At 36.3% G+C, this 137,898-nt stretch overlaps 4 protein-coding genes and 1 pseudogene across 9 annotated transcripts; 1 reads left to right on the top strand and 4 right to left on the bottom strand.

The window, feature by feature from the left end:
- Nucleotides 1-11,649: 11,649 nt before the first annotated feature.
- Nucleotides 11,650-18,378, bottom strand: LOC128222948 (inosine-uridine preferring nucleoside hydrolase-like). Of its 3 annotated transcripts, none has more exons than XM_052932138.1 (6): nt 18,249-18,378; nt 17,247-17,470; nt 16,772-16,946; nt 15,776-15,892; nt 14,775-14,911; nt 11,650-12,733 (listed from the first exon to the last, which is right to left on the bottom strand). In XM_052932138.1, exons 2-6 carry the CDS (start codon nt 17,436-17,438, stop codon nt 12,383-12,385), a joined length of 972 nt encoding a protein of 323 aa, XP_052788098.1. In that variant the 5' UTR covers nt 17,439-17,470; nt 18,249-18,378; the 3' UTR covers nt 11,650-12,382. The 3 variants fall into 3 exon arrangements, with proteins under 3 accessions (XP_052788098.1, XP_052788099.1, XP_052788100.1); XM_052932139.1 differs by having other exon boundaries at nt 17,247-17,444; XM_052932140.1 differs by having other exon boundaries at nt 12,610-13,155.
- A 14,458-nt stretch (nt 18,379-32,836) lies between these two features.
- LOC128222947 (inosine-uridine preferring nucleoside hydrolase-like) lies at nt 32,837-42,457 on the bottom strand (annotated as a pseudogene).
- Nucleotides 42,458-51,346: 8,889 nt separating this feature from the next.
- On the bottom strand, nt 51,347-58,361 carry LOC128224373 (inosine-uridine preferring nucleoside hydrolase-like). Of its 3 annotated transcripts, none has more exons than XM_052934193.1 (6): nt 58,221-58,361; nt 57,183-57,407; nt 56,465-56,639; nt 55,470-55,586; nt 54,476-54,612; nt 51,347-52,430 (listed from the first exon to the last, which is right to left on the bottom strand). In XM_052934193.1, exons 2-6 carry the CDS (start codon nt 57,372-57,374, stop codon nt 52,080-52,082), a joined length of 972 nt encoding a protein of 323 aa, XP_052790153.1. In that variant the 5' UTR covers nt 57,375-57,407; nt 58,221-58,361; the 3' UTR covers nt 51,347-52,079. The 3 variants fall into 3 exon arrangements, with proteins under 3 accessions (XP_052790153.1, XP_052790154.1, XP_052790156.1); XM_052934194.1 differs by having other exon boundaries at nt 57,183-57,381; XM_052934196.1 differs by having other exon boundaries at nt 52,303-52,852.
- Nucleotides 58,362-75,570: 17,209 nt separating this feature from the next.
- On the bottom strand, nt 75,571-110,141 carry LOC128224701 (uncharacterized). The gene is made up of 20 exons (XM_052934677.1): nt 110,010-110,141; nt 107,455-107,524; nt 106,285-106,326; nt 105,454-105,550; nt 104,500-104,624; nt 99,948-100,071; nt 99,294-99,363; nt 97,117-97,320; nt 95,755-95,884; nt 94,073-94,180; nt 92,619-92,822; nt 91,127-91,233; nt 89,971-90,073; nt 87,843-87,943; nt 86,833-86,941; nt 84,267-84,437; nt 83,061-83,267; nt 82,360-82,539; nt 80,816-80,939; nt 75,571-76,170 (listed from the first exon to the last, which is right to left on the bottom strand). Exons 1-20 carry the CDS (start codon nt 110,037-110,039, stop codon nt 76,026-76,028), a joined length of 2,451 nt encoding a protein of 816 aa, XP_052790637.1. The 5' UTR covers nt 110,040-110,141; the 3' UTR covers nt 75,571-76,025.
- Nucleotides 110,142-120,897: 10,756 nt separating this feature from the next.
- Nucleotides 120,898-135,007, top strand: LOC128224572 (complement factor H-like). 2 transcript variants are annotated; one of them, XM_052934465.1, is made up of 9 exons: nt 120,898-121,145; nt 123,448-123,648; nt 126,211-126,429; nt 127,467-127,664; nt 128,152-128,349; nt 130,612-130,809; nt 133,049-133,246; nt 133,956-134,126; nt 134,568-135,007. In XM_052934465.1, the coding sequence occupies exons 1-9, from the start codon at nt 121,070-121,072 to the stop codon at nt 134,741-134,743; spliced, it is 1,635 nt and encodes a 544-aa protein (XP_052790425.1). In that variant the 5' UTR covers nt 120,898-121,069; the 3' UTR covers nt 134,744-135,007. The 2 variants fall into 2 exon arrangements, with proteins under 2 accessions (XP_052790425.1, XP_052790424.1); XM_052934464.1 differs by having other exon boundaries at nt 126,211-126,465.
- Nucleotides 135,008-137,898: the final 2,891 nt, after the last annotated feature.

Raw genomic sequence — 137,898 nt, 5'->3', positions numbered from 1 at the left:
GTGTATCGGGTTGTGTGTTGGTGGATATTTGTCGCACGTTGATACTAGTACTGATACAATGGTCTCATTTAATGTATTAACGTCTGGGAGTATGGATAACTCCTCGTTTATAAACGCTTTATCTAACGTTGTTTGATACATGCAAATGTCGTCAGGTGTAAGTCTTTCCCAAGCGACATGAGTTCGCCTTACATTTGTATCGTTAACGGCATTTCGACTTGGAGTATCTGCCGTAAGGGTCATTACAAAAGGCAAGTGATCAGACGTAAGTATTTTTCTTTCGTCAATGACTTCAAACGATGTGACACGTATATATAAATCGGAGGATACCAACATTTGATCTATCATTGTTCGGTTAGTTACGTAGCTATAGTCGTGTGAGTTGTTATATGGGCGAAGGTTAAAAGGTATAAGGTTATAGCTTTTTACGATTCTTGTTAATGCCACAGATTTTGGGTTATAGTCGTATAATTTAGTATTAAAATTACCAGCAACTATTACATGGCCCTGGGTACAGTAAAATAAAATAAGCGCTTCTGATTCGCCAATAACTTCACAATAAAATGTTCTGTCGTTTTCAGCCGGTAAATATACACCGAAAATGTACGTTGGTATATCTAGAGCATTGCATACCTCGATACCAATTACTCTGTTATTGTGGCACGCATTCACTTGCGAGATATTAATAAGCAGTCTCTAACGAAACATGAAAGCGATGCCAGTTCTCCCGCAGGATACTGCATTAGATTCGCAAAATGTATCATTATGTTCCATAGACAGATAACTAAAATCAGAAACGAGCATGTGAACTCTGACCTTTTGAATGTCTCGTGTGACCTCGACCTTTCAGGTATTGACCCGTATCAAGGTAACTGCACATCGTCCCAATGAGGACAACATTTGTACGAAGTAATATGGTAATCCATTAATGCATAAGTTAGAGCCCGGACACGAAATGTTACGGAGGGGTGGACAGACGGACAGACAGACGAAGTGCATTCCTATAATCCCCTCACCACTCAGTGGCGGGGGGTTAAAATGGAATCAAGAGAGATTTTAAAAATAAGATATGTCAGCTTTCGTCACAATTAATCCAAAAGAAATGAGTATACATTTAACTAACGCAGGTGCAGAACAATGCGTATGCGCAAAACTTAACCCTCGATACTACTGTTTGCAAATGAATTTAGCATTTGAAAGATACGTTGCATTGAATGATCGTGGCTTTAGCTCCGCCTGAATACACCGAGTGAATTCGAATTTCTCTATAGCTTGTCAATTGACTTCACAGGTCAAACACGCCGACTGCCACAGTTAGCGAATGAGCTTATTATTTTACTATTTCTAAGGGGCGGAACTCATGGTCACAGACAAATAATATTTCCACTCGTGGCTAGGCCACTCGTGAAAATATTTTTTTTCTTTGACCACTCGTGAAATAAAATACACTTATCATTCAACAAACATCCCCCATAAATATTTTCGTTATTCATTAAAACAAAACTCCCTAGTTATAACATTGTCCATACAATTTGATATTGTTTAGGCGAATAACCTCTCTTTTTTCCTGTTGGTTATGAATTATATCGCTATATTCAGTGGCAAAATGTTTATCGAAAATAAAACAATGTCCAATCTCTATCCATTAATTTTGCGGGCCACAATTTGTATGCAAACATTTAAACACATTAATATTACTAGAAGAATTGAAAGAGGACATGTGTGTTTGTTTTTTTCAATTTAAGATAATTTCAACCTCACAACATTCCGTTTATTTGCTGAGACTAGAAAGTAATCTGTTTGAGACTGAAATGCAAAACAGTGAATTAAAATCGATTGAGCTTTCAAACAGTAAAATAAAAAAAAGGTTTATTTACAATAGCTTATTATTATGAACAACTGATGTCCTCAGACAGAAAACTGAAGATGGTTTTAATCATGTGGTATATCTTGTGGTTAGATCATATTTACGTTTTTCATACAATAATTGCAAACCATTTATATTTAAAAGCGACATATTGAAAACATTTATTTCACGCACAATAACCCACTGTAATGAATGTAATAACAGTTCAGTACACATTAAAGATGTACTCTTACTACCAGATAAGATTTACCATACTTAATAATATTGCTTTAATCTTCCAAAAAGTATGAATAAATGTCGAACACATAGGTTCTTATGAAGGATACCAAGTTAAATTTGACAGAAATGAGCATAAAACATAAAACAAAGTATTTCTACCTTATGAGACTATAGTAGACCACAGTAAATATTTTAACATTCACCATCATTTAATATTTTTTGCGTTTTCTGCTATTAAATACACAGTTTCAAACTTAATATCAGTAATTAGAATTTTCAGTAAATGGATTATTTAGTAAGAAATTAAAGGTTTATCAGTCAAAATTGATGATTGTTATACTTTTGTATGTATTGACTTTGAATAAGAGTGTCACTTTAACTTCCTTCCTACTATTGCCTTTAATGCTCGTATGAAGCGTTCTTTTTAATAATAAATAAAGATACCTTATAAATAAATTTTATTCAAAATGGTCGTAGATTCGTATTTGTTTGACCCGGAAGTTATTAGGTACTTCATTTTCTATTTGATATAATTTCAACGAATCAGAGTTCGGTTTATTGCAACTAGGAAGTTATCCGCTTGCAATTCACATGAAAATGACAAAATCCAGATAATATTAAATATTAACATATGTTTACTACCATACACAACGTGAATAAAGTTGAATAATTTTAGTCGTAGTCAGCATCGTATTTTTAACATCCGGTTGAAAGAAAAAGATTAAAACGAATCGGATGTGAGTAACATGAATGTTTACATGTATGTTCCTGATTTAACACAAGTTAACTTGTTTCAGAGTTTATTGAGGGTATAAACAACTGAAACTAGGTTATATTTTAAACCATTTTTCATTCGTCTGCATCTAAGTTTTGAAAATTACTCAGAAGTGAAACCGACTCTCCCTCTCAATACAGCAGACGACAAAGAATCAGCGTTACCGTAAAGCAAACTTAAAATATTGACTGACTAGCGCTTTTGCTATGGTAAAAGGGGGCTTTCCCAAAGCTTAAATATCTCTCATATTAATTTGCTCACAATAAATGTGCCGTATACTAATCTACTTCATCACATCTTGCATTAACGAACTGCAATAACCATTATTGCAGCAAATTCTCATCATGCATCACTGTACATGATATTTTTGTCGTCGAAACTTAATTAACACTTAAATTTTACTTCTGTGTACAAGAATACTCTTTGCTAGAATTACTAAGATGAAAATCCTAAAAGATACTCTTTTATGCTTTTGATTATACAAATTTATACTGTAATATATACATATTATTGTCACAGGCATGCTCCATTCCGATGTTAGCTTGCGCACAACACATGACGAATTCATACTCTGGGCTGGCTACAAAGCTTCACGTACACCATGACATGAAATTTGAGAATTAATATTATATAAACGAATCGTTATAACATTCTTACCAACATAATGAAATAACTAAATAGCCAGAACTTCTCTTTGAAAATTTTAAAATTAAATATTATTAAACATTGTAAAACATAATATTATTGACCTTTATAGTAACTTAGTGTGGAAAAAAATGTCATCCATCAAACACTAAATAGATTATGGGATATCATAGGACTTTCATTGCATAGGTCATGTATCGTTCATTCCTTTAATGAACCGTTCATTTATAAACCAGGAACTCGTGCGTTTTTAAAAGAAACACTTTGTGGACAAGAGGGAAATTCTTAAAATAGCTGTAACAAGGCACTCATATACATTTAATTATATAGAAATATCTTTCATAGACAGAAAACTATGGTTGAATACATTTTATGACGAAAATGTGACACAAATGACATTCAAAACAAGTCTTTTAGCTTTTCTGATTGCTCTTTGCCATTAAAATGAAAACGGCACACATTCGAATCAATATGCTAAACTGAGAATGGCAGAGCACACGTCATCCAAGTGAGGTGTAACCTGTATTTCGGCATCTTTCAATTCAATCTTCACCCGAACATTCTTGTTGAAAAGGTGTCGCACGCAGGCAGGCATAGATTCTTCCGATATTTTCTCCACAAAGAGTAAAACAACACGCTTCTTTAATATAATTGCATAATCAAGCTCGTTTTTGCAAAATACGCTTCCACAGAAGGCGTTTGATACAACTGCCAAGATGACTGCTGTGTCATTAAAACATCTATTCACTTCATCCATGATGCCGTATCCAGGACGAAAGTGTCTATCACCAATGCCGACAAATTTCAAAACCTCGGTTTCAACATCTCCTACTTCTTCCTTAAAAGAGTTCGTTAATAAAGGCCAGAGGTGTTCAAGCACTATCACTGAATCACTGTCGCTGTAGATAAGAAACGACATAAATCGAAGCTTGAAACAACCGTTCATGAGCTGTGTGCGAACACTTCTAGCATTCCGTTTAGTTTTGTGTCTGTCGAGAACTCGCTTCCCCAATTTAGCGCCTACTATTGCTACAATTAAAGTACCAATTGTTATGCTGGGTATTATGATATACATGCTATTGATCATGTTGATGTTGCAGTCGTTTTGTAGCTTTGCATAGGTATCTTTGTTAACTTACGTTTGGACCCCGTCTCTCGAACACATTAAGTTTCGATGGATAACAAATTCTGAAGTCAGCAACCAGTGAACGAAATTAATACGTGGACATGTGCATTGTAAAGGATTGGAGTCAATGTGTAACTGTAGTGATCCATTCTGTTTGACGCTGATTCTCTCAAACCAACTTATGCTCGTATCATCTAAGTATCCAATGTCATTATATACTAGGTCAACTTGTCTGCAAGGTAAAACAACTGTTTGATAGAACTGCATCAAGTTGTTATGGCTTAAGTAAATCTGGCTTAGATTTATGTTGTGTTTAAACATTGTCTTTGGAATGTAAGGTAGATTATTGTATGACATATCCACCACTTGTAGATTGAACATATGTTTAAACATTTGCGTAAACTGTTCCGTGTGGCTTTGAAGCATGATAGACAGATTATTGTGAGCAAGTAACAGGGTGGAAAGCGTACAATCAAATATATAAGGAAGATCAAAATACTCAATTTCATTAAACTGAAGATCCAAACTTTGTAAACCGAATGTTATATTGGTTTCAACTTCGAACCGAATGGTTTTGACCTTGTTCCATCGTAAGCTTAGTGTTTTAAGAGAAAAGGTAAAGTTCAGCGAATTAATAATCAGGTTAGAATCAAAATGTATGCTAGAACTTCCAAAATATAATTTATATTGTCTGATATGAGTGTTTCCAAATGCCGTATGCGTTTTAGTGTCAAATCGGCCGTCTTAACCGAAATATTGAATTTTACTGGTAATCGACTTTCAGAAATGTCAACCATGCGGAGTGACCTATAATGGTCATCACTTGTCAAGTTTCCAAAATCGATTTGGAATACTTGCACATTTTTCAGAGACAATATGTCAATGTAGTTGAATATTATGTTGGTTGGGTCCAAGTCAAGAGCTTTTAAAAAATTACCATTTGCTTCTAAACGGGTCAAATTTCGCCGACCAAGTGCAGTCAAAACACTATTATTCAAATTAATTGGAATGTGTTCGTTTGGAAGGATAAACTCGTTCATCAACAGTGTTTTCAAACATGGAAATGCCGTTTCCGTATTTAGTATCATGCTGAAAACATCGAATGAAAATCGTTCATTGTTGGAAACATTTAATTCCACAAGACTTTCCAATCCATTGAACGCTCCGTGTTCCAACTGATATATGTGAAGAACTGGGCAGCCCCGAACATGCGATCCAAGGGTTTGTAAAATGTTCATTTTTTTAAATGTATCATTTTTTATAAACAAAGTATTCCCCGATTCTTCTTGCCACGAAAGATCTAATGTCGTTATTTTCCCCCATGATTGATTATGAAAAGTTTCAGGAGACAAACTTTCATCGCATTTCAAATCTGTTATGGTTACGTTAGTTATTCCATTTGGAATATACATAGGAATTTCTTCTTCGCACTCCATAAGTTTTCCGTAGCATTTGCATCCGTTCACTACACAGTTATTTCCATAGTTTCTTACAATATTTTTAACGTCATTTGTGGAACAATTGGAGCATAATGTGACACATATAATTAACACAATACAATCCGTAATCACGTACGTTCTAGTCATTCTGACTATGGACGTATTTTATGTTGTTTCAAATATTCAGAAGAGTCAAATAATATACAATCGGAGTGAATGTATTTAATTCCCGCAATACATCAAATTAAAGTTAAGCAAGTCATTCAGCTATGGGTAGCAAACATTATGAACTGAAAGTGTATATTTATGTGAGCCGTACGGTATCAAATTTAGCGCTTTTAAAAACACTGTCAAGCTCTATCAAGCATGTCAAGAATCTGATTTTGGGAGGGGTGCATTTAAACCACAATGTGAATCACTTTTATTAGTCAGTTGATCCGTGTGAATTATACGTATTCGATATCACATTATGTTAGTTACTTCAGTTTGTTTGGTTAAAGCTGCACTCTCACAGATAAACCGTTTTAACAACTGTTTTTTTACTTGGTAAGAGCAAATGTCTGCAAACCAATGGTAAAAGATTTCTGACAAAAGATTAGATCGCAGATTTTCATATTTCTGTTTGATTATTAATGTTTTATGGCTTAAACTGTTTAAGAAAAATGCATAAAACATCATTTATTGTTCATAAATATAAAAATCTACGATCTATTTTTTTCGTAACAGACCTATATAAATGGTTTCCATAAATTTTCGCAAAAATTGGCTCGTTCCAAGACAACAAAAAAAAAGTTGTCTAAACGTTCAATCTGTGAGAGTGCAACTTTAAGGTAATTTTGAAGCGCACGCTTGACTTGATAAGATTATAAGATAAATAAATGTATATAAGCATATTAATAGTTTTAGTAGCGATCATGAACAAACATGGAAGTTTGTGTTTGAATATTCGGTTGGTAAACACTATGTTTATATTAAAAAAAACAGGTCTAGAGATAATTGCAGTTATGGTTATAGCACATCTAAAATTAAAATGTACTTGGCTTAATTGTCAGTCAAGCTACCCGAGTTCTTTTTAATAATAACCGATTGCCATAATATCGATATGTCCTACACCTTATGCATAATCGACATGCATGAGTCGTACTTCGTACACGACAAGGTTGATTATCAAAAATATTGCTTGAACTAACGTTCATGCATTTGATGCAACGCTGAAAGATAACATGAATAATAACATTACAGCACTGAAATATATTAACAATTCATTTTGTACTGCGAAACTATAAAGTTATATTTTACTTAAAATGTAAACATTGCATATTTTACAGTTTTGGAAATGCATACTAATAAATGTGGATATATATACCTTTGGAAATACGAGAATCAAAAAACTTTAATACGTATAAAATAAAGGTCAAACAGTACCTCATAGGAAACTTGTGATTATACAAATTGTGATGTTTTATTCATAATTATATTTAACTGAAAGTATCTGTCTAATATTGATTCAACATCATCATCATGTCATCATATGCATCATTATCGTCAGCATCAACAGCATACTTATAATCATCATCATCATCGTCATCGTTGTTAGCATCGTCTTCATGTTTGTCTTATGATTATTTGCCATATTTTCATTCTGTTTCAGAGGGCCATATCGAAAATAAGATTCTGTAGTTTTGTACATGATCTTAATATGTCACCTTCTTAAAATAAAGATATTATTATTATGTAAGACAACATCGGAGGTTAAAATGAAGATATAGAGGATATTTGTTTATTTCAGTGTAAGATCGTATTTTATTTCACGAGTGTCATAGAAAAACATATTTTCACGAGTGGCGAATGAAGATGAAGAAGATAACTCTCACGCCTCTTGTTTGTACACCTCACCATAATCACTACAACTCTTATCTCCTTCTACAAATACTTGACTATCATTTGATGTAATTAATTATCAATGATAAATTTCGCTTTTGTATCGCAAATGTAATCTTATGTAATCTGGTTAAATTGAAGATGTTAAGTAGTGTTTAAAACTCTTTCTTTTCCTTAACAGTAAGTCTTTTAACAACGGGTACAAACTGATGATTGAATAAACCTTCGCTTTAATGATTAAGTTGATTATTGTATGTCATACTAGAAGTTGTATATGTTTTCTTGATGATACACACCAGACATAGGTACATTGTATAGGTAACCAATCCCAGCAACAAGTACGTCAGAGAAAATCAGTCAGACGTTAATTTCCAATGCATATTTAAGTATTTAGCACATCTTAGTTATTTTACAAATGAAAACTGAAATGCAGAGATTCTTACTTAAAAACATCAGCGTCACGCAGGGGGAAATGTCATGTTTATAAGGTGTTTTGCAAGCTCCAGGGTTTCTCTAGTCTGTGGGCCATGTCAGACGATTTGACGTTGTCAGAAGTTTCTCCTTCTATGGAACGGGTTGGCCGTTATCATCCCTAAGGTCGGTAATTCAGTTACTTGAGACTCAGGTACAACTCGCTCTTGGTGTCTGTAACAAGGTGAATGCCTACCATGGTATTAGTTTATTAGTGTCCAAATTCAATAGAAAGCTACACATACTGTACGTGAAAGGGAAATAATTCAGGAATATTGTAGTGATCAGAAAACATGAAAAGGTACTCGCTATCACAACGATCACAAAGCTTGACATCGACCTCAACATCATTCCATAACCCTGCATTTAATGGACCTACAGACAGACCTAGACCCAAAAGTATTACGATGGTTGGAAACCTTATGTTTATCTCTGGTAACAAGAGTAGCTACATCATATGCCTGAACATGCTCAAGGGCCTGATGAAACAACTGCTATGGGGGAAAGAGGCAATAACAATGCCTTGTTCAGCTTGTTTTTGTCCACAATAGAGCAAGGTATTTGTCATCAGTTAGGATGGTGGCATTTCGGACATGACCATTTCAGTAAAAATGTACATTTCTATAAAATATTGCCAGCCAATGGGTTAATTAACAAGGTAGGTAATTACAATGTGGTGACCATTAAAATGGAGTTCCATACGGGCATTTTATCTTCGCCCGTGGGCAAGATAAGAATTTCTAGCACGGTTAAATTATTGGATCTACTTATCTGAGCTGGGAGAAATGTGATATCTATTACAGTTTTAATCGAGAAATCACATTTGGAAATACATTTCCTGCAGCAATGTATCATGGTGTTTACAATTAATTGAACGTAGTAGTTTAATCTTCAAACTGTGTTTGCATTGATCAACACGTTTGCTCTTTGCTACGTTTAACGTCATGCAACGTTTATATATATATACATAATCTTCTATTTTTCACATTTTTAAATGCACTGACATAGTAAAAACTATAAAAAAACAGCTATTATTTCTAATAAAAACTATGCACAATGGATGACTCATAACAGAACAAGGATATTTCCCCAATAAATTGTTATGAACAAGGATATTTCCCCAATAAATTTCTATCATTAATTTAACTATGGAATTTAGCTATGTGTTGTAGTACATCAGTGATGAACACAATGGCGACTATCGTATGTTGACGCATTTTTGGCCATCCCTGAGTTGTCTGATAATATACTTGAATGGAGTTTATTAAAAAATTATCCCTGATATTGATGTCCCTGATATTGATGTCCCTGATATTGATGTCCCTGCTATTGATGTCCCTGATATTGCTATCCCTGCTATTGATGTCCCTCATATTGATGTCCCTGATATTGATGTCCCTGATATTGATGTCCCTGATATTGATGTCCCTGATATTGATGTCCCTGATATTGATGTCCCTGATATTGATGTCCCTGCTATTGATGTCCCTCATATTGATGTCCCTGATATTGATGTCCCTGATATTGATGTCCCTCATATTGATGTCCCTGATATTGATGTCCCTGATATTGCTATCCCTGATATTGATGTCCCTGATATTGATGTCCCTGATATTGATGTCCCTGATATTGATGTCCCTGATATTGATGTCCCTGCTATTGATGTCCCTCATATTGATGTCCCTGATATTGATATCCCTGATATTGATGTCCCTGATATTGATGTCCCTGCTATTGATGTCCCTGATATTGATGTCCCTGCTATTGATGTCCCTGATATTGATGTCCCTGATATTGATGTCCCTGATATTGATGTCCCTGATATTGATGTCCCTGATATTGATGTCCCTGCTATTGATGTCCCTGATATTGATGTCCCTGATATTGATGTCCCTGATATTGATGTCCCTGATATTGATGTCCCTGATATTGATGTCCCTGATATTGATGTCCCTGATATTGATGTCCCTGCTATTGATGTCCCTCATATTGATGTCCCTGATATTGATGTCCCTGCTATTGATGTCCCTCATATTGATGTCCCTGATATTGATGTCCCTGCTATTGATGTCCCTGCTATTGATGTCCCTCATATTGATGTCCCTGATATTGATGTCCCTCATATTGATGTCCCTGATATTGATGTCCCTGATATTGATGTCCCTGATATTGATGTCCCTGATATTGATGTCCCTGATATTGATGTCCCTGATATTGATGTCCCTGCTATTGATGTCCCTGATATTAATGTCCCTGATATTGATGTCCCTGATATTGATGTCCCTGATATTGATGTCCCTGATATTGATGTCCCTCATATTGATGTCCCTGATATTGATGTCCCTGATATTGATGTCCCTGATATTGATGTCCCTGATATTGATGTCCCTGATATTGATGTCCCTGATATTGATGTCCCTGATATTGATGTCCCTGATATTGATGTCCCTGATATTGATGTCCCTGATATTGATGTCCCTGCTATTGATGTCCCTCATATTGATGTCCCTGATATTGATGTCCCTGATATTGATGTCCCTGCTATTGATGTCCCTCATATTGATGTCCCTCATATTGATGTCCCTGATATTGATGTCCCTGATATTGATGTCCCTGATATTGATGTCCCTGATATTGATGTCCCTGATATTGATGTCCCTGATATTGATGTCCCTGATATTGATGTCCCTGATATTGATGTCCCTCATATTGATGTCCCTGATATTGATGTCCCTGATATTGATGTCCCTGATATTGATGTCCCTGATATTGATGTCCCTGCTATTGATGTCCCTCATATTGATGTCCCTGATATTGATGTCCCTGATATTGATGTCCCTGCTATTGATGTCCCTCATATTGATGTCCCTGATATTGATGTCCCTCATATTGATGTCCCTAATATTGATGTCCCTGATATTGATGTCCCTGATATTGATGTCCCTGATATTGATATCTCTGATATTGATGTCCCTGATATTGATGTCCCTGATATTGATGTCCCTGATATTGATGTCCCTCATATTGATGTCCCTGATATTGATGTCCCTCATATTGATGTCCCTGATATTGATGTCCCTGATATTGATGTCCCTGATATTGATGTCCCTGATATTGATGTCCCTGCTATTGATGTCCCTCATATTGATGTCCCTGATATTAATGTTCCCTAGAATCCCCTCTATACCTCTGGAAGACAGTGTGAATAGAAGAAAGAAGTGAAAAACATATTCCAAAGACGTTTATAGCACAATACATATTTGAGATTGGCCAATATGACCCGTGATCAAATTAGTCTAATACAAACGTTTATATATACATGTAATACAAAGGCTTACATATGCATATATGGCGAAACAGATGTATAAGTAAGTTTATTAATACAGTCTATACAACTATATCTATATACTTTCATATAACTTTCTAACTTATATCAATTAAGAAATATTTTTTTATTGTTTATCTATGAACGGTACGGTATAACTTACGCTTGTACAAACCTATTTGATTAGGAATCAATCGCCAATGATCAAATTTATATGACAAAATAAATCGTAGATAAAATAATCTTTGGCGAACAAATAAATGATTAAACAAATATACACATCATAAGACAACAACTGAATCTTAATTCAGTATACAAAATAATTATATAATGTTTATTACTATAGTCATAATCAAACAAAACACACACACATTTATGTGATAGCCATCTAGTCACAAATGCGGCACACTTTCGGAGGCCTTGAAGAAGTACTTTGTAGACTAACTTGCTTGAAAGACAAAGGCAATTATTTTGTCCACTGATTAACAAACATATGTATAAGAATATATTCAACAATAAGAACCTCAATGTTCGTACCAGTGATGGGTGAAACACAGCTATTTCATCAGACATTCCTTTTTTCTAATGTGAACAAGGATGTTTGTAATTGAGACGTCTCAAAAGATTGGACAAATCATGTCCTGCGGTGTGTGTCCTTGTTTATAAATAGGTCTGCTAACATTCCTTCAAATATATCCTGGTTTATATCTGTTACAACGCACACATTGTTGGGTCTTTTCAGGACTTTTTGCCAGTCGACGACCATCTGTCCCCACGTGTAATGCCCCTTAACTTCCACAGTTGCGTACACGTCACAGCAGGTTTTAATGACGTCGAGCCTCAGAACACATGCTATAAGATATTCATCCGCGGGCATGAAAGTAGCCCACTTTTGTTTCTTGGCGTATTCACATGATTTCTTTTCTATTTTTGAGAGAAAATTGCAAACATCCCCGCCTTTGTCACGAATGTTGGAATAAAACTCCTACAACAGATGAAACTTTGAAACACAATTTATTTGGCCAACAAAGCCATTGAATTTGCACATTATTCTACATACTATTTTAGCATATTCTCGTACGAATCTAGGATTTTGTTCATATCAATTTTAAGTACTACATTGACATTAGGATTTCTCTTTAACACATTTGACCAATCAACAACCATTTGACCTCGACATAAACCTGAAGTAAGTTCAACGGTTGAGTAAACAAGTTCTTGTAAAATGATGACATCATCAAATATGGCTGCCGCCATTGCAAACTGATCCACAACTTCGTAGCTTTTATCGATACCAGAATCACGCAGTGTTTGATAAAACGATTTTATCACATTTTCTTCAAGCATGGACACAAACTTTCCAACAGCTGTCTTGCAGTAGCATTTTTTCAAAGCCATAAAATCATCCTATCAAAATAATGCATTGATATATAAAACCATCATCATCATCATCATCGTTGTCGTCATCTTCGTCGTTGTCGTCGTTGCCGTCGTCGCCGTCGTCGTCATCATCATCATCATTCGTCCAACACACACACACACACACACACAAACACACATTTGCATTAATTAATTTCAAGCCACCAGAATGTACAGTTTTATTCTTAGAATAAAAACACTAACTAGAGCTGACACAGAGACAGCACGCTCGACTATTCCGCCGCTTTTAAGGTAAGAATCGCAAAATTTTAGTGAAACATGCATGGATCACTGTAAAAAAATGATTAAATGCAGAACCTTATCCAGAATTTATAAGTCAAATAATAAAGGGACAAATTTTGTATTATATGCAATTAGAGTTATCATACTTGATTGTTTAAAGTTTCAATGCAATACAAAAAGTAGTTGCTGAGTTATTGACTTACATGTTCTAACATGCAAAACATTAACCATAATTGCTAAGTTGAATAATAAAGGGCCAAAATTGATATCATATGCAGGAAAATGTTACCGTTCTTGATAAATTAAGAAGGCTGAATGGTTTGGAGCACATGTATAAAGTTTCAATGCAATCCATGCTGTATTTGCTGAGATAATGGCTTTAGTGTTGTTACATGCAAAACCTTATCCAGAATTTATAAGGCGAATAATTAAGGGCCATCATTTGCAAAACACAATAATCTAACTTGGTTTTTCGAGTAGGATGGTTGAATTCCGTTGTTTAAAGTCTCAATGCAATACATCCAGCAGTTGCTTAACTATTAACCTATGTGTGCTGACATGCGTAAAAAACCTTACCCAGAATTTCTATGTTGAATAATAAAGAACAATAATTTGCACTATATGCATGGTAGAGTTTACTTACTTGATCAATTAAAGATGTTGGAAAGTTGGGAACCCAAGTCTTAAGTTGCAATGCAATACATGTTGTATTTGCTGCGATATTGACAAAAATGTGGTTACCAGAATTTTGAAGTAAAACAATAAACGGCCATATTTAGCATTTTATGCAAAATAGAGTAATCTAACTTGGTTATTTAAGTTGGTTGGATGGTTGAGTAGCGTTGTATAAAGTCTCAAAACAATACATCAAGTAGTTGCTGAGATATTAACCTATGAAAGCTTACAAGCAAAAACCTTAACCAGAATTCCTAAGTCAAATTATAAAGACCACTAATTTGCATAAGTGTTATCGTATCTTGATTAATTAAGTAGTTTGGATAGTTAGGAATACATATATAAAGTTTTAATGCAATACATGATGCAATTGCTGAGATAATGACCTAAAGGTGCTTATGTGCAAAACCTTTACTAAGGTGTGACGCTGACGCCAGGGTGGGTAGTTTAGCTCTCCTTATTCCTCGAATAGTCTAGCTTTTTATATATAAAACTGTACAATTGCACTTGTACCAAGTACATCTTAAATTAAATCATTCGATCTTAGCCATTTCCTAACTCTGTATATGACCATTTTCTATCTAGATTTTTTTTATTGTGTGATATTTAATACAAGTCCGTCGCATCGAAATGATTTTTGATATTATAAAAGTAAATTAAGCTGCCTTTAACTATATCGTAATATTTACCCATGGAATGGAATGTTCCATACAAGTCTCCCACGTGACAATGGTAATGTGCGCCTTTAGTTGATTCAAGACAACGTAAGCGGCCTCAGGATCAAAATAGAAATTAAACTCCGCGGCGACTGTCATGTTCCCTTTCCCTAAAACAGTACAAGAATACGTCATATCACATACATATATGGACCCATCATATACATTACAAGGGAAAGTTGATGCGCGGCATAAATGTCGCCGGTATACTGTGCATGTATTTCAGTGTAGATGTCTTTTATTGACATTAAAATTCTCATTGATAAGCAACTGACTTGAGACAAATACACACAATATCTGCGTTATCTGCGTATTCCAATACCATCTTTGTGTATGTTACTAACGTATTCGGCAATCTTATCTGCGCTACCATATCTATATGCATTCTGCGTTTTATATCAAGGACCATTTTTTAAAATGCTAGGTTTCTTATTTATAAAGAATCGTTACTTATTGCTTATAAAACGACTCTTCATGATTACGTTAATTGCTGTAACTGCGTATGCGCATAGAGCCACATATTCTGTTTGATTTAAATGACGTCATAATATCTTGCATATATCTTATTAATAATAATGTTGAATATTTTAAACAAAAAAAATGCAGACATAAAAACAACAACAACATTCGATTTTCACAATCAGATAATATGTGGAGTCCGGATCTCATGCGGGCATCACCATATGTCTTCCTTAAACCCTATTTCGCGCAAAAAAATGTTTGTGTCTACTAACCCGACCGAACCCATTTTTTCCTTTCCGACCCAAACCTTTTTTTTTTCGCCGTAGATTAGATTTTATTCGTAATATCCTCTAAAATGTGCATGTTTTAGTAATATTTAAAATATTCTACAATAGTGATTTAAACTGTAAATGTATAAATGTATATTATTTTTGGAGTTGTTAGTGGAAACAAAGAATAATTTTTGCCTTTCATTAATACTAGGCATATATTGCCCAAACATGAATTCTCACCATGATGGTTCCCGCCCATGATATAGCAGTGTTTGAGGCGTGAGCCGATGCCGGGATCCATTCTGATAGCCATTGCAATATTTGTAAGGGGTGCTAGGCACACAAGAGATAACTCCCCTGAAAATAGGGAAATGTCAGAGTAGCACTCTTAATAAGTTTTAATCACCATTATCAAAAATGATGATGTTTATCTCAGCTGCCACAAAGACTGTTATCTTGCGCTATAAGCGATATAGCAAGCCCTTATACAATCGTAACAACTCGGCAATCTCCAGCAAGCTTAGTGATATACCTTGAAGATAACAGAAAACGTGATAGGACCGCCTGCGATCACTTGTTTATCATAAGTAGACCCTTTTGATAACATCAACAATGTATTGAAATGTTTGATTTTGATTCGTGCCTTCAGAAGGCTTTGGACAAATTTGAAAATCAATTTTCAGGATTGGGATACTGTTAACAAAGTTCTAAACAATTGATCCAATACATATATGTCATTCCTAATGCTAGTGTGTGTTCTTGTCGTTCATATGTGTTGCTTGATTTCATTCCGTGGTTGGTAGTAGGTCGTTTCTACTATTTTTAATAATCCGGGCTCAAAGCAAAAGTAGATTATCTGCACTAGATAAAGACTGAAAGGTTTAAAATGAATACTTCACTGGTTATTTAACCTGACTGATGTTATTGAACAGTGCAAAGTACACCTTCCCCTCTCTTCCTTCACTTTTAAGAGGCATTAAACAGGGGAGGTAACAGGTGTTTAATATGCAAAATAACTCAATCTTATGGTCATACATCGTTGACTTCATTCACTGTATCGGTAGGTTATTTTTACCTTACAATCCGATTAGTTACATCAGTCTTAGATCGAATTCAGACCTATTTGTACCACTCCAGATAGGTAAGTTCGTCTGGATTTCAGAAAGCATTCAACCACTAAAAATGTTATCTACTTTTTTCAAATTCACTTCTATTTGCGCTTTTAGCTTGCCATACCTTCATGTTTCTTGGAAAGTCTCATTAGCGCATTAACGGCGTGTTCTGATTCGAGTAGGCTATCATCCGGGGCCTCGGGATCCGGGACGTCACCGAAGCCATCCGAACCGTGGTAATCACTGGTTTCTTTTTTGTCACCAAGCAAAGGTTCGTTACATCCGATATACACTGGTATCTACAAATATTAAGGTGTACGATGCAGAACAGTGTCTTAATGGAAATCCCCATGTTACTGTCTATCTAGGGGACGCAGGCTCGATCCCCAGCCTCAATACTTAAAAACTTACCGTTTTCCGGGAAGAATATACCATCATGAAAAGCCCCATTTTAGTTAGCAATTGTATGTTTTGAGCTACGCCCTTCAAACAAATATTCGTGGACCCACCCCTTCAATAGGCAAAATCAGTTAATTGTCTTAGAGGAACCCCAAGCAGTAATTGATCTCATAAATATTTTCTTTGTAACAAACACTTACGTCAAGTCGATTCACAACTTGTAACACTCTCAACACATTTTTCCCGACTTGCATCGCGTCAGCATTTCCGGCGACGCACGTAATTCCGATGACGTCAACATCCGGGCACTTCAATGCCATCAGGATCGCTTGTGCATCGTCAACACCGGCATCGGTGTCGATAAGAAGCTTGCGTCGACTGGGAGTTGACATTTTTTTCTGGCGAAACGCACGTGATATTTGTACTGTATGGTTGTATTAAAAGGGAGAATAATAGTTGATCGAAAATTACATAATTTAAACACATTTAACGAATATCATGGATATTGTATAAATAATGAGACTTCTGATGCAAAGAATGATCCCGATTCAACAATCTAAGTTATTGTGTTACAGATGAAGTTAATTTTTAACCCTTTTAAATGTCCGAGATCATTCTATATAGTAAGTGGTTCCATAAAGTGTAATTCAGTATAATTGATAATCGTTAAAACAGAGGTTCTATTTCATTGCAATTCAGGTTAATTGTTACAAGTTAAATTGGCGTATTAATATATTCAGTTAGCCGCTTGCATTATAACCCTGTGTTTAGTAATCAGTGTGACATTGAAATAGTATGGGGGGGGGGGGGGGTCAACTAGCGGATTGTTCACCTGGCACTCACCTTTAATCATCAAAATTTAATGTGCATGTCAATATCGGAGAAGAAAAGTAATAAAATACGCTTAAAATGCATGCATTTGACGCAGTCTATAAATAGATGGAGCATTGATAAATCGAGGTCTGTGCTAACATGTACAGATTTTATTCTAAACGACATGTTTTATGTCATTGACAATTGAATAGACGAAAACGAAAATAGGATAGGATACTATCAAACAATACAATATATTGCATAATTCATAAATCAGTTTTAAAACGGAATCTTAAGTTATGAAAGAATAAAACAGAAATGTACATATTACATAAAATATACACATACAAATACACACAATTTTAAATATGATGAAATCGTCCCCTCACCTGTGTGTTAACCGATATTTCCTTTGTACTGAATTGTAAGATTTTATATCCTTGTATCCGTGTTACACTACTTATACTCGCGTGCTAGATTTTAAATCGACAAGAGATAAACTCGAGGTCGATCGTGGTCAGAAATATTTGTGTATGATAGCGGAAGTAAACAAGGGTATCTTAATTTTACTTTTATTTAGCCGTCATAATACGTCTCGAAGTTATGTACCCTTGGCGGTATTTATTAAATATCTTAGATCATTTTGTAGCTTAAGGTTAACCATCCATCTTTAACTTTTAATAATGTTTATTTTTTATTTTTTTTTAGAATTTAACATCGATATAATTTGTAGAATAATCCCAGACAGAACATTTTACCACTTGTGGTAAAATGTTCTGTCTGGGATTATTCTACAGCAATCAGTGACTTGTTGTTGTTGTTTTTTTTTCAATTCGGGCTGCTATTTGTGAAAAAGCCAAGTAAGGGTCTATATGAAACCTAAAGTAAAACTATATGTGGTCCCATGCCATCGTGTGCAACACCTTAAGCTTTTCAATATACTACACGGCAAAGTAAGTCGACTGCAAGCGTCATTTTTCTTGAGTTGTTCAATATACTACACGGCAATGTAGGTCGACTGCAAGCGTCATTTTTCTTTAGCTTTTCAATATTATACACGGCAAAGTAGGTCGACTGTCCCGTCATTTTTTTGAGCTTTTGAATATACTACACGCAGAGTAGGTCGACTGCCAGCGTGATTTATCTTTAGCTTTTCAATATACTACACGACAAAGTAGGTCGACTGCCAGTGTAATTTTTCTTTTGCTTTTCAATTTACTACACGGCAAAGTAGGTCGACTTCCAGCGTCATTTTTCTTTTGCTTTTCAATATACTACACGGCAAAGTAGGTCGACTGCCAGCGTCATTTTTCTTTTGCTTTTCAATTTACTACACGGCAAAGTAGGTCGACTGCCAGCGTCATTTTTCTTTTGCTTTTCAATATACTACACGGCAAAGTAGGTCGACTGCAAGCGTCATTTATCTTTTGCTTTTCAATTTACTACACGGCAAAGTAGGTCAACTGCAAGCGTCATTTTTCTTGAGTTGTTCAATATACTACACGGCAAAGTAGGTCGACTGCAAGTGTCATTTTTCTTTAGCTTTTCAATATTATACACGGCAAAGTAGGTCGACTGTCCCGTCATTTTTTTGAGCTTTTGAATATACTACACGACAAAGTAGGTCGACTGCCAGCGTGATTTATCTTTAGCTTTTCAATATACTACACGGCAAAGTAGGTCGACTGCCAGCGTCATTTTTCTTTTGCTTTTCAATTTACTACACGGCAAAGTAGGTCGACTGCAATTATCATTTTGCTTTAGTTTTTCAATATACTTCACGGCAACGTAGGTCGTTAATTTATGAATAACCTTTTTGATAGAAAAAGAAATGAAAATGTTTCTTATGTTTTATAGAGTCAGACGTTGAACCAGACCACCTCACGTATGTTGTAAGGTTTTGGTAACCATTAAGTAGAGTTTTCCATAGCTTCCCTTGAATGCCAAGATCGTGCAATTTTAAAAATAGGGAGTCGTGCTAGACAACATTAAAGGCGCCTTTCATATCTAACTGAGGTACATATACATTACTTCCACTATCGAGATTATGCGTAATTACTTCCTGTAGATTAAAGGCTTCAGTTATACAACTCAGTCCTTTTTGGAATCCTTGTTGTTGTTTATTCTGAAATTTGGAAAATGATATTTTATCAAATATTTTTACGATGACACGCTCGAATATTTTGCAAAACGTAGAAATAAGTGAAATCGGCCTGTAGCTAGTAGGGCTTGACCGTGGCTTGCCATTTCCTTTGTAAATAGGGATGATGTAACTACGTTTCCATGACGATGGATACTCTTCGAAGCGTACTATATCATTAAACAGAACCTTAAGGGCCATAATAACTGGTTGCCCACCGTATAAAACGTGTTCATTTAAAACCGAGTCTGGACCGGGCGCTTTTTTACGTTTTAATCTTTTAATCGCGATCCTAATTTCATGTTCTGAGATTTCTTTAAATGTAGTGTTATCTGGTAATGATTCGTGAATCTTTTCATTAATTCTGTCTTTAACTTCACGCTCAAATTCTGAAAGCGGCATATTATAGCTAACATCAAATACGGATCAGTAAAAACTAGCAAAACCATCCTTTATCATCTCAGCTTCGTTCTTTACACCATCAACCTCAAGTTTTGAAACACTGTTAGGGTTTTTATTTTTTTAACTTTCTAAGAAGGCGCCAGAATAACTTGTCATCTGTTCCTGCCGCGTTATCGATTTTATCGAAAACATTATGCACATATGTTTCGGCGAGCCTCCGCTGTGTAGCTATAAAAAGGGCTTTGCTCGCTTAAATCTTTTAAATGAATCATGGCTTGGATTGCGCGGACGACCATTTCGCATCCATTGTAATCGTTCGTGTTTAGCAGTTAGATATAATTGTTTTATTTCATCATTCCAGTAAGTCTTTGGTTTGTGTATCGGGTTGTGTGTTGGTAGATATTTGTCACACGTTGATACTAGTACTGATACAATGGTCTCATTCAATGTATTAACGTCTGGGAGTATGGATAACTCCTAGTTTATAAACGCTTTATCTAACGTTGTTTGATACATGCAAATGTCGTCAGGTGTAAGTCTTTCCCACATGATTTCGCCTTACATTTGTATCGTTAACGGCATTTCGACTTTGAGTATCTGCCGTAAAGGTCATTACAAAAGGCAAGTGATCAGATGTAAGTAATTTTTTTTCGTCAATGAATTCAAACGATGTGACACGTATATATAAATCGGAGGATACTAACATATGATCTATCATTGTTCGGTTAGTTACGTAGCTATAGTCGTGTGAGTTGTTATATGGGCGAAGGTTAACAGGTATAAGGTTATAGCTTTTTACGATTCTTGTTAATGCCACAGATTTTGGGCTATAGTCGTATAATTTAGTATTAAAATCACCAGCAACTATTACATGGCCCTGGGTACAGTAAAATAAAATAAGCGCTTCTAATTCGCCAATAACTTCACAATAAAATGTTCTGTCGTTTTCAGCCGGTAAATATACACCGAAAATGTACGTTGGTATATCTAGAACATTGCATACCTCGATACCAATTACTCTGTTATTGAGGCACGCATTCACTTGCGAGATATTGATAAGCAGTCTCTCCCGCAGGATACTGCATAAGATTCGCAAGATGTATCATTATGTTCCATAGACAGATAACTAAAATCAGAAACGAGCATGTGAACTCTGACCTTTTGAATGTCTCGTGTGACCTCGACCTTTCATGTATGGACCCAGATCAATGTCCCTGCACATTGTCCCAATGAGGACAACATTTTTACCAAGTTATATGGTAATCCATCAATGCATAAGTAAGTTATAGCACGGACACGAAATGTTACGGAGGGGAGGACAGACAGACAGACAGACAGACAGACAGACGAAGTGCATTCCTATAATCCCCTCACTACTCAGTGGCGGGTGATTAAAATGGAATCAATAGAGATTATAAAAATAAAATATGTCAGCTTTCGTCACAATTAAGCTAAAAGAAATGAGTATACATTTAACTAACGCAGGTGCAGAACAATGCGTATGCGCAAAACTTAACCCTCCATACTACTGTTTGCAAATGAATTTAGCATTTGAAAGATACGTTGCATTGAATGATCGTGGCTTTAGCTCCGCCTGAATACACCGAGTGAATTCGAATTTCTCTACAGCATGTCAATTGACTTCACAGGTCAAAAACGCCGACTGCCAGCGTTAGCGAATGAGCTTATTATTTTACTACTTCTAAGGGGCGGGACTCATATTGTTTAGGCGAATAACCTCTCTTTTTTCCTGTTTGGTTATTAATTATATCGCTATATTCTGTGGCAAAATGTTTATCGAAAATAAAACAATGTCCAATCTCTATCCATTAATTTTGCGGGCCACAATTTGTATGCAAACATTTAAACACATTAATATTACTAGAAGAATTGAAAGAGGACATGTGTTTTTTTTCAATTTAAGATAATTTCAACCCAACAACATTCCGTTTATATGCTGAGACTAGAAAGTAACCTGTTAAAGATTGAAATGCAAAACAGTGAATTAAAATCGATTGAGCTTTCAAACAGTAAATTAAAAAAGGTTTATTTTCAATAGCTTATTATTATGAACAACTTATGTCATCAGACAGAAAACTGAAGATGGTTTTTAATCATGTGGTATATCTTGTGGTTAGATCATATTTACGTTTTTCATACAATAATTTCAAAACATTTATATTTAAAAGCGACATATTGAAAACATTTACTTTACGCACAATAACCCACTGTAATGGATGTAATAACAGTTCAGCACACATTAAAGATGTACTCTTACTCCCAGAAAAGATTTACCATACTTAATAATATTGCTTTAATCTTCCAAAAAGTATGAATACATGTCGAACACATAGGTTCTTATGAAGGATACCAAGTTAAATTTGACAGAAATGAGCATAAAACATGAAACAAAGTATTTCTACCTTATGAGACTATAATAGACCACAATAAATCTTTTAGCATTCACCATCATTTAATATTTTTTGCGTTTTCTGTTATTAAATACACAGTTTCAAACTTAATATCAGTAATTAGAATTTTCAGTAAATGCATTATTTAGTAAGTATTTAAAGGTTTATCAGTCATAATTGATGATTGTTATACTTTTGTATGTATTGACTTTGAATAAGAGTGTCACTTTAACTTCCTTCCTACTAATATTGCCTTTAATGCTCGTATGAAGCGTTCTTTTTAATAATAAATAAAGATACCTTATAAATAAATTTTATTCAAAATGGTCGTAGATTCGTATTTGGTTGACCCGGAAGTTATTAGGTACTTCATTTTCTATTTGATATACTTTCAACGAATCAGAGTTCGGTTTATTGTAACTAGGAAGTTATCCGCTTGCTATTCACATTAAAATGACAAAATCCAGATAATATTAAATATTAACATATGTTTACTACCATACACAACGTGAATAAAGTGAAATAATTTTAGTCGTAGTCAGCATCGTATTTTTAACATCCGGTTGAAAGAAATTTTTTAAAACGAATCGGATGTGAGTAACATGAATGTTTACATGTATGTTCCTGATTTAACACAAGTTAACTTGTTTCAGAGTTTATTGAGGGTATAAACAACTGAAACTAGCTTATATTTTAAACCATTTTTCATTCGTCTGCATCTAAGTTTTGAAAAATCCTCAGAAGTGAAACCGACTCTCCCTCTCAATATAGCAGACGACAAAGAATCAGCGTTACCGTAAAGCAAACTTAAAATATTTACTGACTAGCGCTTTTGCTATGGTAAAAGGGGGCTTTCCCAAAGCTTAAATATCTCTCATATTAATTTGCTCACAATAAATGTGCCGTATACTAATCTACTTCATCACATCTTGCATTAACGAACTGCAATAACCATTATTGCAGCAAATTCTCATCATGCATCACTGTACATGATATTTTTGTCGTCGAACTAAATTGTCTTCGAAACTTAACGAACACTTAAATTTTACTTCTGTGTACAAGAATACTCTTTGCTAGAATTACTAAGATGAAAATCCTAAAAGATACTCTTTTATGCTTTTGATTATACAAATTTATACTGTGATATATACATATTATTGTCACAGGCATGCTTCATTCCGATGTTAGCTTGCGCACAACACATGACGAATTCATACTCTGGGCTGGCTACAAAGCTTCACGTATACCATGACATGAAATTTGAGTATTAATATTATATAAACGAATCGTTATAACATTCTTACCAACATAATGAAATAACAAAATAGCCAGTACTTCTCTTTGAAAATTTTAAAATTAAGTATTATTAAACTTTGTTTATTATCAACCGTTATAGTAACTAAGTGTGGATAAATATGTCATCCATCAAACACTAAATATATAATGGGATATCAAAGGACTTTCATTGCATAGTTCATGTATCATTCATTCCTTTAATGAACCGTTCATTTATAAACAAGGAACTCGTGCGTTTCGGGATTTTCCAAAAATAGCTGTAACAAGGGCATTCATATACATTTAATTATTCAGAAATATCTTTCATAGACAGAAAGCTATTGTTGAATACATTTTATGTGACACAAATGACATTCAAAACAAGTCTTTTAGCTTTTCTGATTGCTTTTTGCCAAAATGGAAACGAATCAATATGCTAAACTGAGAATGGCAGAGCACACGTCGTCCAAGTGAGGTGTAACCTGTATTTCGGCATCTTTCAATTCAATCTTCACCCAAACATTCTTATTGAAAAGGTGTCGCACGCAGGCAGGCATAGATTCTTCAGATATTTTCTCCACAAACAGTAAAACAACATGCTTCCTTAATATTATTGCATATTCAAGCTCGTTTTTGCAAAATACGCTTTCACAGAAGGCATTTGATACAACTGCCAAGATGACTGCTGTGTCATTAAAACATATATTCACTTCATCCATGATGCCGTTTCCAGGACGAAAGTGTCTATCACCAATGCCGACAAATTTCAAAACCTCGGTTTAAACATCTCCTACTTCTTCCATAAAAGAGTTCATTAATAAAGACCAGAGGTGTTCCTGCACTATCTCTGAATCACTGTCGCTGTAGATAAGAAAAGACAAAAATCGAAGCTTGAAACAACCGTTCATGAGCTGTGTGCGAACACTTCTAGCATTCCTTTTAGTTTTGTGTTTGTCGAGAACTCGCTTCCCCAATTTAGCGCATATTATTGCTACAATTGAAGTACCAATCGTTATGCTGGGTATTATGATATACATGCTATTCTTCATTTTGATGTTGCAGTCGTTTTGTAGCTTTGCATAGGTATCTTGGTTAACTGGCGTTTGTAACCCGTCTATCGAACACATTTGTTTTGATGGATAACAAATTCTGAAGTCAGCAACCAGTGAACGAAATTAAGACGTTTACATGTGCATTGTAGAGGGTTTGAGTCAATGTGTAACTGTAGTGACCCATTATGTTTGTGGTTGATTCTCTCAAACCAACGTATGCTCTTATCATCTAAGTATCCAATGTCATTATTTACTAGGTCCACTTGTCTGCAAGGTAAAACAACTGTTTGATAGAACTGCATCAAGTTGTTATGGCTTAAGTAAATCTGGCTTAGATCTATGTTGTGTTCAAACATTGTCTTTGGAATGTAAGGTAGATTATTGTATGACATATCCACCACTTGTAGATTGAACATATGTTTAAACATTTGCGTAAACTGTTCCGTGTGGCTTTGAAGCATGACATACAGATTAATGTGAGCAAGTAACAGGGTGGAAAGCGTACAATCAAATATATAAGGAAGATCAAAATACTCAATTTCATTAAACTGAAGATCCAAACTTTGTAAACCGAATGTTATATTGGTTTCAATTTCGAACCGAATGGTTTTTACCTTGTTCCATCGTAAGCTTATTGTTTTAAGAGAAAATGTAAAGTTCAGCGAATGAATTATCAGGTTAGAATCAAAATGCATGCTAGAACTTCCAAAATATATATTGTCTGATATGAATGTTTCCAAATGTCGTATGCGTTTAAATAGCCAACCGACGGTCTTAACCGAAACATTTAGTGTTACTGGTAATCGACTTTCTGAAATGTCAACCATGCGGAGTGACCTATAATGGTCATCACTTGTCAAGTTTCCAAAATCGATATGGGATACTTGCAAACTTTTCAGAGACTAAAGTTCAAGGTAGTTGAATAATATGTTGGTTGGGTCCAAGTCAAGAGCATATAAAAAATTACCGTTTGCTTCTAAACGGGTCGGATTTCGCCAACCAAGTGCAGTCAAAACACTGTTATTCAAATTAATTTGAATTCGTTCGAAGTCTGGACGGACAAAATCGTTCATCAACAGTGTTTTTAAGTATGGAAATGCCGTTTCCGTATCAAGTTTCCTGCTGAAAACATCGAATGAAAATCGTTCATTGTTGGAAACATTTAATGCCACAAGACTTTCCAATCCATTGAACGCTCCGTGTTCCAACTGATATATGTGAAGAACTGGGCAGCCCCGAACATGCAATCCAAGGGTTTGTAAAGTGATCATTATTTTAAACGTATCATTTTTGATTATCAAAGTTTTCCCCGATTTTTCTTGCCACGAAAGATCTAATGTCGTTATTTTCCCCCACGATTGATTATGAAAGGTTTCAGAAGACAAACTTTCATCGCATTTCAAATCTGTTATTGTTACGTTTGTTATTCCATTTGGAATATACATAGAAATTTCCTCTTCGCACTCCATAAGTTGTCCGTAGCATTTGCATCCGTTCACTATACAGTTATTTCCATAGTTTCTTACAATGTCTTTAACTATGATAATATTTTCCCATGAGTTTGATTTGATAAGAGTATACGATAAATATATAGCTGAAATGAAATAAAAAATTTAATTGTTTTAAAAGCGATCATGAACAAACATGGAAGTTTGTTCTTGGATATTCGGTTTGTAAACACTATGTTTTTATTAAACAACAGGGCTTGAGATAATTGCAGTTATGGTTATAGCACATTTAAAATAAAAATGTACTTGGCTTAATTGCCAGTCAAGCTACCCGAGTTCTTTTTAATAATAACCGATTGCCACAATATCGATATGTCTTACACCTTATGCATAATCCACATGCATGAGTCGTACTTCGTACCCGACAAGGTTGGTTATAGAAAATATTGCTCGAACTAACGTTTATGCATTTAATGCAACGGTAAAATATAACATGAATAAAAACATTACAGCACTCAAATATATAAACAATGCATTTTTGTACTGCGAAACTATCAACTTGTGTCTTTACTTTAAATGTCAACACTGTATATTTTACAGTTTTAGAAATGCATACTAATAAATGTAAGACTACATCGGAAGTTAAAATGAAGATGAAGGAGATAACTCTCACGCCTCTTGATTGTACACTTCACCTTAATTACTATAACTCTTATCTCCTTCTCCAAATACTTGACTATCATTTGATGTAATTAATTATCAATGATAAATTTCGCTTTTGTATCGCAAATGTAATCTTATGTAATCTGGTTAAATTGAAGATGTTAAGTAGTGTTTAAAACTCTTTCTTTTCCTTAACAGTAAGTCTTTTAACAACGGGTACAAACTGATGATTGAATAAACCTTCGCTTTAATGATTAAGTTGATTATTGTATGTCATGCTAGAAGTTGTATATGTTTTCTTGAAGACAGATACCACAGAACCATGCGGTGAATTTATGTTGTTATTGTATTGCTGTTAATTGCGCAACATGTCTTGTAAATTATTTTATAAATAAAATGAACATAAAAGCAATACAAAGAACAAACCAAACAAATTTATTTAAAGGATTGAGGTTTTATTCTGTGAAAGGCAATGGTGCGGGTGAGAAATATGTGCATGACATTTTGTGATTTGGCGCCGTTGCCAGCAATGAGACGCAGTATTTACATATATTTATTCATAACTAAGCAAGCCTAAAATAACTCCAGATGGTGGATATTGCGGTAAGTCTTTTGAATTGTTTGGCAACAGTAGGGAAAATGCGACTTGTAAACGTTAAGGACTCTTAATATAGGAATATTAACATAATGATCATTATAAAATCATCATATATTAAGTAGAAGTTGTATAATAGCAAATTTATTTGTTATTGCAGATGTTGCCGAGTGCTAAAGACTTGAATATTTGAACACACAATTGTTACTTTTACTGTTGCATTGTTGTAAAAAGGAAACTTCGGCAATTTACGGGGGAGGGGGGGGGCGATGCGCATCGCCCCCACCCGGAACTGCTTGTGATTTATTATATATTTCATCAAATCGATTAAGATAAATGGCATTGCCTAATTGTATTTGGCCAATCGGTGGATTGTTGAGAGCAGTTAGGAGTTCTGCATAATTGAATTTTCATTATCAATGTCTAGTTTAAATTTTGAAGTTATCTTTTGAAAACCTTTCTTTCTTTATAGTATTTTTCCAATAAATAAGTAAACGATCTATTGATGATCACATATAATGATCAACTTATTACCTAGTGCAGTAAAATTAATTTGAAAGTGAAGGCATTCTGAAATCGAAAACTAATAATCAGTGTTTTTAAATTTGAAAAGGCTGTGTCTGAATTGAGTATCTTGCTGCCAACATCGTATGAAAATTGTCCATTGGTGGAAACATTTATTTCTACGAATTTACAATCCATTGAACGCTCCGTGTTCTATCTGATATAATTATGTGAATATCCTGGCAGCCCGGAGCATGTTAACCAAGATTTTCAAAGTGTCATTTTTGATAAACATATCTTTCTCTATAGCTTCTTGCCACGAAATATCCAAAGCCATAATTTCTCCCACGCTTTAATTTCAAAGATTTTAAGAGACAAACATTTAAGATCTGTTAGTTTTACATTAGTTATTCCACTTTTAATATACGCAGGAATGTCGCAGTCCATATAACATCCTCGGCATTTGCATCAGCTCACTTCACAGTATTTTGTTTCTACCAATGCATTTTTCACTCTCCATGGCGCATTTGGAGATTAAACTGAATATAATTATAACAACAAACTACGTTATCGGGTGCGTACCCGTCATTCTGTCTCAGTACGTGTTTGATGTTGTTTTAAAACTTCAGAAGAGTTTTATAATAATCAAGCAGTGTAAACGTATCAAATTTAAATATTTCATGGTGAAGGTCGACGTTCCGAATTAGGAATGCCTCAAGGTATTAACCTCATGTGAAATTTGATAGTAGAGAAAGAAATAATTTGCATTATTAGAATTTATTTGTAAATTGAATGATGTAAATAAACATATTCCAGACTTTTTTTATAAGCATACATCTATGGAACGGGTTGACCGTTATCATCCTTAGGATCGGTAATTCAGTTACTTTTGACTACGGTACCACTCGCGCTTGGTGTCTGTAACAAGGTGAATGCCTACCATGGTAACAGTTTTTAGTGTCTAAATTCAATAGAAAGCTACACATACTGGATGGGAAATGGAAAAGATTTAGGAATATAGAAAACTGTTGTAGTGATCAGAAAACATTAAAAGGTACTCGCTATCACAACCATCAAAAAGCTTGTCATCGACCTCAACATCATTCCATAACCCTGGATTAAATGGACCGACAGACAGACCTAGACCTAAAATAATTACAACAGTTGGAAACCTTATGTTTATCTCTGGTAACAATATTAGCAACACCATATGCCCGAACCTGCCCAAGGGCCTGATGAAACAACTTATATTGGGGCAAGAGGGCATAAAAATGCCTTGTTCAGCTTGGTTTTGCCACAAAAGAGCAAGCTTTTTGTCACCGGTTAGAATGGTGGCATTTCGGACGAAACCATTTCAGTGCAAATGTACTTTTCTTTAAAATATTGTCAGCCAATGGATTAATTTAATGATTTGAAACACTTAAAAATTAAGTTAATTGTCTGTTCTGTAATCCAAAGTTGCACTTCAAATATATATATTTAAGACAGTGGTGTTGTTGAATTACATCAGGAAATAGTGTTCATTGTTTTAATTGATTATCTTTGTAACAGTTTTGAAAATGTGTACATAATTTAAAAATGAAATTATGGCACTTTTATTTATGTTTTATTTAAACACGAGTACATTTGATACTTTAAGTACGAAACCATACATTTTTCTCAAATCTATATTTGTTGGCATAGAATAAACTGTTCTCATTTTTTATACTTCGGTGTTCAAATTATTTTTACTGTAATTGTTAATTGTGATAATTCCTAACACCAAGTTATTTCCTATAGTATATATGCATTGTGTTGTTGGTGGAGTTTTGTGCTGTTGTTCCATCTTTATTGTTAGTGATTTTTTCTTTCTTTTTCTGTTCTATGTCTTTGGAGTTTACTCTGTGTCATTTAACGGGGATTAAACCTACACGAGCGGCTATGGAAGATGCTTTTTCACCCACCACAGGTAAACAAAAATAAGTAAAGTTTTTTTTTTACTGGAACTCTTTTGTGCTTAGTGAAAATAATTGTGAATGGAAAACGATAATTCGTGGTTGTCATGGATATGCGCGCAGTGATTGAGATTATGTTAATAGTCAAATTGGTCTTTAAATAGTTCTAAGGAAAGTGAAGCATTATTTCTTGAAAGGTTCGTGAAAACTGTACTTAATTAGCGTTCTAAATATTGCCACAAGACATTGTTTCCATGATGTTACAGACGACAGTCTTCAACAAGGTAGGTAATTACAATGTGGCGACCATTAAAAAGGAGTTCCATACGGGCATTTTATCTTCGCCCGTGGGCAAGATAAGAATTTCTAGCATGGTTAAATTATTGGATCTACTTATCTCAGTTGGGAGAAATGTGAAATCTATTACAGTTTTAATCGAGAAATCAAATTTGGAAATACATTTCCTGCAGCAATGTAGCATGGTGTTTACAATTAATTGAACGTAGCAGTTAAATCTTCAAACTGTGTTTGTGTTGACCAACAAGTTTGCTCTCTGCTACGTTTACCGTCATGCAACGTTTATATATATAATTATATATATACATAATCTTCTATTATTCACATCTTTAAATGCACTGCCATAGTAAAAACTATAAAAAAACAGCTATTATTTCTAATAAATGAAACAACTATGTACAAAGGATGAGTAATAATAGATCAAGGTTTCCCCTATAAATTTCTTTCATTAGTTTAACGATGAAATTTAGCTATGTATTGCAGTACATCCTTATCAGTGATGAACACAATGGCGACTCTTGTATGTTGACGCATTTTTGCACATCCCTGAGTTGTCTGATAATATACTTGGATCGAGTTAATTAAAACAAATCCATGATATTTGATGTCCCTGATAGTGCTATCCTGATATTGATATCCCTGATATTGATGTCCCTGATATTGATGTCCCTGATATTGATGTCCCTGATATTGATGTCCCTGATATTGATGTCCCTGATATTGCTATCCTGATATTGATGTCCCTGATATTGATGTCCCTGATATTGCTATCCTGATATTGATGTCCCTGATATTGATGTCCCTGATATTGATGTCCCTGATATTGATGTCCCTGATATTGATGTCCCTGCTATTGATGTCACTGATATTGATGTCCCTGATATTGATGTCACTGATATTGATGTCCCTGATATTGCTATCCTGATATTGATGTCCCTGATATTGATGTCCCTGATATTGATGTCCCTGATATTGATGTCCCTGATATTGATGTCCCTGATATTGATGTCCCTGATATTGATGTCCCTGATATTGATGTCCCTGATATTGATGTCCCTGATATTGCTATCCTGATATTGATGTCCCTGATAATGATGTCCCTGCTATTGATGTCCCTGATATTGATGTCCCTGATATTGATGTCCCTGATATTGATGTCCCTGCTATTGATGTCCCTGATATTGATGTCCCTCATATTGATGTCCCTGATATTGATATCCCTGATATTGATGTCCCTGATATTGATGTCCCTGCTATTGATGTTCCCTGAAATCCCCTCTATACCTCAAAAAGACAGTGTGTATAGAAGAAATAAGCGGAAAATTTATTTCAAAGAAGTATACAGCACAATACATATTTGAAATTGGCCAATATGACCCGTGATCAAATTAGTGTAATACAAACGTTTATATATACACGAAAAGCGGAACAGATTCATAAATAAGTTTATAAATATCACAATGTTTACAATTATATCTATATACTCCAATATAATTTTCTAAATTTATCAATTAGGAAATATTCTCTATTGTTTATCTATGAACGGTATAACTTACGCTTGTACAAACATGTTCCTTTAGGAAAATATCGCCAATGATCAAATTTATATGACAAAATAAATTGTAGATAAAATAATCTTTGTCGAACAAAAAAAAATGATTAAACAAATATACACATCACAAGACATCAACTTATTCTTAATTCAGTATATAAAAAATATATTATGTTTATTGCTAAATTCATAATGAAACAAAAATCACACACACTTATGTGACAGCCATCTAGTCACAATTGCTGCCCACTTTCGGAGGCCTTTATAAAGTATATTTGTAGACTTACTTGCTTGAAAGTCAATGGCAAATACATTCAACAATAATAACCTCAATGTTCGTACCAGTGTTAGGTGAAACACAGCTTTTTCATCAGACATTCTTTATTTCTAATATAAACAGTGATTTTAGTACTTGAGACGTCTCAAAGATTGGACAAATCATGTCCTGCGGTGTGTGTCCTTGTTTATAAATAGGTCTGATAACATTCCTTCGAATATATCTTGGTTTATATTTGTTACAACGCACACATTGTTGGGTCTTTCCAGGACTTTTTGCCAGTCGACGACCATTTGTCCCCACGTGTAATGCCCCTTAACTTCCACAGTTGCGTACACGTCACAGCAGGTTTTAATGACGTCGGGCCTCAGCACACATGCTGTAAGATATTCATCCGCGGGCATGAAAGTAGCCCACTTTTGTTTATTGGCGTATTCACATGATTTCTTTTCTATTTTTGAGAGAAAATTGCAAACATCCCCGCCTTTGTCACGAATGTTGGAATAAAACACCTACAACAGATGAAACTTTGAAACACAATTTATCTGGCCAACAAAGCCATTGAAATTGCATATTATTCTACATACTATTTTAGCATATTCTCGTACGAATCTAGGATCTTGTTCATATCAATTTTAAGTACTACAGTGACATTAGGATTTCTCTTTGACACATTTGACCAATCAACTACCATTTGACCTCGACATAAACCTGAAGTAAGTTCAACGGTTGAGTAAACAAGTTCATGTGACATGATGACATCATCAAATATGGCTGCCGCCATTGCAAACTGATCCACAACTTCGTAGTTTTTATCGATACCAGAATCACGCAGTGTTTGATAAAACGACTTTATCACATTCTCTTCAAGCATGGACACAAACTTTCCAACAGCTGTCTTGCAGTAGCATTTTTTCAAATCCATGAAATTATCCCAGCAAAAAAAAATGTAACGATATATAAAGTCATCATCGTCATCATCATCATCATCATCATCATCGTCATCGTCGTTGCCCCTGTCGTCGTCATCATTATCATCATCATCATTCGTCCAACACACTCATACATATGCATTTATTAATTTCAAGACACCAGATTGTACAGTTTTATTCTTAGAATATAAACACTAAGAAGATCTGTCACAGAGACAGCACGCTCGACTATTCCGCCGCTTTTAAGGTATCAATTGCAATGTTTAAGTGAAACATGCATGGATCACTGTAAAAAAGATTAAATGAAAAACCGTATCCAGAATTTCTAAGTCATATAATAAGGGGGAATTTTTTTAAAATATGCAAGATAGAGCTATCATATTTGATTGCTTGAAGTTTCAATGCAATACATAAAGTAGATGCTGAGTTATTGACTTACATTTTCTAACATGCAAAACCTTAACCATAATTTCTTAGTCGAATAATAAAGGGGCAAAATTGATATCATATCCAAGAAAGAGTTATCGTTCTTGATAAATTAAGAAGGCTGAATGGTTTGGAGCACATGTATTAAGTTACAATAGATTTCATGATGTATTTGTTGTGATAATGACTTAAGTGTGGTTACATGCAAAACCTTAACCCGAATTTCTAAATCGAAACATTAAAGGGCCATAGATTGCAAAACACAGTACTCAAACTTATTTTTTTTAAATAGGTTAGATGGTTGAATACCGTTGTATAAAGTCTCAATGCAAAACATCAAGTAGTTGCTGAACTATTAACCTATGTGTATTACATGCCTTAAAAACCTTATCCAGAATTTCTATGTTGAATAAAATGCACATTTTTTAACTATGTGCATGATAGAGTTTACTTACTTGATAAATTAAGTTCGAAGGATAGTTTGGAACACGTGCCTTAAGTAGCAATGTAATACATGTTGTCTTTGCTGATAATTATATTGATATATGCACAACCTTTATCAATATTTTGAAGTCGAAAAACAAACGGCCATAATAAGCATTATATGCAAAATAGAGTTATCTTACTTGGTTGTTTAAGTAGGTTAGATGGTTGAGTAGCGTTGATTAAATTCTCAAAACAATACATCAAGTAGTTGCTTATATATTAACCTATTAGTGGCCACATGCAAAACCTTAACCAGAATTTCTATGTCAAATTATAAAGGCCAATAATTTGCATAATATTCATTATATAAGTGTTAACTTACTAGTATATTAAATTAGTAGTTTAGATACTTTGGAATACATATCTAAAGTTTAAATGCAAAACGTTATGCAATTGCAAGAGATAATGACCTAAAGGTGCTTACATGCAAAACCTTCACCAAGGTGTGACGCTGACGCCAGGGTGGGTAGTTTAACTCTCCTTATTACTCGAATGGTCTAGCTTATTATATATAAAACTAAACAATTGCAAATAAAATCATTCGATCTTAGATATTTCCTAACTCTGTATATGACCATTTTCTATCTAGATTGTTTTTATTGGGTGATATTTAATACAAATCCGTTAAATCAAAATCATTTTTGATATTATCAAAATGAATTAAGCTGCCTTTAACTTTATTTTCATATTTACCCATGGAATAGAACGCTCCATACAAGTCTCCCACGTGACAATGGTAATGGGCGCCTTTGGTTGATTCAAGACAACGTAAGCGGCCTCGGGATCAAAATAGAAATTAAACTCCGCGGCGACTGTCATGTTCCCTTTCCCTAAAACAGTACAAGAATACCTCATATCACACACATATATGGACACATCATATACATTAATATCATTTTGACATCCTTTTGTTTTTGTTCGTAATTGCACGATCCTCTTTGTACCATCTCGAATACTCGAATTTTGAAAAAAGACTTATTTATCTTAGGCATATAACTAATTTTGTTGGAAATTTATTAAGCTGTGGGTTCAGATGGTTTAACAGTATTTCGGTTCAAAAAGTATATAGAGTTAAAGTCGGAAATTAAACAGAATTGCGCAGAATGTCAAGGTGCTTAGGATAAAAAGGTCACATGGTATCGGAACGAACATAAATACATGTATCATAAATTTTCTGACGACCTGTATCACGTTCCGAAGTCTTACCATGATGGTTCCCACCCATGATGTAACAGTGTTTGAGGCGTGAGCCAATGCCGGGATCCATTCTGATAGCCATTGCAATATTAGTAAGGGGTGCTAGGCACACAAGAGATAACTCCCCTGAAAAATATGTCAAAGTAGCACATTTAGTAATTATTTTCACCATTATCATGATAGAGATGATGTTTATCTCAGATCTAACAACGACAGTTATCTTGCGCTATAAGCTATATAGCAAGTCCTCATAAAATCGTAACAACTCGGCAATCTCTGGCAAGCTTAGTGACTTACCTCGTATATAAGCTTCAAGATAACTGAAAATGTGATTGGACCGCCTGCGATCACTTGTTTATCATAAGTAGACCCTTTTGGTAACATCAACAATGTATTGAAATGTTTGATTTTGATTCTTGTCTTCAAAAAGCTTTGGAAAAAATTGAAAATCAATTTTCAGGATTGGGATACTGTTAACAAAGTTCTAAACAATTGACCCAATACATATATGTAATTCCTAATGCTAGTGTGTGTTCTTGGCTTTATTATATGTTGTTTGAATTATCTCTGTGGTTTGTAGTAGGTTTTTGCTACTTTTGTATATTTTTCAATAATCCGAGATCAAAGCTTTAGTAGATTATCTGCACTAGATAAAGGCTGACAGGTTTTAAATAAATACTCCTCTTGTTATTAAACCTGACTGATATAATTGCGCAGTGTAAACTACCCAACTCTCCTCCTCCACTATTGAGATACATTAAGCAGGGGATGTAACTGGTATTCAATATACAAATTAAGTCAATCTTATGGTCATACACCATTGACTTCATCCACTGTTTGTTATTTTCCATGCAATATAAATAGTTACACCAATCGAATTCAGACCTATTTGTACCACTCCAGATAAGTTTGTCTAGATTTCAGTAAGGATACAAAACGCTAAATTGTTTATTAACTGATCATATTTTCTTTTATTTACGCTATTCACAGAAATGTATATTACCTTCATATTGCTTGGAAAGTCTCAATAGCGCATGAACGGTGTGTTCTGATTGGATGAGACTTTCATGCGGGGCTTCGGGATCCGGGACGTCGCCGAAGCCATCCGAACCGTGGTAATCACTGGTCTCTTTTTTTGTCACCAAGCAAAGGTTCGTCACATCCGATATATACTGGTATCTACAAATGTAAAGGTGTAAGATGCGGATCCTTGTCTTCATAAAAAATCCCCACTTTACTGTCAATCTAGGGAACGCAGGTTCAATCCCCCCATATCATTACTTCAATAATGACCGTTTCCGGGAAGGACGCTTATGTTGAATATCTGTATACTTGTGCACATTTAAGAACCAGAGAAGCTCGTCACATGGAAACACCATATCGGTGCACTATGGCACACAACTGATGCTCTTGAGCCAAAGCCCATAGCTAGATAGGATGGTTGCGTTGTAAAATAAACGTACTCACATGTAGAGGAAGGGCGTAGCTGAGCTTGTGGGCAAATGCAGTCATAGCACTTAATTGTAGAATAATCTATCAAGTGTTAGGCAATTTGTATACATTAAAGGCTACGCCTTTCTAAAAGATTCATGAATCCGCCCCTCGAATAGACAAAATCAGTTAATTTTGTTGAAGGAACCCCAGGCAGAAATTGATCTCATAAATACATTATATGTAACAAACACTTACGTCAAGTCGATTCACAACTTGTAATACTCTCAACACATTTTTCCCGACTTGCATTGCGTCAGCATTTCCGGCCACGCACGTAATTCCGATGACGTCAACATTCGGGCACATTAAAGCCATCAGGATCGCTTGGGCGTCGTCAACACCGGCATCCGTGTCAATAAGAAGCTTGCGTCGACCGGAAGTTGACATTTTTTGCCGCAACGCACGTATAAGTTTTTCTGGATGAGTATTTAAAAGTAATATTTAATCGAAAATAATAACATAATTTAAAAATGTTTAACGAATATCCGGAAATAGTAAAAATAATGTTATTTCTATAGCAATGAATGATCACTTTTCGACAATGTTAGATATTGTGAAACAGATGAAGTGAAACCGTTTACCCCTTTAAATGTCCAGGACCATACATATAGTAATTGGATCCATACAGAGTATTAGTATATACCTAATAACCGTTAAAACAGACGGTCTATTTTCATCACAGTTTTGGTTAATTGTTAAATTGGCGTATGAATACATTCAGTTGACCGCTTGTATTTTAATCCTTAATCTATTCATCAGTTTCATTGAAATGGTATATCTTATTATTCACCAGCGGACTAAGGGCGGTAGGGAGCATCGGGCGCCCCCCCCCCCCCACTCCCCCCCCCCCCCCCCACCAAAATCGTCCAAATTGACTTTGTTTGTCAATATCAAAGAAGAAAGGTTATCAAATAAGCTTAGAAATGCAACATTTTGGACTAAAATTGTTAAAAACATGAGAAGTACGATATTACCCATGCAAACATTTTAAACCAATTAAATTTCGGTTCTGAGGGAGGGGCGAATGTCAAAAGGGTGTGCATCTAATTAACGCCATCCACTTCCTGCATCCGCCCCTTTTATTAACATTTCATAAACATAATATTCCCATAAACATGCATTTGACGCAGTCTATAAATAGGTGGAGCATTGATAAATTATGGTCTGTTCTAACATGTACAGATTTTATTCTAAACGATATTGAATTATGTCATTGACAATTGAATAGACGAAAACGAAAATAGGATAGGGTAGGAATGTATGTAATTGTTATTTCACATGACTCAGACTGTAAATATTCATTTCTCCAAATCTGAAGAATACAATATACTATCAAACAATACAATATATTGCATAATTCAATCAGTTTTAAAACGGAATCTTAAGTTATGAAAGAATAAAAGAGAAATGTACATATCACATAAAAATATACACATAAATACACATAACTTGGTTTGTGATGAAATTGTACCCTTGCCTGTGTGTTAACCGATATTTCCTTTGTACTAAATTGTCAGATCTAATATCGTTATATCCGTGTAAAACTTTACTTATACACGCGTGCTAGTTTTTAAATCGACTAGAGTTTAACTCGAGGACGATCGTGATCAGAAATATTCGTGTATGATAGCGAAGTAAACAAGGGTATTATTCTATCTTCTTTTACTTTTATTTAGCTGTCAAAATCTGGATCGAACATATGAATCACCGATGGTGATAAAACATATTTTAAATCTGTACCTAGCTTAAGGTAGCCATCCATCTTTATGATGTTATGATGTGTAAGTGCATTTAAGATATTATATATCGATATTATTTTTGCATGGAATCAATTTTTTAAAACAACTTAATGACGCTATTACTATAATAAGAAAAATTAAAGGGAGGTAATAAGATATCGTAAAGGTAGATAATAAGATTTATTTTTTTATTATTATATAGCAATGTTATCAATTTGTGTCTTAAAAACATAGTGTTTATATAAAACATGATACATGTAAAAATTTAAAAGTATTCTAACTTTTTTAGATAAAACGTTACCAATGGAAATTTCTTGTATAAATAATGAATGAATAACCTTCACTCAATATCCTAAAATGTTTATAATCAAACCAGAAGAAGAGCCGTATCGTCCGATTTAAGTCTTTAGGCGTACATATTATTTTTATTGTTTTTATGAGTGTTTTAGTTAAATGACGTTTAGGAAGCATTCTCAAAAAATCATAATGATATCTCTCAAAATAAATAAGATACTTGTTTACAATATTAATCACTAATAAAGTCATTCATATATATTGTTAAAATGTTAATTATTGTTATAAGTTGATTGTCATATGTTTTCTGTTAATATGAAATTACATAATTGTAATAACATTTGTATAAAATGTACATGTCATGATGTTTTTCATTTCGAATGTTTTTATTAATTACATTTTTAAATGTACAGACATTGAAAAAAGCCAATAACAGCAAATAGTTTTCATGTTATGTTTTATTATCACCGAAATCTAAAATTTAGAACTTGAAATAAATGAAAACAATTATGTACAATGGACGTACAAAAATAATAGAACAAGTTCAATTTTCGAACGATTTTCTATCATAATTTTAACCCTATAATTGAGAAATATATTGAAGCTCAAAAATATTTATAAAAAACTGAAAACAGTATATTGACCGTTTTTTGCAATTTCCTGAATTGTCTGATAACAGACATGGATGATGTTCGTAAAAGACAAATATCCGTAATATTGATGTTCCCAGAACCCTCAAGAAAACTGTATGTACAAAATGTTCTCTGTTAGATGCACAGTGTACATGAACATAGTTGCTGCACACTTTGTGAGGCCCTGATCAAGTCTATTTTTTATTAACATGTTTAAACGTCATTGGCAATAGCTGTCAAACGCACAGTGTACATGACCATAGCTGCGACACACTTTGTAAGGCCCTGATCAAGTCTATTTGTTTATTATCATGTTTGAACGTCATTGGCAATAGCTGTTAAAGGCACAGTGTAGATGATCATAGCTGCGACACACTTTGTGAGGCCCTGATCAAGTCTATTTGTATATTATCATGTTTGAACGTCATTGGCAATAGCTGTTAAAGGCACAGTGTACATGATCATAGCTGCGACACACTTTGTAAGGCCCTGATCAAGTCTATTTGTATATTATCATGTTTGAACGTCATTGGCAATAGCTGTTAAAGGCACAGTGTACATGATCATAGCTGCGACACACTTTGTGAGGCCCTGATCAAGTCTATTTGTATATGATCATGTTTGAACATCATTGGCAATAGCTGTTAAAGGCACAGTGTACATGATCATAGCTGCGACACACTTTGTGAGGCCCTGATCAAGTCTATTTGTTTATTATCATGTTTGAACGTCATTGGCAATAGCTGTTAAAGGCACAGTGTACATGATCATAGCTGCGACACACTTTGTGAGGCCCTGATCAAATCTATTTGTTTATTATCATGTTTGAACGTCATTGGCAATAGCTGTTAAAGGCACAGTGTAGATGCTCATAGCTGCGACACACTTTGTGAGGCCCTGATCAAGTCTATTTGTATATTATCATGTTTGAACGTCATTGGCAATAGCTGTTAAAGGCACAGTGTACATGATCATAGCTGCGACACACTTTGTAAGGCCCTGATCAAGTCTATTTGTATATTATCATGTTTGAACGTCATTGGCAATAGCTGTTAAAGGCACAGTGTACATGAACATTGTTGCGGCACACATTGTGAGGCCCTGATCAAGTCTATTTGTATATTATCATGTTTGAACGTCATTGGCAATAAATGTTAAATGCGCAGTGTACATCAGCATAGTTGCGGTTCACTTTGTGAGGCCCTGCTCAAGTCTTTTTTATAATAACATGTTTGAACGTCATTGGCAATGATATTTTGCATTGATTTACAAAACATATATATTAGGATAAATCAACATGAGAACCTCAAAGTTTGTATCAGTGATCAGCTTCTGCGTGGGACTGTCCTAATTTCTAATATCAAAAAGGATATTTGTATTTAATTGAGTTGGGTTCAGTAAAATGAACTGTCGGATGAAAACGAATCAGGGACGTATGTAATGATTTGAGAAATCATGTATTGCGATTTGTTTCCTTGTTTATAAATAAATCTGCGACCATAAATTATATAGTTTATATTAGTTTTTATAATCGTGGTATCTGTTTAAAGAAAACAGGCCAAAAACTTTGATATTTGATTTTTATAGTCACTCACTTATGTGGGGGCTGGTCACAAAGAAGGCAGAAAGGTGCTACAAAAATGGCAGGGTGAAGAACCCTTCGAAAAATACCTAGCTAAAATCCTATCAGGGTAATATTATGTAATATTATTTGTGCATTTTCCAAAATGTAGTATTACCATGATGGTTCCCGCCCATAATGTAACAGTGTTTAAGTCGTGAGCAGAGGCAGTAATCCATTCGGATGTCCATTGAAATATTGGTAAGGGGTGCAAGGCACACTAGAGATAACTCCCCTGCAAAATTAAACGAAGTAGAAATCGTACACGTAATAAGTTATAATCACCAACGCCATGATAATCATGTTGTTTATCTCATATTCCTTAGAGCAAATTATCTTGCGCTAATGAATATTTAAGCACGTCCTCTTTGAGACTTCGAATAACAATTTGGAACTCAACCTCTTTCAGTCAAATCATTTAACTACAACAGTATGGAAAACAATATATATACATAAACGACAACTATAAAGAGGTCGGCAAACAAGCAATGGGAATAAGGCTGTATTATTAGATTCATGCGTAAACCTAGTGTCAACTGGTTATTAAATCTGAATGTTAAAACTGACCAGTGCTCCCCGAACTCTCCCATCCACTTTTGGAAAAGATTTACCACCATAACCCATTGTAATGAAGTAATAACAGTTCAATACACATTTACTTCCCTGAATACCATTCTATAAACTCTTGTAGAAAACAACAAAATCAATACTTTTTCAATGATATTATTTTGTAAGTCTCAAAGAAGCACTTGGGGAACCGATTAACACATACAGCATGAAATTGCAACATAAGCGAAGTCTGTCTAGATAACAACATACTTGACAAAAATGGAGCTTACAGACGTGGTCGACTGGCCGAGAAAAAGCTGTGATTAAATCCTACGAGAATATTCACCATAAGCATTTGCTTATAAAATTTAACAATAAATTGAATCGATGTGAATGTATCTGTTTCCCAAGGCTTTACATGCATATGCGCACGAAATATTCGTGCGTATGGATCACTCGTGCTTATAAATTGCCACATTGTGGTTATTCCATTAAAACAAGGGAAAATACTTTTCTTCTAATTTGTTTTACTCAAACGCAGAAAATTATATTCCTTTCAACTTTTATTGCCTTCCATGCAGACATAAAGCGTTCTTTTAAATAATGAATTTCCAAAGATACCTTATACATAAATTGTATTCAAAATGATCCTAGATTCGAATTAACAATGCACGTTTAATCAAATCACATTAATAAATGATTTGAACATTGGAACACATTTTTTGACAAGGAAGTTATTAGGTACTTAATTTTCTATTTTATATCATTTCAACGATTCAGGATTCGGTTTATTGTCGGAAACTAGGAAGTAACTCGCTTGCTATTCAAATTAAAATGACAATATGCAAATAATATTAAATATCACCACATGTTCACTACAATATACAAAGTAAATAAAGTTGTATAATTTGAGTCGTAGTCAGCATCGTATTTTTAACATCCGGTTGAAAGAAAAAGATTAAAACGAACCGGATGTGAGTAACATGAATGTTTACATGTATGTTTCTGATTTAACACTAGTTAACTTGTTTCAGAGTTTTTTGAGTGTATAAACATAACTGAAACTAGCTTATATTTTAAACCATTTTCATTCGTATGCATTTAAGTTTTGAAAATAACTCAGAAGTGAAACCGACTCTCCCTCTCCCATATAGCAGACGACAAACAATCAGCGTACCGTAAAGCAAACTTTAAATATTTACTGACTAGCGCTTTTGCTACGGAAAAAGGGTCTTTCCCCAAGCTTAAATATCTCTCATATTAATTTGCTCACAAAAAAATGTGCCGTATACTAATCTACTACATCACATCTTGCATTAACGAACTGCAATAACCCTTATTGCAGCAAATTCTCATCATGCATCACTGTACATGATATTTTTGTCAAACTAAATTGTCTTCGAAACTTAATTAAGGCCACAACAAATTGATCATCTGTTCGTCGGATTTGCCGCACCTAAAATTCGAAAAACGAAAAAAAAATTTTTTTTTGCGCCCGCACATACTATTTGGCCGCGAATATTTTTTTTTTGTTTACTTCTGAAATTCTTCTATTTCCTGAAGTTCTTTCACTAAAAATTTAAACCTTCAACATCGACTTCGCCTTTTTTTGAAGGTATTTCCATGCTTTACATTCTTCGCGAGCAAAAAATCCTCGTGTCAGGACAAAATCAGGTCCGGGCAACCGCAAAACAGCCGATATTTGTTGACAGTCTTTTTTGTCGGGAATATTTTGCAGGACACACCGTTGTATTTATTTCCGGTATTAATTTTCACGTACTTTCAGTTTTCGTAATGTAAAATACACGTTTTAAATGAAAATCAGTGTCATAGTCAATGGATTATAATATTCAGTAAACAAAAACAGTTTCATATCGTCGAAGGCAATAATTATTTATGTGTGTTTTAAGTAATTTATTGTTTTGTACTCAAAATTTAGTGTTAAATAATAACTCGATTTTGAGTGCAAAACTTATATTAAAATAGACGGACACACATGTTTTCGTGAGTTATTTTTTAAATTTTAAAATAAATTTCTCAGTTTTCATTTACCCATAATTGTTATAAACAGATACAAATAGTAGGATTGTAAATGATTTAGAAACAGTCTGTATTTATGCACCAGTAACCACGCCGCCCCCCCCCCTCCCTCCAGGTCCGGGGGGTATACCGGGGTTGGCTGGACCGAAAGTCAAAGTCCCCACTATTCCCCGGACCTTGCGGGGGCGTGGTAACAATTGACAAGTGCATAACACTTACATGTACAGTATAAACATCAGTAAAATCAGAAAATTAAACCTTTTATAAGTAAAATGACTGTTTTAATTTTCTCAATTCTTTGTTCTTATGATATCCACTTGTTTTCTTTGTTCGATTTGTAGTAAAGTGGCCTATTTCTTACGGGCATTGAAGCTATCGAGGCCGTCATGATATTCCTTTTCAAGGCACGGACCTATGAACCATAGGTTTGTGGTAAAGGGAAATATCTTTATCCCCCCACCTGCTCTAAAATAATGACCGGTGCCACATTTGCGGATTTGTTTGGTACTGCTTCAATTATGTTGTCCTGCAATTTAATATGTCTTTTTTTTTAAATGTTCTCTGTGTTATTTACATTTTCGATCTTCTGCAATGTCAAAGTCACTACAATTTTAGCATGTGCTTCAAGAGGTTCAAATTTAGACCTGACCCAATATATGGAAATGCTCAAATGATGAATTACTCTTACTAGTCTAAAATGTTTTTTTGTGATAGTAAGTTACGGAATGAATACAATAGTTTTCTGTTTGGTCTTCGAATAATTGCACGTTACTATGAGGAATGTTGTCTTAACAATATATCCACGTTCAAATTGAAGTTAATAGTAAAGCACTGGATCTTATTGCCATTTGTTAAATATTGAGACAGATTTTCATGTGATACAATCAAAACATTTCCATTCATAACTGAGAAACTGTTTGCAATGTGTATTATACATTTGGTAAGAAATAAACTTTTTAATTTTTCGCTTTGCGTTCGCCTCTGAATTGCCATAAATTAAAAAAAAAGTTGTTTTTTTTCGCTCGCTCGCTCCTACTTTTTTTGGCAAAATCCGTAGAACAACTGATCAATTTGTTGTGGCCTAACACTTAAATTTTACTTCTGTGTACAAGAATACTCTTTGCTAAAATTACTAAGATTAAAATCCTAAAAGATACTCTTTTATGCTTTTGATTATACAAATTTATACTGTTATATATACATATTATTGTCACAGGCATGCTTCATTCCGATGTTCGCTTGCGCACAACACATTACGAATTCATACTCTGGGCTGGCTACAAAGCTTCACGTACACCATGACATGAAATTTGAGTATTAATATTAGATAAATGAATCGTTATAACATTCTCACCAACATAATGAAATAACTAAATAGCCAGAACTTCTCTTTGAAAATTTTAAAATTAAATATTATTAAACTTTGTAAAACATAATATTATTGACCTTTATAGTAACTTAGTGTGGAAAAAAATGTCATCCATTAAACACTAAATAGATTATGGGATATCATAGGACTTTCATTGCATAGGTCATGTATCGTTCATTCCTTTAATGAACCGTTCATTTATAAACCAGGAACTCGTGCGTTTTTAAAAGAAATACTTGACAAGAGGGAAATTCTTAAAATAGCTGTAACAAGGCACTCATATACATTTAATTATACAGAAATAACTTTCATAGACAGAAAACTATGGTTGAATACATTTTATGACGAAAATGTGACACAAATGACATTCAAAACAAGTCTTTTAGCTTTTCTGATTGCTCTTTGCCATTAAAATGAAAACGGCACACATTCGAATCAATATGCTAAACTGAGAATGGCAGAGCACACGTCATCCAAGTGAGGTGTAACCTGTATTTCGGCATCTTTCAATTCAATCTTCACCCGAACATTCTTGTTGAAAAGGTGTCGCACGCAGGCAGGCATAGATTCTTCCGATATTTTCTCCACAAAGAGTAAAACAACACGCTTCTTTAATATAATTGCATAATCAAGCTCGTTTTTGCAAAATAGGCTTTCACAGAAGGCATTTGATACAACTGCCAAGATGACTGCTGTGTCATTAAAACATCTATTCACTTCATCCATGATGCCGTATCCAGGACGAAAGTGTCTATCACCAATGCCGACAAATTTCAAAACCTCGGTTTCAACATCTCCTACTTCTTCCTTAAAAGAGTTCGTTAATAAAGGCCAGAGGTGTTCAAGCACTATCACTGAATCACTGTCGCTGTAGATAAGAAACGACAAAAATCGAAGCTTGAAACAACCGTTCATGAGCTGTGTGCGAACACTTCTAGCATTCCTTTTAGTTTTGTGTCTGTCGAGAACTCGCTTCCCCAATTTAGCGCCTACTATTGCTACAATTAAAGTACCAATTGTTATGCTGGGTATTATGATATACATGCTATTGATCATGTTGATGTTGCAGTCGCTTTGTAGCTTTGCATAGGTATCTTTGTTAACTTGCGTTTGGACCCCGTCTATCGAACACATTAAGTTTCGATGGATAACAAATTCTGAAGTCAGCAACCAGTGAACGAAATTAATACGTGGACATATGCATTGTAAAGGATTGGAGTCAATGTGTAACTGTAGTGATCCATTCTGTTTGACGTTGATTCTCTCAAACCAACTTATGCTCGTATCATCTAAGTATTCAATGTCATTATATACTAGGTCAACTTGTCTGCAAGGTAAAACAACTGTTTGATAGAACTGCATCAAGTTGTTATGGCTTAAGTAAATCTGGCTTAGATTTATGTTGTGTTTAAACATTGTCTTTGGAATGTAAGGTAGATTATTGTATGACATATCCACCACTTGTAGATTGAACATATGTTTAAACATTTGCGTAAACTGTTCCGTGTGGCTTTGAAGCATGATATACAGATTATTGTGAGCAAGTAACAGGGTGGAAAGCGTACAATCAAATATATAAGGAAGATCAAAATACTCAATTTCATTAAACTGAAGATCCAAACTTTGTAAACCGAATGTTATATTGGTTTCAACTTCGAACCGAATGGTTTTGACCTTGTTCCATCGTAAGCTTAGTGTTTTAAGAGAAAAGGTAATGTTCAGCGTATTAATAATCAGGTTAGAATCAAAATGTATGCTAGAACTTCCAAAATATATATTGTCTGATATGAGTGTTTCCAAATGCCGTATGCGTTTTAGTGTCAAATCGGCCGTCTTAACCGAAACATTGAATTTTACTGGTAATCGACTTTCAGAAATGTCAACCATGCGGACTGACCTATAATGGTCATCACTTGTCAAGTTTCCAAAATCGATTTGGGGTACTTGCACATTTTTCAGAGACAATATGTCAAGGTAGTTGAATATTATGTTGGTCGGGTCCAAGTCAAGAGCATATAAAAAATTACCATTTGCTTCTAAACGGGTCAAATTTCGCCGACCAAGTGCAGTCAAAACACTATTATTCAAATTAATCGGAATTTGTTCGTTTGGAAGGATAAACTCGTTCATCAACAGTGTTTTCAAACATGGAAATGCTGTTTCCGTATTTAGTATCATGCTGAAAACATCGAATGAAAATCGTTCATTGTTGGAAACATTTAATTCCACAAGACTTTCCAATCCATTGAACGCTCCGTGTTCCAACTGATATATGTGAAGAACTGGGCAGCCCCGAACATGCAATCCAAGGGTTTGTAAAGTTTTCATTTTTTTAAATGTATCATTTTTTATAAACAAAGTATTCCCCGATTCTTCTTGCCACGAAAGATCTAATGTCGTTATTTTCCCCCATGATTGATTATGAAAAGTTTCAGGAGACAAACTTTCATCGCATTTCAAATCTGTTATGGTTACGTTAGTTATTCAATTTGGAATATACATAGGAATTTCTTCTTCGCACTCCATAAGTTTTCCGTAGCATTTGCATCCGTTCACTACACAGTTATTTCCATAGTTTCTTACAATATTTTTAACGTCATTTGTGGAACAATTGGAGCATAATGTGACACATATAATTAACACAATACAATCCGTAATCACGTACGTACTAGTCATTCTGACTATGGACGTATTTTATGTTGTTTCAAATATTCAGAAGAGTCAAATAATATACAATCGGAGTGAACGTATTTAATTCCCGCAATACATCAAATTAAAGTTAAGCAAGTCAGTCAGCAATGGGTAGCAGACACTATGAAATGAATGTATGTTAATGTGATTCGCACGGTATCAAATTTAACGCTTTCATTAACACAATCAAGTATTTCATATGACAAAATCTTATTTAAGGGAGGGTTGCATTTAAACCACAATGTGAATAACATTTATGAAACAGTTGATCCGTGTGAACGATACGTATTCGATATCACATTATGTTAGCTACTTCAGTTTGTTTGCTTAAGGTAATTTTGAAGCGCACGTTAAACATTCTATAGAAAATGATCATATTTTCCCATGATTTTGATTTGATAAGAGTATACGATAAATATATATCTGAAATGAAATAAAAATATCAATATTTTTAGTAGCGATCATGAACACTCATGGAAACTTGTTTTTGGATATTCGGTTGGTAAACACTATGTTTATATTAAACAACAGGGCTAGAGATAATTGCAGTTATGGTTATAGCACATTTAAAATACAATGTACTTGGCTTAATTGTAAGTCAAGCTACCCGAGTTCTTTTTAATAATAACCGATTGCCACAATATCGATATGTCTTACACCTTATGCAAAATCCACATGCATGAGCCGTACTTCGTACCCGACAATGTTGGTTATCGAAAATATTACTTGAACTAGCGTTCAAGCATTTGATGCAACGGTGAAAGATAACATGAATAGAAACATAATAGCACTGCAATATATTAACAATCCATTTTGTACTGCGAAACTATAAAGTTATATTTTACTTAAAATGTTAACACTGTATATTTTACAGTTTTAGAAATGCATAATGATAAATGTATGAATACATCGGAAGTTAAAATGCAGATAAATATACTTGCAAAAGGAGATAACTCTCAAGCCCCTTGGTTGTACACCTCACCATAATCACTATAACTCTTATCTCCTTCTACAAATACTTGACTATCATTTGATGTAATTAATTATCAATGATAAATTTCGCTTTTGTATCGCAAATGTAATCTTATGTAATCTGGTTAAATTGAAGATGTTAAGTAGTGTTTAAAACTCTTTCTTTTCCTTAACAGTAAGTCTTTTAAACAACGGGTACAAACTGATGATTGAATAAACCTTCGCTTTAATGATTAAGTTGATTATTGTATGTCATACTAGAAGTTGTATATGTTTTCTTGATGATACACACGAGACATAGGTACATTGTATAGGTAACCAATCCCAGCAACAAGTACGTCAGAGAAAATCAGTCAGACGTTAATTTCCAATGCATATTTAAGTATTTAGCACATCTTAGTTATTTTACAAATGAAAACTGAAATGCAGAGAATCTTACTTAAAAACATCAGCGTCACGCAGGGGGAAATGTCATGTTTATAAGGTGTTTTGCAAGCTCCAGGGTTTCCCTAGTCTGTGGGCCATGTCAGACGATTTGACGTTGTCAGAAGTTTCTCCTTCTATGGAACGGGTTGGCCTTTATCATCCCTAAGGTCGGTAATTCAGTTACTTGAGACTCAGGTACAACTCGCTCTTGGTGTCTGTAACAAGGTGAATGCCTACCATGGTATTAGTTTATTAGTGTCCAAATTCAATAGAAAGCTACACATACTGTACGTGAAAGGGAAATAATTCAGGAATATTGTAGTGATCAGAAAACATGAAAAGGTACTCGCTATCACAACGATCACAAAGCTTGACATCGACCTCAACATCATTCCATAACCCTGCATTTAATGGACCTACAGACAGACCTAGACCCAAAAGTATTACGATGGTTGGAAACCTTATGTTTATCTCTGGTAACAAGAGTAGCTACATCATATGCCTGAACATGCTCAAGGGCCTGATGAAACAACTGCTATGGGGGAAAGAGGCAATAACAATGCCTTGTTCAGCTTGTTTTTGTCCACAATAGAGCAAGGTATTTGTCATCAGTTAGGATGGTGGCATTTCGGACATGACCATTTCAGTAAAAATGTACATTTCTATAAAATATTGCCAGCCAATGGGTCAATTAACAAGGTAGGTAATTACAATGTGGTGACTATTAAAAAGGAGTTCCATACGGGCATTTTATCTTCGCCCGTGGGCAAGATAAGAATTTCTAGCACGGTTAAATTATTGGATCTACTTATCTGAGCTGGGAGAAATGTGATATCTATTACAGTTTTAATCGAGAAATCACATTTGGAAATACATTTCCTGCAGCAATGTATCATGGTGTTTATAATTAATTGAACGTAGTAGTTTAATCTTCAAACTGTGTTTGCATTGATCAACAAGTTTGCTCTTTGCTACGTTTAACGTCATGCAACGTTTATATATATATACATAAATTTCTATTTTTCACATTTTTAAATGCACTGACATAGTAAAAACTATAAAAAAAAACAGCTATTATTTCTAATAAAAAACTATGTACAATGGATGACTCATAACAGAACAAGGATATTTCCCCTATAAATTTCTATCATTAGTTTAACTATGGAATTTAGCTATGTGTTGTAGTACATCAGTGATGAACACAATGGCGACTATCGTATGTTGACGCATTTTTGGCCATCCCTGAGTTGTCTGATAATATACTTGAAAGGAGTTTATTAAAAAAATATCCCTGATATTGATGTCCCTGATATTGATGTCCCTGATATTGATGTCCCTGATATTGATGTCCCTGATATTGATGTCCCTGATATTGATGTCCCTGCTATTGATGTCCCTGATATTGATGTCCCTGCTATTGATGTCCCTGATATTGATGTCCCTGCTATTGATGTCCCTGATATTGATGTCCCTGATATTGATATCCCTGATATTGATGTACCTGATATTGATGTCCCTGCTATTGATGTCCCTGATATTGATGTCCCTGATATTGATGTCCCTGATATTGATGTCCCTAATATTGATGTCCCTGATATTGATATCCCTGATATTGATGTCCCTGATATTGATATCCCTGATATTGATGTCCCTGCTATTGATGTCCCTGATATTGATGTCCCTGATATTGATGTCCCTGATATTGATGTCCCTGATATTGATGTCCCTGATATTGATGTCCCTGATATTGATGTCCCTGATATTGATGTCCCTGATATTGATGTCCCTGATATTGATGTCCCTGCTATTAATGTCCCTTATATTGATGTCCCTGATATTGATGTCCCTGATATTGATGTCCCTGATATTGATGTCCCTGATATTGATGTCCCTGATATTGATGTCCCTGATATTAATGTCCCTGATATTGATGTCCCTGATATTGATGTCCCTGCTATTGATGTCCCTGATATTGATGTCCCTGATATTGATGTCCCTGATATTAATGTTCCCTAGAATCCCCTCTATACCTCAGGAAGACAGTGTGAATAGAAGAAAGAAGTGAAAAACATATTCCAAAGACGTTTATAGCACAATACATATTTGAGATTGGCCAATATGACCCGTGATCAAATTAGTCTAATACAAACGTTTATATATACATGTAATACAAAGGCTTACATATGCATATATGGCGAAACAGATGTATAAGTAAGTTTATTAATACAGTCTATACAACTATATCTATATACTTTCATATAACTTTCTAAATTATATCAATTAAGAAATATTTTTTTATTGTTTATCTATGAACGGTACGGTATAACTTACGCTTGTACAAACCTATTTGATTAGGAATCAATCGCCAATGATCAAATTTATATGACAAAATAAATCGTAGATAAAATAATCTTTGGCGAACAAATAAATGATTAAACAAATATACACATCATAAGACAACAACTGAATCTTAATTCAGTATACAAAATAATTATATAATGTTTATTACTATATTCATAATCAAACTAAACACACACACATTTATGTGACAGCCATCTAGTCACAAATGCGGCACACTTTCGGAGGCCTTGATGAAGTACTTTGTAGACTAACTTGCTTGAAAGTCAAAGGCAATTATTTTGTCCACTGATTAACAAACATATGTATAAGAATATATTCAACAATAAGAACCTCAATGTTCGTACCAGTGATGGGTGAAACACAGCTATTTCATCAGACATTCCTTTTTTCTAATGTGAACAAGGATGTTTGTAATTGAGACGTCTCAAAAGATTGGACAAATCATGTCCTGCGGTGTGTGTCCTTGTTTATAAATAGGTCTGCTAACATTCCTTCAAATACATCCTGGTTTATATCTGTTACAACGCACACATTGTTGGGTCTTTTCAGGACTTTTTGCCAGTCGACGACCATCTGTCCCCACGTGTAATGCCCCTTAACTTCCACAGTTGCGTAAACGTCACAGCAGGTTTTAATGACGTCGGGCCTCAGAACACATGCTATAAGATATTCATCCGCGGGCATGAAAGTAGCCCACTTTTGTTTCTTGGCGTATTCACATGATTTCTTTTCTATTTTTGAGAGAAAATTGCAAACATCCCCGCCTTTGTCACGAATGTTGGAATAAAACTCCTACAACAGATGAAACTTTGAAACACAATTTATTTGGCCAACAAAGCCATTGAATTTGCACATTATTCTACATACTATTTTAGCATATTCTCGTACGAATCTAGGATTTTGTTCATATCAATTTTAAGTACTACATTGACATTAGGATTTCTCTTTAACACATTTGACCAATCAACAACCATTTGACCTCGACATAAACCTGAAGTAAGTTCAACGGTTGAGTTAACAAGTTCTTGTGAAATGATGACATCATCAAATATGGCTGCCGCGATTGCAAACTGATCCACAACTTCGTAGCTTTTATCGATACCAGAATCACGCAGTGTTTGATAAAACGATTTTATCACATTTTCTTCAAGCATGGACACAAACTTTCCAACAGCTGTCTTGCAGTAGCATTTTTTCAAAGCCATAAAATCATCCTATCAAAATAATGCATTGATATATAAAACCATCATCATCATCATCATCGTTGTCGTCATCTTCGTCGTTGTCGTCGTTGCCGTCGTCGCCGTCGTCGTCATCATCATCATCATTCGTCCAACACACACACACACACACACACACACAAACACACATTTGCATTAATTAATTTCAAGCCACCAGAATGTACAGTTTTATTCTTAGAATAAAAACACTAACTAGAGCTGACACAGAGACAGCACGCTCGACTATTCCGCCGCTTTTAAGGTAAGAATCGCAAAATTTTAGTGAAACATGCATGGATCACTGTAAAAAAATGATTAAATGCAGAACCTTATCCAGAATTTATAAGTCAAATAATAAAGGGACAAATTTTGTATTATATGCAATTAGAGTTATCATACTTGATTGTTTAAAGTTTCAATGCAATACAAAAAGTAGTTGCTGAGTTATTGACTTACATGTTCTAACATGCAAAACATTAACCATAATTGCTAAGTTGAATAATAAAGGGCCAAAATTGATATCATATGCAGGAAAATGTTACCGTTCTTGATAAATTAAGAAGGCTGAATGGTTTGGAGCACATGTATAAAGTTTCAATGCAATCCATGCTGTATTTGCTGAGATAATGGCTTTAGTGTTGTTACATGCAAAACCTTATCCAGAATTTATAAGGCGAATAATTAAGGGCCATCATTTGCAAAACACAATAATCTAACTTGGTTTTTCGAGTAGGATGGTTGAATTCCGTTGTTTAAAGTCTCAATGCAATACATCAAGCAGTTGCTTAACTATTAACCTATGTGTGCTGACATGCGTTAAAAACCTTACCCAGAATTTCTATGTTGAATAATAAAGAACAATAATTTGCACTATATGCATGGTAGAGTTTACTGACTTGATCAATTAAGGATGTTGGAAAGTTGGGAACCCAAGTCTTAAGTTGCAATGCAATACATGTTGTATTTGCTGCGATATTGACAAAAATGTGGTTACCAGAATTTTGAAGTAAAACAATAAACGGCCATATTTAGCATTTTATGCAAAAAAGAGTTATCTAACTTGGTTATTTAAGTTGGTTGGATGGTTGAGTAGCGTTGTATAAAGTCTCAAAACAATACATCAAGTAGTTGCTGAGATATTAACCTATGAAAGCTTACAAGCAAAAACCTTAACCAGAATTCCTAAGTCAAATTATAAAGACCACTAATTTGCATAAGTGTTATCGTATCTTGATTAATTAAGTAGTTTGGATAGTTAGGAATACATATATAAAGTTTTAATGCAATACATGATGCAATTGCTGAGATAATGACCTAAAGGTGCTTATGTGCAAAACCTTTACCAAGGTGTGACGCTGACGCCAGGGTGGGTAGTTTAGCTCTCCTTATTCCTCGAATAGTCTAGCTTTTTATATATAAAACTGTACAATTGCACTTGTACCAAGTACATCTTAAATTAAATCATTCGATCTTAGCCATTTCCTAACTCTGTATATGACCATTTTCTATCTAGATTTTTTTTATTGTGTGATATTTAATACAAGTTCGTCGCATCGAAATGATTTTTGATATTATAAAAGTAAATTAAGCTGCCTTTAACTATATCGTAATATTTACCCATGGAATGGAATGTTCCATACAAGTCTCCCACGTGACAATGGTAATGTGCGCCTTTAGTTGATTCAAGACAACGTAAGCGGCCTCAGGATCAAAATAGAAATTAAACTCCGCGGCGACTGTCATGTTCCCTTTCCCTAAAACAGTACAAGAATACGTCATATCACATACATATATGGACCCATCATATACATTACAAGGGAAAGTTGATGCGCGGCATAAATGTCGCCGGTATACTGTGCATGTATTTCAGTGTAGATGTCTTTTATTGACATTAAAATTCTCATTGATAAGCTACTGACTTGAGACAAATACACACAATATCTGCGTTATCTGCGTATTCCAATACCATCTTTGTGTATGTTACTAACGTATTCGGCAATCTTATCTGCGCTACCATATCTATATGCATTCTGCGTTTTATATCAAGGACCATTTTTTAAAATGCTAGGTTTCTTATTTATAAAGAATCGTTACTTATTGCTTATAAAACGACTCTTCATGATTACGTTAATTGCTGTAACTGCGCATGCGCATAGAGCCACATATTCTGTTTGATTTAAATGACGTCATAATATCTTGCATATATCTTATTAATAATAATGTTGAATATTTTAAACAAAAAAAATGCAGACATAAAAACAACAACAACATTCGATTTTCACAATCAGATAATATGTGGAGTCCGGATCTCATGCGGGCATCACCATATGTCTTCCTTAAACCCTATTTCGCGCAAAAAAATGTTTGTGTCTACTAACCCGACCGAACCCATTTTTTCCTTTCCGACCCAAACCTTTTTTTTTTCGCCGTAGATTAGATTTTATTCGTAATATCCTCTAAAATGTGCATGTTTTAGTAATATTTAAAATATTCTACAATAGTGATTTAAACTGATAAATGTATATTATTTTTGGAGTTGTTAGTGGAAACAAAGAATAATTTTTGCCTTTCATTAATACTAGGCATATATTGCCCAAACATGAATTCTCACCATGATGGTTCCCGCCCATGATGTAGCAGTGTTTTAGTCGTGAGCCGATGCCGGGATCCATTCTGATAGCCATTGCAATATTTGTAAGGGGTGCAAGGCACACAAGAGATAACTCCCCTGAAAACAGGACAATGTCAGAGTAGCACTCTTAATAAGTTTTAATCACCATTATCAAAAATGATGATGTTTATCTCAGCTGCCACAAAGACTGTTATCTTGCGCTATAAGCGATATAGCAAGCCCCTATACAATCGTAACAACTCGGCAATCTCCAGCAAGCTTAATGATATACCTTGAAGATAACAGAAAACGTGATAGGACCGCCTGCGATCACTTATTTATTATAAGTAGACCCTTTTGATAACATAAACAAAGTATTGAAATGTTTGATTTTGATTCTTGCCTTCAGAAGGCTTTGGACAAATTTGACAATCAATTTTCAGGATTGGGATACTGTTAACAAAGTTCTAAACAATTGACCCAATACATATATGTCATTCCTAATGCTAGTGTGTGTTTTTGTCTTTCATATGTGTTGCTTGATTTCATTCCGCGGTTGGTAGTGGGTCGTTTCTACTATTTTTAATAATCCGGGCTCAAAACAAAAGTAGATTATCTGCACTAGATAAAGACTGAAAGGTTTAAAATGAATACTTCACTGGTTATTTAACCTGACTGATGTTATTGAACAGTGCAAAGTACACCTTCCCCTCTCCTCCTTTACTTTTAAGAGACATTGAACAGGGGAGGTAACAGGTATTCAATATGCAAAATAAGTCAATCTTATGGTCATACATCATTGACTTCATTCACTGTATCGGTAGGTTATTTTTACCTTACAATCCGATTAGTTACATCAATCTTAGATCGAATTCAGACCTTTTTGTACCACTCCAGATAGGTAAGTTCGTCTGGATTTCAGAAAGCATTCAACCACTAAAAAGGTTATCTACTTTTTCATATTCACTTTTATTTGCGCTTTTAGCTTGCCATACCTTCATGTTTCTTGGAAAGTCTCATTAGCGCATTAACGGCGTGTTCTGATTCGAGTAGGCTATCATCCGGGGCCTCGGGATCCGGGACGTCACCGAAGCCATCCGAACCGTGGTAATCACTGGTTTCTTTTTTGTCACCAAGCAAAGGTTCGTTACATCCGATATACACTGGTATCTACAAATATTAAGGTGTACGATGCAGAACAGTGTCTTAATGGAAATCCCCATTTTACTGTCTATCTAGGGGACGCAGGTTCGATCCCCTGCCTCAATACTTAAAACCTAACCGTTTTCCGGGAAGAACGCTAATATGACATAGCTATGCGCAAGTGCACAAGTACACGTTTAAGAACCAGAGAAGCTCTTACAATTGTACCATATTGTCGGTTCACAACGGCACACAAACTAACAAGACTCATTCTCTCACTTGAGCCAACGCCCATTGCTAGATCGTCCAGTTGCGTCGTGACATAAACGTACACACACGTAGGGGAAGGGCGTCATCCAACTTAAGGACAAATGCAGATATAGCACTTAACTGTAGAATACACCATCATGAAAAGCCCCATTTTAGTTAGCAATTGTATGTTTTGAGCTACGCCCTTCAAACAAATATTCGTGGACCCACCCCTTCAATAGGCAAAATCAGTTAATTGTGTTAGAGGAACCCCAAGCAGTAATTGATCTCATAAATATTTTCTTTGTAACAAACACTTACGTCAAGTCGATTCACAACTTGTAACACTCTCAACACATTTTTCCCGACTTGCATCGCGTCAGCATTTCCGGCGACGCACGTAATTCCGATGACGTCAACATCCGGGCTCTTCAATGCCATCAGGATCGCTTGGGCATCGTCAACACCGGCATCGGTGTCGATAAGAAGCTTGCGTCGACTGGGAGTTGACATTTTTTTTCTGGCGAAACGCACGTGATATTTGTACTGTATGGTTGTATTAAAAGGGAGAATAATAGTTGATCGAAAATTACATAATTTAAACACATTTAAACGATGCAAAGAATGATCCCGATTCAACAATCTAAGTTATTGTGTTACAGATGAAGTTATTTTTAACCCTTTTAAATGTCCGAGATCATACTATATAGTAAATGGTTCCATAAAGCGTAATTCAGTATAATTGATAATCGTTAAAACAGAGGTTCTATTTCATTGCAATTCAGGTTAATTGTTACAAGTTAAATTGGCGTATTAATATATTCAGTTAGACGCTTGCATTATAACCCTGTGTTTAGTAATCAGTGTGACATTGAAATAATATGGGGGGGGGGTCCACTAGCGGATTGTTCACCTGGCACTCACCTTTAATCATCAAAATTTAATGTGCATGTCAATATCGGAGAAGAAAAGTAATAAAATACGCTTAAAATGCATGCATTTGACGCAGTCTATAAATAGATGGAGCATTGATAAATTGAGGTCTGTGCTAACATGTACAGATTTTATTCTAAACGACATGTATTATGTCATTGACAATTGAATAGACAAAAACGAAAATAGGATAGGATAGGAATGTATGTCATTGTTATTTCACATGACTCAGACTGTAAACATTCATTTCTCCATATCTGAAGAATACAATATACTATCAAACAATACAATATATTGCATAATTCATAAATCAGTTTTAAAACGGAATCTTAAGTTATGAAAGAATAAAACAGAAATGTACATATTACATAAAATATACACATACAAATACACACAAATTTAAATATGATGAAATCGTCCCCTCACCTGTGTGTTAACCGATATTTCCTTTGTACTAAATTGTAAGATTTTATATCCTTGTATCCGTGTTACACTACTTATACACGCGTGCTAGATTTTAAATCGACAAGAGATAAACTCGAGGTCGATCGTGGTCAGAAATATTTGTGTATGATAGCGGAAGTAAACAAGGGTATCTTAATTTTACTTTTATTTAGCCGTCATAATACGTCTCGAAGTTATGTACCTTTGGCGGTATTTATTAAATATCTTAGATCATTTTGTAGCTTAAGGTTAACCATCCATCTTTAACTTTTAATAATGTTTATTTTTATTTTTTTATTTTAGAATTTAACATCGATATATTTTGTATGTTTAAAAGTTTTTATTGATTAACCATACTATTATTTTGCATGGAATTTATTTCGGAACAACATCATAATGACGCTATATATTGTTATGATAAACTACACTGAAGATAATAAAACAAAATTTTACTATGATTATATAGCACTGTTATCAATTTGTTTTTAAAATAAAAATGTCTATATAAAACAAGATCTCTGTAAAAAATATAAAAAAGTATTTTAATTTAACTCTTTTTTTAAATGAAACTTAACCAGTAGCAATTATTTGTGTAAACGGTGGATGGATTACCGTAAGACGATATCCTTAAAAGTTCATAGACAAACCACAAGTGGAGTACTTATATAATTCAGCCGTGTAGGCGGATATTAGGTCTTCAGAAACCGAATCTCCAAATCTTGCGCCAAAAAAATGGCAGCCTCCATGAAAATAGGCAGTCAGTGTCGTTGCCTGTGGAACTGTGCTGTGTAAATTGGCCTTTTCTGTCTTGACCTCAAGGTCATGTATTTCTACACAATTTTGTGAGACACGGCAATGGTTAACCTTATGTTTTCTTGTGGTAAAATGTTCTGTCTGGGAATATTCTACAGCAATTAATGACTTGTTGTTGTTGTTTTGTTTTTTTCAATTCGGGCTGCTATTTGTGAAAAAGCCAAGTAAGTGTCTATATGAAACCTAAAGTAAAAATATATGTGGTCCCATGCCATCGTGTGCAACATCTTAAGCTTTTCAATATACTACATGTCAAAGTAGGTCGACAGCAAGCGTCATTTTTCTTAAGCTTTTCAATATACTACACAACAAAGTAGGTCGACTGCCAGCGTCATTTTTCCTAAGCTTTTCAATATACTACACGGCAAAGTAGGTCGACTGCCAGCGTCATTTTTCCTAAGCTTTTCAATATACTACACGGCAAAGTAGGTCGACTGCCAGCGTCATTTTTCCTAAGCTTTTCAATATACTACACGGCAAAGTAGGTCGACTGCAAGCGTCATTTTTTTTGAGTTTTTCAATATACTACACGGCAAAGTAGTTCGACAGCAAGCGTCATTTTTCTTAAGCTTTTCAATATACTACACGGCAAAGTAGGTCGACTGCCAGCGTCATTTTTCCTAAGCTTTTCAATATACTACACGGCATAGTAGGTCGACTGCCAGCGTCATTTTTCTTAAGCTTTTCAATATATTACACGACAAAGTAGTCGACTGCCAGCGTCATTTTTCTTGAGCTTTTGAATATACTACACGGCAAAGTAGGTCGACTGCCAGCGTCATTTTTCTTGAGTTTTAATATACTACACGGCAAAGTGGGTCGACTGCCAGCGTCATTTTTCTTGAGTTTTTCAATATACTACACGGCAAAGTAGGTCGACTGCCAGCGTCATTTTTCTTGAGTTTTTCAATATACTACACGGCAAAGTAGGTCGACTGCCAGCGTCATTTTTCTTGAGTTTTTCAATATACTACACGGCAAAGTAGGTCGAGTGCCAGCGTCATTTTTCTTGAGTTTTTCAATATACTACACGGCAAAGTAGGTCGACTGCCAGCGTCATTTATCCTAAGCTTTTCAATATACTACACGGCAAAGTAGGTCGACTGCCAGCGTCATTTTTCTTGAGCTTTTCAATATACTACACGGCAAAGTAGGTCGACTGCCAGCGTCATTTTTCTTGAGGTTTTCAATATACTACACGGCAAAGTAGATCGACTACCAGCGTCATTTTTCTTGAGTTTTTCAATATACTACACGACAAAGTAGGTCGACTGCCAGCGTCATTTTTCTTGAGCTTTTCAATATACTACACGGCAAAGTAGGTCGACTGCCAGCGTCATTTTTCTTGAGTTTTTCAATATACTACACGGCAAAGTAGGTCGACTGTAAGCGTCATTTTTCTTGAGTTTTTCAATATACTACACGACAAAGTCGGTCGACTGCAAGCGTCATTTTTCTTGAGCTTTTCAATATACTACACGGCAAAGTAGGTCGACTGCCAGCGTCATTTTTCTTGAGTATTTCAATATACTACACGGCAAAGTAGGTCGACTGCCAGCGTCATTTTTCTTGAGTTTTTCAATATACTACACGGCAAAGTAGGTCGACTGCCAGCGTCATTTTTCTTGAGTTTTTCAATATACTACACGACAAAGTAGGTCGACTGCCAGCGTCATTTTTCCTAAGCTTTTCAATATACTACACGGCAAAGTAGGTCGACTGCCATCGTCATTTATCCTAAGCTTTTCAATATACTACACGGCAAAGTAGGTCGACTGCCAGCGTCATTTATCCTAAGCTTTTCAATATACTACACGGCAAAGTAGGTCGACTGCCAGCGTCATTTTTCCTAAGCTTTTCAATATACTACACGGCAAAGTAGGTCGACTTCAAGCGTCATTTTTCCTAAGCTTTTCAATATACTACACGGCAAAGTAGGTCGACTGCCAGCGTCATTTTTCTTGAGTTTTTCAATATGCTACACGACAAAGTAGTTCGACTGCAAGCGTCATTTTTCTTAAGCTTTTCAATTTACTATACGGCAAAGTAGGTCGACTGCCAGCGTCATTTTTCTTGAGTTTTTCAATATACTACACGGCAAAGTAGGTCGACTGCCAGCGTCATTTTTCTTAAGCTTTTCAATATACTACACGGCAAAGTAGGTCGACTGCCAGCGTCATTTTTCTTGAGTTTTTCAATATACTACACGGCAAAGTAGGTCGACTGCCAGCGTCATTTTTCTTAAGCTTTTCAATATACTACACGGCAAAGTAGGTCGACTGCCAGCGTCATTTTTTTAAGCTTTTCAATTTACTACACGGCAAAGTAGGTCGACTGCCAGCGTCATTTATCCTAAGCTTTTCAATATACTACACGGCAAAGTAGGTCGACTGCAAGCGTCATTTTTCCTAAGCTTTTCAATATACTACACGGCAAAGTAGGTCGACTGCCAGCGTCATTTTTCTTAAGCTTTTCAATATACTACACGGCAAAGTAGTCGACTGCCAGCGTCATTTTTCCTAAGCTTTTCAATATACTACACGGCAAAGTAGGTCGACTGCCAGCGTCATTTTTCTTAAGCTTTTCAATTTACTACACGGCAAAGTAGTTCGACTGCTATCGTCATTTATTATAAGCTTTTCAATATACTACACGGCAAAGTAGGTCGACTGCCAGCGTCATTTTTCTTAAGCTTTATCTTAAGCTTTTCAATATACTACTCAACAAAGTAGGTCGACTGCCAGCGTCATTTTTCTTGAGTATTTGAATATACTACACGGCAAAGTAGGTCGACTGCCAGCGTCATTTTTCTTAAGCTTTTCAATATACTACACGGCAAAGTAGGTCGGCTGCCAGCGTCATTTTTCTTGAGTTTTTAAATATACTACACGGCAAAGTAGGTCGACTGCCAGCGTCATTTTTCTTGATTTTTTCAATATGCTACACGACAAAGTAGTTCGACTGCAAGCGTCATTTTTCTTAAGCTTTTCAATTTACTATACGGCAAAGTAGGTCGACTGCCAGCGTCATTTTTCTTGAGTTTTTCAATATACTACACGGCAAAGTAGGTCGACTGCCAGCATCATTTTTCTTAAGCTTTTCAATATACTACACGGCAAAGTAGGTCGACTGCCAGCGTCATTTTTCTTTAGTTTTTCAATATACTACACGGCAAAGTAGGTCGACTGCCAGCGTCATTTTTCTTAAGCTTTTCAATATACTACACGGCAAAGTAGGTCGACTGCCAGCGTCATTTTTTTAAGCTTTTCAATATACTACACGGCAAAGTAGGTCGACTGCCAGCGTCATTTATCCTAAGCTTTTCAATATACTACACGGCAAAGTAGGTCGACTGCCAGCGTCATTTTTCTTAAGCTTTTCAATATACTACACGGCAAAGTAGGTCGACTGCCAGCGTCATTTTTCTTGAGTTTTTCAATATACTACACGGCAAAGTAGGTCGACTGCAAGCGTCATTTTTCTTGAGTTTTTCAATATACTACACGACAAAGTCGGTCGACTGCAAGCGTCATTTTTCTTGAGCTTTTCAATATACTACACGGCAAAGTAGGTCGACTGCCAGCGTCATTTTTCTTGAGTTTTTCAATATACTACACGGCAAAGTAGGTCGACTGCCAGCGTCATTTTTCTTGAGTTTTTCAATATACTACACGGCAAAGTAGGTCGACTGCCAGCGTCATTTTTCTTGAGTTTTTCAATATACTACACGACAAAGTAGGTCGACTGCCAGCGTCATTTTTCCTAAGCTTTTCAATATACTACACGGCAAAGTAGGTCGACTGCCATCGTCATTTATCCTAAGCTTTTCAATATACTACACGGCAAAGTAGGTCGACTGCCAGCGTCATTTATCCTAAGCTTTTCAATATACTACACGGCAAAGTAGGTCGACTGCCAGCGTCATTTTTCCTAAGCTTTTCAATATACTACACGGCAAAGTATGTCGACTTCAAGCGTCATTTTTCTTAAGCTTTTCAATATACTACACGGCAAAGTAGGTCGACTGCCAGCGTCATTTATCCTAAGCTTTTCAATATACTACACGGCAAAGTAGGTCGACTGCCAGCGTCATTTTTCCTAAGCTTTTCAATATACTACACGGCAAAGTATGTCGACTTCAAGCGTCATTTTTCCTAAGCTTTTCAATATACTACACGGCAAAGTAGGTCGACTGCCAGCGTCATTTTTCTTGATTTTTTCAATATGCTACACGACAAAGTAGTTCGACTGCAAGCGTCATTTTTCTTAAGCTTTTCAATTTACTATACGGCAAAGTAGGTCGACTGCCAGCGTCATTTTTCTTGAGTTTTTCAATATACTACACGGCAAAGTAGGTCGAATGCCAGCGTCATTTTTCTTAAGCTTTTCAATATACTACACGGCAAAGTAGGTCGACTGCCAGCGTCATTTTTCTTTAGTTTTTCAATATACTACACGGCAAAGTAGGTCGACTGCCAGCGTCATTTTCCTTAAGCTTTTCAATATACTACACGGCAAAGTAGGTCGACTGCAAGCGTCATTTTTTTAAGCTTTTCAATTTATTACACGGCAAAGTAGGTCGACTGCCAGCGTCGTTTATCCTAAGCTTTTCAATATACTACAAGGCAAAGTAGGTCGACTGCAAGCGTCATTTTTCCTAAGCTTTTCAATATACTACACGGCAAAGTAGGTCGACTGCCAGCGTCATTTTTCTTAAGCTTTTCAATATACTACACGGCAAAGTAGGTCGACTGCCAGCGTCATTTTTCCTAAGCTTTTCAATATACTACACAGCAAAGTAGGTCGACTGCCAGCGTCATTTTTCTTAAGCTTTTCAATTTACTACACGGCAAAGTAGTTCGACTGCTATCGTCATTTATTATAAGCTTTTCAATATACTACACGGCAAAGTAGGTCGACTGCCAGCGTCATTTTTCTTAAGCTTTATCTTAAGCTTTTCAATATACTACTCAACAAAGTAGGTCGACTGCCAGCGTCATTTTTCTTGAGTATTTGAATATACTACACGGCAAAGTTGGTCGACTGCCAGCGTCATTTTTCTTAAGCTTTTCAATATACTACACGGCAAAGTAGGTCGGCTGCCAGAGTCATTTTTCTTGAGTTTTTAAATATACTACACGGCAAAGTAGGTCGACTGCCAGCGTCATTTTTCTTGATTTTTTCAATATGCTACACGACAAACTAGTTCGACTGCAAGCGTCATTTTTCTTAAGCTTTTCAATTTACTATACGGCAAAGTAGGTCGACTGCCAGCGTCATTTTTCTTGAGTTTTTCAATATACTACACGGCAAAGTAGGTCGACTGCCAGCATCATTTTTCTTAAGCTTTTCAATATACTACACAGCAAGGTAGGTCGACTGCCAGCGTCATTTTTCTTTAGTTTTTCAATATACTACACGGCAAAGTAGGTCGACTGCCAGCGTCATTTTTCTTAAGCTTTTCAATATACTACACGGCAAAGTAGGTCGACTGCCAGCGTCATTTATCCTAAGCTTTTCAATATACTACACGGCAAAGTAGGTCGACTGCCAGCGTCATTTTTCTTAAGCTTTACAATATACTACACGGCAAAGTAGGTCGACTGCCAGCGTCATTTTTCTTGAGTTTTTCAATATACTACACGGCAAAGTAGGTCGACTGCCAGCGTCATTTTTCTTAAGCTTTTTAATATACTACACGGCAAAGAAGGTCGACTGCCAGCGTCATTTTTCTTGAGTTTTTCAATATACTACACGGCAAAGTAGGTCGACTGCCAGCGTCATTTTTCTTAAGCTTTTCAATATATTACGCGGCAAAGTAGGTCGACTGCCAGCGTCATTTTTCTTGAGTTTTTCAATATACTACACGGCAAAGTAGGTCGACTGCCAGCGTCATTTTTCTTGAATTTTTCAATATACTACACGGCAAAGTAGTTCGACTGCAAGCGTCATTTTTCTAAAGCTTTTCAAAATACTACACAGCAAAGTAGGTCGACTGCCAGCGTCATTTTTCTTGAGTTTTTCAATATACTACACGGCAAAGTAGTTCGACTGCAAGCGTCATTTTTCTTAAGCTTTTCAATATACTACAAGGCAAAGTAGGTCGACTGCAAGCGTCATTTTTCTTGAGTTTTTCAATTTACTACACGGCAAAGTAGGTCGACTGCCAGCGTCATTTTTCTTAAGCTTTTTCCTAAGCTTTTCAATATACTACACGGCAAAGTAGGTCGACTGCAAGCGTCATTTTTCTTTTGCTTTTCAATATACTACACGGCAAAGTAGGTCGACTGCAAGCGTCATTTTTCTTTTGCTTTTCAATTTACTTCACGGCAAAGTAGGTCGACTGCAAGCGTCATTTTTCTTTTGCTTTTCAATTTACTTCACGGCAAAGTAGTTCGACTACAAGCGTCATTTTTCTTGAGTTTTTCAATATTCTACACGGCAAAGTAGGTCGACTGCAAGCGTTATTTTTCTTTTGCTTTTCAATTTACTTCACGGCAAAGTAGGTCGACTGCCAGCGTCATTTTTTAAGCTTTTCAATATACTACACGGCAAAGTAGGTCGACTGCCAGCGTCATTTATCCTAAGCTTTTCAATATACTACACGGCAAAGTAGGTCGACTGCCAGCGTCATTTTTCTTAAGCTTTTCAATATACTACACGGCAAAGTAGGTCGACTGCCAGCGTCATTTTTCTTGAGTTTTTCAATATACTACACGGCAAAGTAGGTCGACTGCCAGCGTCATTTTTCTTAAGCTTTTCAATATACTACACGGCAAAGAAGGTCGACTGCCAGCGTCATTTTTCTTGAGTTTTTCAATATACTACACGGCAAAGTAGGTCGACTGCCAGCGTCATTTTTCTTAAGCTTTTCAATATACTACGCGGCAAAGTAGTTCGACTGCCAGCGTCATTTTTCTTGAGTTTTTCAATATACTACACGGCAAAGTAGGTCGACTGCCAGCGTCATTTTTCTTGAATTTTTCAATATACTACACGGCAAAGTAGTTCGACTGCAAGCGTCATTTTTCTAACGCTTTTCAATATACTACACGGCAAAGTAGGTCGACTGCCAGCGTCATTTTTCTTGAGTTTTTCAATATACTACACGGCAAAGTAGTTCGACTGCAAGCGTCATTTTTCTTAAGCTTTTCAATATACTACACGGCAAAGTAGGTCGACTGCAAGCGTCATTTTTCCTGAGTTTTTCAATTTACTACACGGCAAAGTAGGTCGACTGCCAGCGTCATTTTTCTTAAGCTTTTTCCTAAGCTTTTCAATATACTACACGGCAAAGTAGGTCGACTGCAAGCGTCATTTTTCTTTTGCTTTTCAATTTACTTCACGGCAAAGTAGGTCGACTGCAAGCGTCATTTTTCTTTTGCTTTTCAATTTACTTCACGGCAAAGTAGGTCGACTGCAAGCGTCATTTTTCTTTTGCTTTTCAATTTACTTCACGGCAAAGTAGTTCGACTGCAAGCGTCATTTTTCTTGAGCTTTTCAATATACTACACGGCAAAGTAGGTCGACTGCAAGCGTCATTTTTCTTTTGCTTTTCAATTTACTTCACGGCAAAGTAGGTCGACTGCAAGCGTCATTTTTCTTTTGCTTTTCAATTTACTTCACGGCAAAGTAGTTCGACTGCAAGCGTCATTTTTCTTTAGTTTTTCAATATACTACACGGCAAAGTATGTCGACTGCCAGCGTCATTTTTCTTAAGCTTTTCAATATACTACACGGCAAAGTAGGTCGACTGCCAGCGTCATTTTTCTTAAGCTTTTTCTTAAGCTTTTCAATATACTACACGGCAAAGTAGGTCGACTGCCAGGTCATTTTTCTTAAGCTTTTTCCTAAGCTTTTCAATATACTACACGGCAAAGTAGGTCGACTGCCAGCGTCATTTTTCTTAAGCTTTTCAATATACTACACGGCAAAGTAGGTCGACTGCCAGCGTCATTTTTCTTTAGTTTTTCAATATACTACACGGCAAAGTAGGTCGACTGCCAGCGTCATTTTTCTTAAGCTTTTCAATATACTACACGGCAAAGTAGGTCGACTGCAAGCGTCATTTTTTTAAGCTTTTCAATTTACTACACGGCAAAGTAGGTCGACTGCCAGCGTCGTTTATCCTAAGCTTTTCAATATACTACACGGCAAAGTAGGTCGACTGCAAGCGTCATTTTTCCTAAGCTTTTCAATATACTACACGGCAAAGTAGGTCGACTGCCAGCGTCATTTTTCTTAAGCTTTTCAATATACTACACGGCAAAGTAGGTCGACTGCCAGCGTCATTTTTCCTAAGCTTTTCAATATACTACACAGCAAAGTAGGTCGACTGCCAGCGTCATTTTTCTTAAGCTTTTCAATTTACTACACGGCAAAGTAGTTCGACTGCTATCGTCATTTATTATAAGCTTTTCAATATACTACACGGCAAAGTAGGTCGACTGCCAGCGTCATTTTTCTTAAGCTTTATCTTAAGCTTTTCAATATACTACTCAACAAAGTAGGTCGACTGCCAGCGTCATTTTTCTTGAGTATTTGAATATACTACACGGCAAAGTAGGTCGACTGCCAGCGTCATTTTTCTTAAGCTTTTCAATATACTACACGGCAAAGTAGGTCGGCTGCCAGCGTCATTTTTCTTGAGTTTTTAAATATACTACACGGCAAAGTAGGTCGACTGCCAGCGTCATTTTTCTTGATTTTTTCAATATGCTACACGACAAAGTAGTTCGACTGCAAGCGTCATTTTTCTTAAGCTTTTCAATTTACTATACGGCAAAGTAGGTCGACTGCCAGCGTCATTTTTCTTGAGTTTTTCAATATACTACACGGCAAAGTAGGTCGACTGCCAGCATCATTTTTCTTAAGCTTTTCAATATACTACACGGCAAGGTAGGTCGACTGCCAGCGTCATTTTTCTTGAGTTTTTCAATATACTACACGGCAAAGTAGGTCGACTGCCATCGTATATTTCTTAAGCTTTTCAATATACTACACGGCAAAGTAGGTCGACTGCCAGCGTCATTTTTTTAAGCTTTTCAATATACTACACGGCAAAGTAGGTCGACTGCCAGCGTCATTTATCCTAAGCTTTTCAATATACTACACGGCAAAGTAGGTCGACTGCCAGCGTCATTTTTCTTAAGCTTTACAATATACTACACGGCAAAGTAGGTCGACTGCCAGCGTCATTTTTCTTGAGTTTTTCAATATACTACACGGCAAAGTAGGTCGACTGCCAGCGTCATTTTTCTTAAGCTTTTTAATATACTACACGGCAAAGAAGGTCGACTGCCAGCGTCATTTTTCTTGAGTTTTTCAATATACTACACGGCAAAGTAGGTCGACTGCCAGCGTCATTTTTCTTAAGCTTTTCAATATACTACGCGGCAAAGTAGGTCGACTGCCAGCGTCATTTTTCTTGAGTTTTTCAATATACTACACGGCAAAGTAGGTCGACTGCCAGCGTCATTTTTCTTGAATTTTTCAATATACTACACGGCAAAGTAGGTCGACTGCAAGCGTCATTTTTCTAAAGCTTTTCAATATACTACACGGCAAAGTAGGTCGACTGCCAGCGTCATTTTTCTTGAGTTTTTCAATATACTACACGGCAAAGTAGTTCGACTGCAAGCGTCATTTTTCTTAAGCTTTTCAATATACTACAAGGCAAAATAGGTCGACTGCAAGCGTCATTTTTCTTGAGTTTTTCAATTTACTACACGGCAAAGTAGGTCGACTGCCAGCGTCATTTTTCTTAAGCTTTTTCCTAAGCTTTTCAATATACTACACGGCAAAGTAGGTCGACTGCAAGCGTCATTTTTCTTTTGCTTTTCAATTCACTTCACGGCAAAGTAGGTCGACTGCAAGCGTCATTTTTCTTTTGCTTTTCAATTTACTTCACGGCAAAGTAGGTCGACTGCAAGCGTCATTTTTCTTTTGCTTTTCAATTTACTTCACGGCAAAGTAGTTCGACTACAAGCGTCATTTTTCTTGAGTTTTTCAATATTCTACACGGCAAAGTAGGTCGACTGCAAGCGTTATTTTTCTTTTGCTTTTCAATTTACTTCACGGCAAAGTAGGTCGACTGCCAGCGTCATTTTTTAAGCTTTTCAATATACTACACGGCAAAGTAGGTCGACTGCCAGCGTCATTTATCCTAAGCTTTTCAATATACTACACGGCAAAGTAGGTCGACTGCCAGCGTCATTTTTCTTAAGCTTTTCAATATACTACACGGCAAAGTAGGTCGACTGCCAGCGTCATTTTTCTTAAGCTTTTCAATATACTACACGGCAAAGAAGGTCGACTGCCAGCGTCATTTTTCTTGAGTTTTTCAATATACTACACGGCAAAGTAGGTCGACTGCCAGCGTCATTTTTCTTAAGCTTTTCAATATACTACGCGGCAAAGTAGGTCGACTGCCAGCGTCATTTTTCTTGAGTTTTTCAATATACTACACGGCAAAGTAGTTCGACTGCAAGCGTCATTTTTCTAACGCTTTTCAATATACTACACGGCAAAGTAGGTCGACTACCAGCGTCATTTTTCTTGAGTTTTTCAATATACTACACGGCAAAGTAGTTCGACTGCAAGCGTCATTTTTCTTAAGCTTTTCAATATACTACACGGCAAAGTAGGTCGACTGCAAGCGTCATTTTTCCTGAGTTTTTCAATTTACTACACGGCAAAGTAGGTCGACTGCCAGCGTCATTTTTCTTAAGCTTTTTCCTAAGCTTTTCAATATACTACACGGCAAAGTAGGTCGACTGCAAGCGTCATTTTTCTTAAGCTTTTCAATTTACTTCACGGCAAAGTAGGTCGACTGCAAGCGTCATTTTTCTTTTGCTTTTCAATTTACTTCACGGCAAAGTAGGTCGACTGCAAGCGTCATTTTTCTTTTGCTTTTCAATTTACTTCACGGCAAAGTAGTTCGACTGCAAGCGTCATTTTTCTTGAGTTTTTCAATATACTACACGGCAAAGTAGGTCGATTGCAAGCGTCATTTTTCTTTTGCTTTTCAATTTACTTCACGGCAAAGTAGGTCGACTGCAAGAGTCATTTTTCTTTTGCTTTTCAATTTACTACACGGCAAAGTAGGTCGACTGCCAGCGTCATTTTTCTTGAGTTTTTCAATATACTACACGGCAAAGTAGGTCGACTGCAAGCGTCATTTTTCTTGAGTTTTTCAATATACTACACGACAAAGTCGGTCGACTGCAAGCGTCATTTTTCTTGAGCTTTTCAATATACTACACGGCAAAGTAGGTCGACTGCCAGCGTCATTTTTCTTGAGTTTTTCAATATACTACACGGCAAAGTAGGTCGACTGCCAGCGTCATTTTTCTTGAGTTTTTCAATATACTACACGGCAAAGTAGGTCGACTGCCAGCGTCATTTTTCTTGAGTTTTTCAATATACTACACGACAAAGTAGGTCGACTGCCATCGTCATTTATCCTAAGCTTTTCAATATACTACACGGCAAAGTAGGTCGACTGCCAGCGTCATTTATCCTAAGCTTTTCAATATACTACACGGCAAAGTAGGTCGACTGCCAGCGTCATTTTTCCTAAGCTTTTCAATATACTACACGGCAAAGTAGGTCGACTTCAAGCGTCATTTTTCCTAAGCTTTTCAATATACTACACGGCAAAGTAGGTCGACTGCCAGCGTCATTTTTCTTGATTTTTTCAATATGCTACACGACAAAGTAGGTCGACTGCAAGCGTCATTTTTCTTAAGCTTTTCAATTTACTATACGGCAAAGTAGGTCGACTGCCAGCGTCATTTTTCTTGAGTTTTTCAATATACTACACGGCAAAGTAGGTCGACTGCCAGCGTCATTTTTCTTAAGCTTTTCAATATACTACACGGCAAAGTAGGTCGACTGCCAGCGTCATTTTTCTTTAGTTTTTCAATATACTACACGGCAAAGTAGGTCGACTGCCAGCGTCATTTTTCTTAAGCTTTTCAATATACTACACGGCAAAGTAGGTCGACTGCCAGCGTCATTTTTTTAAGCTTTTCAATATACTACACGGCAAAGTAGGTCGACTGCCAGCGTCATTTTTCCTAAGCTTTTCAATATACTACACGGCAAAGTAGGTCGACTGCCAGCGTCATTTTTCTTGAGCTTTTCAATTCACTACACGGCAAAGTGGGTCGACTGCAAGCGTCATTTTTCTTGGGTTTTTCAATATACTACACGGCAAAGTAGGTCGACTGCCAGCGTCATTTTTCTTAAGCTTTTCAATTTACTACACGGCAAAGTAGTTCGACTGCTATCGTCATTTATTATAAGCTTTTCAATATACTACACGGCAAAGTAGGTCGACTGCCAGCGTCATTTTTCTTAAGCTTTTTCTTAAGCTTTTCAATATACTACTCAACAAAGTAGGTCGACTGCCAGCGTCATTTTTCTTGAGTATTTGAATATACTACACGGCAAAGTAGGTCGACTGCCAGCGTCATTTTTCTTAAGCTTTTCAATATACTACACGGCAAAGTAGGTCGACTGCCAGCGTCATTTTTCTTGATTTTTTCAATATGCTACACGACAAAGTAGTTCGACTGCAAGCGTCATTTTTCTTAAGCTTTTCAATTTACTATACGGCAAAGTAGGTCGACTGCCAGCGTCATTTTTCTTAAGCTTTTCAATATACTACACGGCAAAGTAGGTCGACTGCCAGCGTCATTTTTCTTTAGTTTTTCAATATACTACACGGCAAAGTAGGTCGACTGCCAGCGTCATTTTTCTTAAGCTTTTCAATATACTACACGGCAAAGTAGGTCGACTGCCAGCGTCATTTTTTTAAGCTTTTCAATATACTACACGGCAAAGTAGGTCGACTGCCAGCGTCATTTTTCCTAAGCTTTTCAATATACTACACGGCAAAGTAGGTCGACTGCCAGCGTCATTTTTCTTGAGCTTTTCAATTCACTACACGGCAAAGTGGGTCGACTGCAAGCGTCATTTTTCTTGGGTTTTTCAATATACTACACGGCAAAGTAGGTCGACTGCCAGCGTCATTTTTCTTTAGACTTTCAATATAATACACGGCAAAGTAGGTCGACTGTCATCGTCATTGTTTTTGAGCTTTTGAATATACTACACGGCATAGTAGGTCGACTGCCAGCGTGATTTATCTTTAGCTTTTCAAAATACTACACGGCCAAGTAGGTCGACTGCCAGCGTCATTTTTCTTGAGTTTTTCAATATACTACACGGCAAAGTAGTTCGACTGCAAGCGTCATTATTCTTTAGCTTTTTAATATTATACACGGCAAAGTAGGTCGACTGTCCCGTCATTTTTTTGAGCTTTTGAATATACTACACGGCAAAGTCGGTCGACTGCCAGCGTGATTTATCTTTAGCTTTTCAATATACTACACGGCAAAGTAGGTCGACTGCCAGCGTCATTTTTCTTTTGCTTTTCAATTTACTTCACGGCAAAGTAGGTCGACTGCAATTGTCATTTTGCTTTAGTTTTTCAATATATTACACGGCAAAGTAGGTCGTTAATTTATGAATAACCTTTATGATAGAAAAAGAAATGAAATGTTTCTTAGCCTATAAAATAGTATGCTATTTTCTATTGCTACACGTCGTATGTATTTTAGATTTGCTTTTATTTTAATGATGCAATCCTAGGCCAAAACTTTAACTTGACCGAATTTTGTTGAACGATGAAACTCACAAAACATGTTTTTTTTTATATGTAACAGATATAGACAATTACCTTCTTGATGCACGGGGTTAACGATGTTGAATTTTAAAAAAATAATTTTATATGAGATGATATTTTTCAAGAATAATTTAACATTTTTTTCAAAATTTTAAAGACTTTCATAACATAGGACCACATGTAGAAAACATAGTTTATTGAACTCATGTACAAATAGAAAGAGATAACCATTTATTTATCAAAACTAATTCATTGTTTCACTTTAAATATGATCAGCATATTTATATAGAAATTGTCCTAGGTCCGTGAAATAAGATTGTTGATCAAAACAAGTACAGTAAACCTGCGGTCGTTCGAACAGGCGATCGTTCGAGAACCGGTTGTCCCTCGAGGTCGGAGGTTGGTCCCGAACATTTTTCCTTCTATTTTCATATGAAATATAATGACGCTGCATCGAAACCTAAAAAAACGAGGAGTCGAGCACTATAGCCGGTCTCAATTACACAAATCATGCACAAATCCTTATGGCTCCCCCAAGGTCATAATTTCACATTATCTTTCACTTTATCCCGATCATGTGTTCCAAAAAACAAAAACAAAAGTTGTAAATATTGCAATGACAGTTAAAGGGAAATTTGATAAGGTGTGAAAATCCGCTTATCACTGTTTACGCATGACCGATTATAGTTGAGCATTTGAGAAGATAATTATGAGTTTGTACCGTCTTCCTGGGCTAGTGGTTAAGGCGTCCGCATACGGAGCGGGGGTCGTGGGTTTAATCCCGGGCCGCGTTGAACCGAAAGACGTTAAACGTTGGTACAAGTAGCCTCCTTGCCTGGCGCTAAGCATTTATAGGGTAGTGCTTGGAAAAGTGGTGTACTCAGTACTGATTAATCTAGAAAAGTTGTACACCGAACACGATAAAGAACCAAGAGGTCTCTTCGTAAAGAGCTAGGGTATCGCACCCGGATCCCTTGTATCTCATTCTGTTTCTTTAAGTCTTCAAGTGTCTGGATTTGACTGCGATTTGCTGTCATTTCTTACTCATGTCACTTATGACATTTAAGCACAATTTAAGTCATGATGACGTCACGGCGGGGTCAAGCCATAATGCAGCAATTTGACGCGGGCAGACCATGATAAACTCAAAATAAACAAAACAAATTATGCGTTTGAACAGTTTCGCTAGACAGACAAGATGCTCCAATCATTAATCCATGATTTTGCGAAACTTAAATCTGACTGATGCCATAATATGTACTGTCATATTTAAATGTTGCTTTTTGCTAAAATAAACATAACTATTTATTCATTTATCATTGTGTTTTTTTCTTTTTCATTTCATGTACGTCAGCCTTTGAACATATGAGCAATTTCCACAACGTAACACATAATCGGTGTCGTAGTAAACAGTCGGTTTGACGACTTCAAACTTAAAATAAACTAAAAGATATTTCATAACAGACTGGAGAATTGAAACTCGGGTCGTTCGAAAAATCGGATCCTAGATTTTATTTTCATCCCTGCCCGCCCACTCTTTTTCCGCCGCCCAATAAATTTTATTGATTTGAACATTTCGGCCGTTTTTCATCGAAAACAACCTCGGATGTATATGGAAGCTTTATAATGTCAGAAATCTTTACATTTAAGTACGCTGCAAGTAGATCGTGAAGTAATTTATATTTAACAGTTAAACGTAATGACATTACTCGTGGGAATCGTTATCGTTTATGATATTATATACTTAAATGAGGATCAGTTTGAACTTAGTAATACAAATTACACGTCAAAACAATAGAATTCTTTAATACTAATGTTTATGTTTAAGAACTACTTCTACTGATAAACCGGCATACATCCGAGGTTGTTTTCGACGGAAAATGGACGAAGTGTTGTGTATAATATGTTCATGCTGAATAGGAAAAATTGTTACAATTGTAATCGTGGTTCACGCCTTACGCAATAAGAAAGGGCATGAACTTAATCATCGGTTAAACAGCCATCTACGAAAAATAGCCTTAAACATCATTGTGAGATAACAATGAGATATTAGAGCCTTTGATATAGCTAGCTAGTTTAGGGAGAAATAAATTACGAACACATCTGCTAAAAGGTTTTCAGTGAAGAGAGGGTAAACAATAAATGATTCGGCTAGGGTTACAGACTTTTCAAAAGCAAGTAGAGAAGGTAGGCTTTTTAAGTTATTTTTTATTAGGCTTGATATAAGAACGATATTGTCATCATTGGAAAAATGTGTTAAAGTAATATTCTGTATAAAGATTTAAAAGTTTTGAAACATCTTATCAAAATATACACTAAACAACTATTTTTTTTCTTTAAAAAATAATGTATTAAGGTATGGTCGGCGCCTGTTCGCAGGTAAGGTCCGGTCGCCCGAACCAAATATATATTTTTAAGCCCTGCGTTTTGATCCAGAAGGTTGTATTCGACTCTCGTCAAAATTCACAAGAGTCGAATGCGACGTCTCGGATAAAAACGCAGTATTAAAAACTGTTATATTATATACAATACTGGCTAAATTACTTTAATATCACATTTTTTTTAATGAATAAATATTGTATTAATGACGCACTATTTTGTTTTAAAACGTCATTTTCACATCGCCCAATGATACATCGGCAGAGTGGAATACGGCCGTGTTGCACGGGAGTGGATGCGTGTGAATTTATGTTGGGTAAATAATAAATTCTAGTTACGAAACGACCCGCCAATCTATTAAACTATGTTGTCAATATAATGGATTTTAACTGTAGCAAATAGCTGCATTCCACGTTTAAATGTCATGTTGCAGAAAGTCCAAACTCATAGAATACTGCCATTTAATATTGACAATTTTCATATTCAACTTGTACAAACATATCAATTTCGATTATCTTTATCTTCAGTCATCATCACCGAGCTAATATATATGCTTATAATGGGAATTAATAAGTCTTTTGAAACAATCTTTTTGTTCCGCATTTTTGTTCAAAGTTCGCACATAAGTGTATATCACAATCCACGTCAGGAAAGTACATTTTTTTTATAAACTAAGGTGCGATACAAACTCTGCGCTTAATTTCATGTATATATTACACATTCTGCAATATAAGTGAGAACACAGGCTGCACTTAAGTGAAACACACATTGCGCATTTTAGTGTAGTACACATTCTGCACATAATTGAGTAAACACTCTGTATTTAAGTTAAAAGACAGTCGACTTTCCGCACTTCAATGGAGTACACATTCCGCCTTTTAGTGCACTACACATTTCGCTCTTTAGTGTAGATCACATTCCCTTGCCCACACTGTCCAGAACGGTTGATCTTGAAGGATTTCGGGAGAGACAATTGGATTTCTAAAGGTGATTTGACATTTTGGGTTCCTGCCGATGTATCCGAATGCAAATGCACGACAAAGTACTCTGAAATAAAACATTACACGAATAACTTACTGGAGGTACAGCATTCATGTGCCTTTCTCCTGTTTAATTTTTCGAGATAAGCATCACCTCATATTGGCTAAGTGCTTCAAAAAAGCCTTATTACACATACAGCAAAAACTACTACAACTGCTACTAATACCTACACATTTAACTGATAATGTTGAAGCAATGGCGGCGAGTGCCGCTGTTGCTGCTGCTTCTACTCCTATCATTACTATCACCTTTGCTGCAACTGCTAGAAACACATCCACTTCTGCTGCAACTATTTGGATTCTACTACTACTACTACTACTGCTGCTGCTACTACTGTTGTTGCTGATACTGCTACTAATGCTGCTGCTTCTGCTTCTGCTACCACTACTACTACTACTACAGATACATATTGCTGCTACTGCTGTTGTACTGGCAGCGAGTGCCACTTTTGCTTATGCTCATACTTCTACCATCATCACTTCCACTGCTACAACTGCTAGAACCACCTCCACTGTTTCTTCAACTTCTACTTCTCCTATCGCCACTACCACTTCCAGTAATATTTAATATCCTGTATATTCCCTTTGCCTTCCTAGCTTTCTTAACTCTCCCTCTTCTCTCCAACATTACCTTTCCTCCCACTAATCTATCTCTCTTACTTCTCCTACTAATATATCCCTCTTATCTCCCCGCCCACAAATATATCTCTCTCATCTTTTTACCATCAAATCTCATCCAACAAATCTATCTGTCTTACCTCTCCTTATACTAATCTCTCTCTCTCTCTCTCTCCCTCTCTCTCTCTCTCTCTCTCTCTCTCTCTCTCTCTCTTAACTCACTTTCCACTGATCTATACCTCTTTTCTCTTCACCATTATATATCCTTTGACTAATCCATCTCTCTTACTTCTCATCCCACTAAATCATCCCTCTTATCTCTCCTCAGATTTATCTTTCTCTATTACCTCTCCTTTCATCAATCTATCACTCTTAGCGTTCCACCGTTATCTCTCCTCCCACTAATCTATCAGTATTACCTCTCCATCGTTATCTCCGCTCCCATTTATATATCAGTATTATCTCTCCACCGTTATCTCCGTTCGCACTAATCTATCATTGTTACCTCTCCACCGTTATCTCTCCTCCCACTTATCTATCATTGTTACCTCTCCATCGTTATCTCTGCTCCCACTTATCTATCATTGTTACCTCTCCACCGTTATCTCTCCTCCCACTTATCTATCATTGTTACCTCTCCATCGTTATCTCTCCTCCCACTAATCTATCATTGTTACCTCTCCATCGTTATCTCTCCTCCAACTAATCTATCATTGTTACCTCTCCATCGTTATCTCCGCTCCCACTAATCTATCATTGTTACCTCTCCACCGTTATCTCTCCTCCCACTAATCTATCATTGTTACCTCTCCATCGTTATCTCCGCTCCCACTTATCTATCATTGTTACCTCTCCATCGTTATCTCTCCTCCCACTTATCTATCATTGTTACCTCTCCATCGTTATCTCTCCTCCCACTAATCTATCATTGTTACCTCTCCATCGTTATCTCTCCTCCCACTAATATATCATTGTTACCTCTCCATCGTTATCTCCGCTCCCACTAATCTATCATTGTTACCTCTCCATTGTTATCTCCGCTCCCATTTTTATATCAGTATTATCTCTCCACCGTTATCTCTCCTCCCACTAATCTATCAGTATTACCTCTCCATCGTTATCTCCGTTCGCACTAATCTATCATTGTTACCTCTCCACCGTTATCTCTCCTCCCACTAATCTATCATTGTTACCTCTCCACCGTTATCTCTCCTCCCACTAATCTATCAGTATTACCTCTCCATGGTTATCTCCGCTCCCATTTATATATCAGTTTTACTTCTCCACCGTTATCTCTCCTCCCACTAATCTATCATTGTTACCTTTCCACCTTTATCTCTCCTCCCACTAATCTATCAGTATTACCTCTCCATCGTTATCTCCGCTCCCATTTATATATCACTTTTACTTCTTCACCGTTATATCCGTTCCCACTAATCTATCATTGTTACCTCTCCACCGTTAACTCTCCTCCACTTATCTATCATTGTTACCTCTCCATCGTTATCTCCGCTCCCACTAATCTATCATTGTTACCTCTCCACCGTTATCTCCGTTCCCACTAATCTATCATTGTTACCTCTCCACCGTTATCTCTCCTCCAGTTATCTATCATTGTTACCTCTCCACCGTTATCTCTCATGCCACTAATCTATCAGTATTACCTCTCCATCGTTATCTTCGTTCCCACTAATCTATCATTGTTACCTCTCCACCGTTATCTCTCCTCCACTTATCTATCATTGTTACCTCTCCACCGTTATCTCCGCTCCCACTAATCTATCATTATTACCTCTCCATCGTTATCTCCGTTCCCACTAATCTATCATTGTTACCTCTCCACCGTTATCTCCGTTCCCACTAATCTATCATTGTTACCTCTCCACCGTTATCTCCGCTCCCACTAATCTATCATTGTTACCTCTCCACCGTTATCTCTCCTCCACTTATCTATCATTGTTACCTCTCCACCGTTATCTCCGCTCCCACTAATCTATCATTGTTACCTCTCCACCGTTATCTCCGTTCCCACTAATCTATCACTTTTACCTCTCCACCGTTATCTCCGCTCACACTAATCTATCATTATTACCTCTCCATCGTTATCTCCGTTCCCACTAATCTATCATTGTTACCTCTCCACCGTTATCTCCGTTCCCACTAATCTATCATTGTTACCTCTCCACCGTTATCTCCGCTCCCACTAATCTATCATTGTTACCTCTCCACCGTTATCTCTCCTCCACTTATCTATCATTGTTACCTCTCCACCGTTATCTCCGCTCCCACTAATCTATCATTGTTACCTCTCCACCGCTATCTCCGTTCCCACTAATCTATCACTTTTACCTCTCCACCGTTATCTCCGCTCCCACTAATCTATCATTGTTACCTCTCCACCGTTATCTCTTCTCCACTTATCTATCATTGTTACCTCTCCATCGTTATCTCCGCTCCCACTAATCTATCATTGTTACCTCTCCACCGTTATCTCTCCTCCACTTATCTATCATTGTTACCTCTCCATCGTTATCTCCGCTCCCACTAATCTATCATTGTTACCTCTCCACCGTTATCTCTCCTCCCACTAATCTATCATTGTTACCTCTCCATCGTTATCTCCGCTCCCACTAATCTATCATTGTTACCTCTCCACCGTTATCTCTCCTCCACTTATCTATCATTGTTACCTCTCCATCGTTATCTCCGCTCCCACTAATCTATCATTGTCACCTCTCCACCGTTATCTCTCCTCCACTTATCTATCATTGTTACCTCTCCACCGTTATCTCTCCTCCCACTTATCTATCATTGTTACCTCTCCACCGTTATCTCCGTTCCCACTTATCTATCATTGTTACCTCTCCATCGTTATCTCCGCTCCCACTAATCTATCATTGTCACCTCTCCACCGTTATCTCTCCTCCACTTATCTATCATTGTTACCTCTCCACCGTTATCTCTCCTCCCACTAATCTATCAGTATAACCACTCCAGTGTCATCACTTCTCCCACTTATATTTCCCTCTTAGCTCTCTTCCCACTTGTTTATAAGTCTTACCTCTCTTCCTACCTATCTCCCTTTTCTCTCCTTCAAAAAATTAATATCTCGTCCTATTTTTATAGCTCGCTTACCTCTCATTCCACTAATTTATTCCTCTCATCTCTCCTCCCACTAATCTTTCTCTATGATCTTACCCTCGACTAATCAATCATTAAAACCTCTCCACCATTACTTCTCCTAAGACTTATCTATCTCAATTATCTCTCCTGCGACTATCTCAATTATCTCTCCTGCGACTATCTCAATTATCTCTCCTGCGACTATCTCAATTATCTCTCCTGCGACTATCTCAATTATCTCTCCTGCGACTATCTCAATTATCTCTCCTGCGACTATCTCAATTATCTCTCCTGCGACTATCTCAATTATCTCTCCTGCGACTATTCTATCACTCTTACTTTTCCACTAGTATCTCTCCGCCCACTAATCTATCAGAATTACCTCTCCTTCCACTCAATTACTTCTCTTACCTATCCTTCGATTAATCTAGCTCTCTTATCTCTCCTCCCACTCATCTATCATTATTACTTCGCCTCGAGCTAATTTATCTCTCTTCCCATTCATCCTTAGCTCTTAGCTTTCCTATCGTTTATCTAACTCTTTTACCTCTCCAACCGTTAATCTATTTCTCTTACCGCTCCTTCCACTTATTTACCTCCCCTCCTATTAATCTATCTCTCTTACTTTTCCTCTCACTCATCTATCATTATTACTTCGCCTCAAACTAATTTATGTCTTGTATCTCTTATCCTATTATTCTATCTCTCTTACCTCACCTCTAACTTGTGTTTATCCCTCATCTGTCCTCCAACTTATCTTTTTTATCTTACCTCTCCTCCAAATAATTTCTCCCTCTCTGTCTCATGTTTGGCGCTGTCCGTCAATTGACCCTTAGTCTATTTCTTTCGTTACTTTTTAATCCAGTCTATTTCTTTCGTTACCATTTAAAGCAGTCTATTACATTATTTACCTTTTAAACCTGTTACATTTGTCCCTGCATCCCTGGTAACTACCAATGCCATACGTCCACTTCTTTATGATGTCCTTGTTTTTGTATTCAACAAGTCTCTCCTCACCGACCTCCGGTTGACAGACTGTTAAAGTATTGGCATAAATGAATGTCAAGCAACATTGCAAAAAACATAAACACGTTATTGTTTAATTAAACAAATCATGTTACGTTTTTGATCAGGATTTAATTTCTATGCAGTGTCTTTCTTAATCTAGTATACACAAGCGGATTTAGAGGGGGGTTGCGACCCGCGCACACCACCTCTAAAATTGTTTACTCTATATATCAATATATGAGATGAAAAGTAATTAAATATGCTCATGATGCACCATTTCCGACTTCAAATTGTGATAAATTGCTTGAGGGAGAAACCCGAAATCACCATACAACCAGTTTATATCATAAACTTTCGGTTCAGAGGTAGGGGTGCATGCTTAATGGTTACACCCCTTAGTTATGCCATCCTCTAACGTCAATTCCTGGAACTGCCCCTAATGTATGAGCTGTTTCTATTAAAAGTGGCAGCTTAAAACCTACATACATCATTATCACACGTACATACACCATTATCTCGTGTATGTTACACCATGATCTCGTGTATGTTACACCATGATCTCGTGTATGTTACACCATTATCTCGTGTATGTTACACCATTATCTCGTGTATGTTACACCATGATCTCGTGTATGTTACACCATTATCTCGTGTATGTTACACCATTTTCTCGTGTATGTTACACCATGATCTCTTGTATGTTACACCATGATCTCGTGTACATACACCACTATCTCGTGTTTGTTACACCATGATCTCGTGTATGTTACACCATGATCTCGTGTATGTTACACCATTATCTCGTGAATGTTACACCATTATCTCGAGTTTGTTACACCATGATCTCGTGTACATACACCATTATCTCGTGTTTGTTACACCTTGATCTCGTGTATGTTACACCATTATCTCGTGTATGTTACACCATTATCTCGTGTATGTTACACCATAATCTCGTGTACATACACCATTATCTCGTGTATGTTACACCATGATCTCGTGTATGTTACACCATGATCTCGTGTATGTTACACACACCATGATCTCGTGTATGTTACACCATGATATCATGTATGTTACACCATTATCTCGTGTATGTTATACCATGATCTCATGTATGTTACACCATTATCTCGTGTATGTTACACCATGATCTCGTGTATGTTACACCCTGATCTCGTATACATACACCAAAACAATCCCACCTCAGATAAGTAGATCCAATAATGTAACCATGCTAGAAATTCTTATCTCGCTCCTTAGTGTAAAGAATAATCTCGTGGACATGCATCAATATCTCGCTCCTAAGTGTTAAGAATTATCTTATGAACATGCATCATTATCTTGCTCCTGAATGTTAAGCATTATCGCATGAACAAAAATCATTATCTTTCTCCTGAGTGTAAAGCATGATCTCGAATACATATAGACATCGCATAAAACTGACATGGTACACAATTTCCTTTTCCGCTCCATTGCCCATTTGCCCCACACGTGATGATTGGGTCGCCTCGAAACCATAGGTTGTCTTGGCAACGTCGCATTTTGACCTCATCTTTGTAGACGTACTTGTCCAGCATAGGTCTGTACGTCAGAGTTGATGGCAACGTCGGGTGGTCACATTCAACTATATTTAAAAACAGAGTTAGGTGTGCTAAAATTGTTTAACATAGATTTTCTACAGTTGAAGATTAAAGGTTGTTGTTTTTTTTATAGGACCGGTATTTTTAAAAGGCTGAGCGTTTTGTAATTTTGAATGTTTAACAACCGTGCTGATCCAAATTTGCAAAACGTAGATTTGTTCGTAAGCTTTTGAAATTGAAACGATAGACTGTTTTAGATATGTTTAATATCTGACCGTATTCGAAATAAGAAACTCCAAAAAAAAAACACGTAACCAGGGGCCGTATTTAATAAGCAACATAGATTGAACATAAATTTAAGATTAGAAACTACGTGTTTTGATTGGCCTGTATATTTAGCTGACCAACAGGCTGAATGGAATCACTGAGGCATGTCTAAGGATAAGAATAAAATCATAACTGAAAACTGGCCTTGAAAAATTATTTATAATCATAAAAATCAATAACCTTGAAAACAAAACAGTCGGACTTTTCAATATTCAATAAGTATTAATAGTTTTCTTACCATAAGTACATACAGGCAACTGTCCATTAACTGTTTCCTTAAACTTTCCAAAATTACACGTCAACTGTTGACTGTCCGGGATATGACCTTTGAGGCAGCTCAATGTCACACTGACGTCACTGTTAATGCGGGTGCCGTTCGGTATGACGTCATCATCGGTGTCGATCACATTTCCGGTTGCTGGATTGTAGGTCACGGCACACTTCTCTGATCAAAATATGGAGGTGTAACGTATTTTATTTCTTGGCGCTAACTTTCTTATGAATATAAAACTTCTTCGAATAATTTTATCAATTAATGACCTATTGTAACCCATGTTATACTTATTTACACAGGGGCAGGTTGCGTTGTTTTGACACATCACGCCCCGCCCGTTTTTTTTCTATCAATTTTTAGTAAGAATATGATGTGGTAACTGTTACTTATGGGCGGGGGCGTGGTGTGTCAAAACAACGCAACTCGCCCCTGTGCATATTTATAGATACAAATATCCATTTGTTATTGGTTCTATTTAAACGAATATAACTATTCAATAACTTTGAATTGCCTTAATCGAAATATTTGCGTTTTCCGTATTAAAAAGCACGTTTTGATATGAAAAAAAACAACATACTTTACGCCTAATACACTTGATAGCTTAGACATAATTGTATGATGGAGACTAACTTAATGTTTGTGTATTGGAACTTAATGATTACTATTTCTTATTGGTGGTTTATAAGTGCCATCTCATTATTGAAACTAAATTTATGATAATTTCTTTTGGAAACTTGATTTCATGGTATTTTATTAGGAGATTTCTAAATTAACTGTTGGTATATTTGTATCTGTACTAATCACGTGACATTCACACGCTAAATAGACACACTATCAACTGAGTAACCATTATGCATAATTGGGTAAACGGGTCAACTCAGCTGAAACAGCTACACAATATTCCACACAGCGGAAGTACATATGACGTAATGGTGACGTCATTTCTTTAATCATGAAAAGTGATGTTTTGTCGGCCTCATACTAGCTCTTATTGATAATTCCAGACTTGTTTTCAGGGAGTACTGTATTTGCCAATATTGGAACCATCTGCTGTCTAGTCCCTTTAAATAATGCTATTCTATTATTAGAACTTAATTTATGCTAATTTATTCTGCGAACTTTTCTCGACATCTGATAACGGGAACTTAATCAATGCTATTTCACTCTTACCAGGAATACATTTTGGCTCGTACGGCTGCCAGTCGCCTTTCCATCCACACTTAAAGAAATTTCTGTTATCAGTTGGATCCTTTTCGTATTTTTCGAGACATTTGATCAAGTATCCTTCGCTGAATGGTCCGCTTATGGCACTGTAGGGGATCATGGGACACCGGTATATTTCTGAAAAAATATGGTACTTTATAGTGGCAGATCCCCCCAAAAAATATCGTCCAAGCTTACTTTTTATTTCAATTTACTAATTAAGCAGAAAACAGCAATTACCTAGGCAATTTCGGACTAGAAACTGTTGAAACTTTCTTAGGTGACTACTTTACATCCCAAACATTTTTAACAAAATATATTTCGGTTATGTGGGAGGGGCCCAAGTCAAAATGATACACCCCGTAAGTTATGCCCCCTCAAATCAAACGTCAAATTATGGATTCGCTCCTGCATTAGGTAGCTATAACAGTGTTAAAAAATAGCATGTGGCAAAGTCAAGTCATACATAATTTAAAAGGTTTCATCACTTAAATCCACCCAGTTATCATTTTTTTCAGTGTTATTGCCCTTTCAATTTTACAATTTCATCCTTTTGTTCTGCCAACATAACTCATTTTCAAACCTCTTGATAAAAATGAAATTAATCATATAGAACTACACATTTTGTCTATTTTCTATAAATTGAATAAACATTGTTTTAGGAAAATATTTCAAAAATGTATTTTTTAAATGGCTATTTCGAATTCTCTGAATTTTAGATATGCTTATATTCTAAAGTTTAATGAGCAGGCAATACGTTTTTAAATGAAAAAAACCATTAGTTTTTAATCATTCATCGATTGAATGCTTTATTTTCACAGTGTATAGTTTTATAAAAAGGAGGATTAAATGATCAGAAAAGGACTGCTATTCCTATATAGTATTTGTATATACTTTGGTGGTGATATTTAAACAGTAAGAACAAAAGCAATTGAATTTGTCTCTACTTCTATCGCGACATGTGTTGTCTTAGATATTTGTATTTGGGCAGTCTCCTTAAAAATCTACTTCTATCGCGACATGTGTTGTCTTAGATATATGTATTTGGGCAGTCTCCTTAAAAATCTACTTCTATCGCGACATGTGTTGTCTTAGATATTTGTATTTGGGCAGTCTCCTTAAAAATCTACTTCTATCTCGACATGTGTTGTCTTAGATATTTGTATTTGGGCAGTCTCCTTACAAATCTACTTCTATCGCGACATGTGTTGTCTTAGATATTTGTATTTTGGCAGTCTCCTTAAAAATCTACTTCTATCGCGACATATGTTGTCTTAGATATTTGTATTTGGGCAGTCTCCTTAAAAATTTACTTCTATCACGACATATGTTGTCTTAGATATTTGTATTTGGGCAGTCTCCTTAAAAATCTACTTCTATCGCGACATGTGTTGTCTTAGATATTTGTATATGGGCAGTCTCCTTAAAAATCTACTTCTATCGCGATATGTGTAGCCTTAGATATTACCATTTAAAGTCTATTAGAAAATATAGTTTTATTCCAATACGTGTGGTCTTAAATATTACCATTTGGACAGTCTACTAAAAAACCTAGTTCTATCGCGATATGTGTGTCTTAGATATTACCATTTGGACAGTTTACTAACAGACCTAGTTCTATCGCTGTATGTGTTGTTTTAGATATTACCATTTGGACAGTCTACTAACAGACCTAGTTCTATCGCGATATGTGTTGTTTTAGATATTACCATTTGGACAGTCTACTAACAGACCTAGTTCTATCGCTGTATGTGTTGTTTAAGATATTACCATTTGGACAGTTTACTAAAAAATCTAGTTCTATCGCTGTATGTGTTGTTTTAGATATTACCATTTGGACAGTTTACTTAAAAAACCTAGTTCTATCGCGATATGTGTTGTTTTAGATATTACCATTTGGACAGTCTACTAACAGACCTAGTTCTATCGCTGTATGTGTTGTTTTAGATATTACCATTTGGACAGTCTACTAACAGACCTAGTTCTATCGAGATATGTGTTGTTTAAGATGTTACCATTTGGACAGTTTACTAAAAAATCTAGTTCTATCGCTGTATGTGTTGTTTTAGATATAACCATTTGGACAGTTTACTAAAAAACCTAGTTCTATCGCTGTATGTGTTGTTTTAGATATTACCATTTTGACAGTCTACTAACAGACCTAGTTCTATCGCGATATGTGTTGTTTTAGATATTACCATTTGGACAGTTCTATCGCTGTATGTGTTGTTTTAGATATTACCATTTGGACAGTTTACTGAAAAACCTAGTTCTATCGCTGTATGTGTTGTTTTAAGTATAACCATTTGGACAGTTTACTAAAAAACCTAGTTCTATTTGGATGGTTGACTAAAAAATCTAAATCTATCGCGATATGTGCAGTCTTAGATATTACCATTTGGATGGTTTATTAAAAAATCTAAATCTATCGCGATATGTATTGCCTAAGATATTACGATTTGAACAGCCTACTAGAAATTCAATGTTTATCGTGATATTTATTGTCAGCGATATCAAGCCAAATATATTTTACCGTTTGGGCAGTCTACTGGAAAATCCCCCACCAGTTTGCCATCAGTGCACGTTAGAAGTGAAGACGACCCAGCCAGACCTTCGTGAGCATGCTTGCATCTAGCTTTTATCTGCAAACATAACTCATACGTTATAAGTGTACAATACCTAACCACCCTCGTCAGAATCCTCCCACTTAGCAACAACCAGCAGCCAGAACTCGCACGATATAACTGTTGAAGACCCAACCATCCGTTTTCAGCATGCTTGCATAAAGCAACAATCTATAAACGGAACTCGCACGTTATAACTGTATTAGACCCAACCATCCGTTGTCGACATACTTGCCGTTACATCAGTAGAAGTATTTCGTAAAGTTTTGAATTATATTATTAATTAAATGTAGTGATTTAGCTTGTATTTATTGATCTAAGGCTTACAAAAGTATATTTGGTTCGGGTTACCCGACCCTACCTACGGAATAGGCGCCGACACTACCGTTTTTATAGTCAGTTTGAAAAAAAAAATGAAAAACTAAATATATATATATATTAAATTGCTTTTCACTTTGTAGTTGAAAACCTAAAGTGCTTATACAGAAGATAACTTTAACAACATTATCCAATGATGAAAATGACATTCCTATATAAAGCCTAATTAAAAAAAAAAACTAAAAAAAAAAAACCCTACCTACCCTACCTATTTTTTAAAAGGATGAAACCCTTACCAAACAATATTTTTTAGGCCTAAGTTTAAATTGACTGCCAGTAAAATGTATTATTGCAAACATAAGTGTTGAGTCATTAAGTTTAACTGCTAAATTTAATGACTACGCGATCTACTTGCAGCGGACTTAAACATACCGAATTCTAACAAAAATACGAACTACTTCAACTGATGTACATGCATAATCCGGGGATGTTTAAAAATGGCCTAGGAGTTCCGAATGAATTACATGTACATATTTGTGGATCGGGTACATAACACCGATTCTAGGCTACATCGATGTCCACTGAATAAAAATAGTGTTACCTCAGATCCCTCATGAACAAGTTTTCCAACTTCCAACTTTTCTCCGTCCAAATACAGTTCGATGTTATCATTACTGTAGTCGCCGATTTCACATTCGAAGACTGAAATTAAATAAGTATGGCAAAAATGATAAACAAACTTGACAAGAACCAAGTGCACTGGTCAAATAGAGGCGCAGACTTTGGACCGCCATATTGAATTACACTAAAAATGGCCGACTTAGAATTTTTGAAGTAGGATTTTGGATCGACAGCTTCTTGCGTGCAGATAGCCTGCTTCTTGCCATGTGATAGAAGTGTATTTGGTCAGCTTGCAATGAATAAATAAAGTACTACGTTTTAATCTACGAAACACTTTAAAGAGCTTCTAATATATTTTACAGTGACATAAGAAACAATGGCTCAATGAAAACAGGCAAACAATGCTATAGGTATCTTCTATGGCGAAATTGGAAGATGTGAAACTGTGTTATGGTGCCATTTGAAGCGAGAAATTATAAATTTGGATTTTAAATATTGCCACAAGACAAGGCTTCCATGATGCTATATATAAAAAGAAGTTCCATACGGGTAATTGTTGTATCTTTGCCCGTGGATAAGATAAGAATTTCCACCATGGCCAAATTTTGGATCTACTTTTCTTAGGTGAGAGAAACATACATCTTTACTCGACCAAACATCCAGTGAGTTACTAACTAGTTGTCTCTGTTCGTGCCAATGTAGACACCCAGACATTGACCAATGACGATATTTGGATACATGTTTACTGAGTTTGGTTAGTGATCACCACGCCTGACATGCGGGTTTTCTCCGGTTACTTCGGTTTTCCCAACAACACAGCATCACACTCAGGCAACATCGTGACAACGGGGATGGCTTCGTTTAGGTTATCTTTCTTCACAATTGTAAAGTATGCAATGTTTTTTACTTGTAAGTAGCTTTGTGTTTAATGTCTGTCTTTTGGTTTGGCTTTGACCATTATTCTTAAAACATGATCTTGGTTCAGATTATAGCTACTCTTTGAACGATTTTCGAATTCAGGCCGTTTGCCTGTACGCTCTCTCTCCATCTCTGGTATCGATATATTATCATAGAAAGAGCTTATAAATTAAATATACTCCTCACAATTTAGAATGACCATATTCTACGATGGTTTTCTTCAGATCGTGTCTCTTTAAGCTCTCTTTATCGATATATTATCATAAGAAGAGATGATAAATAAGCTTATAAGCTAAATACCTTCCTCACTGTTTTGCATGGCAATATTCTACGATATTGTACAGTAGTATGTATAATGTTCGTCGTGCCACAGTCGGTCAATTTGGAGATTACTTGAATTGAGCGCTGCGAGTAGATTTTAAATGAATCTACTATGCATTGACTATTTCAATTATTTTGTACTTAAACATGTTATGCCATATTAACTTCTCTGGCATGACACTATATCCTGATGTTCCATTTCATGTCGTCGGCCTGTATACTCTCTCAATCTCTGGTTTGGATATATGAGCCGCAGCTCGCGATTTGGGGCCTTGGACATAATTAGTACAAATGAAATAATCATAAATAAAAATGCCAAAAATAGTGATTTTTGTATGTTAATTATTTTCTTTCAAACACGTTTTTAAGGAGTGTCATTGGCGAATTATTTTCTCGTCGATTAATGACCATTTTTACTCATGTTTCCATAGCAACCATGAATTTCGTCCCAATTTAATTTGACTGCATACATTGTTTGTAGTTAAAATGACCCAATGGGTTAAAAATACAAAAAAAGAATCAGTATTTTTTTCCTGGATTAATGTTTCAGAAAGATTCTGTGTTTGGAAAAATAGATGAAAAAAGATGTATTTTAAAGTAGTTACAATATTGAGTAATTTCAGTAACGTTCTTTCGTAATAACGTCATATGTGTGACGTCAAATATAGCATTCAAAATGCGAATTACATGGTTTCACATATAAACACGTATCTAACGCAATTTAAGTGATATCATCATGAACTTGTCATTTAATTCTAATGCCCAATAAAATAATGAAAACCAATTTATGTTCGTAGGCCCAAAGTTGCACGATGCGGCTCATATAATCATAAAAAAACAGATAGTAAATGAGCTTATAAGTTACCTACCTTCCTCACAATTTGGCAGGACTATATCCCACGATCTTTTTCTGCATGTCATCCGTCTGGGAACCCTTTCGTTCTCTGGTTTGGATTTGCATGCCACCGATACCTTAACATAAATGAACAATGTATATGAACAGCATTAGTAATACAGGGAAACTCCCAAGCCCGAATATCTAGAAAAATACTTAAGTCCAGTTTCAATCTCCGTCTCAACTTGAAATATTGACAGATTATTTTTCAACTCATTCTGTGAGAAAATACGTTGTTAAGAATATGAAAACATGCAATATTTGTTATCACATCATACTTTAGATAAAAAGAATTGAGATGAAGATTAAAAATTGACTTGAGTAATTTTTGCGAAAAAGGCTTGTGGTCAATCTGTTTTCGATTTCTCTGTATAATCAGGATGAAGATCACGTGACTTCAAAGGGGTTTTCACATTGGTCACCACGGGTCACAACCGATGAAAACAAACAAGTTAGTAACGTTAATTTCTAAATAATATTTAGCAGAAAATTTATGAAGATATTTCTTAGCCTATAAAAGACTATGCCATGCCTCTAAACTTGTGGAATATTTTGAATAATAATGATGCAAACTTTGGCCAAAGTTTCAGCGATGCAACGTTCTACAAGTCAAGTTGAAATTTTGGCAAAGGATTGGATCATTTATGTACAAGTAAATCTAAAATAATTATCGTGCCACTGCAAAAAAAAAAAATATTTGGATAACACTACGATGTGTTTATTTCTATAATTTAGATGTTAAAAACAATATAATGGTATTTCATTATCCAGTGAACATTCTATATATACAAATTTTGGCCAAGATATATTATCCTTATCTGTGGAAATGTTATTATGAAACATATACTTAATTTATAGATACAGTCGAAACTCGCTATGTCGAACTCTATAATCTCATTGTTCTGGTTGTGTCGCAGTTTGTTTTCGAATTATTTTTTTTTGGTTTTATTATACACATAATGAATTTCAGTTATATCGAATGTTTGTTATCTCGAAGTATTTTAGTGGTCCCAACGACTTCGACATAGCGGGTTTTGACTGTATATAGAACGAAGTTTCCAAATATGCTTCGACTTTGTATCGGCACGATTTCGTGTTGAAATGACTTCTCCTGTTATGTTAATACATACATCTACTCCACTTCTTGCATAAACATCTCCTTGTTTAGACTGCAGTATGGCTATGTCGTCTATAGAGGGGTTAAACACATAGCGAGTGGTGTCCATCAGGCATCCTTCTATAAAACACAATTATGCATGTGTTTATCAATTAAACAGTAAATGCTTTTTAATTGGTTAAAATGGTCGACTGAATGTATTTGTAGAATAGATCGTTGGTAAAAATGAAAATCGATCAGTTTTTGTTGTTAAGTTCAGAAAGTTTTTGACAATCCTTTATAGCAGTTGAAGGACTGATTTTTACACAATATCACGATTTCACAATTCACGATACCTTACATCACGATTCGAAAGTGCAAAATTATGAATGTTTTAATCGTGAAAAATCGTGAAATGTTTTATCTTCAAATTGTGAAATAAGAAATCTTTAATCGTAAATTTGTGAATATATGAAGTAAACTCGTGAAGTAAGATATCGATGAAGTGTAAAATCGTAAACTTGTGAAATAGACTCGTGAAGTAAGATATCGATGAAGTGTAAAATCGTAAACTTGTGAAGTAGACTCGTGAAGTAAGATATCGATGAAGTGTAAAATCCTAAACTTGTGAAATTGACTCGTGAAGTAAGATATCGATGAAGTGTAAAATCGTAAACTTGTGAAGTACGATATCAATTAAGTGTAAAATCGTAAACTTGTGAAGTAAGATATCGATAAAGTGTAAAATCGTGAACTTGTGAAGTGAACTCGTTAAGTAAGATATCGATTAAGTGTGACCTCGTGAACTAGTGAAGTACATTCGCACAGTACGTTATCAATTAAGTGTGATCTCATGAACTAGTGAAGTACATTCGTACAGTACGTTATCAATTAAGTGTGACCTCGTGAACTAGTGAAGTACATTCGTACAGTACGTTATCAATTAAGTGTGAAATCGTGAATTTGAGAAGTAAAATCCACGAGTAGGATATCCATGAATATAAAATCATGAATATTTTGTTTTGGAAATTCATCTTTTCGGAAAGAATGAAATCATGAAGTGTCACTAATGAGTTATGAAATGTTGATTAGTAAATAAGCACCTTTTTTCTTGGAATCGTATCGAATGAGTTTGATTTTGATATATCTTTTCTTTTTTGATACCTCGTGTATGGTCTTTATTTTAACTTAATACTTTCTTTCTCTTTCTTTGTATTTATTCCATTGTTGTGACCATGCTGACTATTTACGTATGTATGCTTGTATGTATGATATTTTGTCAAGGACCTGTTATATAACATGTATTCGACAATAAACATTTATGTATGTCTGTCTTTCTGCCTGCCTGCCTGCCTGCTTGCCTGCTTGAACGCAGTACTCAAACAATACTTTTATGAGAAGTTTAAGTTTGAAATGACGTATATATCTGTGCTTTCAACATTTCACTAACTTCTCAGCTTTGTTTTTTAATTCCAAATTAACGAATTATTTACGGTTAGAAAGGCGGTAAAAAAACACTGACAAACCGTGTTCACATTCCGTCACATCGATCCTCCAAACGCCACCAACACATGTGAAATTCCCAACGGTGGAATCAACACACATATAATCAAACAGCCTTAATACCGTCCCGTCGGGGTAAAGCTTTCCTTCCAAGCTGTCAATTTCCTCGGAGTTGGCCGTATAAACTGAATAGACGCTCATGTCTATAGCAGGCGTGTCACAACTTACTGAAAATAAAATATAAAGTGTGAGTAAACCCTGATATAAGAATACATCCTGTTTCATATTCAAATTTGGTGCTTCTAAGCTGACTGCAATGAATATTTAGAAATTGTTAGGAACCTGCAGGAATAGCGGAAGATTCACGTATAAAATGGCGGCCGTTAAATTTCTGAAAGAATAGTAGTCTTTACTCACACTTTGTAAATATAAATGTATATTAAAGCGGGTTTAATGTCAATTCCTGAAACACATATAAACATATTCAAACAATATTAAAAAAAGAAAATTCAAAACCCACGAAATTTCGTGTCCAACGAATAAAAGGATTTTAAAAATGTCAAAGACGAGCAGAACTGTACACAGCGACTTCCGACGTCGCTGATTATTACAACACCGTCCAAGTTTACTTTTTATTGCAATATAGGAGAAGAAAAGTAATAAAATACGCCACAAATGCACCATAAATTTTGTTGGGGTGGGGTATGACCTCAGCCTCAGCCCCCCCCCCCTCCAACATTTGTTTCTGAGGGAATAGCTCAAGTAAAAAGGGTACGCCCCTAAGTAACGCCCCCTCTAGCGTCGAATCCTGAATTCGCCCCTGGAAATTCCAACATTAAATTCATACAAAATATGTTGGGCATGTACATGAAGTCTGTCTTTGGTGTATAGTGACTTTGTGGGTTTCTCGTTTAGCGTGTTTTGAAGGGGCTCGGTTACGTTTTTGTAAAATGCACTATTTTTGTAAGACGAATTAAAGTGTGACAAATAGGTGTTAAAACTAAGATACCAACAGCTGGAAAACTTCAGCAAATGTTGATATTTGCTCAAATATCGACTTTGAAAACCACAATTTTTATAAGCAATAATAACAGCTTCGTTGCTGTGTTATCAGTATATTGACAATAGCACGTGATGTTATCAGTGTATTGTTTAAAGGTAAAAATATCCACCACTTAAGTGTTGGTCCTACTGACTTAGTGGTTAAGGTGTATTTTTCGTATTTATTATTGATTACCGGCTTTGGTTTGCACCTCACTAAAGCCAAAATATTTGTTTATACTTTAATTGTGTTTTAATGCAATTTCGATATCAAAGAGTAAGGTAATAAGATAAAATAAGTGTTTTCAAATGCATTACCGGGAAATATAATGTTTGGTAAAATAAAACATAAGCGAGTGCCTTTAAACTAAACTATAGTATTATCATTGTACTTATATCATAGAAATTGTAATTAAACAAATTATTTTACACTTACCTACTGCATCACATCTCCGTATAGGGTCTCTTGCTGGACCTTTGCAATAGCACCGGCAATCTTTCCCCATAAAAGCATTTTCTGGGCATATTTTAGCTTTGCAGCCACCTTGAAAAAAGTCTTTATAGTATATTGTAAATATGTCGCCATTTAGTTATAACGGTGCGTAAGAGGCATATCGTAAGATGAAGTACAGTCGAAACTCGCTATGTCGAACTCTGCTAACTCGACATTCTGTTATGTCGAACTTTTTTTCGAATGTGTTTGCTTTTAGTCATATACTTTTTTTGTATTTCGGTTATATCGAATGTTCATTATATCGAAGTTTTTCCTTAGGTCCAAACGACTTCGATAAAGCGAGTTAATAGACTATAAACAGTAGATGCGTGTCACAAAACAAATTAAAAATAATCTGCAAGACAACTTTTTTACTGACAATTCTGTTAAAATAAGCTCAAACACTTAATACAACATTTATAAAAAACGCTCGTAATACACTTCGTTGATAAGATGCATCCATTTTGTTCGAAGTACAATATTTAAGCTAAACCAAATGTCCTTCATAATAAACAATGTTTATATATATATATATATATATATATATATATATATATATATATATATATATATATATATATATATATATATTAAACTGCTTTAAGTTTATTGAAATCCAACCTGTTATCCCTCTTTATCATGTAAATGTTTTACAACTAGTTTTTGTTTTGACATCCTTGATCTATCTTATCGTACGTTATTATATCGGGCATAAACATTTAAAGTAACACTCTTATTCAAATCAATACATACACATGTTTAACACATATCAATTTTGAGTGATATACTTTAAAGGGGCTGTACTCCGTATGATGAAATAGCGAAAATAAAAGAAAATTGTCGAAAACTGACATAAACTTGGTATCGATGTGTACAATGCATTGAAACTTACTAACTTAAGTACCACATAGTTTACAAATAATTTATTTTTCGCAGTTTCTTTGGTATTTTTCCATTAAAAAAGATTACTAGGTATGTCTACCTAGTAGAATTCATTCCTTATGCGTGATTGGCTAGTCGATGCTATCACGTGATATTACCAAGTTAGGTATATGTCTGTAATATTCCACCCTATAACAGTAGGCCTTCTAAGCACAGTGGATACGACACTGGACTGCAATTTTGGCGAGCCCGGTTCGAACCCGGTCTCCGACTCGATTTTTTACATATTTTGTTTTTTACAATTATGATATCAAAGAGTAAAACATTTTATTAAATAATTGTCCTGAGATTCGTTACAGAAAAAAACTTTTTTTGATGCCAATCTGGTGTACAGTCCCTTTAAACTTCTCGCTAAATAATGCATTTATGGAGATTGTTCATTACTGAAAACAAGATTGTAATCGTGTATTTAAGAGCAAAAAGCGCAAAACATTAAATGATTGGTGAGTGCTTAAAAGTTAACGGTGGTCTACTATCATCCCATAAGGTAGAAATACCTTGGTTTATGTTATTTTCTTGGTAATCTTCATAAGTACCATTGTTATCGACATTTATTCATGCTTTTTGGAATATTAATACAATATTATCAATTGTGGTAAATCTCATTTGGGAGTAAGAGTGCGTCTTTAAGCTACACGTCAAGTCAATGAGGCAAACTTGGTTTTTGTTTCAATTCTGTTTACCTGCACAATTGTACATCTGATTTACAATTTTGATGTCCAGAAAACTCAATGTTTCAACTTCTCCAATTTTTCCAAGAAAGGCTGGATCCTTTGGCTCTAACGATAACCTATCCGACGGTTCGGCATAAAACTGCAAATATCAAAGTATGAAGGTTTAAGAGATTATACGACTATTGACTGGTAAGCCATTGAACATGATTTTATATTCACTGGGAGGAAGTCGTTTTGACCGAGGCATAGCAAACAAGATGGTGATAAAAAACTAGGAACCGAACTGGAAAATTTAAATTTGATTGGATCCCGCTTTATTTGCAAATCAATAAGAATATGAAGTGAAACCTAAGTACCAAACCGGAAAAAGTTAAAGTTGATTGGTTCCAGCTTTATTCGCAAATCGATAAGATTATGATAAGAAAACTAAGAACCAAACCGACAAAAAGATTTAATCTTTTAATAGAATGACATTGTATATTTTGATCCAAAACCAGAAATAAGTTTTGATTGGTTCCCGCTTTACTTGAAAATCCAATAAGAAAATGAAGAGAAAAACTGAAAACCAAACCGGAAAAGTTTAAATTCATTGGTTCCCGCTTTATTTGCAAAGCAATAAGAATATGAAGGGAAAACTAAGTACGAAACTGAAAAAAAGTTCAATTTGATTGGTTCCCGCTTTATTCGAAAATCAATAAGAATATGAAGAACAAAACCGACAAAAAATCGACTCTTTTAATCGAATGGTATTGTATATTTAGATCATGATTATAAGAAAACCCCAATTAATTTGATATAAATAAATCTTGCGTCGTCGATGGCTGTCTGGACTAATGAGAAAATGTATATTTATAGTTTATATCACATGACAGCGGGTACAATGACATCGTACATTTTAATGCATTATTTAAAAGCGTCGTCTTTGTAGTTTTTGAGGTAGTCCGACGCTGTTGCGATCATCGGACTATGAATATGATAAAAAATAGTTTGTTTTCATCCGATAATCCGCAATAGTAGTGCAAATATTAAATATATACTCTAGCAATATCTTATTCTATACGAACATACACTTTAAGCGCAAACGGAACCAGTGCGGTGCATCCGGTGCGCGGCCCTCACTTAAATCGTCCAAGTGTACTTTTTATCACTATCGGAGAAATAAAGTAATAAAATAAAAAGGAACCATTTTGCACTAGAAATTTTAAGATGTTCATGGGCGAGTCACCGTAACCCCCACCCGCCCTCCTCTGCTAATATTGTAAACAAAATAAAGTCTGGTTCTGAGGGGGGGGGGGGCAAAAGTCAAAAGGGAGAAAATTGTGAGGATATACATTTGTGACGTCATTGCTGTGACGTCAATAAATGACTTACATTTTTACCGTAGTGCATGACACTAAGGTAGTCATACGCTTTTCCATAGGATTTGGTTGATCCATTTTTCAGCGGATCAAACTGTACATGGTTCGTTATGTTGATGTTTTCATAATGAACGGTGACGTAATCATCCCGATCGGGCCGCATATGTTCGTGGTACAGGCCAAGGACGTGTCCGATTTCGTGAAGAATAATAGGAACCTGAAAAATAGATAGGAATAAAGCATGAAGTGAAGGCAGTTGAACGGTAAAGGTAGAACCATCGGTATTAGTTGCAAAAGCATGGTGTTAAACAAAATCATGGAAACTAGTGGGATCATCCCAGTTTCATAACATCTTATTACGATCTAAGGGACGCGAACTAAAGCCAACCAAGAAACAAGAAACACGACCATGCAATACAACACACATTACAAAGCTTTCGTATTATTGCTATTGTGAAATGATGGCGTTGCAGCCGAGGCACGGTCAGTCTTTCCATCATTGTGCCCATGGACCGGTCAATGAAAACTTAGTCTTCTGAACAGTGTGGCCATGGCGCAGTCAGTCGAAACTCAGTTTTCACATCAGTGTGGCCAATAGGTGGTCATAAGAAATTAATCCTTTCCATCAGTGAGGACTAAGTCTTGCAATCAGTGAGAACTTAGTCTTCCCATCACAGTGGCCATTACACGGTTAGTGGGAACTAAGTCTTCTTACCATTGTGGACATGGCACGGTCCATGAGAACTAAGTCTTCCAATCATTGTGGTCATGGCGCGGTCAGTTGAAAATAAGTCTTCCAATCATTGTGGCCACGGCGCGGTCAGTGAGAACTAAGTTTTCCCATCATTTAGGCCACGGCGCGGTCAGTGGGAACTAAGTATTCCCATTATTTAGGCCACGGCACGGTCAGTGGGAACTAAGTATTCCCATCATTGTGGCCATGGCACGGTCAGTGGAAATCCAGTATTCCAATCATTGTGGCCATGGCGCGGTCAGTGGAAACTAAGTATTCCCATCATTGTGGCCATGGCACGGTCAGTGGAAACAAAGTATTCCCATCATTGTGGCCATGGCACGGTCAGTGGAAACTTAGTTTTCCCATCATTGTGGCCATGGCACGGTCAGTGGAAACTTAGTTTTCCCATCATTGTGGCCATGGCACGGTCAGTGGAAACTTAGTTTTCCCATCATTGTGGCCATGGCACGGTCAGTGGAAACTTAGTTTTCCCATCATTGCGGTCATGGCGCGGTCAGTGGAAACTTAGTTTTCCCATCATTGTGGCCATGGCACGGTCAGTGGAAACTTAGTTTTCCCATCATTGTGGCCATGGCACGGTCAGTGGAAACTTAGTTTTCCCATCATTGCGGTCATGGCGCGGTCAGTGGAAACTAAGTTTTCCCATAATTGTGGCCATGGCACGGTCAGTGGAAACTTAGTTTTCCCATCATTGCGGTCATGGCGCGGTCAGTGGAAACAATGTTTTCCCATCATGGTGGCCATGGTTCGGTCATTTGATACTAAATTTTCCCATCATTGTGGCCGTCACACGGTGAGTGAAAACTTAGTATTCAGATTGCTGTGGCTGTGGCGCGGTCAATGAGAACTAAACCTTCCCATCATTGTGGCCTTGGCGCGGTCAGTAAAAACTATGCATTCCCATCATTGTGGCCTTGGCACGGTCAGTGAAAACTAAAACTTCCCATCATTGTAGCCTTGGCGCGGTCAGTGAAAACTAAACCTTCCCATCATTATGGCCTTGGCGCGGTCAGTGAAAACTATGCCTTCCCATCATTGTGGCCTTGGTGCGGTCAGTGGAAATTAAACTATCCCATCATTGTGGCCTTGGCGCGGTCAGTGGAAACTAAGCCTTCCCATCATTGTGACCATGGTGCGGTCAGTGAAAACTAACTCTTCCATTCAGTGTGGCCATGGCGCGGTCAGTGAAAACTAAGTCTTCAGATCATTATGGCCATGTTGCGGTCAGTGAAACTATGTCTTTGCATTGAATTATGGCAAAGGCACGGTCAGTGAAATTGAATTATGGCAAAGGCACGGTCTAAGTATTCCCATCACTGTGGGTTGAACCCGGTTTAGGGGCACTCAAGTATTCTTATAGCCTCCAACTCAGTTGAAATTTAGAATAAAAAGGAAGACCATTAATTAGGTTGTTCGAAATCAGTGGGTCTTACCGTTGTGCACCCCGGTGAAGCTAAATACACTGGCTGTGGTCCCTGCATTCTTCCAACATATGATTCGCACCTAAATGACGTCATGTTGTATAACAGTGTGTGTATACCACGTGATACATTACGTCATATATGCTACATCGGAAGGAAACAAAGAAATAAAATAAAGAATTCAAACAAAAATAACTTTTCTTCTTGAACACCATCTCAAATGAAACAAAAGGCAGTATTTGCCGCTTATAGAGCTCCGCCTTCGTTTTATTACCGGAGTTTGGTAACGTAATTAGTTTCTTTGACAAACCTGTTTCCAAAATAATGTTTTGACAGTCCTGTATCAGGAGACAGTGGTTTTTCGAAAAGGTTTGTTTTAAGCAACTAAACCCTCAATCAAACTATGGTAAAATATAGCAGGCGGGGCTCTGGGGGCCGCGTAGACTACGCTATGTTTCATTTAAAGAAGAAAAAGTATTTTTGTTTAAAGTCTTATTTGGAGCAAAACGTTGCCTTTCGACGTAGCATTTATGAAGCATTTTGTAACGTGGTATACACAAACTGTATAATTCAAAATAATGTATATAGCAAAAAATACGTTAAGTAGTGTCTGCGATAAAATTCGAAATTGAAAATACATAAACCGGTGTATTGTTCATTTGTTACCCCCAATCCGTGTTGATGAACTGTATCTTATCATAGTCTGTTTCCTTGCTCGATATAAAGTTGACACAGGTGAAGCTACTCCATATCTGCATTGCTTTCAAAATTGTTACTTTGTCTTCAGCGTCTGTAAACACAATGTAAGAAAAGATTAGCTTTAAGCCAGCTTTAAACGTAAAACGTTTCAGGTAGAATGATACTTAATAAGCAAGCATCTATTCTATGATCAAGAGTTAGAAAGTCATTTCTCCCACCTCAGATAAGTAGATCCATTAATTTAACCATGCTAGAAATTCTTATCTTGCCCACGGGCGAAGATAAAATGCCCGTATGGAACTTCTTTTAATGGTCACCACATTGTAATTACCCCCCTTGTTGAAGACTGTCGTCTGTAGCGCATCATGGAAACCTTGTCTTGTGGCAATATTTAGAACGCTAGTTAATTATTTCTCGCTTCAAATGTCACCAGAAAACAGTTTTCACGCACCTTTCAAGAAATAATGCTTCACTCTTCTTAGAACTATTTAAAGACCGATCAGACCATTTGCATACTCTGAATCACTGCGCGAATATCCATGACAACCACGAATTATCGCATATCCGTACGCAATTATTTTCACTAAGCACAAAAGAGTTCCAGCAAAAAAACACATTTTTACTTAATTTTGTTTAACTGAGGTGGGAGAAAAAGCATCTACCATAGCCGCTCGTGTAAGATAGGTTCATCCCGACCCTCGCGCATGGTGTTTTGCGGAAACTCGGTAAACCTCGTTTCCGCAAAACACCCTACGCTCGGGTCGGAATGAACCTATCTTACACTCTCGGCCATGGAATACTTATAATCTAATGATACAAATTTGAGTAATATATATAACGAATATCCTGATTGACATCATTGTCATATTAAATATTACGGTCTGGAAAACCAGATTTTGTTGTTGGTAAAAACTAGGGATGCAAACGAATGGCAAAATTGATATTCGAATATTCGGTAATTCTTTCGATCGAATATTCGAATAATCGTTTACCGAAATCAATATTTTGGAAGATGTAGTAAACTACTATTATTATTCGCTTAAGTAATAGCCGGGACAATTTGACCGTATTTGTCGTAGCGGCGGACCCCGATTTTCTCCAAATATGCCTTTGAAATTCGCAATTTTCAGGAAGAAAAAAGAATACATTATAAACAGAAAAACAACACAATCAAATAATTTCAATTCCGCTGCCTTTATATGTGTAAACAATGTGAAATTAGCTGTCCCAGAGTCCTAGTCAAATAGCGTTTTGCGCCAACAGAGGGTATTTCCATAGGACAAGCAGCCTCGTTCTGAGATTGATCTTTAAATTGACTAAATGTAACTATGGAAAACCCAAACCAACTCGGGAACTAGTAAAAAAATAAAACAAAAACATATCTGGATTTGACTCATCTAGTGTTCAACAATGGAGGAAATATATCATAAAACGCTATACTATACATTTACATTTTAAAGCGCGAACGTTGTATCGAAACATGGAATACAATTTAAAGCACATATATGTAACAACATTACTGTAGCACATGGCATTCATATCATCACGGCGATTTGAGCTATGTTGCCCAGCTTAATTTGTAGCCAGGACAAAACATTGGTGTTTAAACGTTAAAGCCAATTCCTAGTCAGTTATTGTAAAAGTAAGGGGACTTTTTACAGTACCCGACGATATGTCCCTTAATGACATATGACACGTGTTTAGTGTATTGTCATTACATTCACACCTCTGGCATTAGGGGCCAGTCGTTGTAAAAACAAAACAAACAAACTTTCTTTATTGAGAATTCGTATCATTACTCTTTTTCCGAATATTCGAATACCGATTTTGACATTCGAATACCAAACGTTTGATCGAATATTCGAATATTCGAATATTCGAATATTCGCTTGCATCCCTAGTAAAAACAATTAATATTGGGCATAATTCTATGAACCTTTTGTCCGAATCCGAATGTTAATAATTTAATTACTAAACTATTGAACATTTCGAGCGATGAACTTAATTAAACTTAACGTTTTTATTGCAAGAGGCGAAATCGTGACATAATCTAACCCAACCGCAACCGTGACAGAATCTGACGCAACCGCAACCGTGTCAGAATCTGACGCAACCGTGACCGTGACAGAATCTGACGCAACCGCAGCCGTGACAGAATCTGACGCAACCGCAGCCGTGACAGAATCTGACGCAACCGCAACCGTGACAGAATCTGACGCAACCGCAACCGTGACAGAATCTGACGCAACCGCAACCGTGTCAGAATCTGACGCAACCGCAACCGTGACAGAATCTGACGCAACCGCAGCCGTGACAGAATCTGACGCAACCGCAACCGTGACAGAATCTGACGCAACCGCAACCGTGACAGAATCTGACGCAACCGCAACCGTGACAGAATCTGACGCAACCGCAACTGTGACAGAATCTGACGCAACCGCAACCGTGACAGAATCTGACCCAACCGCAACCGTGACAGAATCTGACCCAACCGCAACCGTAACAGAATCTGACCCAACCGCAACCGTGACAGAATCTGACCCAACCGCAACCGTGACAGAATCTGACCCAACCGCAACCGTGACAGAATCTGACGCAACCGCAACCGTGACAGAATCTGACGCAACCGCAACCGTGTCAGAATCTGACGCAACCGCAACCGTGACAGAATCTGACGCAACCGCAACCGTGACAGAATCTGACGCAACCGCAACCGTGACAGAATCTGACCCAACCGCAACCGTGACAGAATCTGACGCAACCGCAACCGTTACAGAATCTGACCCAACCGCAACCGTGACAGAATCTGACGCAACCGCAACCGTGTCAGAATCTGACGCAACCGCAACCGTGACAGAATCTGACGCAACCGCAACCGTGACAGAATCTGACCCAACCGCAACCGTGACAGAATCTGACGCAACCGCAACCGTGACAGAATCTAACCCAACCGCAACCGTGACAGAATCTGACCCGACCGCAACCGTGACAGAATCTGACGCAACCGCAACCGTGACAGAATCTGACGCAACCGCAACCGTGACAGAATCTGACGCAACCGCAACCGTGACAGAATCTGACGCAACCGCAACCGTGACAGAATCTAACCCAACCGCAACCGTGACAGAATCTGACGCAACCGCAACCGTGACAGAATCTGACGCAACCGCAACCGTGACAGAATCTGACCCAACCGCAACCGTGACAGAATCTAACCCAACTGCAACTGTGACAGAATCTGACGCAACCGCAACCGTGACAGAATCTGACGCAACCGCAACCGTGACAGAATCTGACGCAACCGCAACCGTGACAGAATCCGACCCAACCGCAACCGTGTCAGAATCTGACGCAACCGCAACCGTGACAGAATCTGACCCAACCGCAACCGTGACAGAATCTGACCCAACCGCAACCGTGACAGAATCTGACTCAACCGCAACCGTGACAGAATCTGACCCAACTGCAACTGTGACAGAATCTGACCGCAACCGTGACAGAATCCGACCCAACCGCAACCGTGTCAGAATCTGACGCAACCGTGACAGAATCTGACCCAACCGTGACAGAATCCGACCCAACCGCAACCGTGTCAGAATCTGACGCAACCGTGACAGAATCCGACCCAACCGCAACCGTGTCAGAATCTGACGCAACCGTGACAGAATCTGACCCAACCGTGACAGAATCCGACCCAACCGCAACCGTGTCAGAATCTGACGCAACCGTGACAGAATCTGACCCAACCGTGACAGAATCCGACCCAACCGCAACCGTGTCAGAATCTGACGCAACCGTGACAGAATCTGACTTAACCGTGACAGAATATAACGCAACCGTGACAGAATCTGACCCAACCGTGACAGAATCCGACCCAACCGCAACCGTGTCAGAATCTGACGCAACCGTGACAGAATCTGACCCAACCGTGACAGAATCTGACGCAACCGTGACAGAATCTGACCCAACCGCAACTGTGTCAGAATCTGACGCAACCGTGACAGAATCTGACCCAACCGTGACAGAATCTGACGCAACCGTGACAGAATCTGACCCAACCGCAACCGTGACAGAAATTGACCCAACTGCAACCGTAACAGAATCTGACCTAACCGCAACCGTGACAGAATCTGACCCAACCGTGACAGAATCTGACCCAACCGTGACAGAATCTGACCGAAGCACTGACGGAATCTAGACAAATCTGTGATGGAATCTAGACGAAGCAGTGACAGCGTCTAACCGAAGGAGTGACGAATCTAACAGCAGTGACATAATCTAGTCGAAACTGTGATTCAATCTAGGCGAAACTATGACGGAATCTTACCAAAGCAGTGACGGAATCTAACCGAAGCAGTAATATAATCTGACCGAATCCAACCGAAGCAGTGACGAATTATAACATTGTTCATCTGTATAAGTTATTCATAAAACACTTCCGAACACTTCAGCATGTCACAAACGATCAGACACCCAATTAACTCGTCACTTCTAAACAAAGAAAAACACTTTCACTTACCAAAGTCGATTATTTCATATGGTATAGCTGTTTGCCAGAGTTTTGATGTATCGCTAACGGCGTTCCTTTTATGAAGTCGTTTGGTTTCGCATGACGATTCCTGGTCAACAAAGTAAAACTGGTCCCTAAAATACAGATTTTTTTTTTTCATTTCTGATTCCAAACAAATGCGTGCAGAGGCGTAGCTAGCTCTCTTTTCAAGTGGATTTATAATTGTACTAAGGGGGCGGGGGATGATGCCCACTCGAAAAGAATTGAAAACAATGGTGCAATCTGGTGCCTTCTGGGTGTCCTAAGGTTCTTTATATAGTACTATTTAGTGCTTGAGGATCATGTAGTCAAGTAACTTTGGGTGATTTTCTTATATATTTTTTTCAGACGCGTACTCGCGTATAGGCAGCTACCCGCCTGGCGTAATTATAACATACTTCGTGCATCCTGGTGAAAGCTATACCAAAGAGGCTCAGAAGATTAATATGTCCGTATTCGGAATCAATACTACTACATGTACCTTTTTAATCATATGCCCTACGGATGTCAAATCTTTAACTGTGTGTTATATACAGTACAAATAGTACTAGTATTTGTTTATACGCACAACCAATGCATGGTTATTTTCGTTTGCAACATATTAATGTGTTGTTATACATTCACAGACAAGTATTAAGTACACTACCAACCACGCGTTATTTTGCAAAAAAGTTACAGTTCTTTAACTACGCTCACTCCACCCATTCTTAATCATTTAGAATTTACTTCATCTATTACAAATAAAAGCGACGAGCAGAATTGGGTCTTATAGGTTATACGGTGTAAGCAAACGCTATTACGTCATAGTTTCTTGTTACTGAAAATAGAAATTTAATTGCCATAGTGTGATGTTTATTATGTCATGCGACCCATATTTAATAATATGTTAAAGCTAATAATTCAGAATTTTACAGTAAAACTTACTCTATGATCGAATCATATCGCAGCCTGTCTAACACCATATCATACTGGAGTTTGATGAGGTTCTCCCTTCGACCCGGAAAGCTATAGTCACACCAAACTGAAAACAGGTTGCAAAACATTATAAATATTTCTATGTGTGGACTACTTTTTGTGCGTAACGTCATCCAAGTGTGTGTATGTGTGAGCTACTTTTTGTGCGAAACGTCATCCAGGTGTGTGTATATGTGTGCTAGATTTATGTGCACTACGTCATTCAAATGTGCTTTTGCGCAGGCTATTTTTGTGCACTAAGTCATTCATGTATGTGCATGTGTTGGATACACTTTGTGCACTAAGTCATTCAGGTATGTGCATGTGTTGGATACACTTTGTGCACTAAGTCATTCATGTATGTGCATGTGTTGGATACACTTTGTGCACTAAGTCATTCAGGTATGTGCATGTGTTGGATACACTTTGTGCACTAAGTCATTCATGTATGTGCATGTGTTGAATACACTTTGTGTACTAAGTCATTCAGGTATGTGAACGTGTGGGCTATTTTTGTGCAAAAAGTCATCTGATTTGTGTACGTGTGGGATACATTTTGTGCACTGCGTCATTCTGTGATGAGCACGTGCTGGCTACTTTTTGTACTGTACATGATCCAGGTGTGTGTACGTGTGGGCTTTTTTTGTGCACTACGTCATTCAGTGATGTGTATCTTTCATTTTACCATTCATTTTTTTAACGTAAAACAGTGATAACATTTAGTTTCAGTTTAAAATAAAATGAAGGAAAAAACTAACCATACATGTTTTATTATAATTTAAAGCATGCTTATTCACTTACGCGGTTGTGAAACTCGCCCTGTCAAACCCTCTTCGACTTTCACTGAAATAAGTATATTTTGGATATACAATGTCCCTCAAATCCACACCATAAAAATGTTACGGAGTGAGTATTTGACCCCATATGTAATATACGGAGCAACAGAAACCAAATCGGGTAAGAGCACAAACCAAAACATGCTTTCCTGCGCTCCTTGTACCCAGTGTGTGTATATGACGTGATAAATTACGTCAGGTCAATTAAACTAGCGGTTAAAGAGGGTGGGGACGCACCCGGCGCTCGCCCCCCCCCCCCCCTCTTAAATCGTCCAAGTTTACTTTCATACTAATATGGGCGAAAAAAGTAATACAATACACTCATAATGCACCATTTTCACCTACCAATTGTTAAAATTGTCTTTTAGGAGTTACCCAAAATCCCAGCGCAAACAGTTTATGACAATATACTTTCGGTTCTGAGGGAGGGGCGCATGTCAAAAGGTTGCGCCCCTAAGTAACGACCCCTCTAATATCAATTCCTTGAACAACCCCTGAATTACTTGCCCCGTAACCTATAATTTACGTCGACAACCTGGTTATATTTATCAAGTCGCCAACTCTATCTGGGAAATATTTCATTTTCCTAGTGGAATCGGAAACTAGTCGCCGTTTTGGTACGATATAAAACTTAGTGACCAAATATGGAAACATATGGGGTCATCGCGTGACTAGTCATGGACCAGTGGCGTGGCGTTCTTCATACTGGATGCGTGATATAAACGTATAAGAGCAATCTTATTAAAGAGTGACCCGTGGTCTTGTGATAATACATTCGACTATCAATCGCCTGGGTCCAAGGTTCGATTACCTGCCTCAACACTTAGAACTTCCGGGAGGGACGTTAAATGCAGGTCCCGTGTGACAGAGCTATACACTTGTGCACGTTAAAGAACCAGGGTAGATATAACCAGGGTAACATTCTGTTAGCGCACTATGCTTCAAAGAAAACAACAAACAACAACACATATTAAATGCGTTTTTTTACAACGTTGAATTTCATTGTTGCGAAAAAAAATGTTCAGAATCGCAATCTAGTTTAAGACGGTATATTTTCATTCATTTTTTTAACATTGAAATAATTGCACCTTCTTTGTTTATGAATGTGCGTAAATTACGTAAAATCTCTACTTACCTTGGTAATCGATTTCGACATTCTTAAACACATCATCAAAGGCGGCGAACGCACCATCAAGTGACAAAACCTGCAAAACAATAGAGAAAAAATGTTTTACTTTCATTACCATATATCTAACTGCTTACAAATACTACAATGCACAGTATATGTAGAGTATAGTTTGCAAACATTTCTTTTTTTACTTTTAATGCTTTACGAAGTACAACTTATTTGATTTAAATGATAAAAAAATATTTGTGTACAGATAAAAAATATTAGATTTATTTTGGCGCCTTTTGAACCGTGCAATATGTGCCCACGTAGCTAGTGGGAAACAGCGCCATATATAAAGGCTAATATTTTATCGTTAAACAAATCATATGCTTTTTTTTTGGGGGGGGGGTGATAATAAAATTTGCATCAGTCTACATTGTGGGCCTTATGGGGATAACCCCAGTAGCTAAACTAATATAAGCATGATTATTATGATTACTGAAACACTCCAGCAATTGTTTTATTATTAAAATAGGGTGGGGGGGAGGGTACTCCACCAAAAAATAAACATTTTTTAGTCCGAAATGGTGCGTTTCGCGCTTATTGTATTACCTTTAATCTCCGGTATTGACATAAAAGGTAAACTTAGACGATTTAATGCAAACGGGGGGGGGGGGGGCATGGTGTGCCCTTGTCTGAATCCGCAAGCGTATATAACTTGTCATTCCACTAACCACATCACAGATAGCCGACTGACACCGTTATCGACCGAGCGTATTAACGGCGCACTGATTTCTAAGGGGGGGGGGGCTGATACACCCACCCATCATCTAGCCATACCAATTAACATTGGTGTCATATCATTCGCCCAATTAAGGCACACAATATAGGCTGATACACCCACTCATCATCTAGCCATACCAATTAACATTGGTGTCATATCATTCGCCCAATTAAGGCACACAATATAGGCTGATACACCCACCCATCATCTAGCCATACCAATTAACATTGGTGTCATATCATTCGCCCAATTAAGGCACACAAAATAGGCTGATACACCTACCCATCATCTAGCCATACCAATTAACATTGGTGTCATATCATTCGCCCAATTAAGGCACACAATATAGGCTGATACACCCACTCATCATCTAGCCATACCAATTAACATTGGTGTCATATCATTCGCCCAATTAAGGCACACAATATAGGCTGATACACCCACCCATCATCTAGCCATACCAATTAACATTGATGTCATATCATTCGCCCAATTAAGGCACACAATATAGGCTGATACACCCACCCATCATCTAGCCATACCAATTAACATTGGTGTCATATCATTCGCCCAATTAAGGCACACAATATAGGCTGATACACCCACCCATCATCTAGCCATACCAATTAACATTGGTGTCATATCATTCGCCCAATTAAGGCACACAATATAGGCTGATACACCCACCCATCATCTAGCCATACCTTTCGCCCAATTAAGGCACACAATATAGGCTGATACACCCACCCATCATCTAGCCATACCAATTAACATTGATGTCATATCATTCGCCCAATTAAGGCACACAATATAGGCTGATACACCCATCATCTAGCCATACCAATTAACATTGATGTCATATCATTCGCCCAATTAAGGCACACAATATAGGCTGATACACCCACCCATCATCTAGCAATACCAATTAACATTGGTGTCATATCATTCGCCCAATTAAGGCACACAATATAGGCTGATACACCCACTCATCATCTAGCCATACCAATTAACATTGATGTCATATCATTCGCCCAATTAAGGCACACAATATAGGCTGATACACCCACCCATCATCTAGCCATACCAATTAACATTGGTGTCATATCATTCGCCCAATTAAGGCACACAATATAGGCTGATACACCCACCCATCATCTAGCCATACCAATTAACATTGATGTCATATCATTCGCCCAATTAAGGCACACAATATAGGCTGATACACCCACCCATCATCTAGCCATACCAATTAACATTGGTGTCATATCATTCGCCCAATTAAGGCACACAATATAGGCTGATACACCCACCCATCATCTAGCCATACCAATTCACATTGATGTCATATCCTTCGCCCAATTAAGGCACACAATATTAGCTGATACAATTTTTTTTATTTTAATGCATTTTTATCATTAACGTTAAAAAATATAAGTGATTAATTCACGCTTTTTGAACAGATATACAGATGTCAGTTTCCATAAAATAAATGCGTCTTAAGCTGTTTATTCTGAATAGTTCATGAACCATATTGACTCCATTCACTATATTGGTCAGTTATTGATAACAATTAGTTCGATTAGCTACATATATCTAAGTTCCAAAAAATACCAATATTAAAAACCAGCCCAATGCTGTTTATTCTTATAAGTTCAAAACTAAATCATATTTTATGATTTCAGTTTGAAATCAATATCCAACATTGTGATTATAATTCCTGTATTTATTTTAAACTTTATTTAGTATTTTTTGTATATGTTAATAAATCTATATAAATAAAAAATAACATATTTACCAAAATCAAAATTCCAAGCACGACTGCCATAATTTTGTTGATTTATCAAAAGCTACAAATCTTGCTATCAAATGCGAGCTAGGCTAGGGAAACTAAATACACTAATCGCTCAATGCAATCTTATAAACACCATATGGCTTTCGTTTAAGATAAGCAATTATCCTGTTTGTTTACCATTTCATTTCCAAGAACTGGCCAACATTCTCCATTTTCATTCGCTGAGAAAAAACCCAATGGGAGATCGCTTTCAATTGCAGGTCGTTGAGGGCAGTGGCATAGCTAGCCCTCTATTCATGTGGATTCATAATTGTGCAAGTGAAATGCAGGGGCATGCCCCCTTGCAATATTTTAAAAACATTGTGAAATCTGTTCATTTTGAGGTGCTTAATTAAGTACTGGAAAATGGACAGTATTAGGATCATGTTGTCAAGTTCGATTACTGCAACTTTGGCTGATTTTTTTATAAAAAAAAATGGTCAGAATCATGTGGATTCAGCCGCGTTCTCGCGTATAGGCAGCTACGCGCCTCGTTGAGGGTATTTCCATAAGTTTCAGTTCATATTACATGCTAGTAACCTGCATGAGCGACATTAAGGAAAACGTCCGTTATTCACATTAAACACATATTTATGTATATTTTCTAATCTCTTTCTTTATATACACATTCCGCTTTCGAATCGTTTTACGTTCTGTTGACGATGCAGGTAATTAAAATACGTTGCCACTATTAATTTACACATGTGTAGTATAATCATTTTTGTCATGGGACGCTGGTCTATACACAATGTAATATTAAATATTGAATTGAAACATATCACCTTCAACTATCAGAATTTAGATGATCATGTATGATCACCGACAGTTGAAATTATCATGTATGATCACCGACAGTTGAAATTATTATGAAATTATCCCGTACGATCACCGTCTGTTGAAAATATCACATACGACCACAAACCTTTGCAAAATATCACGTACGATCACCAACAGTTGAACTTATCATGTACGATAACCGACTGTTGGAATTATCACATACGATCATCGACTGTTGGAGTTGTTACATACAATCACCGACTGTTGGAGTTATCACATACGATCACCGACTGTTGGAGTTGTTACATACAATCACCGACTGTTGGAGTTATCACATACAATCACCGACTGTTGGAGTTATCACATACAATCACCGACTGTTGGAGTTATCACATACAATCACCGACTGTTGGAGTTATCACATACAATCACCGACTGTTGGAATTATCACATACGATCATCGACTGTTGGAGTTGCTACATACAATCACCGACTGTTGGAGTTATCACATACGATCACCGACTGTTGGAGTTATTACACACAATCACCGACTGTTGGAGTTATTATATACAATCACAGACTGTTGGAGTTATTACATACAATCACCGACTGTTGGAGTTATTACATACAATCACCGACTGTTGGAGTTATAACATACAATCACCGACTGTTGGAGTTATAACATACGATCACCGACTGTTGGAGTTATTATATACGATCACCGACTGTTGAAGTTATTATATACGATCACCGACTGTTGGAGTTATTACATACGATCACCGACTGTTGGAGTTATAACATACAATCACCGACTGTTGGAGTAATTACATACGATCACCGACTGTTGGAGTTATTACATACGATCACAGACTGTTGGAGTTATTACATAAAATCACCGACTGTTGGAGTTATCACATACGATCACCGACTGTTGGAGTTATTACATACGATCACCGACTGTTGGAGTTATAACATACAATCACCGACTGTTGGAGTTATTACATACGATCACCGACTGTTGGAGTTATCACATACAATCACCGACTGTTGGAGTTATCACATACGATCACCGACTGTTGGAGTTATAACATACAATCACCGACTGTTGGAGTTATTACATACAATCACCGACTGTTGGAGTTATCACATACAATCACCGACTGTTGGAGTTATCACATACAATCACCGACTGTTGGAGTTATTACATACAATCACCGACTGTTGGAGTAATCACATACAATCACCGACTGTTGGAGTTATTACATACAATCACCGACTGTTGGAGTTATCACATACAATCATCGACTGTTGGAGTTATCACATACAATCACCGACTGTTGGAGTTATCACATACATTCACCGACTGTTGGAGTTATCACATACACTCACCGACTGTTGGAGTTATCACATACAATCACCGACTGTGTGAGTTATCACATATAATCACCGACTGTTGGAGTTATTACATACAATCACCGACTGTTGGAGTTATTACATACAATCAACGACTGTTGGAGTTATTACATACAATCACCGACTGTTGGAGTTATTACATACAATCACCGACTGTTGGAGTTATTACATACAATCACCGACTGTTGGAGTTATTACATACGATCACCGACTTTTGGAGTTATAACATACGATCACCGACTGTTGGAGTTATCACATACGATCACCGACTGTTGGAGTTATTACATACAATCACCGACTGTTGGAGTTATTACATACAATCACCGACTGTTGGAGTTATTATATACAATCACCGACTGTTGGAGTTATTACATACAATCACCGACTGTTGGAGTTATTACATACAATCACCGACTGTTGGAGTTATAACATACAATCACCGACTGTTGGAGTTATAACATACGATCACCGACTGTTGGAGTTATTATATACGATCACCGACTGTTGGAGTTATCACATACGATCACCGACTGTTGGAGTTATTACATACAATCACCGACTGTTGGAGTTATTACATACGATCACCGACTGTTGGAGTTATTACATAGAATCACCGACTGTTGGAGTTATCACATACAATCACCGACTGTTGGAATTATTACATACGATCACCGACTGTTGGAGTTATTACATACGATCACCGACTGTTGGAGTTATTACATACGATCACCGACTGTTGGAGTTATTACATACAATCACCGACTGTTGGACTGATTACATACAATCACCGACTGTTGGTGTTATTACATACAATCACCGACTGTTGGACTGAATCACCGACTGTTGGAGTTATCACATACAATCACCGACTGTTGGAGTTATTACATACAATCACCGACTGTTGGTGTTATTACATACAATCACCAACTGTTGGAGTTATCACATACAATCACCGACTGTTGGTGTTCATACATACAATCACCGACTGTTGGACTGAATCACCGACTGTTGGAGTTATCACATACAATCACCGACTGTTGGAGTTATCACATACAATCACCGACTGTTGGAGTTATCACATACAATCACCGACTGTTGGAGTTATCACATACAATCACCGACTGTTGGAGTTATCACATACAATCACCGACTACAATCACCGACGGTTGGAGTTATTACATACGATCACCGACTGTTGGAGTTATTACATAGAATCACCGACTGTTGGAGTTATCACATACAATCACCGACTGTTGGAGTTATTACATACGATCACCGACTGTTGGAGTTATTACATACACTCACCGACTGTTGGAGTTATTACATACAATCACCGACTGTTGGAGTTATTACATACAATCACCGACTGTTGGAGTTATCACATACAATCACCGACTGTTGGGGTTATAACATACAATCACAGACTGTTGGAGTTATAACATACAATCACCGACTGTTGGAGTTATTACATACGATCACCGACTGTTGGAGTTATTATATACGATCACCGACTGTTGGAGTTATCACATACGATCACCGACTGTTGGAGTTATTACATACAATCACCGACTGTTGGAGTTATTACATACGATCACCGACTGTTGGAGTTATTACATACAATCACCGACTGTTGGAGTTATCACATACAATCACCGACTGTTGGGGTTATAACATACAATCACCGACTGTTGGAGTTATAGCATACAATCACCGACTGTTGGTGTTATTACATACGATCACCGACTGTTGGAGTTATTATATACGATCACCGACTGTTGGAGTTATCACATACGATCACCGACTGTTGGAGTTATTACATACAATCACCGACTGTTGGAGTTATTACATACAATCACCGACTGTTGGAGTTATAACATACAATCACCGACTGTTGGAGATATAACATACGATCACCGACTGTTGGAGTTATTATATACGATCACCGACTGTTGGAGTTATTACATATGATCACCGACTGTTGGAGTTATTACATGCGATCACCGACTGTTGGAGTTATTACATACGATCACCGACTGTTGGACTGATTACATACAATCACCGACTGTTGGTGTTATTACATACAATCACCGACTGTTGGACTGAATCACCGACTGTTGGAGTTATCACATACAATCACCGACTGTTGGAGTTATTACATACAATCACCGACTGTTGGATTTATTACATATGATCACCGACTGTTGGAGTTATTACATACGATCACCGACTGTTGGAGTTATTACATACAATCACCGACTGTTGGACTGATTACATACAATCACCGACTGTTGGTGTTATTACATACAATCACAGACTGTTGGACTGAATCACCGACTGTTGGAGTTATCACATACAATCACCGACTGTTGGAGTTATTACATACAATCACCGACTGTTGGTGTTATTACATACAATCACCGACTGTTGGAGTTATCACATACAATCACCGACTGTTGGTGTTATTACATACAATCACCGACTGTTGGACTGAATCACCGACTGTTGGAGTTATCACATACAATCACCGACTGTTGGAGTTATCACATACAATCACCGACTGTTGGAGTTATTACATACAATCACCGACTGTTGGATTGATCACATACAATCACCGACTGTTGCAGTTATTACATACGATCACCGACTGTTGGAGTTATCACATACAATCACCGACTGTTGGAGTTATTACATACGATCACCGACTGTTGGAGTTATTACATAAAATCACAGACTGTTGGAGTTATTACATACAATCACCGACTGTTGGAGTTATTACATACGATCACCGACTGTTGGAGTTATTACATAAAATCACAGACTGTTGGAGTTATTACATACGATCACCGACTGTTGGAGTTATTATATACGATCACCGACTGTTGGAGTTATCACATACGATCACCGACTGTTGGAGTTATTACATAGAATCACCGACTGTTGGAGTTATCACATACAATCACCGACTGTTGGAGTTATTACATACGATCACCGACTGTTGGAGTTATTACATACGATCACCGACTGTTGGAGTTATTACATACGATCACCGACTGTTGGAGTTATTACATACAATCACCGACTGTTGGACTGATTGCATACAATCACCGACTGTTGGTGTTATTACATACAATCACCGACTGTTGGACTGAATCACCGACTGTTGGAGTTATCACATACAATCACTGACTGTTGGAGTTATTACATACAATCACCGACTGTTGGTGTTATTACATACAATCACCAACTGTTGGAGTTATCACATACAATCAACGACTGTTGGTGTTAATACATACAATCACCGACTGTTGGACTGAATCACCGACTGTTGGAGTTATCACATACAATCACCGACTGTTGGAGTTATCACATACAATCACCGACTGTTGGAGTTATCACATACAATCACCGACTGTTGGAGTTAGCACATACAATCACCGACTGTTGGAGTTATCACATACAATCACCGACTACAATCACCGACGGTTGGAGTTATTACATTCGATCACCGACTGTTGGAGTTATTACATAGAATCACCGACTGTTGGAGTTATCACATACAATCACCGACTGTTGGAGTTATTACATACGATCACCGACTGTTGGAGTTATTACATACACTCACCGACTGTTGGAGTTATTACATACAATCACCGACTGTTGGAGTTATTACATACAATCACCGACTGTTGGAGTTATCACATACAATCACCGACTGTTGGGGTTATAACATACAATCACCGACTGTTGGAGTTATAACATACAATCACCGACTGTTGGAGTTATTACATACGATCACCGACTGTTGGAGTTATTACATACGATCACCGACTGTTGGAGTTATCACATACGATCACCGACTGTTGGAGTTATTACATACAATCACCGACTGTTGGAGTTATTACATACGATCACCGACTGTTGGAGTTATTACATACAATCACCGACTGTTGGAGTTATCACATACAATCACCGACTGTTGGAGTTATAACATACAATCACCGACTGTTGGAGTTATAACATACAATCACCGACTGTTGGAGTTATTACATACAATCACCGACTGTTGGAGTTATTATATACGATCACCGACTGTTGGAGTTATCACATACGATCACCGACTGTTGGAGTTATTACATACAATCACCGACTGTTGGAGTTATTACATACAATCACCGACTGTTGGAGTTATAACATACAATCACCGACTGTTGGAGTTATAACATACGATCACCGACTGTTGGAGTTATTATATACGATCACCGACTGTTGGAGTTATTACATATGATCACCGACTGTTGGAGTTATTACATACGATCACCGACTGTTGGAGTTATTACATACGATCACCGACTGTTGGACTGATTACATACAATCACCGACTGTTGGTGTTATTACATACAATCACAGACTGTTGGACTGAATCACCGACTGTTGGAGTTATCACATACAATCACCGACTGTTGGAGTTATTACATACAATCACCGACTGTTGGAGTTATTACATATGATCACCGACTGTTGGAGTTATTGCATACGATCACCGACTGTTGGAGTTATTACATACGATCACCGACTGTTGGACTGATTACATACAATCACCGACTGTTGGTGTTATTACATACAATCACAGACTGTTGGACTGAATCACCGACTGTTGGAGTTATCACATACAATCACCGACTGTTGGAGTTATTACATACAATCACCGACTGTTGGTGTTATTACATACAATCACCGACTGTTGGAGTTATCACATACAATCACCGACTGTTGGTGTTATTACATACAATCACCGACTGTTGGACTGAATCACCGACTGTTGGAGTTATCACATACAATCACCGACTGTTGGAGTTATCACATACAATCACCGACTGTTGGAGTTATTACATACAATCACCGACTGTTGGATTGATCACATACAATCACCGACTGTTGCAGTTATTACATACGATCACCGACTGTTGGAGTTATTACATACGATCACCGACTGTTGGAGTTATTACATACAACCACCGACTGTTGGAGTTATTACATACGATCACCGACTGTTGGAGTTATTACATAAAATCACAGACTGTTGGAGTTATTACATACGATTCCCGACTGTTGGACTGATTACATACAATCACCGACTGTTGGAGTTATCACATACGATCAACGATTGTTGGAGTTATCACATACAATCACCGACTGTTGGAGTTATTACATACAATCACCGACTGTTGGTGTTATTACATACAATCACCGACTGTTTGAGTTATCACATACAATCACCGACTGTTGGTGTTATTACATACAATCACCGACTGTTGGACTGAATCACCGACTGTTGGAGTTATCACATACAATCACCGACTGTTGGAGTTATCACATACAATCACCGATTGTTGGAGTTATCACATACAATCACCGACTGTTGGAGTTATCACATACAATCACCGACTGTTGGAGTTATCACATACAATCACCGACTGTTGGAGTTATCACATACAATCACCGACTGTTGGAGTTATGACATACAATCACCGACTGTTGGAGTTATCACATACAATCACCGACTGTTGGAGTTATCACATACAATCACCGACTGTTGGAGTTATTACATACAATCACCGACTGTTGGAGTTATTACATACAATCACCGACTGTTGGAGTTATTACATACAATCACCGACTGTTGGAGTTATTACATACAATCACCGACTGTTGGAGTTATTACATACAATCACCGACTGTTGGAGTTATTACATACAATCACCGACTGTTGGAGTTATCACATACGATCACCGACTGTTGGAGTTATCACATACAATCACCGACTGTTGGAGTTATCACATACAATCACCGACTGTTGGAGTTATTACATACAATCACCGACTGTTGGAGTTATTACATACCATCACCGACTGTTGGAGTTATTACATACAATCACCGACTGTTGGAGTTATAACATACAATCACCGACTGTTGGAGTTATAACATACAATCACCGACTGTTGGAGTTATGACATACGATCACCGACTGTTGGAGTTATTATATACGATCACCGACTGTTGGAGTTATCACATACGATCAACGATTGTTGGAGTTATTACATACAATCAACGACTGTTGGAGTTATTACATACAATCACCGACTGTTGGACTGATTACATACAATCACCGACTGTTGGAGTTATCACAAACAATCACTGACTGTTGGACTTATTACATACAATCACCGACTGTTGGAGTTATGACATACAATCACCGACTGTTGGAGTTATTACATACACTCACCGACTGTTGGACTGATCACATACAATCACACACTCTTGAAGTTATTACATACAATCACCGACTGTTGGACTGATCACATACAATCACCGACTGTTGGAATTATCACATACAATCACCGACTGTTGGAGTTATCACATACAATCACCGACTGTTGAAGTTATTACATACAATCACCGACGGTTGGAGTTATCACATACAATCACCGACTGTTGGAGTTATTACCTACAATCACCGACGGTTGGAGTTATTACATACAATCACCGACTGTTGGAGTTATTACATACACTCACCAACTTTTGGTCTTATTACATACAGTCACCGACTCTTGGAGTTATGACATACAATCACCGACTGTTGGACTGATCACATACAATCACCGACTGTTGGAATTATCACATACAATCACCGACTGTTGGACTGATAACATACAATCACCGACTGTTGGAGTTATCACATACAATCACCGACTGTTGGACTGATCACATACAATCACCGACTGTTGGAGTTATTACGTACAATCACCGACTGTTGGAGTTATTACATACAATCACCGACTGTTGGAGTTATTACATACAATCACCGACTGTTGGAGTTATTACATACAATCACCGACTGTTGGAGTTATTAGATACAATCACCGACTGTTGGAGTTATTACATGCAATCACCGACTGTTGGTCTTATTACATACAATCACCGACTGTTGGAGTTATCATAAACAATCACCGACTGTTGGTCCTATTACATACAATCACCGACTCTTTGAGTTATGATATACAATCACCGACTGTTGGAGTTATTACATACAATCACCGATTGTTGGAGATATTACATACAATCACCGACTGTTGGACTTATTACATACAATTACCGACTGTTGGAGTTATGACATACAATCACCGACTGTTGGACTTATTACATACACTCACCGACTGTTGGACGTATTACATATAATCACCGACTGTTGGACTTATTACATACAATCACCGACTGTTGGAATTATTACATACAATCACCGACTGTTGGACTGATTATATACAATCACCGACTTTTGGACTTATTGCATACAATCACCGACTGTTGGACTGATTACATACAATCACCGACTGTTGGACTTATTACATACAATCACCGACTGTTGGACTCATTACATACGATCACCGACTGTTGGACTGATTACATACAATCACCGACTGTTGGAGCTATTACATACGATCACTGACTGTTGGACTTATTACATACAATCACCGACTGTTGGACTTATTACATACAATCACCGACTGTTTGAGCTATTACATACGATCACCGACGGTGAAATTATGTCGTACGATCACCGACTTTTGAAAAAATCACGGACGATCACCGACTTTTAAAAATATCACCTACGATCACATACTTTTGAAAATTTCACGAACGATTACCGACTGTTGAAAATATCACCTACGATCACTGATTGTTGAAAATATCACGTACGATCACCGACTGATGAAAATATCACGTACGATAATTGACTGTTGAAAATATCATGAACGATCAATCAATGTAACAAAAGAAATATGTAGTTGTTCACCCTTAATAAGACAGAAATATAAAAATATATGCATTCAATCTTTTCAAAGTTGAATATATCAAAATTATTGTATCACACCTCTCTATGATATACTCCGCTAGCGGTTTCTATGTTCATGCTTAGTGACCTCCCCCCCCCCCAAAAAAAAAAAAAAAAAAAAAGAAAAAGCATGTGAATATCTGATAAAATTAATAAATTAATAACAGCAGAATACATAATTACGGAATAAAAGTAGCCTTTTAGTGTTCACAGAGAGGACCCACCGCATTGACTTATGTGTATTTAGGCGTTAAAACGTTCTCGGCAAAGCATTTCCTTCATTTCCTTTCCTTCTGCATTTTTTTTTGCCGTAGTGTTGATTTTTTGTGTAACTTCCTAATAAATGTGCATTTTCTAGATGAACATTTAAAAATTTGATAATTTTATATTTAGACTTTTCTGCCATAGTGATCTAATCTGATATTGATCGATTTGGTACAGAAATCCTTCTTCTCAAAAACAATAACAATAACACACCCACAATCCCCATCCATTCAACGAATAAAAACTAAGGAACATTCTTATGTCCATATCGAAAAAAAATAATACTAGAGTTCAACACAATGAACAATTTCAGACTAAAAATACGCCCGACACCCAAACGCCCAAATAACCTAAAATGCTGTACGCAAGGTTTTTGTTTACGAACAAAAAAAATAAGGCTTAAACAATGTCAATGGGTTTCATTGAAACATCACGCAGAGTGTTTCACTCACATCCGGATCGTTTCCGCTGACCCTCAAAACCGTCAGTTAAACTTCATACACTCTTGTGAAGTAAACTGAATAGTGTAAATTGGGCAAAGAAAAGGCTACGCTAGATACAATTAAGTTAAAGCTAGTTCGTGGTTTGTTTTCTCGAGAGACCGAGACATAAAAGAAAAGGGTGCTAAAGAGACTTGTTTATATTTTGCTTCGTTTAAAGGCTACAGCACGTGGCTTACATGATGAAAGTATTTGTATTGCTATTGTTGATGACATGTGTTGTATTCTGTGTTGATGGAAGATACATAAAACGAGGTAAGTTTGTTTGATATATTTACTTGATAAACGCATTTTTTTTATTTTGTATATTTGCACTTTGTTGTTTGTGGAGTTTTATGCTGTTGTTCGGTGTTTCTTGTTTGTGATTTTTGGTGTGTTCTATGTCTTTGGCGTTTACCCAGTGTCATTATGGTTTATGATTAAACTGTTGGCTACTGAGCTTGTTTCTGTACTTTATCACATAAATTCTTGAGATATGTTTAATGTAAACATAATACATTAAAACTGGAGGGAAACAGAGTGTAGTCAAACATGTACGAATACCCTGTAAACATGCACAACGCTAAGACACTTAACGAGAGACCAGTGGCGTAGCTACATAAAGGCCTTGTAGGCCTGGGCCTACAACATTTTTGAAAAATGACAAAATATACGAGATTACCCAAAAATGCAATAAAAACTTATAACAACTCAAAAGTTGTATATAACGTTGATAAAACAAAAGCAATTCTGGTGTTTATCTAAACTATGTCCTGGGTGTATTGCTTGCTTTTAAATGTAATTATTGCATATATATATATAGTTAAGTTTGTGAAATGTGCATATAAAATGGATGCAATTGTGCCTTCTGTTTTTCTCCTTGAATGCTTCACTATTTTGCTTCTTATTTAGAAAAAAAGAAATATATCGGGGAGGTGGGGGGGGGTGTATCACCACTCACTAGGAACCATCGGGCCTACAAGTATTTAAGGCCAAGCTACGCCCCTGGAGACACACACCGTACAACACATCGACATGTCTGCATTTAACTATGCGTATTAATCAGTGCGTGTTTGTTGCTATCAAACTGGTATAAATGAGTTTCGGCGGTTTGAAAAACTGTTGCGAAAGTTTGCTTAAAGTGACACTCTTATTCAAGATCAGTACATACACATGTATAACAAACATAAATTTCGACTGATAAATATTTAAAGCTGCCCTCTCACAGATTGAACGTTTTGACTTTTTTTATTTTTTGTCTTGGAACGAGCCAATTTTTAAGGGAATTTATGGATATAATTATATAAGAATACTGACAAAAAATTAAATCGCAAATTTTTATATTTACGTTAAACAAAATGATGTTTTATGCATTTTTCTTAAACCGATAGAAACGGTTTAGGCATAAAACATTAATTTTCGAACGGAAATATGAAAATCTACGATCTGATTTTTTGTCAGCAAACTTATATCATTGGTTTGCAGATATTTTTGCAAAAAATTGCTTGTTCCAAGACAAAAAATAAAAAAGTTGTAAAAATGGTATATATGTGAGAGTGCAGCTTTAACGTCTTACTAAACCATGCATTTATGAGAAATATTACCTACTGTTAACAAGATTGCAGCCGTGAATTTAATAGCAGAAAGCGCAAAAATATTAAGTGATTAGTGAATGATAAAAGATTGACTGTGGTCTACTATAGTCTCATAAGGTAGAAAAACTGTGTTGTATGCTCATTTCTTTCAAATTAAACACGATATCCTTCATAAGAACCATTGTTTTTGACATTTCTTAATCTTTTTTGGAATATTAAAACAATATTATGCATTGTGGTAAATCTTTTTTTGGGAATAAGAGTGCATCTTTAAGGAATGAATCGCGGGATTGATGTCTTTATCGGAGTATGAACACAATTTGGCTGGAGTCCCCAATAGTGACATCAATCCCGCAATTCATTACTTATATTTACACCAATAGTTAATTGTTTCATTCAAGAATTGTTGAAAAATATTTCATTTTATTAAAGAACCTTTCAGTAATCCGTTCTTACCCAATGTGTAATTAGACCCACCCGACTGTAACCGAAAACATTTTATCAAATGACGTCACAATTACGCGGGAAAAGGTCAACCACTTGATATCACTTTTAAACGTAAAATTGAAACACTACATTTAACATATCATAAATTAACTCTTTCTTGAATGTTGATTTATTGCTTACGGGACCTGTTGACACATACAAACACTAACAAGATCAACATTTTTCATGTATATGAATCGCGATCCGAACATATCCAAGATGTTGCGTTCATCGAATCATCGCAATTGCCGAAAGGCAGTTAATTTAAGGCATGGAAGTTAAGGTGTAAATATTGTGTTGTAACTATCTGAAATAAATACTGGATACACAAACAATTAGTCTGGTATGACAAAATCCCTTTAACGAAAGTCAAATCAAATTAAGTGGGTGTCTTAATCTTGCATTGTTTTGTGTAAAAACAAGATGACAAAGGAACACACAATAAATGCATGTGTTTGTTTTAATTTGTTAAATACTTCAACATGTCAATTTTATAGGATGCCGCATACCGACTGGCCCGGAGTCTCACCAGGCAAAGTTTCGCATGGGGAGAAAACAATTAAGGCCAGGGAAAGTAATTAGATACGGAGAACGGGTCACAGTTGCTTGCAAAAAGGACATATACGGTGATGCAATTCATAGCTGGAGTCACCATTTTTGCAGAGGTGTATGGACGCCAAGTCTTCCTAGCTGTAAAGGTTGGTTTAATGTAAACTTGTATATTTTACAACGATTGTGATGCAAGTTATTACACATTATATTAATCACTCTCGTTGACACGATGTTACGCGAGAGTGTGTGGTTTTGTGTTGTGGATTGTGTAGAAATAGTGAAGTTATCTTTGTTCAAAGTCTTCATTCACCATAAACGAAAATGTTCAGTCGGAATCGGCCAAATATATTCCCTGTGAATGAATTGTCCCTTATCCTATAAACATCCAACAGTGATTTCCTTTATTAACCGTGTGTATGTATTGCGTTGTTAACTTCCGAAGCCATTTCAAACACACACTATTTTTTGATTATCATAATATTTTACCCGGTGTATATTATTGTCGAACAGACTCGCACTAACGCATTGATTGTAGTTATGGAAGGAAATGAAATACCATGTACATGAAACCTTAAGTATATGTTCGAGTTCAAGTTTTGCGATTGGTTAATAGTCAAAATTGAACTCGTAATTTATTTAGTGCTTAGGTGCATTCGTCAGAATCGATTTACGTTAATTTTGTGAACAGAAAATTTGAAGAAAAAAATCCACGATTGTCAGTGGTGTACACAGAAATGCAAACACCAAGTATTTGCTTTCTTTGATAACGTACAATAGATTAACAATGACACCTTGTTTTTCAAATAGACTGAATGAAATGCACTCTACAGACTGAGTATGAAACTGTTTTGGTGTATTTTTTAGAATCATTTTCGACACAAACATGCAAACACCGAAATATATCTACCACCAGCTGTTTGCATTATTTGTCTGTCCCGGGAGTTTACTGTTTTAATCTTAATATTTGCATAGAAATTTTCGGAACCGGTAATGTTTTTGCTTTGGCACCAGATCCTGAGATTTAATAAGCGGGTTTATGTAAAAGAAAACCCAAACTTTCACTAAAAATAATCATCGATAAAGAAAGACCTTTGGTAAAATCACGGAGATAACTTTTCAAGGGCAATGTCAGCGAAGACTTTTGTCATGAAATGTTAAACATTCTTCCAAGTTATACAACTCGGGACTATCTTTACAAGTTTACGAATTTTCTTCCTTATGTCAATACTGTCCGGTTGAACAGTATCGTTCTTTGGTGTTTGCATGTTTGTGTGGGCCAATCAAAATTGAGGATTTTCAATGTTTCTATTAATAAATATGACGGAAATCGATTCTGACGAATGCACCACTAAAATAGTTCCACAGTAAGTTTTTTTCGGACAGTCTATTTCGTCAACCAAGGCCTGCTTGTTGAACGATCTTCAGTAATAAAAGGATTCATACACCTGGTGTTTGCATTTTTTAGTCGGCCAATGAAAATCGAGGATTTCATTGGCCGACTTAAAAATGCAAACACCAGCAGCCAATTGTATAAAACCGGTTATCTTTTTGGTTTGGTCAAAGTTATCCGAAATGTTTATCGATTGGTCAATATTTATCCAATATTTTTTTCTAACCAATCAAATCATTGAAAAGTGTTCACTAGCCGAAATATAACCTTTGGACAACTTATCAGAGCTGAATTATGGTATAATCTTAACTTTACAAATTTAGCAAAATTTGTTTAGCCTTGTTAATGACTCCAAACCAGTAACATTCAACGTGCCAATACCAGTGGAATCCGCTGACCAAAACGGCCAGAGTCTGTACCCGTATTTCAGAAGATAAAACTGCTGTGCGTGTATATATTATGCGAATATTAATGATATCTCCAATAGTATAAACACAAACAGTTTCTGCTCATCGCTTACGTTTTTGTTTTGTTTTTTGAATTGCCATTCTACGACATAAACTTCAAAAACCCGATAACTGTAGAGTCACGAATAACCTTGACTTTCTTTTAGATATTTTCTTTAAACCTCAAGATAATATTAAAAAAAAAAAAAAAGCTGTCCGAGTTGTATCTAGCATCATTAGGATTTTTATTGCTAGAACATGTATCAACGCCTGAAAAAAAACACACGTAAATCCGAAAAAAATAATATAAACGCACTCTGCATCATCAGCGTGCAGCAGATTGCAGAAACTCAATAGTTAGTTTTTTATCGGTTACAGTTGACTAACAATAACTAAAAGGTTTTTAGGTAACTAATTATCATTCAAATCGGTGGTCGTAATCGGAATACTAGTTGAATATATTCATTAATTAAAAAAGGAACTCGTTCAAAGATTCTATGATGGCCTAATTCGTTTTCAAACTTTGTAAAAAACTGTTTATTGTACTTCCTTTTATCATCAAACACCAAATTTAAATCCTAAAATAATTCCATTTCCAACAGCGTGGCTTAGGCTTTTTTAATATATGGTAACAAAAAGCTCTTTTTTATCATGTGTTGTCATTGTTAAAAGTATTTTATCCGCATCTCAAACGTATTTAATTCGATCAATGTCTGATAAAAAAAACAGAAAGGAACTTTTAAACAAAGTGTAACATGACCACGCCCTTGAAGCTCATCTGGGGTTTCTTTTTAACTGTGAGTAAACTATTTACCCTCCCTTTTTTAGTTTTACTGTTTATTACAATAGTGCGGTGCCACTTATCATTTTAGCGTACGAGCGCTGCAAAGCACCGCCAAAGATGAACAATATGATTGCAACGGTATCCATAAACCCATCCAGAACATTTCCACATGGAGACCAAATACGTTATACTTGTAAAGAGGGGTACAACAGGAAAGGTGACCTTGACTTCATTAAATGCAGAAATGGACAGTGGACACCGGTTGGGATGTCATGTGAGGTCAACTCATTGCCGTTCGGAAAACCGCGTAAGAAATCTTCATTCGAAAGACGGCGAAGACAAAGTAAGAAAGTGCAGAACTCGTCGATTTGATTTTAAGTCCAATTAAATAGTGTCTTGAAGGATCACAATATAGGTTGTTGCCAAAACCATTATCAACAAATATTATCAAACTTTACTGAGATAGCCATATGGTATGACAATGGTTTAACATATTGATTTGACCGCGTAAAAATTGGAAACTAAATGTTTTACCGTCTCACTTTTTAAAAAAAAGTGTTTAAAATTCCAAACCACCTATATCAGCCGGGCCTGAATCTTCAAAACTGCTAACACTTATGTGTAAAATATAAACTTCTGTACAAATGTAAGCTAATGAAAACAAAGAAGAAAGAACATGTGCTTCTGGATGGATTCAAACCGCTATCATGAAACTCTCAAAAGATGTGTAGTTCTGCGCTTAACAACATAGGCTTAAAGCATTAAAATTGAAGTGTTTTAAGTGGGGGGTTTCATTACGGGTGTGCTATCCTAAATCATTTTTGGCAACGCAGCTTTCAAAAATTGAAAACAAATATTTATAAAGGATACTATTTTTAACCGTACACAACGAGTATGCTTTTTTTGTTTTGATGAGTAAATGTATGCTTTTAAATAATTAAATGACAATGATAGTGGAGTGTCCTTGTTTACGCGTGTAATGTAAACAGACGGATACTTAATGGCTGCTATTATCATACTACAAAACAATCGCTTAGGCTTAAAAAATACATTTGGTTAGGGTTACCGGACCCAGCCTACGAAATAAGAGCCGTACCTACCGTTTTTATAGTCATTTGGTAAATAAAGAAATCAAAATCATTTTTTTTTGTTTAGTGTTTGTTGTAATATGTAGTTTAAAACCTTTATAGCTTTATACATAATATTACTTAATCAACATTCTCCAAAGCTAACAACAGCGTTCTTTTACAAAGTCTAATAAAAATTAAAATAAAACACATAAAAATCCTACCTACCTGCCTTAAACAACTTATGCATTGTATTTTCAATATGCGTACTTAACAGAATCCGCAGAACATGTCACCATCCAAAACGAACAACCTGCTGAGTGTAATATGAACGTGGACAATGGTCAACTAACGCAGATTGATAACGGAACTGGATCATACACTCTACACTGTGAAACTGGCTATCAACCTCAACGTGAGAATTACGTATGCCAAGAAGGGGCATGGCTAGACAATTCACCGAAATGTGATTCAAGTAAGTAGTCCATCTTTACAAGTGAACATGTTCACAATCTATTGATTATTTACTGGCCCTTTGAGATTATGCAATATGTCTTAAAGCTGCACTCACTAGCTGTCAAAGATTGTTTGTTGTGACATCTTTTTATTATTGTGAAGGAATGAGCCAATTTTTGCGTAAAGGTCTGAAAACAAGTGATTTAAGATTGCCGACAACATTTCAGATAGCAGTTTTAATATTTACGTTCGATATTTGATTCCTTGTAACGTTACTGACTTTGTAACAACTGAAATTTTGGGCATTTTTTTAAACAATTGAGAAATGTTCTAATGTATTTTATTTAATAGTTTAAAACCTTTAAAACAAATATAACTTTAATACCATTCTCAAATGCCGAAAGCAACGTTATTTCATAAAGCCTAATAAAATATACAAGATAAAGAGCCTACCTACCTGTCTTAAACAAGTTATGCGTTGTATTTTCAATATGCGTTCTTTACAGAATTCTCCGAAATTGTCACCATCCAACCCGAGCGACCTGCTGAGTGTGATATGAAAGTGGACAACGGTCACTTGTCGCAGACCGATAACGAAACCGGAACATACACTTTACACTGTGAAACTGGCTATCAACCTCAACGTGAGAATTACGTATGCCAAGAAGGGGCGTGGCTGGACAAATCACCAAAATGTGTTTCAAGTAATTAGCCCATCTTTACATGTAAACATGTTCTCAGTGTATTGAGTATGACCTGGCCCTTTGAGATCATGCAATATGTTTTAAAGCTGCACTCAAAACTGTCAAAGATTGACTGTTGTGACAATTTTTTGTGAAGGAATGAGCCAATTTTTGCGTAAATGTCTGAAAACAAGTGATTTAAGATTGCTGACAATAGATCTTAAGATTGCTGACAATAGATCTGATCACAGTTTTAATATTAACGTTCGATATTTGATTCCTTTATTCGTTAATAACTTTGAGAAAACTGAAATTTTGGGCAGGTTTTTAATCAATTGAGATATGTTCTAATGTGAATTTTCTTATATGACAGAATTGAATGCATTGGAGTCAAAATCAGCTAATTTTGGGACAAATTTTAAAAATATGTCAAAACTGCTATGAAAGTGCAGCTCTTACATACTTCGGATGAAGTTTGTATTTCACAGGATCTTAACGCGTGTATTTTTCAAATATAACTCAAGATTATTAAAAACGAAACGGTTAAAGTGACTCGCTCATGGTTTTGAACCAAAAGTATTTTCCCTGGTAATGTATCTGAAAACACTCATTTATTATTATTATTTTACTCTATGATATCGAAATTGCAGAAAGAAATACAGTCATAGCATAAAAAAGTTATTTGTTTTAGTGGGGTTTGAACCTTTTAAGAAAAGTGGTGGATATGTTAACCTGTTAACGATACATTGATAACATCACGTGAGAGTTTCAATCAAACAAACAAGCAACACCACAGCCGTAATTACTTTTCAACGCGTTACTAACACTAATGAAAAGTTTGGTGTTCAAAGACGATCTTTGAGCAAATATCAACATTTCTTGAAGGGTTCCAGCTTTTGGGATTTTTGTTTTAACACTTCTTATGATTTGTCACATTTTGTTTGGTTATTACAAAAACAGTGCATTTAACAAATCATGCGTGAGTTGCTTTAAGTCAACACTAGATTTTTTACGTCTCAAATCGAAAACTCTTGCGACATTTTACAAGATTCTGAATGATGATGACATCACTCACGTGATCAATATAATGTAGAATATACTTTTTATTATTGGTGGTTAAAAATAGTTATGAAGTTTGAGGACATTTTCCACAGATATCGCGTGTAGCTTGCCAACGCATATGAATTCGGCTTAGTTTCAGCGAAATACCATAACATGACCATGCCTTTGAATCTCATCGAGAGCGGTATTCGATATTGATCTTATCTGGATCTAAGAACAATGAAGCCAATAGGAAGCCATGATATAAATAACGAGCATGTCCACTAAATGAGGTTAATGAGGTATGACCATAAAATTTAGTTAAGTTGCATTTTAATGTCATGTGAAGTCGACTCATTGCCGTTCGGGAACCGCGTAAGAAATCTTCATTCGAAAGACAGCTAAGACAAAGTAAGAAATTGGCAAACACGTCGGTTTGATCAAGGATAATGTCATTGTTTTGCTTTAAAGTCCAATTATTTAATTTCTTAAAGGGGCACAATATAGGTTGTTTGTATTTTTGTATTTTGAATGCATCTTTAACTGTTTTGCCTCCATTATGCTTTTTTCGGCATATGATTTGCATTATTAGCGATATTTTGGCGCTGTTTAACTTGGGAATTCGTTGCCAATCATTTACACGAAACTATTATTTAGAAATGCTAATAATTTAAATTTTACACATACACTATGCTTTTGTGTTGTTTTGATGATTAAATATATTTAAAAAATTAACTGGCAATAATAGTGAATAATTATAATGTAAAGGACAAAAACTTAACGGCATGGTTACATACTAGAACTGAATAACCTTAAAAAAACAACTACATGTATGCATAATAAACAATTAAGTACAGGTATGAAGGATGCGAAATTCATAACATGCATAAGAGGGTCGATAAACCACTGCCTGGCTGTTTCTATCAAACTACAAAACAATCGCTTTGTCCTAAAAATATTTGTTAAGAGTTAACCGACCCTACCAAATAAAAAGGCACCGAACTTAACGTTTTTATAGTCACTTGGTGAATAAAGAAATCCAAATTAAATTTATTTTTAGTGTTTGTTTTAATAGCTTAAAACCTTTAAAACTTGAGAAAAAAAAATATAACTTTAATACCATTCTCAAATGCCGAAAGCAACGTTCTTTCATAAAGCCTAATAAAACTATACAATATAAAGAGCCTACCTACCTGTCTTAAACAAGTTATGCGTTGTATTTTCTATATGCGTTCTTTACAGAATTCTCCGAAATTGTCACCATCCAACCCGAGCGACCTGCTGAGTGTGATATGAAAGTGGACAACGGTCACTTGTCGCAGACCGATAACGAAACCGGAACATACACTTTACACTGTGAAACTGGCTATCAACCTCAACGTGAGAATTACGTATGCCAAGAAGGGGCATGGCTGGACAAATCACCAAAATGCGATTCAAGTAAGAAGTCCATCTTTACATGTAAACATGTTCTCAGTGTATTGAATATGTCCTGGCCCTTTCAGATCATGCAATATGTCTAAAAGCTGAACTTAAACCTGTCAAAGGTTGACTGTTGTGACAATTTTTTGTGATGGAATGAGCCAAATTTTGCGTAAATGTCTGAAAACAAGTGATTTCAGATTGCTGACAATAGATCTGATCGCAGTTTTAATATTAACGTTCGATATTTGATTCCTTTATTCGTTAATAACTTTGAGAAAACTGAAATTTTGGGCAGGTTTTTAAACAATTGAGATATGTTCTAATGTGAATTTTCTTATATGACAGAATTGAATGCATTGGAGTCAAAATCAGCTGATTTTGGGACAAATTTTAAAAATATGTCAAAACTGCTATGAAAGTGCAGCTCTTTCATACTTCGGATGAAGTTTGTATTTCACAGGATCTTAACTCGTGTATTTTTCAAATATAACTCAAGATTATTAAAAACGAAACGGTTAAAGTGACTCGCTCATGTTTTTGGACCAAACGTATTTTCCCTGGTAATGTATCTGAAAACACTCATTTATTATTATTTTTTTACTCTATGATATCGAAATTGCAGAAAGAAATACAGTCATAGCATAAAAAAGTTATTTGTTTTAGTGGGGTTTGAACCTTTTAAGAAAAGTGGTGGATATGTTAACCTGTTAACGATACATTGATAACATCACGTGAGAGTTTCAATCAAACAAACAAGCAACACCACAGCCGTAATTACTTTTCAACGCGTTACTAACACTAATGAGAAGTGTGGTGTTCAAAGACTATCTTTGAGCAAATATCAAAATTTCTTGAAGGGTTCCAGCTTTTGGGATTTTTGTTTTAACACTTCTAATGATTTGTCACATTTTGTTTGGTTATTACAAAAACAGTGCATTTAACAAATCATGAGTGAGTTGCTTTAAGTCAACACTAGATTTTTTACGTCTAAAATCTAAAACTCTTGCGACATTTTACAAGATTCTGAATGATGATGACCTCACTCACGTGATCAATATAATGTAGAATATACTTTTTATTATTGGTGGTTAAAAATAGTTATGAAGTTTTAGGACATTTTCCACAGATATCGCGTGTAGCTTGCCAACGCATTTGAATTTGGCTTAGTTTCAGCGAAATATCATAACATGACCATGCCTTTGAATCTCTTCGAGAGCGGTATTCGATATTGATCTTATCTGGATCTAAGAACAATGTAGGCAATAGGAGGCCATGATATAAATAACGAGCATATCCATTGAATGAGGTTAACGAGGTATGACCATAAAATTTAGTTAAGTTGCATTTTAATGTCATGTGAAGTCAACTCATTGCCGTTCGGGAACCGCGTAAGAAATCTTCATTCGAAAGACAGCTAAGACAAAGTAAGAAATTGGCAAACACGTCGGTTTGATCAAGGATAATGTCATTGTTTTGCTTTAAAGTCCAATTATTTATTTTCTTGAAGGGGCACAATATAGGTTGTTTGTATTTTTGTATTTTGAATGCATCTTTAACTTTTTTGCCTCCATTATGCTTTTTTCGGCATATGATTTGCATTATTAGCGATATTTTGGCGCTGTTTAACTTGGGAATTCGTTGCCAATCATTTACACGAAACTATTATTTAGAAATGCTAATAATTTAAATTTTACACATACACTATGCTTTTGTGTTGTTTTGATGATTAAATATATTTAAAAAATTAACTGGCAATAATAGTGAATAATTATAATGTAAAGGACAAAAACTTAACGGCATGGTTACATACTAGAACTGAATAACCTTAAAAAAACAACTACATGTATGCATAATAAACAATTAAGTACAGGTATGAAGGATGCGAAATTCATAACATGCATAAGAGGGTCGATAAACCACTGCCTGGCTGTTTCTATCAAACTACAAAACAATCGCTTTGTCCTAAAAATATATTTGTTAAGAGTTAACAGACCCTACCAAATAAAAAGGCACCGAACTTACCGTTTTTATAGTCACTTGGTGAATAAAGAAATCCAAATTAAATTTATTTTTTAGTGTTTGTTTTAATAGTTTAAAAACTTTAAAACTTGAAAAAGAATATAACTTTAATACCATTTTCAAATGCCGAAAGCAACGTTCTTTCATAAAGCCTAATACAATATACAAGATAAAGAGCCTACCTACCTGTCTTAAACAAGTTATGCGTTGTATTTTCTATATGCGTTCTTTACAGAATTCTCCGAAATTGTCACCATCCAACCCGAGCGACCTGCTGAGTGTGATATGAAAGTGGACAACGGTCACTTGTCGCAGACCGATAACGAAACCGGAACATACACTTTACACTGTGAAACTGGCTATCAACCTCAACGTGAGAGTTATGTATGCCAAGAAGGGGCATGGCTGGACAAATCACCAAAATGTGTTTCAAGTAATTAGCCCATCTTTACATGTAAACATGTTCTCAGTGTATTGAGTATGACCTGGCCCTTTGAGATCATGCAATATGTCTTAAAGCTGCACTCAAAACTGTCAAAGATTGACTGTTGTGACGATTTTTTGTGAAGGAATGAGCCAAATTTTGCGTAAATGTCTGAAAACAAGTGATTTAAGATTGCTGACAATATATTTTAAGATTGCTGACAATAGATCTGATCGCATTTTTAATATAAACGTTCGATATTTGATTCCTTTTAGCGTTACTAACTTTGAGAAAACTGAAATTTTGGGCAGGTTTTTTAACAATTGAGATATGTTCTAATGTGAATATTCTTATATGACACAATTGAATGCATTGGAGTCAAAACAGCTGATTTTGGGACAAAATTTTGAAAATATGTCAAAACAGTCCATCTATGAAGCTGCAGCTCTTTCATACTTCGGATGACGTTTGTATTTCACTGTCCTGATCTCAATTTGTGTATTTATTTAAAATAATTTAAGATTATTTAATACAAATAGATAAAGTTAACACTATCCCTTTACGTCTCATTTCGAAAATTCCTGCGCACTGATAGCTCATGTAGCTTACAAACGCATATGAATCATGCTTAGTTTCAGCGAAATATCCATTTAATTTTCATTACTACTTTTCAACGCATATGTCTTAGTTAATTTTCACTAAGCATTATATTCCTCAGAAAGATGTCACAAAATCAAAAGTGACTACAAGTTAGTAGAGGGTGAGAACTTGAATCATGGTGCTGAAATCATCTTACGTTGTAATGAGAATACAAGCTACCCACACTTTGGAATAGAGCGGGCGTGGTGCTTCAATGGCCAGTGGCTGCCACGTCGACCAGAGTGTAAGAGTAAGTCGTATGTTTTAGTGATTTTTTCATACAGCTGTCATCATTTTTGAAAAGGTGGCTGCCATGTCGGCCTAAGTGTAATAGTAGGTAGTATATTAGTGCATTATTTTGCCACAGTAACCCACATTTTAGTAAAAGTTCGGGCTGAATGTAAAAAGGCCGGAAGCTGCCAGGTGAATCTGAGGGCAAAAGTAGGCAATAACGTTGTGATTTCAAAGACTGTGTAGCAATCGAGACGGATGTTTATACACCGAACGAGACCTGGTGCTGGTCGTTAGAAAATCGTTTAATTATAACAGCCTCTAAATACCAAGAGGCGATTTATTGTTCACGAAATTCGAAATCGGAGTTGTCGGTGATGATCCTTTCTTATGACATCTTTCATGTGCCTGTTTTTGTATCAAACAGCAAGTTAACATTATACATGTATATCCTTTTCAGATTACTGCGAATTACCAACTGGTGTCAACAGCTTGACGGATGTTAGGACTAATCGCCCCTCTCCTAGACTGGTCATGCATGCGGTTGGAGTACACCAAATGTGCGGGGATGGATCGTTCCAATACAACAAATGTCTTAATGGCAAATGGATGCAAGACTTTCTTCAGTGCAACTAAGACAAACTATTCAAGTGCCATATGCTTTTTCGAAAACACAAAGGGATTACGATGTTCCTGATTTTAATTGTGTATGTTTCAACTAAAGTTTGGAGCAAAGACCAATGCTCGTCTGTTTCACATATGGTACAAGTTTCAGTGCAAATAGTTTTGATATCTTGGACAGTTTTTGAGTTAGTTTAAATATATTTTATTCAACATAAATATTATAAATTGCATCATTTTATACATGATGTATTGAAGCGGATTAAAACGAAAGAGGAGGTTATAAGGTTGTTATTGTTTTACTCTTACGTTATTAATTTTCCAACACACCCACAACATCGTCACAAGAACAAACTATGACAATAAATGTATTATTTCTTCGAAATAAACACACAACAAAGACACTCAAATGAGTTATTACCCTAACTTAACGTATATATTATAACACAAAAACATATCGGGAATACGATTTGGTCCCCTACAGCCTAGCCGATTACAACATCACCTGGAATGAAATAATTTGCAACTTTGATATTCGGCAAACGTTGGATTTTGAAAATGTAGGTGAAAACGCCTTTGAGTTCGCATGAGGTTTAGTCTTACCAAAACTCAGAAAAATGGAAAGCGAATAGGGACAAATCCAGTAGCAATACAAGGAACTAGGTCATATATACACCAAACAGAAGACACTACGCTACAAAATTACACAATTACCAAATGTCAGTATATCAATTAATTATAAATATGTAAATAAATAAACGAAAACTGACTAACTAAATAACAAGCTAGCTAGCTAACTAACTGACTGACTGACTGACTGGCTGACTGGCTGACTGACTGACTGACTGACTGACTGACTGACTGACGGTCGGTCGCTGACGGACGGATGGACCGACCGACCGACCGACCAACCAACATACCAACCAGCCGGTGCATGTGTTTGGACAAGCTCCCATGCTGACAACGTTGATCACTGACCCGAGGGGGCTTATAAGCCATAATTCATATTGTTTTACACAAGACTTTTTAACATTAATGATTGCGTTACGCTCAATATGAAATGCGCGTTAAAAGGTATATGATATACACGTATTTATAAGATTCACTTTATGGCTATGTAAACGAATGAATTTTAGATTGTTTTTCGTCAGAATTTGGTTTACAAGTATGATGCAGAACGGAATGTGGCTTAATTGAGTAACGCTAATTATTGGCTTGTTATTCACGAGAATTTAAGTTATATCTCCCAATTGGTGTCTTGTTTGCTGTGCCATACACATTCAGTATCGAACAATACACTTAACGATGTGCTTAGTATACCATTTATCACCACGTTAAAGTGATGGTTACCATATGACCAGTTGATTTCTTGACGGTTACAAATTGTCTAACAGAATGGTTACGAAATAACCAAGATTTATCAGTTACGAAATGGAAAGGTTACGAAATGACCAGATCCCAAATTATGTATCCTATATCAACCATTTACTATCTTAACCTCTTAATAGATGTGTATATCACATTTAAAGCTGTATACAGAATATTACTTAAACACCATCCCCCAATGCTGACAAAAGCGTTCTTTTATAAAGTCTAATAAAAATAAAATAAAACAAATACAAAGCCTACCTACCTGCCCTAAATATGTGCTGTGTTCTATTTCAATATGCGTTCCTTATAGAATCCGCCGAAAATGTCACCATCCAAACCGAACAAATTGCTTAGTGTGATATGAACGTGGACAACGGTCACTTGTCGCAGACTGATAACGAAACTGGAACATACACTCTTCACTGTGACACAGGCTATCAACCTCAACGTGAGAATTACGTATGCCAATAAGGGGCGTGGCTGGACAAATCACCGAAATGTGATTCAAGTAAGTAGTCCATTTTTACAAGTAAACATGTTCACAGTGTATTAATTATTTACTGACCCTTAGGGATAATGCAATATGTCTTAAAGCTGCGCTGACTAGCTGTCACAGATTGACTGTTGTGTCAACTTTTTTATTTTTTGTCAAGGAATAAGCCAATTTTTGCATAAAGGTCTGAAAACAAGTGATTTAAGATTGCTGACAACATTTCAGATCACAGTTTCAATATTTACGTTCGATATTTGATTCCTTGTAACGTTACTTACTTTGGAAATTTTGGGGAGTTTTTTTAATAATTGAAATATGTTCTCATGTGAGTTTTCTTATATGACAGAATTGAAGTCATTAAGGTCAAAATCAGCTGATTTTGGGACAAAATTTTAAAAATATGTCAAAACGGGCAATCTATAAAAGTGCAGCTCTTTCATACTTCGGGGTTGGTTTGTATATCACATGATCTCAATTAGTGTATTTATTTAAAAATTAAGTAAATATTTTTTTTTTAAACAAAAACGTTAAGTTAACCCTAGCTTTTTAAGTCTCCAGTCGAAAACTCTTACGCACCGATTTCTCATTTAGCCTACCAACGCAAATGAATCCTGCTTAGTGTTAGCGAAATATCCATTTAATTTAACGCATTAATTTCTTAGCAAATTTTAACTCGTAACCTCCGATCATAATAATTTTACTTGGTTCATCGCAACCAAATTTTGTGCAATGTTCACTTTTTTATATGTTTACTACGCATTACATTTCCCAGAAAGATGTCGCAAAATCCATAGTGAATACCCATTGGTAGAGGGTGAGGACTTGAATCATGGTGCTGATATTATCTTACGTTGTAATGAGAATACAAGCTACCCACACTTTGGAATAGAGCGGGCGTGGTGCTACAATGGCCAGTGGCTGCCACGTCGAACAGAGTGTAAGAGTAAGTCTTAGGTTTTAGTGATTTATTATAGAACAGCTACCCACACTTTGGAATAGAGTGGCGTGGTGCTACAATGGACAGTGGCTGCCACGTCGTCCAGAGTGTGAGAGTAAGTCGTAGGTTTTAGTGATTTATTATAGAACAGCTACCCACACTTTGGAATAGAGCGGCGTGGTGCTACAATGACAGTGGCTGCCAAGTCGACCAGAGTGTAAGAGTAAGTCGTAGGTTTTAGTGATTTATTATAGAACAGCTACCCACACTTTGGAATAGAGCGGGCGTGGTGCTACAATGACAGTGGCTGCCAAGTCGACCAGAGTGTAAGAGTTAGTCATAGGTTTTAGTGATTTATTATAGAACAGC

This window comes from Mya arenaria, chromosome 17 (genome assembly GCF_026914265.1).
Source record: "Mya arenaria isolate MELC-2E11 chromosome 17, ASM2691426v1".
In the NCBI taxonomy this organism is placed as follows: domain Eukaryota; kingdom Metazoa; phylum Mollusca; class Bivalvia; order Myida; family Myidae; genus Mya; species Mya arenaria.
The sequence above is the reverse complement of the archived record's forward strand: the minus strand, read 5'-3'. Positions and strand labels throughout refer to the sequence as shown.

What these genes read in the sequence shown, in the direction of transcription:
- LOC128222948 (XM_052932138.1), bottom strand. Translation starts at nt 17,438, where the DNA reads ATGTCAACTCCCAGTCGACGCAAGCTTCTTATCGACACCGATGCCGGT. An exon ending in ACTTTCCAAGAAACATGAAG is followed by an intron (nt 15,893 to 16,771) that starts GTATGGCAAGCT and finishes CCCTATTTTCAG; the next exon opens with GGGAGTTATCTCTTGTGTGC. An exon ending in TGGAACATTCCATTCCATGG is followed by an intron (nt 12,734 to 14,774) that starts GTAAATATTACG and finishes CATCTGTTGTAG; the next exon opens with GAGTTTTATTCCAACATTCG.
- LOC128224373 (XM_052934193.1), bottom strand. Translation starts at nt 57,374, where the DNA reads ATGTCAACTCCCAGTCGACGCAAGCTTCTTATCGACACCGATGCCGGT. An exon ending in CATGGGCGGGAACCATCATG is followed by an intron (nt 54,613 to 55,469) that starts GTGAGAATTCAT and finishes GTACTGTTTTAG; the next exon opens with GGAAAGGGAACATGACAGTC. An exon ending in TGGAACATTCCATTCCATGG is followed by an intron (nt 52,431 to 54,475) that starts GTAAATATTACG and finishes CATCTGTTGTAG; the next exon opens with GAGTTTTATTCCAACATTCG.
- LOC128224701 (XM_052934677.1), bottom strand. Translation starts at nt 110,039, where the DNA reads ATGGCAGTCGTGCTTGGAATTTTGATTTTG. An exon ending in TTCATCAACACGGATTGGGG is followed by an intron (nt 99,364 to 99,947) that starts GTAACAAATGAA and finishes GACGTCATTTAG; the next exon opens with GTGCGAATCATATGTTGGAA. An exon ending in CGAGCCAAAATGTATTCCTG is followed by an intron (nt 83,268 to 84,266) that starts GTAAGAGTGAAA and finishes TATTTTGATCAG; the next exon opens with AGAAGTGTGCCGTGACCTAC.
- LOC128224572 (XM_052934464.1), top strand. Translation starts at nt 121,070, where the DNA reads ATGATGAAAGTATTTGTATTGCTATTGTTGATGACATGTGTTGTATTC. An exon ending in AAGTCTTCCTAGCTGTAAAG is followed by an intron (nt 123,649 to 126,210) that starts GTTGGTTTAATG and finishes TTATCATTTTAG; the next exon opens with CGTACGAGCGCTGCAAAGCA. An exon ending in ATCACCAAAATGTGTTTCAA is followed by an intron (nt 133,247 to 133,955) that starts GTAATTAGCCCA and finishes TATATTCCTCAG; the next exon opens with AAAGATGTCACAAAATCAAA.